At 48.4% G+C, this 144,179-nt stretch overlaps 1 protein-coding gene across 1 annotated transcript; it reads right to left on the reverse strand.

The window, feature by feature from the left end:
• Window positions 1-16,254: 16,254 nt before the first annotated feature.
• On the reverse strand, window positions 16,255-101,082 carry wnt9a (wingless-type MMTV integration site family, member 9A). Its single transcript, XM_078398481.1, has 4 exons — window positions 100,963-101,082; window positions 64,470-64,729; window positions 54,066-54,331; window positions 16,255-16,770 (listed from the first exon to the last, which is right to left on the reverse strand). Exons 1-4 carry the CDS (start codon window positions 101,046-101,048, stop codon window positions 16,255-16,257), a joined length of 1,128 nt encoding a protein of 375 aa, XP_078254607.1. The 5' UTR covers window positions 101,049-101,082.
• Window positions 101,083-144,179: the final 43,097 nt, after the last annotated feature.

The raw sequence follows: 144,179 nt of genomic DNA on the forward strand, positions 1-144,179 counted from the left end.
CCCACACCCTTTGCGTGAGGCAGATACAATAGTGGTATTTAAGATGCTTTTGGATGGACACGTGGAAGTGCAGGGAATGGAGGGACATGATTCCAAAGAGGTGCAGGTTTGTAGGTTAATAGACTTGGTAAATGTAAAAATTGTCCCGTGGGTATAGGATAGTGTTAATGTGTGGGGATCGCTGGTCGGTGCGGACCCGGGGGGCCGAAAGGACCTGTTTCCGCGCTATATCTCTAAACTAAACTAAACTAAATATGGATTATGTACAGGTAGAGAAGGGATGGTCTTGGCATCATGTTTCACATGGATTTTGTCAGCCGAAGCGACTGCTTTTGTGCAGACCTGTTCAACGTTCTACGTTCTACGTTCTAAACCTTTCCTATCTATGTAAGACCATAAAGCAGATGAGCAGAATTAGGCCATTCAGCCCATCGACTCTAAAATCAAAGGCCTGGATAGCGTGGATGTGGAGACGATGTTTCCACTCGTGAGAGAGCATAGGACCAGAGGGCACAGCCTCAGAATAAAGGAGATGAGGAGGAATTTCTTTAGAGAGGAGATGAGGAGGAATTTCATTTGTCAGAGGGTGGGGAATCTGTGGAATTCATTGCCACAGAAGACTGTGGAGGCCAAGTCATTGGGTACTTTTTAAGTGGAGATTAACAGGTTCTAGATTGGTAAAGTTGTCAAAAGTTATGAGGAGAAGGCAGGAGAATGGGGTTGAGAGGGAAAGATAGATCAGCCATGATTGAATGGCGGAGTGGACTCGATGGGCCGAATGGCCTGATTCTGCTCCTATGACTTTAGAACTTCTGAACTTATGAATTTATGAAGATCAATGTTAATCCAGCCAGCACTTATATTAATTACAGAGTTTTTTTTTTGTTTCTTTTGTATAACAGAGTTCTTCAATGCTATCATTTTCAGTTCATTGTTGAAGATTCAAGGTTACAGACTTTTCATTGGCAGTAACATTGCTACATCAGCTGGTGACAGCAAGCCAAAGAGCAGAAGAGGCAGATTAAACAATGATTTCACCTGCTTCAGTGTGGCAGTTTTAGTTTTTGCCGAAAAGCATTTAAACTGAAAGCAATGGTTTATTAGTTTTAGTTTAGAGATACAGTGCAGAAACAGGGCCTTTCGGCCCACCGGGTCCGCGCCGACCAGCGATCCCCGCACATTAACACTATCCTACACACACTCGGGACAATATTTACATTTACCAAGTCAATTTACCTACAAACCTGTACGTCTTTGGAGTGTGGGAGGAAACCGAAGATCTCGGAGAAAACCCACGCAGGTCAAGGGGAGAACGTACAAACTCCGTACAGACAGCACCCGTAGTCGGGATGGAACCCGGGTCTCCGGTGCTGCATACGCTGTAAGGCAGCAACTCTACCGCTGCGCCACCATGACCGCCCTGCATTAAGTGTGTTACATTTAATGCCTACTAACTCTTCAGTTCATGCTACTCCAGTAACTAGAAACTTAGGTTATATTCATCCTGCAGTTACTTTGTCCACATAGACCAGGGCCATGTTTCCTCTAACACCATGCCTATACCGAATGCAACGTAAATGAGACGAATAGAGGCACTGCCAACCTCTCAAAACGAAACTGATTTCAACGTTGCAATATAACGTGGGATGCTTGGTGGCAGCACGGTGGTAGAGTTGCTGCCTCTTGGCGCCAGGGACTCGGGTTCGATCGCGACTATGGGTGCTGTCTGGATGGAATTTGTACATTCTCCCCGCGACCACGTGGGTTTTCTCCGTGTGCTCCGGTTTCCTCCCACACTCTTGTGACGTACAGGTTTTTTGTCGTTTAATTAGCTTCGGTAAAATTTGTAAACTGACCCTAGTGTGTGTACGGTAGTGTTAGTGTGCAGGGATCGCTGGTCGGCGCGGACTCGATGGGCCGAAGGGCGTGTTTACGCATGTATCACCGGTCACGGTGGCGCAGCGGTAGAGTTGCTGCCTTACAGCGAATGCAGCGCCGGAGACTCAGGTTCGATCCTGACTACGGGCGCCGTCTGTACGGAGTTTGTACGTCCTCCCCGTGACCTGCGTGGGTTTTCTCCGAGAACTCCGGTTTCCTCCCACACTACAAAGACGTACAGGTTTGTAGGTTAATTGGCTGGGCAAATGTAAAAATTGTCCCTAGTGGGTGTAGGATAGTCTTAATAAATAGGGATCGCTGGTCGGCGTGGACCCGATGGGCCGAAGGGCCTGTTCCTGCACTGTTGTCGAGTTCTCTAAATCTAAACTAATCTAAACCAAATGAATCTAAACCCTGTCAAAAATATGATTTCCTATTCCGAAAAATTACAGATCTACCATCGATTTTCCAGCACCTCCTTTAACCCGGACATAATTACGAGAGTGCACTTGAAATCTCCCCCCCCCCCCACCCCGGAAGTCCCCTCGAAAATGTGTCCCCCAGGCTGGGTGAGGCGGCCGATCTCCACCTCATCGGGACTTCCGCGGCCGATCGTCGGGTATAATTTGCCCCCTGCGGCCGGAGCCGGCAGATCTGTTCCCATCGTCGACTTCCCAGGCCGACTATGCGCGCCGGTATCTCAGCCCCCCCCCCCCTCCTCCCCCACGGCCTAGGCGGAACATTCCGGTACCGGGCCGTGACCTCTGTTGGTCCAGCAACACGGATAATCCGGCAAGGCTCTGGAGCCAAGGGTGCCGGGAAACCAGTGGTGGACCTCTTTAGGTTTAGGTTTTGGGTTTTTTTGTCACGCGTATTCAACGTAGTGAAAAGCTTTGTCAGGGGTTATGGGGAGAGGGCAGGTGAATGGGGTTAGGAGGGAGAGATAGATCAGCCATGATTGAATGGCGGAGTAGACGTGATGGACCGAATGGCCTAATTCTGCTCCTATCACTTATCGCCTTATACATAGATACGATCAAGTTCAAACTCAAGTGAATTAGGTGGAGCCAAGCGAAACATCTCAGCATTGCAGCGCACCAAAGTCCAATGTCCGCAATGGGGTAGAGGTGAATCGGACCGTACCCTAGCTTATGGAAGGGCCGTTCAGAAGCCTGATAACAGAGGGGAAGAAGCTGATCCTGAGTCTGGTGGTGCGTAGCTGATGAGAGGTTGGTGAAGTGATCATAGAGGAAGGGAGTTCATGCTACTTTAGTAATAAACAAAACAAATTATATTCAAAGATCGACACAAAAAGCTGGATTAACTCAGCGGGACAGGCAGCATCTCTGGAGAGAGGGAATGGGTGACATTTCGAGTCGTGACCATTTTTCAGACTGAAAGTCACGGGAAAGGGAAACGAGAGATATAGACGATGATGTAGAGAGATATAGAACAAACTAGACCAAGTGGACCCGTTGGGCCCAAACCTCACCTGCACTGGTGCAGAACCCTCTCCTGCCCCCCGTCCATCCCCACTCCGCCTCCCCTCCCCTCTCCTCCCCCCTCCACCCCCCCTCTCCCCCCCTCCCCTTCCCCCCCTCCCCTTCTCCCCTTCCCTCCCCCCCACTCAATCCTCCTCAACCCCACCTTATCCTCCCTCCTCCCTCTCCCTCCCTCCCCCCACCTACCACCCCCTCCCTCCACCCCCTCCCTCCCTCCCTCCCTCCCTCCCCCCCTCCCCCCCCCAGGAGATAGATTTAAACTAAAATGTGAATAACTTAAAAAATATAACACCGATTTCAATGAAACTTCTTCCATTAACACCAAAGGGACGACGGTGAGTAAGGTGGGCCTAAAATTGTTGCACTATCGTGTACTGTTTTGGCTGTAGTTCAGGAACAAACAACTGAGAGTTTTAGTATATAGATGAATGAAAGATATGCAAAAAAGTACCAATGATAAAGGAAGGTATTTATTCACAAAATGCTGGAGTAACTCAGCAGGTCAGGCAACATCTAGGAGAGAGGGAATGGGTGACGTTTCGGGCCGAGACCCTTCTTCAGACTGATGTCAGGGGGGGCGGGACAAAGAAAGGATATAGGTGGAGACAGGAAGATAGAGGGAGATCTGGGAAGGGGGAGGGGAAGAGAGGGACAATCTAAAGTTAGAGGTCAATGTTCATACCGCTGGGCTGTAAGTTGCCCAAGCAAAATATGAGGTGCTGTTCCTCCAATTTCCAGTGGGCCTCACTATGGCACTGGAGGAGGCCCATGACAGAAAGGTCAGACTGGGAGTGGGAGTTGAAGTGCTCAGCCACCGGGAGATCAGGTTGGTTAAGGCGGACTGAGCGAAGGTGTTGAGCGAAACGATCACTGAGCCGGCATTTGGTCTCGCCGATGTAGAGAAGTTGACATCTGGAGCAGCGGATACAATAGATGAGGTTGGAGGAGGTGCAGGTGAACCTCTGCCTCACCTGGAAAGACTGTTTGGGTCTTTGGATGGAGTTGAGGGCGGAGGTAAAGGGACAGGTGTTGCATCTCCTGCGGTTGCAGGGGAAAGTGCCCGGGGAGGGGGTGGTTTGGGTAGGAAGGGACGAGTGGACCAGGGAGTTACAGAGGGAACGGTCTCTGCGGAACGCAGAGAGGGGAGGGGATGGGAAGATGTGGCCAGTGGTGGGGTCCCGTTGGAGGTGACGGAAATGTTGGAGGATGATTTGTTGGATAAGCTGGCTGATGGGGTGGAAGGTGAGAACGAGGGGAATCCTGTCCTTGTTGCGAGTGGGGGGAGGGGGAGCAAGAACGGAGCTGCGGGATATAGAGGAGGCCCTAGTGAGAGCCTCATCTATAATGGAAGAGGGGAAGCCCCATTTCCTGAAGAACGAGGACATCTCTGATGCCCTAGTGTGAAACACCTCATCCCGGGCGCAGATGCGGCGTAGATGGAGGAATTGGGAGTAGGGGATAGACTTTTTGCAGGGGACCAGGCGGGAAGAAGTGTAGTCCAGATAGCTGTGGGAGTCAGTGGGTTTGTAGTAGATGTCAGTCACTAGTCTGTCTCCTGTGATGGATTTGGTGAGATCCAGAAACGGGAGGGAGATGCCGGAGATGGTCCAAGTATATTTAAGAGCAAGATGGAAATTGCCGGTGAATTGTATGAAGTCAGTGAGTTCTGCATGGGTACAAGAGGTAGAGACAGAGGAGGAGCAGGGAGGTTCTGTTGCAGTTGTACAGGGCCTTGGTGAGACCGCACCTGGAGTATTGTGTACAGGTTTGGTCTCCTAATCTGAGGAAAGACATTCTAGCCTTAGAGGGAGAACAGAGAAGGTTCCCTGGGATGGCAAGACTTTCATATGAAGAAAGACTGGATAGACTAGGCTTGTACTCGCTGGAATTTAGAAGACTGAGGGGGGATCTTATAGAAACATATAAAATTCTTAAGGGGTTAGACAGGCTAGATGCGGGAAGATTGTTCCCGATGTTGGAGGAGTCCAGAACCAGGGGTCACAGCTTAAGGATAAGGGGGAAGTCTTTTAGGACCGAGATGAGAAAACATTTCTTCACACAGAGAGTGGTGAGTCTGTGGAATTCTCTGCCACAGAAGATAGTTGAGGCCAGTTCATTGGCTATATTTAAGAGGGAGTTAGATGTGGCCCTTGTGGCTAAAGGGATCAGGTGGTATGGAGAGAAGGCAGGTACAGGTTACTGAGCTGGATGATCAGCCATGATCATATTGAATGACGGTGCAGGCTCGAAGGGCCGAATGGCCTACTCCTGCACCTATTTTCTATGTCTATGTTTCTATGAGGTGTTTCACATGGGTTCGATCCTGACCACGGTTGCAGCCTGTACAGTTTGTACGTTCTCCCTGTGATCTGCGCGTGTTTTCACCGAGATCTTCGGTTTCCACCCACACTCCAAAGACGCGCAAGTTTGTAGGTTAGTTGGCTTGGTATAAGTGTAAATTGTACCTAGTGTGTGCAGGATAGTTTTAGTGTGCGGGGATCGCTGGTCGGCGTGGACTCTGTGGGCCGAAGGGCCTGTTTCCGTGCTGTATCACTAAACTAAACTACAATTTGTGCTTGCCCCTGATCTATGAGCACCATATTTACGAAGGCTTGCCACATCTCATCCAAGACCCTACCCCAGTCCGACGCCCTCCGGCTTTTCGGAGAAAAGGATGAAGACAAGACACGTTTGAAAAATAATTCACACTTCATTTATTTCCAGAATTCTCTCGTTTTTGTTATACCAAGGTGTTAAATAATTTAAATACATCCTCCACAGTCAGACTGAAGAATCAGTTCATACCTGCAAGCTATGAACATGAGGTAGAAACAAATAATTTAGGCTCCATTAGACTCTGTGAGAGAAAAACACACACATACATAACCTGGGCATGTTAGTATTAGGAATGCAATGGCCAAGCCTTTAATTTTATTTTTCCACTTTTCAGTTAGTTTAGTTTGTACTCTGGTACCATATCAACCCAGTCTGATGTTATAAGAACTTCATCTTGTGTGATTGAGTTTGATATCACAACTAACGCAACAGTGCTAAAGAAACACTGCATTGTCAGGGATTGTTATCAGGTCATTAGAAAGATTCCATTGCACCTTAGTTTAGTTTCAGTTTCAGAGATAGGGCGGGGAACCAGGCCCTTCGGCCCAGCGAGTCCGTGCCAGCCATCGATCACTCGTTCACTCTGGTCCAGTGTTATCCCACTTTCTCATCCACTCCCTACACACTAGGGCCGATCAACCTACAAACCCGCGCGTCTTTGGGATGTGGGAGGAAACCGGAGCGCCCGGAGAAAACCCATGCGATCACGGGGGGGGGGGAAACGTACAAACAACGTACAGACAGCCTAAAGGTTTAAGGTGAGGGGAGAGAGATTTAATAGGAACCTGAGGGGCAACTTTTCTACACAAAGGGTGGTGGGTGTATGGAACGAGCTGCCAGAGGAGGTCGTTGAGGCAGGTGCTATCATAACGTTTCAGAGACACTTGGATGGGTGAATGGACAGGATAGGTTTAGAGGCAGGTAAGACTAGTGTAGATGGGGCATGTTGGTCGGCATGGGTAAGTTGAGTCAAAGGGCCTGTTTCCAAGCTGTACGACTCTTTGAGTAGACTCGATGGGCTGAGAGGTTTAATTCTGCTCCTATGTCTGATGGGCTTATGGTGTTATAAGGTGCTTGAGTAGAGGAAGTATCTCGGGGCTGGATGGTTAGATACTCTGGTCAAGCTTGTTGGAATTTGAACACATAACCAAGCCTGGAAGAAGAAATAAAATATTGACCATTGCATTCCTAATTAATGTCAATATAAAGTATATGTGCCTTACTAACTGAGACGTATTAATACCACAGGAGAACAGGAGAAAAATCAGTATTTACAATTTACAAGAGCAAAATATGTCCACATTAAATAGTATATACTTAAATAATTACAGAAAGCATCCAGATTCAGTGCGAGAAAATGCTTTAAAGTCAGACGACATCCCTCACTCTCCCTCACCAACACAAACAGAGACCGCCACACACATACATGCATACCGCTAGTCATACATGCACATCCCCGCACATACGGCACACACAGACAACACACACATCCATCTCCTAACATGTGTTGTTTTGTTTTGGATGGGAAACCACATCATGAGACGGAAGCATTTTCATTCCAATATCCGTAAGAAATAATCCCGCTCCTGAACAGGAAGCAGTTTTTTTTGCAGGGTCCATTTTGGAGGCCAATTCACTGGATGTTTCCAAGAGAGAGTTGGATTGAACTCTTAGGGTTAACGGAATCAAGGGGTATGGGGAGAAGGCAGGAACGGGGTACTGATTGTGGATGATCAGCCATGATCACATTGAATGGCAGTGCCGGCTGTACATGTGACAATAAACTAAACTGTAAACTGTAAGGATCTTAACTGCAATGCATGTTGAGGTTTAATATTTACACAAACACTCTATCCAACTGTGATTCAAATTTGATTAAAACAGTCTATGGCGTACTACGTTTCATGCTATATATTTTATTATTTTATCTTTCTCTTATCTCATCTTCTTAAAACATTTATTTTGTTGCCTGTCATTCTTCATAATTTTCTTCTAATATACAAATAAAATCCTAACAACTGTCTGGCTCAGTAGGTAATTTAATTTCCCCGCTTCATAAGGTCATAAGTGATAGGAGCAGAATTAGGCCATTCAGCCCATCAAGTCTACTACGCCATTCAATCATGGCTGATCTATCTCTCCCTCCTAACCCCATTCTCATACCTTCTCCCCATAAACCCTGACCCCCCGTACTAATCAAGAATCTATCTATCTCTGCCTTAAAAAATATCCATCGACTTGCACGCCACAGCCATCTGTGCTGGTGTATGTTTCCATGTTATTAACTGCAGTTTTGATCATTCCAAATCTTTCCCAGTTAGTTTTCCATCCTCCAGAACCTTTGTTCCAAATTTGCAACAAATCCTACCCAACTCTCAATCGCCTTAACTCTCGTATCTGTAAGCAATACCAGTCTCCAACAACACTGGGCCCAAGGCGCTAAAACACTTTCCAAAACTCTTCTTGCATCTCCGGCTCCTGTCCCTAAAACTGGTCAACATTTTGATCACCTACGCTGATAACTCTTGACTTAGTTTAGTGTAGTTTAGCTTAGTTTAGAGATACTGCGTGGAAACAGGCCCTTCGGCCCACCGAGTCCTCACCGACTGTTGATCCCCGCACATTAACACTACACTACACTCACGAGGGACAGTCTTTTACATTTACACCAAGTTAATTAACCTACAAACCTGTACGTCTTTGGAGTGTGGGAGGAAACCAAAGATCTCTGAGAAAACCCACGCAGGTCACGGGGAGAACGTACAAACTTCATATGGACAGCACCCGTAGTCAGAATCAAACCTGGGTCTTTGGCACTGTAAGACAGCAACTCTACCACTGCACCACCGTGCCGCCTTTAGTTTCTACCTTAGTTAAGTCCAATGAAGCATGTTTGGGGCCATCTTCTGATAAGAAAGGAGCATTTTATGTTTAGCAAGCCATATCGATTAGTTGCCCTCAGTATTTAGACTTTAGAGATACAGCATGGAAACAGGCCCTTCGGCCCACCGAGTCCATGCCGATCAGTGATCACTTGATGGGCCGAATGGCCAAATTCTGCTTCTATCGCTTATGAACATATGACTGTCTAAGCCATAAGACTCTACTTGTTCCTTATTTTTTTTTAACGTAAATGATGCCCCATGGTGCTGGCTCGCAGGGCCAAATGGCCTCCTCCTGCACCTATTTTCTATGTTTCTATGTGGATCGGCATTCTAACTCACGTGATCCAGCGATCCGATCAAAACTCACGTTACAATGCTAATTTTTTTGGTGTGATTAAGCGTACAACATTTTTCAGAAGTGCCAGGCACATCACATTCATTAAAGCACCTGCCCAAACACGAGCAGATGGGACTAGCCTAGGTGGGGCACCTTGGTCGGCATAGACGAGTTGAGCCGAAGGGACTGTTTCCACGTTCTTTACCTCTGTAAGCTTCAACTTAGTTTTTAATTTTTTTAAGAAAGCCTCTTTGTTTCCTAAAATCCTTGCTTTTGTGTTTTCATTCACTTTCTGCCATTCTGTTGAGTTAAATTAGAAAAAGATATCCTTCGTTTATTGAGGGTTCGAGATATTTTAAACCTACCAGGGAAGTTTTCTGTGATCCTCAACTTAGCCGGAAATGGCAGATGACGTCAAATCTTCCTGTTAGATTTACATCTTCATGAACACACACGCGCACACACACACACACACACACACACACACACACACACACACAGACACACACACAGACGCACACGCACACACAAAGCTTCTCACCGTACTTCGGTACACGTGACAATAAACTAAACTGAGCTGAATACACACACAACACACATGCACACAACACACACACGTGCATGCACATGCAAACAGACACACATACAGACAGATAGACACACTCACACACACAAAGCTTTTCACTGTACCTCGGTACACGTGACAATAAACTAAACTGAACACACACACACACATGCAAACACAAGCGCGTGATCATGCAGACACACACACTGACAGGCAGACATGCACACACACATGCGCACACGCAAACACACAGACGTGCAAACACACACGCACACACAAGCACACACACGCACACACAATAAGTGACCTGAGGCAGATTCTGCCTGATGTTTCTGGAGACAATCTGATCACGTTTTCCACTCACACACACACTTACAACGTCCACATACAGTCATTGCACCCCATCCCTCCCACTAACATCAATATATCTTATACTTTTATATATATAATATATATTTATATATATATTTATGATTAGAACTGACTTGTCCCGTGACCGTATAATATAGGTTACAGCAATGGCCACACTTCTATCAGCCAGTGGTACACTGTGGTAGAAAGTTAAACTAAAACTCTTCAGATACTGCTACCAGGGTCAATATACTCCGCACTGCACCAGTCACCTGTAACACACCCTGTAGTCGTTACGTTTCCCGTCATCTTTATTTTTGTTGCATTTTTTGCAATACTCATTTTTCAGAATTTGATACCTTTTGCCATCTCCACATTACTATCCTCCTCTCAATTCAAGGCACGTGTGTGGATGGACCCACGCACACTCACACACACTTACGCACACGCACAGACTCACACACAAGCACACACGCACACGCACACGCGCACACACACACATGTACACACATACACGCACACTCACTCACACACACGCTCATTCACACACGTACATACACACACACGCACACTCACACACGCATACACACACGCACTCACACACACACACGCATTCACACACACTCACATAAACACACAAACAATCACACACACATTCACATACACTCACAGACACACACACATTCATATGCACTCACACACACAAAACACATGCACACTCACATATATGCACGCACGATCACACGCACACACACACGCACTCGCATACACTCACACACATCCACATATACTCACGCACGTTCACACGCACACATACATACACACATGCACACACATTCACGTACACTTACACACACACTCGCGCATTCATATACACTCACGCACACACACATTCACATACACTCACCCACACTCACACAAAAAGATATATACAACTGCCAAAAAGACACATCGTGCTGGAGTCAGGCAGCACTCTGGAGGATATGGACAGGCGATGTTTTGGGTTGGGACCTTTCTTCAGACTGATCCCATTTCGGGTCGGGACCCTTCCTCAGACTGATCCGCCTGACCTGCTGAGTTACTCCACCACTTTGTGGCTTGGTTTGTTAACCAGCACCTGCGTTTCCTTGTGTTCACACACAACTGCCAATTGGATTCACTGGATAGCAATCTGGAGTAGGCGTATCATTCACGTGCTGCCCTCTAGCCAATGGTTTATCGGATGATATTGGCTTTGTCCTGGATGAGAGAGATCCCTGGCCAGGATGTGCACATCCCCACTGGGCCACTGAAGGCATTCCCAGCTCCCCCTCCAACTGATGAATATATAGTCCTAGGGTGTGTTATAAGTGGGGCATATAGTACATTAATACATCGCTTCACCAAACACATAAAGGAAGTCAGCATTTGTCTGGATAATTCTATACAATGTGAGGCCATTCGCTACAGCCGCGTGCCTCTCACACACTCCACCCTCATCTCCACTCTCAATGAAGTAGTCCTTTGACCAGTTCTTGCATCCCACGTCTGAGCCGGTCCCCCTACATCAACGTGACCCAAGTGCTTTCCATGAAGTCATTCAAAGTATTGGTTGAGCAGGAGTAACCGACCGGAATACGTCCAGAAACTCACGATGCACGAAATCCTAGATAGACACGAAAAATGCTGGAGTAACTCAGCAGGTCAGGCAGCATCTCTGGAGAGAAGGAACGGGTGACGTTTCGGGTCGAGACCCTTCTTCAGACTTGAAGTTGCAGCGTCATGGTCTCTGAATGCTTAACTGATCTGCAGGCCGAAGACCCGAAACGTCGCCCACTCCTTCTCTCCGGAGATGCTGCCCGACCCGCCGAGTTACTCCAGCTTTTTGTGTCGATCTTTGGTTTAAACCAGCATCCGCCGTTCCTTCTTGCGCACGTGCACAAAATCCTGTCGCAAGTCCCCAAAAATAAAAGTAGTGATCCGTGTTTTCTTCAGCAAGGTGGCCTTCGATGGTCATGGGGGAAGGTGTGTCTGAGTGAGGCCGCGGCGGCCGCGGTGGACAAGTCGAGAGCGGCGCCACCGTACGCTGTCCATCAGTCCCGTGGCCGCCGCATCTCACCGTTATTGACGATCGATCAAGATTATTGACGCTCGTTATGTTTGTGATCGATGGCGAAATGATTGCTGGTCGCTCCACGAGAAACAGCCCAGCCGCTGTGGTCAATCCATTCACCCCGCACTCCAATTAGATCCTCGCGCTTGGGTCTGCATGCACGGGTCAGGCCGAAGGGCCTGTTTCCGTGGCATGAGACTCCACCGCTGTCTCCAAGCTCCCCAAAATGGATCACATCACTGTTTGAAATGTCGATGCATTATTGATATTCCACCGCTAGATGTAACCAGCACAATATAATCAATACTATGTACAGGGCATGCTAGTATCATCTTGGAGCAAGTAGCACATCACTGCATCTCATCTTGCTACAAAGCAACCGTACCATCAGAAGCTCCAGCTTCATGGTCTCTGAATATCTCACTGATCTTCGGTACGGTCCTGTGTTGCAGTCTCTTCAACTTCCTCGCCCTGAAGTGGGGGTAGGATTGTTTGTATCCAACCAGTAGAAATGAGGAGTGTCGGGGGTTCCACAGTAGTTTCCACGCATTCCTGGTAATACGTCTTGTCGGTGTAGCAGAGTGAGGAACATTGAGGGAACACTTGGGCAGGAAACGTTTAGAGGGGCAGGGGCCAAATGGGACTAGTCCAGGTGGTCGGCATGGAGGAGTAGGGCCGAAGGGCCTGTTTCCATGCTGCATGACCCCATGTGTCAAATAAGCGATCACTGCCAATCCTTGCAGACGTCCGGGTGGTTAAACCTACTGAAGGGCCACAGGCTGGCGTTGGTGACAGTCATTTTAGCAGCGTGATCTGCCATGTCTTTACAAGAGTGTCTGCTAGCCTTCGGTCTGAAGCACAAACTCGGTAACAAATTGGCATCCTTGCCGATGCCCGGCAGAAGTAGACAGTGTTCCACAGAACCTCGTGACTTTTATTGTCCAGTGCTGTCTTTGTCATGTAAACTTGGAGTGGGAATGGTACTGCTCTGGCTCTGAGATGCCTGGGGGTCAACGTCAACTGCAATTACACGTCCATCTTGGCAAGGCTGAAGATGGACACAAAAATGCTGGACACAAAAATGCTGTTCAGCGGGACAGGCAGCGTCTCTGGGGAGAAGGGATGGGTGACGTTTCAGGTGGAGACCCTCCGTCAGACTGGTAAGGCTGAAGCTGTCTCTTGGGTAACCTGCGATGGATGGGTCGGTCTGTTTTCCGGGCAGACTTCAGGTAAACGACTGCAGGAACACAACGGGGCAGCACAGCGGGCAAAGCCGCCGCCTCACAGCGCCAGAGACCCGGGGTTTCGATCCCGACCTCGGCCACTGTCTGCGTGTGTGTGTGTGTGTGTGTGTGTGTGTATGTGTGTGTGTATGTGTGTCTGTGTGTGTGTGTGTGTGTGTGTGTCTGTGTGTGTGTGTGTGTGTGTGTGTGTGTGTGTGTGTCTGTCTGTGTCTGTCTGTGTGTGTGTATGTGTGTGTGTGTGTGTGTGTGTGTGTGTGTGTGTGTGTGTGTGTGTGTGTGTGTGTGTGTGTGTGTGTGTGTGTGTGTGTGTGTGTGTGTAGTTTGCACATTCCCCCTGCGACCGGGCTGGTTTCTCTCCGGTTCCCTCCCACATCCCAAAGACGTGCGGGCTTGCAGGCTATTCGGCCCTCTGCAAAATTGCTCCCTGGTGTCTAGGGAGCGTACGAGAGAGCGGGATTACGTAGAACGAGTTTCAACAGGTGATCAATGGTTGGCATGGGCTAACGGGCCTCTCACCATGCTGTACCTTTTGGTTCAAGTTAACTCAGCTCAACAGACTGCTTTGAGCCCCACATATGTCCCGTGCATGGTTTGTGCGTGCCTGCATCCCCCATCTTGCACAGGGAGCCACAATCAATCGGTGAGCATCCCCAGAGGACTTTGTTTTATTAGGGATGTCATAAGGCAATGATATAATTTCGTCTTTGGAGCGTGGGAACTCAAAACCCGTGCTCTGGGGGCACGTAACTAGGCGAGGTCCACGTTTTATGGACCTTTATACGAGTTAGGGTCAATTTGAGGATAGCACCAGCACTGATATAAATAGTGTTTATTTTATGTCCATTGGCATGGATCTCGGAGAAAACTTCCTAAGACTCCAGCACTCAATAGCCATCGGATTCAAGGGGTTCAAATGAACGGGTGTCAGGGGTTGTGGGGAGAAGGCAGGAAAATGGGATGAGATCAGCCACGATTGAATGGCGGAGTGGATTCTACTCCTATATCTTGTGAAATGCAGGTCCCAAGGATGAGCAAGATATTGCCACTCTTGCCAGAGCAGCTTCTCGTGTTCTTTAAAGCATCTTGGTTTACCCTGCTCTACTAGGACCAAGGAGAGAAACCAGAATCGTCCAGAATGCTGGAAACCTTCTCGGTACCTCTCGGTAAAGGCAGATGAACGTACAGGAAAGCTTCGCAGGGATCTCGGTAAATAAGCCGTGGAGTGACTCACAGTCTCTCCCGTCCACACATCCTCTGCCCCACACCTCCTCAGCCCAACTCTGCCCCTTGCCCCACCATTCATTGCTCTCGATGGAGGGCATGCTCAACACACGGGGGCAGTGCCCTACCCCAGGAACCCGCTTACTGGGCAGGACCTGAAAATGCCAGGTTGCAACGGTCTTACGCCCTTGGGCGGGGTGAGGGTGGGGTGGTGAACGTAGCCGTGGGAACTGTAAGCGACATTGCAACATGGGCAGCCACGGTGGCACAGCGGAAGAGTTGCTGCCTTACAGCGCTTGCAGCGCCGGAGACACGGGTTCAATCCAGACTAAGGGTGCTGTCAGTGCGGAGTTTGTACGTTCTCCAATACAATGTATTCTAGAGAGAGTTGGATGTGGCTCTTAGGGCTAACGGAATCAAGGGATATGGGGAGAAAGCAGGAATGGGGTACTGATTTTGGATGATCAGCCATGAACATACTGAATGGTGGTGCTGGCTCGAAGGGCCGAGTGGCCTACCCCTGCACCAATTTTCTGTTTCCATGTTTCCCCATGACCGCGTGGGTATTTTCCGAGATCTTCGGTTTCCTCCCACACACCAAAGACGTACAGGTATGTAGGTTAACTGGCTTGGTATAAATGTAAAAATTGTCCCCAGTGTGTGTAGGATAGTGTTAATGTGCAGGGATCGCTGGTCGGCGCGGACTCAGTGGGCCGAAGGTCCTGTGCGATAGATAGCTGGGTGAAATTGGCCTCTGTACAAGATCACCCCTTGTGTGTGATGGGAAAGTGGCATAGCATAGAACGGGTCGGCGCGGACTCGGTGGGCTGAAGGGCCTGTTTCCATGCTGGATCTTTCGACCAAAGTCTGTCAATAGACAATAGACAACAGGTGCAGGAGGAGGCCATCCGGCCCTTCGAGCCAGCACCGCCATTCAATGCGATCATGGCTGATCATTCTCAATCAGTACCCCGTTCCTGCCTTCTCCCCGTACCCCCATTCATCCGAAATGATATCCGAAATGGCCTCAAAAATCTATTTCTTCACAGTTCCACGCTTGATGGAGTTGTCGAATCTTTCCCGTCTCTCCACACTCCCGATATTTGGAAGGTATCGTTGAGAAAGTTCGTTCAGTGGAGGTTCAGTGGTGGTGGGAGGGGGATGGATGCTTCAGACCTTAGAGCGGGTTGGCCTGAACCAAGGCCGGCGGCCATTTTGATTGGAACCGAAGTTGTCCAACGGCCATTCCCTCCGCGTCGCCGCTCGCCTTCGGCCTTCACGTCAGGCGTCCGTTACTCCGCCACCGTTCACCATCTCTCACGGCGGCGGTGGTGGTGGTGGGGGGGAGTGAGGCGATTTGCGAAGAACTCGACCGTCTCGTCCACCCACCGTCCTGCTCCATGACAGTTGAGGGCAGCTCGCACCACTGTCGGATCCTTTCTTCGAGCGGGTGTGCGCCGCGCTCCTCTCCCCCCCTCTCCCCCCCATTACCCCACAACCCCACAACCTCACCCCCCCCTCTCTGCTTCTCTTTGCCCTCTCTGCTCACCTCCGCAAAGGGGGCTAGTCCTTGCAGGTGTAGATCTCCTCCTGCTGCATGCACTGCTTGCACTCTACGTAGCAGCACCAGCGCACCTGGCACTGGCACGGCCTCTTCACCTCCCTACTCTGGGTGTTGTGGCCTCTGCCGCAGCAGATGCTCTCGCAGTTCTTGTCCTTGTAGCACTTCCTGGTGGCCGTGCCCGGAGAGTACTTGCTCGGCCGGCAGAAGCTGGGCGAGTCGTCAATGTAGACCAGGTCAGTAGTCCTTGGGATCTGGTTGGGCTGGTGGTAGGCGGCGGCGGCAGGGGCGGCGGGGGCGGGGACAGCAGGGGCGGGGGCCTTCTTCGGCGGGGTGATGTCCCCCTCGCCCGTCGCCTCGTTGGTGGTGCTGCCCACCTTCAGCGACGTCTCGTACTTCAGCTTCAGCAGCTTGCCGATCTCATGGAACGGGGCCAGCTGCCTCCAGCATGTCCGCACTGTGCAAGAACCAGAGACTCCATGGCACTTGCAGGTCGTCTCCACCCCAGACTTGATAACCTGCGGAGACAGAAATACACAGCTGAGGCACAGGGACACAGAGTCAGAGACACAAGGACACAGGGACACAGAGACACAGGGACACAGAGACACAGGGACACAGAGACACATAGACACAGGGACACAGGGACACAGAGACACAGAGACAGAGTCACAGGGACACAGGAACACAGAGACACAGAGACACAGAGTCACAGGGACACAGGAACACAGGGTCACAGAGTCACAGGGACACAGAGACACAGAGACACAGGGACACAGGGACACAGAGACACAGAGTCACAGGGACACAGGAACACAGGGTCACAGAGACACAGAGACACAGGGACACAGGGACACAGAGACACAGAGACACAGAGTCACAGGGACACAGGAACACAGGGTCACAGAGACACAGAGTCACAGAGACACAGGGACACAGAGACACAGAGACACAGAGACACAGAGACACAGGGTCACAGAGACACAGGGACACAGAGACACAGAGACACAGAGACACAGGGACCCAGAGACACAGGGACACAGAGACACAGAGACACAGAGACACAGGGACACAGGGACACAGAGACACAGGGACACAGAGACACAGAGACACAGAGACACAGGGACACAGAGACACAGAGACACAGAGACACAGGGACACAGGAACACAGGGTCACAGAGACACAGAGTCACAGAGTTACAGATACACAGAGTCACAGAGTCACAGAGTCACAGAGTCACAGGGACACAGAGACACAGAGACACAGGGACACAGGGACAGAGTCATAGTCACAGTCATAGAGTGGTAGTCTTAGTTCTAGATTCAGAGAGTCATGGTCAGAGAGTCTTAGATTCAGTCATGTAGTCATAGTCATAGAGTCAGTTCTCTCTGTCATAGTCATAGAATCAGAGTAATAGTCATTGCCATAGTCATGGAGTCATAGAGTCATGGAGACATAGCCATAAAGTCCTCAAAGTCACAGGGAGAAGGCAGGACAATGGGGTTGAGAGGGAGATAGATCAGCCATGATTGAATGGCAGAGTAGACTCGATGGGCCGAATGGCCTGATTTTGCTCCGATGACATGAATTTATGATGTTATGAAACGTCACCTATCCATGTCCTCTAGAGATGCTGCCTTACTCTGAGATACTCAAGCACTTTGTGCCTTTCTTCATAGAAAGCACTATCTGCAGTTCCTTGTTCAGTTTAATTTAGAGAAACAGGCCCTTCGGCCCACCGAGTCCGTGCCGACCGGCGATCCCCGCACACCAACACTACCGTACACATACAAGGGACATTGTTTACATTTACCAAGCCAATTTATTGACAAACCTGTCTGTCTTTGGAGTGTGGGAGGAAACCGAAGATTTGGGAGAAAACCCTCGCAGGTCATAGAGTGATACAGCATGGAAACAGGCCCTTCGGCCCAACTTTCCCACACCGGTCAACAATGTCCCGGTTACACTAGTCCCACCTGCCTGCGTTTGGTCCATTTCCCTCCAAACCCGTCCTCCTCATGGTCACGGGGAGAACGTACAAACTCCGTAAGGCAGCGCCCGTAGTCGGGATCGAGCCCGGGGTCTCCGGCGCTGCAAGCACTGTAAGGCAGCGCCTCTACCGCCGCGCCGCTCGTGAACGCCACCCCGTACCCCTTTTGCATTTTGCATCGGTTTGTGACCGTGAAAGAGTTAAGGTTGTGCTGCAAGGCTCGGAGTTGTATTTTCCGTCAGATTTACATTACTTGCCCCATACCCATCCCTCCCCAAGGACATCTCCGCTGGTGATGTCATGCATTGACATGCTGCCATGCTCTGTGCATTTATCTGTCAGCCCCATGACATCAGCTCATGGAAAAGTCTGTCTGCACAAAAACATGGCAACAGCACTCGTCATCACCCTTTAACATGGGAGATTTGCACAGCTTCATCAACCGAGGGACCCTCCTCCCCACCCACTTGTAGAAACATAGATAGAAACATAGAAAAAAGGTGCAGGAGGAGCCCATTCGGCCCTTCGAGCCAGCACCGCGCCGTTCATTGTGATCATGGCTGATCATCCACAATCAGTAACCCGTGCCTGCCTTCTCCCAAAATCCCTTGAATCCGCTAGCCCCTAGAACTCTATCTAACTCTCTTTTAAATTCATCCAGTGAATTGGCCTCCACCTCCTTCTGTGGCAGAGAATTCCACAAATCTACAACTCTCTGGGTGAAAAGGTTGTTTTCTCATCTCAGTTTTAAATGGCCTCCCCTTTATTCCTAGACTGTGGCCCCTGGTTCTGGACTGCCCCAACATTGGGAGCATGTTTCCTGCATCTAGCTTGTCCAACCCCTAAATAACCTTATATGTTTCTACAAGATCCCCTCTCGTCCTTCTAAATTCCAGTGAACACAAGCCCAGTCTTTCCAATCTTTCCTCATATGACAGTCCCGCCACCCCGGGGATTAACCTGGTGAACCTAGGCTGCACTGCCTCAACAGCAAGGATGTCCTTCCTCAAATTAGTGTTGACGTACGAGAATGATCCCAGGATCGTTTGCGCTTACCAGCGTGTGAAGGCAGACGCGATGCGAGCATTTATTTCGAGAGGGCGAGAATACAAAAAAACGGGGATGTAATGCTGGGGTGCTGGCCAGGCCATGTTTGGAGTATTGTCAGCAGTTTTGGGCCCCATATCTGAGGGAGGATGCGCTGGCCCTAGAGAGGCTCCAGAGGAGAACGATCCCAGAAATGAATGGGTTAACGTATGCTGAGCGTTTGACGGTGCTGGGCCTGTACTTGCTGGAGTTTAGAAGGATGAGTGGGGGGTGGGGGGGGGCCTCATTGAAACTTACCGAATAGTCAAAGGCCTGGATGGAGTGGATGCGGGGAGGATGTTTCCACTAGTGGGAGAGTCTAGAACTAGAGGGCACTGCCTCAGAATTAAAGGAGATACCTTTAGGAAGGAGACGAGGAGGAATTTCTTTAGTCAGAGGGTGGTGAATCTGTCCCCCACCCCAGACTTTGAGTCTGAAGAAGGGTCCAAACCACGAAACCACCCATCCTATTTTTCCAGTGCAATTCAGTTTAGTTTAATGTCACGTGTACCGAGGTACAGTGAAAAGCTTTTGTTGCGTGCTAACCAGTCAGCAGAAAGACAATACATGCTTACAATCAAGTCATTTACAGTGTATACATGATAAGGGAATAACATTGAGTGCAAGGTAAAGCCAGCAAAGTCCAATCAAAAATATTCCGAGGGTCACTAATGAGGTAGATAGTAGTTCAGCACTGCTCTCTGGTTGTGGTGGGATGATTCAGTTGCCTGATAACAGCTGGGAAGAAAGTGTCCCTGAATCTGGAGGTGTGCGTTTTCACACTTCTGTACATTTTGCCTGATGGGAGAGGGGAGAAGAGGGAGTGGTCACTGGTCCTTGATTATGCTGCTGGCCTTGCCGAGGCAGCGTGAGATGTAGATGGAGTCAATGGAAGGGAGGTTGGTTTGTGTGATGGTCTGGGCTGGGTCCACAATTCGCTGCAATTTCTTGCGGTCTTGGATGGAAACCAAGCTGTGATCCAACCTGATGATCCTGAGAATCCAGAGATGCTGCCTGAACCGCTGAGTTACTCCAGCACTTTGCGTCTTTCTTTGGTCAAACCAGCATCTGAAGTTACTTAGTTTCTACTCTTGACATTTGCACCAATAAATAGCACTGTGTTACTGAGACACTGAGGATTATACAGAGGAAATGATCACTCGTTAATACAAGAACATAAAAGAAAATTAATGGGAAGAAGCGATTATGAATATTGACTTCTCTAACTTCAAGTAACCCTTGCTTTCACCCTCTCTCCATCCCTCCCCCATCTTAGTTGTCCGACTTCTTTCTCTGTCCCCCTGCATAAATTCTACTGATTGTGTGCGTCGTTGTCAACTTCCCCTCAGCTAACGATGATGCATTCTACATTTTCTTTGAATTTCGTTCCCTTTGATGTCTCGTTTTCACGCCTTACCCTTCCTTATCTCTGTGACTCCCTCTCACCTGACTCTCGGTCTGAAGAAGGGTCTCAACCCGAAACGTCACCCATTCCTTCTCTCCAGAGATGCTGCCTGACCCGCTGAGTTACTCCAGCTTTTTTTCTTTCTTAACAGGGAGAAATCCATCTTTTACAGTTTATTCTGAATATGTGGGGGTTGCAGGTGAGCAGCATCTTTGACCATTCCAAGTTCTTTCATTGCACGGTTTGTTGAGCTACTTCAAATACAGATTAGCGTCAGTCACACCACTCAGAAGAATTTAGTTATGTCAGACTGAGGTCGGCACGGTGGCGCAGCGGTAGATTGGCTGCCTCACAGCGCCAGAGACTCGGGTTCGACCCTGACTCCGGGTGCTGTCTGTAAAGAGTACAGAACCCATGTGGTCCCCATGACCACTTGCGTTTCCTCCCGGTCTTCCGGTTTCCTCCCACATTCCAAAGACTGGGGGTTTGTTGATTAATTGGCTTCTGTAAGATGTTCCTAGTGTGAAGGATATTATTAGTGTATGGGTTGGGACGGACTCTGTGGGCCGAAGGGCCTGTTTCCTCACTGTATCTCTAAAGTCTACTGAAGGGTAGGTTTGGAGGGATATGGCCAAATGCAGGCAGGTGGGATTAGTGTAGCTGGGACGTGTTGGCCCGTATGGGCAAGTTGGGCTGAAGGGCCTGTTTCCACGCTGTATCACTCTATGACTCTATGATTCCATGAAGTGGAAAACTGAGAGAGCCGAGGTGGCATTCAAGGAAGTAATGAAACTGCTCCAGATTTTCATCGCCTCTGACTGCTTCACACACCTGCCTTTGAGTCAGACGGTCACCGGTTCAAGACCCACTCCAGAGATTTAAACAAATAATCCAGACTGACTTTTTAATGCAAGCACCACTGCAATAAAACAGAACGCTGGAAATGTTCAACATGTCAGTCAACGCTGGGGAGAGAGAGGAGGGAGGGGGAGAGAGAGAGAGAGAGAGAGAGAGAGAGGAGAGAGAGAGAGAGAGAGAGAGAGAGAGAGAGAGAGAGAGAGAGAGAGGGGGGGGGGGGGAGGGAGAGAGGAGAGAGAGAGAGAGAGAGAGAGAGAGAGAGAGAGAGAGAGAGAGAGAGAGAGAGAGAGAGAGAGAGAGAGAGAGAGAGAGAGAGAGAGAGAGAGAGAGAGAGAGAGAGAGAAAGGAGCGAGGGGAGAGAGAGAGAGAGAGAGAGAGAGAGAGAGAGAGAGAGAGAGAGAGAGAGAGAGAGAGAGAGAGAGAGAGAGAGGAAAAGAGGGAAAGAGAGAGAGAGTGGGATGGAAAGAGAATGGGAGAGTAGGAGAAAGAGAGAGAGGGGAGGAGAGAGAGAAAGGGAGAGAGAGGGGGAGAGGGGGATGAAAGAGAGAGCAATGTTTCAGAGGGGAGAAGAGAGAGAAAGAGGCACAGGCAGACAGAGAGAGAGAAAAGGATGGAGGAGAGAGAAAGGGTTGGATGGAGAAGGAGGGTTAGAGAAAGAGTGAGGGGGGAGAAAAGGAAAGGGAGCTTGGGTGAGAGGAGGGAGAGAGAGAGAGGGAGAGAAAGAGAGATAGAGAAGATGCGGGAGAGAGGGGAGGGGAAGAGAAAAAAGAGAGAGAGAGAGGGAGAGAAGGTGGAGAGAAAGAGAGAGTGAGACAGAGGTGGGAGAGAGAGGGGGAGAGAGATGACAAAAGATAGACACACTGACTCAGTTTTGAAGGGCATCGTGGAATCTAGCCAACATCTCCCAAAGGTTGTGTCGGAAGGAACTACACATGGTGGTTTAAACGGAAGTTAGACACAAAAAGCTGGAGTGACTCAGTGGGGCAGGCAGCATCTCTGGAGAGAAGGAATGGGTGACGTTTCGGGTCGAGACCCTTCTCGGGAGAGAAACGGGTGGGGTGAGAAAGAGAGTGGGGAAAAGCATTCCTATATTTCAATGGCACTGTGACAGCATTGTCCATCCCCCTTAAGCCACTATTAATTGTCCAACTAACAGCACCGATCCTCAATGATGACATTCAACAGCGAGGCTGTGTAATGCCACACCGTGTCAGCTTCTATGTGTGGCATCTTGATCAATTGCAAGTCATTACAGATGCCAGCATTTAATCGAGCAGCTATGACACTAACACACAGTCCTTAAAAGGAGACGTACAAGGAGGAGAGAGAGGGACAGAGAGAGGGGGGAGGGAAAGGGAGGGAGAGGGAGAGAGAGAGGGAGAGGGAGAGGGGGGAGAGAGAGAGGGGGAGAGGGAGAGAGAGAGAGAGAGAGAGGAGAGAGAGAGAGAGAGAGGAGAGAGAGAGAAGAGAGAGAGAGAGAGGAGAGAGAGAGAGAGAGAGAGAGAGAGAGAGAGAGAGAGAGAGAGAGAGAGAAGAGAGAGAGAGAGAGAGAGAGAGAGAGAGAGAGAGAGAGAGAGAGAGAGAGAGAGAGAGAGAGAGAGAGAGAGAGAGAGAGAGAGAGAGAGAGAGAGAGAGAGAGAGAGAGAGAGAGAGGAAAACAAGAAAGAGGGAGGACAGAGGGGGTGAGGGAACATGAGGGGGGAGAGAGAAAAAGAGGATAGAGAGAGAGCAAGAGAGAGAGAGAGAAAGGGGGTGAATAGAGAAAGAAGGGGGGTAAGGAGCAAGAGGGGAAGAGAGAGAAATAGAGAGAGACAGAGAGAGAGAAAAGTGAAAGGAGGAGAAATAGAGAGAGCGGTGGAGAGAGAAAGGGGGTGAATTTCGGTAGAGAACGAGAGAGAAGGGAAGAAAGGGAGAGAGAGAGGTGCAGGGGGGAGGTGAAAGAGGGGGAGTCAGAAAGTGAGATGGTGAGAAGAGGAGAGAGGAAAATGGAGAGAGAGAGAGAGGGGGAGGGCAAAAGATAAAGAGGAGAGAGAGAGAATAAAGGCATAGATATGGTAGACAGTCAGGGTGGAAATGGCAGATGTAGCCGAGTGATTCAACAGCAGAACAAGTAAAATAAGAATGGAGTGCTGGATTACAATCTAGGGAGCCCACAGCATGGTTTCAAGGGAGGTGAGCAGCAGAAATATCAGTACATTTCCTGATCCTCCATCCCCTCGCCAATAAGTACAACGCAAAGCCCAACCGATTATTCAAAACTAATGCAAATGGTTAGTTTAGTTTAGACACAAAATGCCGGACACTTGTGCTGTGTCTGAGATGCTTATCTAAGATGTATCAAAGTGCTTATGTATAGTGATACATGTACTGAACTGTGGACAACAAAGAATTTCAGTACATAGAAAACATAGAAAAGAGTTGCAGGAGGAGGCCATTTGGCCCTTCGAGCCAGCACCGCCATTCATTGTGATCATGGCTGACCATCCACAATCAGTAACCTGTGCCTGCCTACTCCCCATATCCCTTGATTCCACTAGCCCCTAGAGCTCTATCTAACTCTCTTTTAAATTCATCCAGTGAATCGGCCTCCACTGCCTTCTGTGGAGGCCAATTCTATAAATTCACAACTCTCTGGGTGAAAAAGTTTTTTCCCACCTCAGTTTTAAATGGCCTCCCCTTTATTCGTAAACTGTGGCCCCTGGTTCTGGACTCCCCCAACATTGGGAACATTCTTCCTGCAAATAGCTTGTCCTTTTCCTGCATCTAGCTATCTCCTTTTATAATTTTGTACGTTTCTATATGATCCCCTCTCGTCCTTCTAAACTCCAGAGAATACAATCTTTCCAATCTTTCCTCATATGACAGTCCCGCCATCCCGGGGATTAACCTGGTGAACCTACGCTGCACTGCCTCAATGGCAAGGATGTCCTTCCTCAAATTAGGAGAGCAAAACTGCACACAAAACTCCAGATGTGGTCTCACCAGGGCCCTGTACAACCTCCTCGGTACACGTGACGAATAAAGTCCCAGAGCATACGCACAGCAAACCCTTGCACTTCCATGAGAGTCATTAAAGCTGCATCCCCCACATATCTTCCTCACGTTTGGAGTACTGCGAGCAATTTTGGGCACCATATCTGAGGGAGGATGTGCTGGCTCTGGAGAGAATGGCCACAGGAATGAGTGGGTTAGCATATGATGAGCGTTTGACGGGACTGGGCCTGTACTCACTGGAGTTGAGAAGGATGAAGGGGGGAACCTCATTGAAACTTGGAACGGCTGTGGAGGCCAAGTCATTGGGCGTTTTTAAGGCTCAGATTGACAAATGTTTGATTAGCATGTCAGGGGTTATGGGGAGAAGGCAGGAGAATGGGGTTAGGAGGGAGAGACAGATCAGCCATGGTTGAATGGTGGAGTAGACTTGATGGGCCGAATGTCCTAATTCTGCTCCTATCACTTACGAATATGAACATGAGCAAGCCAGAGGGGCAGAATTGGGCCATTTGGCCCATCGAATCTACTCCGCCATTCAATCATGGCTGATCTCTCTCTCCCTCCCAACCCCATTCTCCTGCCTTCTCCTCATAACACCTGACACCCGCACTAATGGAGAATCTATCTATCTCTGCCTTAAAAACATCCATCGACTTGGCCACTACAGCCTTCCTATGGCAATGAACTCCTCAGATTCACCACCCTCTGACTAAAGAAATTCCTCCTCATCTCCTTCCTAAAGGAACGTCCTTTAATTCTGAGGCTGTGGCCTCTGGTTCCTAGACTTCCACTTGTGGAAATATTCTCTCCACATCCACTCTATCCAGGCCTTTCACTGTTCTGTACATTTCAATGAGATCCCCGCTCATCCTTCTGAACTCCAGCGAGAACAGGCCCAGTGCTGTCAAGCGCTCATCATATGTTAACCCACTCATTTTTGGGATCATTCTCATTAAAAAACTCAATGGAAAATCTGTCTACTATCATGATTTTAAATAAATCTGTCCAAGATCCTCTCGCAGTGCCTTGGGTTCGGAACTACTACAGATGTTCCATTCTATCCAGTTAAGAACCTCAGCCTTGATGAATTTAATCTGTACGCTCTCGGAAGACTGACCATCATCGCTGACGCGCGATATTAAGAATTTAACCTGATACTGCAGTGGGGGCCAAACCAACATTTTATAAAAGCTCGTAAGGCTTCTGGTCAATATGACTCAACACCAAAAGACCCAGAGTCACTATGAAGTGATGATGTGGAGAGACAAATCTAATCTTAGGATTAATCCTATCAATTAGCTATACGTTCCATTAATTCATATGGCCAAATGGGACTAGGTTAGATGGGGCATCTTGGTTCAGCATGGATGAGTTGGGCTGAAGGGCCTGTTTCCTTGCTGCATGATTCTATCACTCTAAGACATAGTCAGTAATGTTAGTACAATACTCACAATCATCCTTCATTAATCATCCTTCGCTCACTCGGCCTCAACCAACCTGATCTCCCGGTGGCTGAGCACTTCAACTCCCCCTCCCACTCCCTTTCTGTCATGGGCCTCCTCCAGTGCCATAGTGAGGCCCACCGGAAATTGGAGGAACAGCACCTCATATTTCGCTTGGGCAGCTTGCAGCCCAGTGGTATGAACATCGACTTCTCCAACTTTAGATAGTTCCTCTGTCCCTCTCTTCCCCTCCCCCTTCCCAGTTCTCCCTCTATCTTCCTGTCTCCACCTATATCCTTCCTTTGTCCCGCCCCGCTGACATCAGTCTGAAGAAGGGTCTCGACCCGAAACGTCACCCATTCCTTCTCTCCTGAGATGCTGCCTGACCCGCTGAGTTACTCCAGCATTTTGTGAAATAAATACCTTCGATTTGTACCAGCATCTGCAGTTATTTTCTTACATCATCCTTCACCAGAGATATACCTCTCTACGTCACATGTACGAAGTAACAGTGAAATTCATTTTTCTATACAGTTCAGTACAAGTATCACTACACATAAGCTTTTAGATGGAGTAACTTTGAGACATCTTAGATAATAATCTCAGATACAGTACTGTAGAGCAGTAGTACACTGAGACATTCATTTGCGGCACGGTAGCGCAGCGGTAGAGTTGATGCTTTACAGCGAATGCAGCGCCTGAGACTCAGGTTCGATCCTGACTACGGGTGCTACACTGTAAGGAGTTTGTACGTTCTCCCCGTGACCTGCGTGGGTTTTCTCCGAGATCTTCGGTTTCCTCCCACACTCCAAAGACGTACAGGTATGTAGGTTAATTGGCTGGGTAAATGTTAAAAAAATAATAATTGTCCCTAGTGGGTGTAGGATAGTGTTAATGTACGGGGATCGCTGGGCGGCACGGACTTGGTGGGCCGAAAAGGCCTGTTTCCGGCTGTATATATATGATATGATATGATATGATATGTACCTTTCCATATCTCAGTCTGAGGAAGGGTCTCAACCTGAAACGTCACCTACTCCTTCTCTCCAGAGATGCTGCCTGACCTGCTGAGTTACTCCAGCATTTTGTGTCCATCTTCGGTTTAAACCAGCATCTGCAGTTCCTTCCTACACCATCCAATCCCTCCACAGATGTGGAGACAAAGAACTACAGATGCTGGTCAATACCAAAGATAGACACCAAATGTTGGAGTAGCATCTCGGGATAGAAGGAATGGGTGAGGTTTCAGATCGAGACCCTTCAGACTGAGAGTCAGGGGAGAGGGAGACACAGAGATATGGAAGGGTAAGGTGTGAAAGCGAGAGATCAAAGGGGACAAAGCTCGTTACTCCAGCATTTTGTGTCTATCTTCAGTGTAAACCAGCATGTGTAGTTCCTTCCCACACGACCCTGTACACTGTCTCAATGTATTATTGCTATGCACTTGGACTGTATCTGAGATGCTTATCTACGATGTTTCTCAGTGCTTATGTATAGTGATACTTGTACTGAACTGTACACAAACGTGAGTTTCACTCTACCCTCGGTACAGGTGACAATAAAGTACAATTGAACCAATGAACCATTGGCGGAGGCTGACATGATGGTGGCGTTTAAGAGGCTTTCGAATATGTCGTGGGTACGCAGGGAATGGAGGGATATGGATCATCATGTGCGGACAGGTAAGAGTTGGCTCCTGAAAGACTGGAGTGATTAGGCTTGTATACACTGGAATTAAGAAGGATAAGAGGAGATCTTATCGAAACGTATAAGATTATTAAGGGGTTAGACACGTTAGAGGCAGGAAACATGTTCCCAATGTTGGGGGAGTCCAGAACAAGGGGCCACAGTTTAAGAATAAGGGGTAGGCCATTTAGAACTGAGATGAGGAAAAAAAAATTCAGTCAGAGAGTTGTGAATCTGTGGAATTCTCTGCCTCAGAAGGCAGTGGAGGCCAATTCACTGGATGCATTCAAGAGAGAGCTAGATAGAGCTCTTAAGGATAGTGGAGTCAAGGGGTATGGGGAGAAGGCAGGAACGGGGTACTGATTGAGAATGATCACATTGAATGGCGGTGCTGGCTCGAAGGGCCAAATGGCCTCCTCCTGCGTCTATTGTCTATTGTCTATCAGGTACGGCATGGACATTGTGGGCCGAAGGGCCTGTTCATATGCCGTGCTCTTCCACGCTTGATATTCTACGTTAAAAAAAAAACCTAACAGGACATCGGAGACACACTTCTTTAAAGTACTTTCCAGGGAAGTTATGTTTTGGCTGCCTTGTGAAAAGAAAAGTTTTATTTTTCTCCTGTGTGTGCGTTGGGAGCAGAGAAAGGGTTATTTGGGTTGGGTGGAGTACAGGGTAGAGGCAGTTAGTTCACTGATGACTCCACGATTTATGAGTCTGTTAACCAAGAGTAATGTCTTGAGCAAGATTGCATAGGCCTGGGTGAAGGGCGTGTACAATAGGCTATTTGCATGTTGGCATGTTTAGTTCGTGACTTTGCTGCTAGTAACACAGGTCTGGAATGCTTTCCTGTTAACAGATGGTGAATGTCTGAATAATTAATTGTCTCCAACCATGCTGCAGCATGTGGAATACTCCTCATAGACTGCACACAGTGTCCAAGCTTTCCCCCTGCAGTCTGTGGTGAAATTAACTCAGTGGGTAAACTGCGTGGTGGCATTTGGTCGGGACCAGAGATGAGTAAACTAGACACATTCCACTACTTCATCTCTCATTGAACCCATGCCCTCTGGTCCTCGATTCCCCTACTCCGAGAAAGAGACCCTGCCTGATAGACAATCGATAATACACAATAGGTGCGGGAGGAGGCCATTCGGCCCTTCGAGCCAGCACCGCCATTCAATGTGATCATGGCTGATCATTCTCAATCAGTACCCCGTTCCTGCCCTCTCCCCATACCCCCTGACTCCGCTATCCTTAAGAGCTCTATCTAGCTCTCTCTTGAATGCATTCAGAGAATTGGCCTCCACTGCCTTCTGAGGCAGAGAATTCCTCTCATGATTTTATACACCTCGATCAGATCATCCCTCATCATAGAAAACATAGAAAGATAGTAAATAGGTGCAGGAGTACGCCATTCGGCCCTTGTTTCCGTTAGCCCTAAGAGCCAAGTCTAACTCTCTCTTGAAAACATCCAGTGAATTGGCCTCCACTGCCTTCTGTGGTTGAGAATTCCACAGATTCACAACTCTGGGCGAAAACGTTTTTCCTCATCTCAGTCCTAAATGGAACTACCCCTTCTTCTTAAACTGTGACCCCTGGTTCTGTACTCCCCCAACATGGGGAACATTTTTCCTGCGCTCCAAAGAATAAAGTCCCGGCCTACTCAACCTCTCCCAATAGCTCAGACCCTCTGGTCCTGGCAACATTCTCGTAAATCTTCTCTGCATCCTTTCCAGTTTGACAACATCTTTCCTATAACGTGGTGCCCAGAACCGAACACAATACTCTAAATGCGGCCTCACCAATGACTTATACAACTGCAACATGCCCCACCAACTTCTATACTCAATACTCTGACTGATGAAGGCCAATGTGCCAATCTACCTATGACTCCACCTTCAAGGAACTATGTACCTGCACTCCTAGGTCCCTCTGCTCTATAACACTCCTCAGAACCCTACCATGTTGCTGAGACTCAAACAGGCTTTGCCCCCCCAGGTCCACGCCAACCAGCGATCACCCCGTACACTAGCACTATCCTACACACTAGGGACAATTTACAATGTTTTACAGATGGCAATTAACCTACAAACCTGTACGGCTTCGGAGTGTGGGAGGAAACCGGAGCACCCGGAGAAAACCCACGCAGGTCACAGGGAGAAGGTACAAACTCTGTACAGACAGCACCCGTAGTCAGGATCAAACCCGGGTCTGTGGCGCTGTAAGGCAGCAACTCTACTGCTGCACCACTGTGCTGCCCACTGCACTGACCAAACAAGTGAGGATCACAAAATTCTAGGCAAATCTAATGCATTTATAGTTTAGAAACAAGGAATTGCAAGTGGTGGTTCATGTAAAAGACACAAAGTGCTGGAGTAACTCAACCAGTCAGGCAGCACCTCTGGAGAACACGGGTAAGTGACTTTTCAGTTCGGGGCCCTTCTTCAGGCTGATTGCAGGTGTGGGGAAGGAAAGTGGGAAGAGAGGTGGGGTGGGTGATAGGTGAATATAGTTGAGAAGGATTTTTGATGGGCAGACAACAGTTGGACAAAGGGCAGGGATCAAAAGACAGAGGATGTGAGACACAAGGATTGAAGAGTTGCAAATTGTGAAGCTCGAGGAAGGAATATAGGTCATAAGGTCATAAGGAATGGGAGTAGAATTAGGCTATTCGGCCTATCAAGTCTACTCCGCCGTTCAATCGTGCCTGATCTCTCTCTCCCTCCTAACCCCATTCTCCTGCCTTCTCCCCATAACCTCTGACGCCCGTACTAACCAAGGTGGAGGGGATGGGGGAGGGGAGGGGAGAAATTGGCGCGAGTCTCGTATGTTGAAACAAAGAAGTGCGGATGCTGGTTTATACCAAATTTTGTGTCTATCTTCAGTGTAAACCAGCATCTGCAGTTCCTTCCTACACACTGGAGTTGCTCAGCGGGTCAGGCAGCATCTCTGGAGAAAAAGGATGGGTGACATTTTGGGTTGGGACCCTTCGTCACACGGGTTCAGGCGGGCACATCGGAGAAAAGGGGGGGGGATGTGTGGGGAGTATATGACAGATGGAGGGGGAGGGGGAGAGTTATGTAGTTACCTAACATTGGAGAATTCAACATTCATACCACTAGGATTTTAAATTTAGATTTGGATTTAGAGATTTGGATTTAGAGATAGTGTGGAAACAGGCCCTTCGGCCCACCGGGTCCGCGCCGCCCAGCGATCCCCGCACATTAACACTATCCTACATACACTAGGGATAATTTTTACATTTACCCAGTCAATTAACCTACAAACCTGTACGTCTTTGGAGTGTGGGAGCAAACCGAAGATGTCGGAGAAAACCCACGCAGGTCACGGGGAGAACGTACAAACTCCGCACAGAGGGCGCCCGTAGTCAGGATCGAACCTGAGTCTCCGGCGCTGCATTCGCTGTAAGGCAGCAACTCTACCGCTGCGCCACCGTGCCGAAATGTAAGCTGCCCATAAGCGAAATATGTGGTGCTGTTCCTCCAGTTTGCGTGTGGCCTCACTCTGGCAATGGAGGAGGCACAGGACAGGAAAGTCCCCATAAATTTTTTGGTTCTCCACATAATTCTCTTTTGTAAATTAAATAAGTTTGGAAAGTAAAAGTTAGTTGGCCCAAATGAGTTCTTCGACTAAGCGATACAATAACCATTGCTACACTTTATAAAGTGCGTTGAAAGTAGAAAAAAATCCTGAAGAGTTCACGTCTGGTTAAGGTTAAAAAGCCAACTAAAGGGGTGGCGAGCTGAAAAGCTCAGTTTAGTTTAGAGATACAGCGCGGAAACAAGCCCTTTCGACCACCGAGTCCGCACCCACCAGCGATCCCCGCACACTAACACTATTCCAACAATAGACAATAGGCAATAGGTGCAGGAGGAGGCCATTCGGCCCTTCGAGCCAGCACCGCCATTCAATGTGATCATGGCTGATCATTCTCAATCAGTACCCCGTTCCTGCCTTCTCCCCATATCCCCTGACTCCGCTATCCTTAAGAGCTCTATCTAGCTCTCTCTTGAATGCATTCAGAGAATTGGCCTCCACTGCCTTCTGAGGCAGAGAATTCCACAGATTCACAACTCTCTGACTGAAAACGTTTTTCCTCATCTCAGTTCTAAATGGCCTACCCCTTAATCTTAAACTGTGGCCCCTTGTTCTGGACTCCCCCAACATTGGGAACATGTTTCCTGCCTCTAACGTGTCCAACCCCTTAGTAATCTTATACGTTTCGATAAGATCCCCTCTCATCCTACTAAATTCCAGTGTATACAAGCCTACGGGACAATTTACACACGGGACAATTTACATTTATATCAATTAACCTGCAAACCTGTACGTCTTTTGAGTGTGGGAGGAAACTGAAGATTGGAGAAAACCCATGCAGGTCATAAAGTCATAGAGTGATACAGCGTGGAAACAGGTCCTTCGGCCCAACTTGCCCACACCGGCCAACATGTCCCACCTGCCCACGTTTGGTCCATATCCCTCCAAACCTGTCCTATCCATGGTCACGGGGAGAATGTACAAACTCCGTACAGGCAGCGCCCGTAGTCAGGATTAAACCCGGGTCTCCAGCGCTGTAAGCGCTGTAAGGCAGCAACTTTACCGCTGCGCCACCGTGCCACCCTAGGAACAGAAATTTGAGAGCTTTGGGCTAAGATGCAGAAGACATCACTAATGTCAAATGTCAAGAATGTCTAATTGCCACATGTATTGAAACGGAACAATTACACTCTTACATTGCAGCAGCTCAACAGATATGTAAACACAGTACTCCACAGTGGAGTCATAGAGTCACCCTTTTCACACAAATGGAGGTGGGTGCATGGAACGAGCTGCCAGAGGAGGTAGTTGAGGCAGGGACTATCCCAACGGTTAAGAAACAATTAGACAGGTGCATGGATAGGACAGGTGCAGATGAATATGGGCGAAAAGTAGGCAGGTGGGACTAGTGTAGATGGGACATGTTGGTCGGTGTGGGCGTTGGGCCTAAAGGCCTGTTTCCAAACTGTATCACTCTACATGCAACATACAGCATGGAAACAGGCCCTTCGGCCCAACTTGCCCACACCAACCAACATATTCCATCTACACTCGTCTCACCTGCCTGCGTTCGGCCCACATCCCTCTAAACCTGTCCTCTCCATGTACCCGTCTAAATGTTTCTTAAACTTTGTGATAGTTCCTGCCTCAACTACCTCCTCCAGCAGCTCGTCCCATACACCCACCACCCTTTGTGTAAAAATGTTCTACCTATTGTATTTATGTGTGGTATGATCTGCTGTGTTTGGATCACATGCAAAGCGAAGCTTTTCGCTGTACCTCTCTGTACATGGGACAATAACAAAGCTAAACCTAAATTTAAAGATGGATAAAAAGCAATGTGCAGGACGGAACTGCAGATGCTGGTTTATACCGAAGTTAGACTCTAAAAGCTGGAGTAACGCAGTGGGTCAGGCAGCATCTCTGGAGAAATGGAACAGGTGACGTTTCGGGTGAGAACCTTTCTTCAGACTGAAGGAAGGTCAGAACAAAACAGAACCAAAGCAAACGCAACTGGTTCAATTCTTGACGTAATGAACAGTGAGATTTATTGACCAAGATGGCGGCCAACCCAGGTGACTATTTGCCTGCTAGCCACAGAAGCAGATCTACCATCATATATTACAATCGCTCCACACTCTTAAACCTCTACTCCCTTGTACTGTACAGTAAATATACTGCAATACATTGTAAATACACTGTACACTGTGCATGGCTCAATTGTAACCATGTATTGTCTTTCCATTGACTGGTTAGCACGCAACAAAAGCTTTTCACTGTACCTCGGTACACGTGACGATAAGCTAAACTAAACTTAAATGGCTGGGTGTGTACGAAGGAACTGCAGATGCTCGTTTAAACTGAAGATAGACACAAAATGCTGGAGTAACTCAGCGGGATGGGCAGCATCTCCGGAGAGAAGGAATGGATGACGTTTCAGGTTGAGACACTTCTTGAGGGGTTGGGACCTTTTAGCCCCTATCCATCTACACCTGTCCTACCCAGGTCTTACCCCTCTCACTTTAAACCTATGCCCACTGGTTCTTGGTTCCCTACTCTGGGTAAGAGACTTTGTGTATTCACCCTGTCAATTCCCCTCATGATCTTATATGCCTCAATAACATTTTAGTGGGCGGCATATTGGTGCAGCAGTAGAGTTGCTGCCTCACAGCACCAGAGACCAGAGCACCCGGAGGAAACTCACAAGGTCACAGGGAGAACGTGCAAACTCCATGCAGACAGCACCTGAGGTCAGGATACCAAGGGAGTCACTCTGCCGCCCTTTTCTGGTCGCCCCTATTACCTGAAAGACATGGGGGCTTTGGAAATGGCGCAGTAGAGGTTTATCAGAATGCCAGACACAAAATGCTGGAGTAACTCAGCGGGACAGGCAGCATCTCTGGAGAGAAGGAATGGGTGACGTTTCTGCTCAAGACCCTTTTTCAGACTGATCTGTCTGGATTAGATGGGGGGAGGTGGGGATGTGAGCTACAGGGAGAGGTTAGACAAACCACAAGTCCCTGTGTAAAATCATAAATTTAAACTAAATGGCTCCCGTCTCGGAAGTTGCAGAAGAGGAGGGGGGCGGGAAGCAAACCGGCCAGCCTGCTTCCTCTGTCTGACTAATCTCCAGTGTCCCCGGCTGGTAATGGAGGAAGGGCAGGGTTGGCCGCGGGTGGCTTCCAAGAGCAAACAGACGCTTGACCCTCACTGTCTGGCCTGCCGCGTGGAGGAAGGGCGCGGATTGAGCTAATGCCGCTGGAGTGGGGCTGGGCCTCGGGAGAGGAAGGAAGAAAGCTGGCCTTGGCTGCCGTTCAGGAAGGTGGGAACGCGGGTTGGGCCTCCAGAGCAGAGGTCCTCGCGATGCCCCTCACTCCCGAGTCTGGAGGCACGTAAGTGGTGGAGAGGGGAGGGGCGCGGAGCTCCCTTCTAATGAAAAACAGGAACCTGCCTTGATTGTTGGCGTTCGCTGTTAGAACGGCTGCAACTGGTTTGCTGTTCGGCAGCGGGCATTCTTGGCCAGCGAGCGAGGATTTTTATTCCCCAGCTGTTTTCCAAACAGGAGGGGAAAAGTTGCTCTCCTGGCATGTCTGCGTACAGCTTACTCATTACAACTCTGCTCATGCCAGCCTCACATCCAAATCCCGAGCCTCCATAAACATCCAGGTTACAGGGACCTCCCAGAAGTTCTCCTGTCTGCCTGGAAAAGTTTGGGTCTGTATGCCCGAGAGTCAGTCAGTCCACTCTTTAGGCTTTAGACTTTATAGAGAGGCACGGAAGCGCACAAAGCAGGCCCTTCGACCCTCCGTCTCCACGCCGCCCAGCCATCTCCCCGCATGCCAGCTCCATCCGACACACGCCAGGGACGATTTGCTATCTACAGAAGCCAAGTCACCTTGGGGAGTGTGGGAGGGAACCGGAGCACCCGGAGGAAACCCACGCAGGTCACGGGGAGAACGCATAAGCTCCGCACAGACAGCACCCGTGGTCAGGATGGAACCCGGGTCTCTGGCGCTGTGAGGCAGCAACTGTATTCCACACACCCACCACCCTCTGTGTGAAAAAGTTACCCCATAGGTTCCGATTAAATCTTTCCCCTCCTACCTTAAACCTATGTCCACTGGTTCTTGATTCCCCAACTCGGGGTAAAAGACTGTGTATTCACCCTGTCAATTCCCCTCGTGATCTTATACGCCTCGCTAACATTGTGGTGGACGGCGTGGTGGTGCAGCGGTAGTGTTGCTGCCTCACAGCGCCAGAGACCAGAGCACCCAGAGAGAGCTCACACGGTCACGGGGAGAACGTGCAAATTCCACGCAGACAGCACCAGAGCTCAGGATACCAACTGGGTCACTCTGCCACCCTCTTCTATTCGCCCTCATTACGTGAAGGATGTGGGGGACTTTGGAAACGGTGCAGAAGAGGCAGGACTGTCATATGTTGAAAGACTGGAGCGACTAGGCTTGTATACACTGGAATTTAGAAGGATGAGAGGAGATCTTATCGAAACGTATAAGATTATTAAGGGGTTGGACACGTTAGAGGCAGGAAACATGTTCCCAATGTTGATGGAGTCTAGAACCAGGGGCCACAGTTTAAGAATAAGGGGTAGTCCATTTAGAATGGAGATGAGGAAAAACTTTTTCAGTCAGAGAGTTAGAAATCTGTGGAATTCTCTGCCTCAGAAGGCAGTGGAGGCCAATTCTCAGGATGCATTCAAGAGAGAGCTAGATAGAGCTCTTTCTTGACTATCCCAACATTTAAGAAACAGAGACAGGTACATGGATAGGACAGATTTGGAAGGTTATGGACCAAACACAGGCAGGTGGGACTAGTGTAGCTGGGACATGTTGGCCGGTGTAGGCAAGTTGGGCCGAAGGGCCTGTTTCCACGCTGTATCACTCTATGACTCTGACTGAATGGATCATTTTCTAGTTGGATGTAAAAGGTTGAGAAGAGACCTGGTAGATACATAATTTTTCTTATTGATAGTGCCTAGATAGAGCATAGATAGTGAGAACCTTTTCCCCAGGGTGGAGTTGTCATTCTAGAGAGGGTGAGAGGGGCAAGGTTTAAAGGGGATGTGCTTTGGAGTAAGAGGGGCAAGGTTTAAACGAGATTTGTGAGCCAAATTTATTTACACAGAGAGGGCTGGTGGTGGTGGAGGCAGATACGATAGAGGCATTTATGAGGCTGTTAGATCGGCACATGGATCTGCAGGGAATGGAGGGAAATGGACTACGTGCAGGTACAGAACCTTAGGCTTTAGACTTTTGAGATGCAGCGTGGAAACATGCCCTTCAGCCCAGCGACCACTCCATACACTAGCGCTATACTGCACACTTGGGGCATTTTACAATTTACAGAAGCCAATTACCGACAAACCATATAACCATATAACCATATAACCATATAACAATTACAGCACGGAAACATGCCCGTTCGGCCCTACCAGTCCATGCCGACCACTTTCTCTGACCTAGTCTCATCTACCTGCTCTCAGACCATAACCCTCCAATCCCCTCCCATCCATATACCTATCCAATTTACTCTTAAATAATAAAATCGAGCCTGCCTCCACCACTTCCACCGGAAGCTCATTCCATACAGCCACCACCCTCTGAGTAAATAAGTTACCCCTCATGTTACCCCTAAACTTTTGTCCCTTAATTCTGAAGTTATGTCCCCTTGTTGGAATCTTCCCCACTCTCAAAGGGAAAAGCCTACCCACGTCAACTCTGTCCGTCCCTGCACATCTTTGGAGTGTGGGAGGAAACCGGAGCAACCGGAGAAAATGCACACAGGTCACGGGGAGAAGGTACAAACTCCGTACAGACAGCACCCGTAGTCAGGATCGAACCTGGGTCCCTGGCGCTGTAAAGGGCCTGTCCCACGTAGGCGATTTTAAGGCGACTGCCGGCGACTAGGCAGTCGCCGAACATTTGCCGGGGTGTCGCGGGCATGACCGTGAGGAGTCTTCAATGAATCGTAGCGGATCTCGACGCGCCACGGAAAGAATTTCCAGATAGAAATTTCTCGGCGACAGCTGGCTTGTCGCCAGGTATCGTAGCTTATTGCGGGCGCTGTCTGTCGCACGCTGTCCCCAGGTTTGCTAGGTTGTCACAGATGCAGTTAGAAGCACGTAATATTAAATTAAGAAAAGGCATTTGAAGATACCAGGAGATAGTTTTGTTTAACCAATTTATTTACCGTCAGGACATTTGACAGGTAGATTGGAGGCGACAGTTTGACGGTCAGGTAAGTGTGGGAATTTTCGCGATGTTTCCGAAGACGGTGTAATCTCTTAGCCAGGTGCTAGTTTCACAAAAAAAGTGACTTGTATCGACCTGACTCGGCATTGTCGTGGTCATTGTCGTAGTGTAAAAGAACGTTTCGGCGAACTGCTACGACTTTGACAGTCGCCGGCAGTCGCCTTAAAAATCGCGTAAGGCAGCCACTTTACCGCTGCACCACCGTGCCACCCTACATTAGGTTAACTTGGTGTCCTGCTCAGCATGGACATTGTGGACTGAGGGGCCTGTTCCTGTGCTGTACTCTTCTATTCAGTCGATGTAAATTTAGTATCCTGTTTAAACTAATCCTTGCTAGCCCGCACTGACCTCTCGACCCAAGTTGGCCATTCTTGCAACACCGGACAGGTAGGCCAATTGGGTTCACATCTGCCAGCTTTGGCAAGAGGGCCTCTATTAACTGGAAATTGAGTGCAATGTGATCCAAAGTAGGGAGGCCGCTGCAAGATGCAAAGGGTGGAGAGAAGATCAACGAGGGTGTTGCCAGGACTTGAAGGCCTGAGCTACAGGGAGAGGTTGATCAGGCTGGGACTCTATTCCTTGAAGGCCTGAGCTACAGGGAGAGGTTGAACAGGCTGGGACTCTATTCCTTGAAGGCCTGAGCTACAGGGAGAGGTTGATCAGGCTAGAACTCTATTTCTTGAAGGCCTGAGCTACAGGGAGAGGTTGATCAGACTGGGACTCTATTCCTTGGAGCGCCGGAGGCTGAGGGGGATCTTATGGAGGTGCACAACATGATGAGAAGGATGGATAACTTGAATGCACAATTTTATCCAGGGTCTTTTACCCAGGCTAGGGAAATCTAGAATCAAGAACAAGAATGCGGGGAGGATGCTGCCTTACAGCGCTTGCAGCGCCGGAGACCCGGGTTCGATCCTGACTACGGGTGCCGTCTGTACGGAGTTTGTACGTTCTCCCTGTGACTTGCATGGGTTTTCTCCGAGATCTTCGATTTCCTCCCACACTCCAAAGACGTGCAGGTTTGTCGGTTAATTGGCTTGGTAAATGTAAAAATTGTCCCCAGTCGGTGTAGGATAGTGTGAATGTGTGTGGATCGTTGGTCGGTGCGGACCCGGTGGGCCGAAGGGCCTGTTTCTGCGCTGTATCTCCAAACTAAACTAAACGAAAAGTGCCTGTTTCCATACTGCGTAATTAAACCAAACTAAAGTAAGACATGTTGTAAATGTGTTTTTTTGTGTGTGTGAATTCCCAATGTACACAAAGCTCTACATCAGCAGTGAGGAAACTAAAACATTCTCGATTCTCCTGTCAGGTCTGAGGTCTGAGTTCACGTCCAACGCAAACACAGAAAGGAAACAAAGGAACACATGAACTGCAAGAATCCAACGCTGGTTTATCCCAAAGGTCAAAACCTATCTGTGTCAAAACCACTTCATTACTCAACTCAGATCCGTGCAGAGAATTGTCAAGTTCAGTTTAGTTTAGAGATACAGAAGTCCCTTCCACCCACCGGGTCCGCGCCGACCAGCGATCCCCGCACACTAACGCTATCATACACACACTTGGGACAATTTATATTTATACCAAGCCAATTCACCTACATACCTGCACGTCTTTGGAGTGTGGGAGGAAACCGAAGATCTCGGAGAAAACCCACGCGGGTCATGGGGAGAACGTACAAACTCTGTACAGACGGCGCCAGTAGTCAGGATCGAACCTGAGTCTCCGGTGCTGCAAGCTCTGTAAGGCAACAATTCTAGGCCACAGTGCCGCCCAGAGCTTTCTTTCATGGAGAACTGGGAGGAAAAACATTGTTTTCTTTAACCCAGAACAGTTGAGCACAGTAACAGCCCTTCGGCCCACTATGCCGATGATACCAAGTTAATCTTATAGGTTTAGGTTTATCATTGTTCTGTGTACAGTGAAACGCTTGGTTTTGCACGGTGTCCTATGAGATCAGGTACTCCATATATAAGTGCAATCAAGTAAAACTCATGTACAATATGTAAAACAAAGGGGAAGGTACAGAGTGGCTAAAGAAGGGTCTCAACCCAAAACGTCACCCAATCCTTCTAACCAGAGATGCTGCCAGTCTCATAAGCTCATTAGTGATAGCAGCAGAATTAGGCCATTTGGCCCATCAAGTCTACTCCGTCATTAATTTAAGGCTGATCTATCTCTCCCCCCTAACCCCATTCTCCTGCCTTCTCCCCACAACCCCTGACACCCATACTAATCAAGAATCTATCTCTCTATGCCTTCAAAATATCCACTGACTTGGCCTCCACAGCCTTCTTTGGCAAAGAATTCCACAGATTCATCACGCTCTGACTAAAGAAATTTCTCCTCACCTCCTTCTGAAAGGAAGGTCCTTTAATTGTAAGGCTGTGACCTCTAGTCCTAGACGCTCCCACTAGTGGAAACATCCTCTCCACATCCACTCTATCCAAGCCTTTCACTAAGCGGCTGAGTTACTCCAGCATTTTGTGTCGAGGTACAGTGTGCAATCTCCTCTTGGACTCCACTGCCTGCACACGATACATATCCACCCATTCCCAGTATTTCCACATGCCTATCCAAAAGCTTCATAAATGCCGCTATCATTCAAGCTCATGTCACAGGAGAAGAAGTAGGCCATTTGGTCATACATTCCTTCTATACAGTCACCCATTCCTTCTATCCAGAGACACCAGCATCTGCCATCCCTTCCTCACCCACTCCTTCTCTCCAGAGATGCTGCCTGTCCCGCTGGGTTACTCCAGCATTTATTCTCGTGTCTATCTTTTGAGTCTACTTCGTACGTTCTTCCCGTGACCTGCGTGGGTTTTCTCCGAGATCTTCGGTTTCCTTCCACACTCCAAAGACGTACAGGGATGTAGGTTAATTGGCTGGGAAAAAGTAAAAATTGTCCCTAGTGGGTGTAGGATAGTGTTAGTGTGCGGGGATCGCTGGGCGGCGCGGACCCGGTGGGCCGAAGGGCCTGTTTTTGCGCTGTATCTCTAAATCTAAACCTAAAATCTAAATCTTTTCCCCTTCATGTTAAAAATATATCCTCCGGTCCTCGATTCACCCACTCTGGGCTTGGTAAATGTAAAAATAATATTGTCCCTGTTGGGTATAGGATGTACAGGGAACTCTGGTCGGCGTGGACCCGGTAGGCCGAAAGGCCCTGTTTCCGCGCTGTATAATCGAGAATCTGTCAATCTCCGCTTTAAAAATACCCAATGACTACAACATGACCTTCTGCACTCAATACTCTGACTGACGAAGGCTAATGTGCCAAAATCATCATAGAGTCAGAGTGCGGAAACAAGCCCTTTGGCCCAACCTGCCCACACCGACCAGCATGTCCCATCTACACTAGTCCCACCTGCCTGCATTTGGCCCACATCCCTCTAAACCTGTCCTATCCATGTAACTGTCCAAAGCCTTCTTAAACATTGGGATAGTCGCTGCCTCAACTACCTCCTCCGGCAGCTCGTTCCGTACGCCCATCACCTTTCTTTGTGTAAAAAAGTTATCCCTCAGGTTACCATTAAATCTCTCTGACTCTTGATTTGGAACATGTGGGTTCCTGACTGTGAATTTGTTTAAGATCTTATAAAGAAGGGAATTCAAGATGACTTCCAAATGGCCGAGATACAAAATGAACACCTCCCGATGTGACGTGTTGCGAAAGATATGGATGTTAAGGGGAAAGAGCCTAACTTCATGCCTTGAATCCTCGAGCAAAATCTAAACTCATGATTGCTAAATCAAAAGCTGGAATCCCACCAACTAGAAACCATTAGCATCAGAAAGATAACAATGGGTAACCATATGGTGGAGAAGACCCAACCGACTCAACTTTATAATGTGTAAGAAGGAACTGCAGATGCTGGTTTAAATCGAAGATAGACACAAAATACTGGAGTAACTCAGCGGGACAGGCAGCATCTCTGAAGAGAAGGAATGGTACGGCACGGTAGCGCAGCGGTAGAGTTGCTGCTTTACAGCGAATGCAGCGCCGGAGACTCAGGTTCGATCCTGACTACGGGTGCTGCACTGTACGGAGTTTGTATGTTCTCCCCGTGACCTGCGTAGGTTTACTCCGAGATCTTCGGTTTCCTCCCACACTCCAAAGACGTACAGGTATGTAGGTTAATTGGCTGGGTAAAATGTACAAATTGTCCCTAGTGGGTGTAGGATAGTGTTAATGTACGGGGATCACTGGGCGGCACGGACTTGGAGGGCCGAAAAGGCCTGTTTCCGGCTGTATGTATATGATATGATATGATATGAATGGGTGACAAAGAGGTCTCGACTTGAAACGTCACCCATTCCTTCTCTCCAGAGATGCTGCCTGTCCCGCTGAGTTACTGCAGCATTTTGTGTCAGCATTTAATGGCCTGACTTGTCGTACCATGTGAGGTACCAATTCTGGAATGCATTACCATTTATCAGTACATAATAATAAAAAAAACAATTACATGTCTCGAGTTTTATTGGAGTCATATGTGCTCTTTAAAATGTAAAGGAATTAATAAAAGACATGACTTTAAAAAATGTACACATCACAAGATATATTTCTGGAATAACCAAAAGGCACAGATCAGAACCAGTCTTCCTGACAAGAAGCCAAAAAGAAGCCTCAGAACGTCTGCCAGTGGAAAACAGCGCGTATAGTGGAGATTAAGGAATGTTTCCACGCAGCAGAATGACCAACCATCCCGTTCAGTCAACGCCAACATTGAGCAGGTGTATTATGTGCTGGCTACACCCCCCGTCTACCCAAACCTGCCACTCGCCCCACCATTGATCCTAATTGCACAAGGTCATCGGAGCAGAATTAAGCCATTCGGCCCATCGAGTCTACTCCACCATTTAATCATGGCTGATCTATCTCTCCGTCATAACCCCATTCTCCTGCCCTCTCCCCATAACCCCTGACACCCCTTCTAATCAAGCATCTACCTATCTCCGCCTTAAAAATATTCACTGACTTTTGTTTAGTTTAGTTTGCTTTGGTGTAGAGGTACAGCACGGAAACAGGCCCTTCGGCCCAGCCAATCCACGCCGACCAGTGATCCCCATACAACGTACTCTAATGCTATCCTACACACCAGGGACAATTTACAATCTTTACCAAAGTTAATTAACCTACAAAACTGCACGTCTTTGGAGTGTGGGAGGAAATCAGAGCACCTGGTAGGGTTGCCAACTGTTCCGTTTTAGCCGGGATATCCCGTATATTGGGCTAAATTGGTTTGTCCCGTACGGGACCGCCCTTGTCCCGTATTAGGCCCTGGGGCCGCTGTAGGCCCGGACACAGTAGGCCCGGGGGCCGCTGTAGGCCTGGACACTGTAGGCCCGGGGGCCGCTGTAGGCCCGGGGGCCGCTGTAGGCCCGGGGGCCATTATAGGCCTGGACACTGTAGGCCCGGGGGCCGTTGTAGGCCTGGACACTGTAGGCCCAGGGGACGCTCTAGGCCTGGACACCGGAGGCCCGGAGGCCACCTAACGGAGGTTGCATAGCAACCCGCCTCCAGGCCCGGGTGGCCGCCATTGGTGGAGCGAGAGCAGATGGCCGCTGGGTGTGGTCACGTGGGGCATGGGGCGGTGTCGTCACCTTTTGTCCCTTATTTGGGAGTCAGAAAGTTGGCAACCCTAGCACCCGAGAAAAACCCACGCGGTCACGGGGAGAACGTACAAACTCCGTACAGACAGCACCCGTAGTCAGGATCGAACCCGGGTCTCCGGCGCAGTAAGGTAGCAACTCTACCGCTGCCCATAGAATCAAAGAGTCATATAGCACTTAAACAGGCCCTTCAGTCCAAATCGTCCCAGTCGAACAGGATGCCCCATCTAAACTAGCCCCATTTGCCTGCATTTGATCCATATCTGTCGGAACCTTCCCTACAGACGGCTGTGGAGGCCAAGTCAGTGGATATATTTAAGGCAGAGATAGATAGATTCTTGATTAGTACGGGTGTCAAGGGTCATGGGGAGAAGGCAGAAGAATGGGGTTAGGAGGGAGCGATAGATCAACCTTCATTGAATGGTGGAGTAGACTTGATGGGCCGAAAGGTCTAATTTTACTCCTATCACTTATCACCTTATGACATTAGGACCAATCCATGTACCTGTTCAAGTGTCTTTTAAAAGTTGTTATAACACCTGCCACAACTACCTCCTCTGGCAACTTCTCCCGCCTTCTCCCCCATAACCCCTCACACCCGTACTAGTCAAGAACCTATCAATCTCCGCCTTAAAAATTTCCACTGACGGCCTCCACAGCCTTCTGTGGCAAAGAATTCCACAGATTCACCACCCTCTGACTATAGAAATTACTCCTCATCTCCTTTCCGGTCTGTGTTTAGCAGAGTTGGAGGGCTGAATGGCCTTCCTATTGTCCTATTCCCTTCCTAAGGCAGCACGGTGGCGCAGCGGTAGAGTTGCTGCCTCAGAGCGCCAGAGACCAAGGTTCGATCCTGACCTCGGGTGCTGTCTGTGCGGAGTTTGCACGTTCTCCCTGTGACCGCGTGGGTTTCCTCCGGGTGCTCTGGTTTCCTCCCACATCCCAAAGACATGCATGTTTGCAGGTTAATTGGCTTCTGTAAATCGTAAATTGCCCCTCGTGTGCAGTGAGTGGAAGAGAAAGTGGGAGAACATAGAAGTGGTGAAATAGGTGATCACTGTTTGGCACCGACTCGGTGGGCCGAAGGGCCTGTTTCCACTCAGCATCTATAAACCACACTAAAAATCTAATCTAAACTCCACAGGAGTAGAAATCTCTTATTTTGCCCGTATAATCCTAGTGAATTGGCAGCACCTAGCTGGCCACTCCCTCTTCTCCCCTCTCCCATCGGGCAAAATGTATAGAAGTGTGAAAATGCACACCTCCAGATTCAGGGACAGTTTCTTCACAGCTGTTATCAGGCAACTGAACCATCCTACCACAACCAGAGAGCAGTCCTGAACTACTATATACCTCATTGGTGACCCTCGGACTATCCTTGATCGGCTTTACCTTGCACTAAACGTTATTCCCTTATCATGTATCTATACACTGTAAATGGCTCAATTTTAAATGTGTATTGTATTTCTGCTGAATGGTTAACACGCACCTCAGTCCACGTGACAATAAACTAAACTGAACAGAACTGAATCGTTTATTCCCCTGCGTAGGAAGGAGATGCAGATGCAGGTTTATACAGGATGTATGCAAGAGAGAGTTAGATTTAGCTCTTAGGGCTAACGGAATCAAGGGATATGGGGAAAAAGTCGGGACAGTGTATTGATTCTGGATGATCAGCCATGATCATATTGAATGGCGGTGCTGGCTCGAAGGGACGAATGGCCTACTCCTGCACCTATTTTCTATGCTTCTCTGTTACACCAAAGATGGACACAAAATGCTGGAGTAGCTCAGCGGGTCAGGCAGGCAGCATCTCTGGAGAGAAGGAACGGGTGACGTTTCGGGTCGAGACCCTTCTTCAGATGTCTTGTCCCAAAACGTCACCCATTCCTTCCCTCCAGAGATGCCGCCTGTCCCGCTGAGTCCCCCCAGCTTTTTGTGTCTGTCTTCGGTTTAAACCAGCATCTGCAGTTCCTTCCTACACAGCCTTGAACGTGTTCTCCCCACCCAAGCGTGTTCTCCCCGCCCTGGTGTCAGTGCACCTGGCCTCTGTGTCGCTCTATGTGTGTGGGCCGGCGTTTGGCGACTAGGGAGAGGGAGGGGGTGAGATAGAGCACACGCACAGACGCACGCTCACACACACACAGATGCAGGCGAGGGGAGGCAGTAGGGCAGACAGGTGACCCAGGCAAAACACAGGAAGCAAGTGTAAAGTGCATGTCTGAGGGCTGTGGCTGTAATGGAAGAACCGACAACATTTGGGAACAAACAGCCTGAAGGAATTCAGACTAAAGTGGATGCTGGCATACTTCCCTCTGCCTATTTCCCCCCCTCTGCCTCGCTCCGTGTGTTTCTGCTTCAGAATGGCTTCTTTACAAGTCCCATGTTAGCATCAAAAAATCTTGAAAGCCCATATTAGGTTTTCTTCCACTACAAAGGGGAATGTTTTTGGCAATTCCTGGGCTTTATTGAAATCAGCTGGAGACTGCAAAGTCCCACACTGATGTGAAAATCCAGGCGTGGTCCACAAATCTCCTCGCTCGAAGTTGGGCCTGCGCAATTAGAGACACTATTTAGTTTGGAGGTGCAGCGTGGAAACAGGCCCTTCGGCCCACCGAGTCTGTGCCGACCATTGGTCACCTGTTCCCACTAGTTTTGGTTTTAGATTTTCTTCAGTTTATTGTCACGTGTAACGAGGTACAGTGAAAAGCTTTTGTTGCGTGCTACCCGCTGCGCCATCTTGCCGCCCATGATTTCCCGCACACACGATATCGCTGCCCTTCTGACATCAATAAAAATAGTGACACAAGGCTATCTTCTTAAACCAACTCTACCAGCAGCACAGTGGAGCAGCGGGTAGAGCCGCTGCCTCACGGCGCCGGAGACCCGGGTTCGATCCTGACCTCGGGTGTTGTCTGTGTGGAGTTTGCACGTTCTCCCTGTGACCGTGTGGGTTTCCTCCGGGTGCTCCGGTTTCCTCCCACAACCCAAAGATGCGCGGGTTTGTAGGTTAATTGGCCCCCTGTAAATTGCGTTCGAGTGTGTAGTGAGTGGATGAGAAAGTGGGATAACATGGGATAGTGCAAACAGGTAATCGATGGTCGACATGAACTCAGTGGGGACCATGAACCTGTTTCCATGCTCCATCTCTAAACTCTAAAGATCAGATAATACCATATATAAATATAATCACTCCAAACTCAAGTACAACAGGTAGAGCAAAGGGGAAGATACAGAGTGCAGAATATAGTTCTCAGCATTGTAGCGCAACAGATCCAGAGACAAAGTCCAATGTCCGCAATGGGGTAGAGGTGAATCGGACAGTGCCCTGGCTTATGGAAGGGCCATTCAGAAGCCTGATAACAGAGGGGAAGAAGCTGATCCTGAGTCTGGTGGTGAGCACTTTCAAGCTTCTGCACCTTCTGCTGGTCAGGAGCGGGGAGAAGAAGGAATGGCCGGGGTGGGACAAGTCTTTCATTATGTCCAATCAGGCAAGAGGCACAGAAGTGTGAAAACGCACACCTCCAGATTCAGGGGCAGTTTCTTCCCAGCTGTTATCAGGCAACTGAACCATCCTACCACCAACTGGAGAGCGGTCCTGACCTCCCATCCACCTCACTGGAGCCCCTCAGACTATCTTGAATCAGACTTTACTGGACTTTCTCTTGCAACAAACGTTATTGCCTTTATCCTGTAGGTGTGCACTGTGGACAGCTTGATTAGTTTAGCTGAGAGATACAGCCTGGAAACAGGCCTTGCGGCCCAACGATTACACGCTGATCCATGATCTGTCATACACGTGTTCTATGTTATCCTAGTTTTTAAGGTCGTAAGTAATAGGAGCAGAATTGGGCCATTCGGCCCATCAAGTCCACTCCGCCATTCAATCGTGGCTGATCTATCTCTCCCTCCTAACCCCATTCTCCTGCCTTCTCCCAATAACCCCTGAAACCTGTACCGAGGGGCAATCTTACAGGGGATTGCATTGGACCCTGTGCCTCACCCTAGAGTGGCTCAGGTAGCCTGATAACAGGGGAAGAAGCTGTTCCTCAGTCTGGTGATGTGTGCTTTCAAGCTCCTGTACCTTGTGCCGAAGGGTAGTGGGGAGAAGAGGGACTGACTGGGCTGGGACAAGCCTTTGGTATCCTTGCACTGTAGGCTTCACTGACAAGACAGCCATTTAGTGTTCATCCTTGGGTACTAGAGTAGCTAGCTGTGGGTTTTACTGAAGCCACTGTAATCTTAGTGGTTTTCAATAGACCTGAATGGCTGGTTTGAAATATTCCCCCACTTGCCTGAGTAAGTTTATTTACCCAATTCAAGATTTATTTAACTAAGGCATTTTCGTGTTTGTTTTCATGACATCTCTGGAAGCACATCATTTATTTTACGCACCCTGAAATGTTGGTCTCAGCATTGCCCTGGGAGTTTCTCCTGTTTACTTTAGTTCAGAGATGCAGCGTGGAAACAGTCCCTTGGGCTCACCGAGCCCGCGCCGACCCACCGGCCACCACGTTCACACTAGTTCTATGTTATCCAACTTTCTCACCCATTCCCTGCACACTAGGGGCGATTTACAGAGGACCGATCAGCCTACAAACCCACCCGCACCGCAGGCCTCTGGGATGTGTGAGGAAACCAGAACACAGAGACTCTTGCCCAGAGTAGGGCAATCAAGAACCAGAAGACATAGGTTTCATATGAAGGGCAAAAGATTTAATCGGAATCTGAGGGGTAACGTTTTCACACAAAGGGTGGTGGGTGTATGGAATGACCTGCCTGAAGAGGTAGTTGAGGCAGGTACTATCGCAATGTTTAAGAAACAATTAGACAGGTACATGGTTAGGACACGTTTAGAGGGATATTAGACCAAGTGGACCCGTTGGGCCCAAACCTCTCCTGCATTGGTGCAGCACCCTCTCCTCTCCCCCCTCTCCTCTCCCCCCTCCCCTCTCCCTCCACCCACTCCCCTCCCCTCCTCTCCTCCCCCCCCACTCCATCCCCCTCAACCTCCTTATCCTCCCTCCTCCCCCGCTCCCTCCCTCCCTTCCCTTCGCCCCCCCCCCCTCCCTCCCTGCCTAGGTGATAGATTTAAATTTTAAAATGTGAATAACTTTAAATTTCAATAAAACCACCATTTTTACCATTAAAGTGATGACGGTGAGTAAAGTGGGCCTAAAATTGTCGCGCTATCGTGTACCGCTTTGGCTGAAGTTCAGTCACAAACAAGATAACAAACGAGAGTTTTAGTATATAGATGTACCAAACGCAGGAAGGTGGGACAATTGCACATGGGATATGTTTAGTTCAGTTTAGTTTATTGTCACGTGTACCGAGTTACAGTGAAAAGCTTTTGTTGCGTGCTAACCAGTCAACGGAAAGACAATAAATGATTGTAATCGAGCCGTCCACAGTGTACAGATACGTACATGACAAGGGCTTTCTTTTAGAAAGGGGGTGAGGAGGAACTTCTTTAGTCAGAGGGTAGTTAATCTATGGAACTCATTGCCACAGAGGGCTGTGGAGGCCAAGTCAGTGGATATTTTTACGGCAGAGATAGACAAGTTCTTGTTTAGTGCGGGTGTCAAGGGTTATGGGGAGAAGGCAGGAGAATGGGATTAGGAGGCAGAGATAGACAACAGACAATAGACAATAGGTGCAGGAGTGGGCCATTCGGCCCTTCGAGCCAGTACCGCCATTCATATCATCATATCATATATATACAGCGCGGAAACAGGCCTTTTCGGCCCACCAAGTCCGCGCCGCCCAGCGATCCCCGCACATTAACACGATCCTACACATATTAGGGACAATTTTTAATTTATTTTTACATTTACCCAGTCAAATTAACCTACATACCTGTACGTCTTTGGAGTGTGGGAGGAAACCGAAGATCTCGGAGTAAACCCACGCAGGTCACGGGGAGAACGTACAAACTCCTTACAGTACAGCACCCGTAGTCAGGATCGAACCTGAGTCTCCGGCGCTGCATTCGCTGTAAAGCAGCAACTCTACCGCTGCAATATCGTGCCGCCCTTCAATGTGATCATGGCTGATCATTCACAATCAGTAACCCGTTCCTGCCCTCTCCTGTCCAATCAGCCATGATTGAATGGCGGAGTGGACTCGATGGGCCGAATGGCCTAATTCTACTCCTAAACTTGTGAATGTGAATAACATTCAGTGCAAGGTAAAGTCCAGTAAAGTCCGATTAAGGATAGTCTGAGGGTCTCCAGTGAGGTAGATTGTGGGTCAGGACCACTCTCTATATGGTTTAGTTGCCCGATAACAGCTGTGCCACTGTGACACCCCCACTGTATTATTAAAACCCATTAGTTCTCGTCGTGTTGAGTTTGCATTGGTGAAGACTGCATCACTCCAGGAAGAACCCTGTCAAATTTCTGGAATGTTCCAAAGCAAACAGGAGTGGTATCCGTTTGGTTTCAAACGTGGTAAACTTAATTTTCAATTACATAACAAAATAAACACAGCCTTGGGCGATCACATTTAGTTTTAGTTTAATTTAGTTTAGAGACGCAGAGCAGAAACTGGCCCTTTGGCCCACCGAGTCCGCGCCGACCAGCGATCCCCGCACGCTAACACTATCCTACACACACTAGGGACGATTTGCACTCACACCAGGCCAATTCACCCACAAACCTGTAGGTCGTTGGAGTGTGGGAGGAAACCGAAAAACGCAGAGAAAACCCACGCAGGGTCACGGGGAGAACGTACAAACTCCGTACAGACAGCGCCCGTAGTCGGGATCGAACCCGGGTCTGTGGCATTGCAAACGCTCTAAGGCAACAACTCTACCGCTGCGCCATCTTGAATTCCAGGAGCACAGGTTTTCACTGGATTGGTCCGTGCTGACCACCTGCTCATAGTTCTATGTGATCCCACTCTCTCATCCAGTCTTGACACTCTACAGCTCAATTTACACAGGCCGATGAACCTACGAACCCACACGTCTTTAGGATGTGGGAGGAAATCGGAACACCTGGAGGAAACCCACATGGGCGCAGGGAGAACGTACAAGCACCACCCGGGCAGCACCCGAGGTCAGGGTCGAAACCGGGTGTTTGGCCCTTTGAGACAGAGGCTCCGTGCAAAGCCTAGATTTCCTGAGTTTGGGAAATAAATTATACACAACTATAAACATATTCTTGGAAAGACATGAAGCCTGGGACAGTTTCTTCCAAAGAGACTAGAGGAACAAGATGGACCACTCTGTTGAAATCGCCTGTACTAAAGTGTAGTACGCAAAGGAGCCATTTTAGTAGGCAAAACTCGACGTTCGCTATGCCTCTCGCAGTGTAATCAGTGTTGTGGGGGAACAGTGTGTGTGATGATACCATTAAAATGCAGAATATATCTCATCTATCAACTCACTGATTGTTGTTATTTTTCTTTTTAAATGTTTCTGCAAGTTTCTGCCTACTAAAATGGTGCCATGACATACTACGGTTTTTAGGGTCGAGTGGTCTATCTTGCTCCTCTAGTATCTTTGGTTTCTTCCCAGCTGAACATCCTATGACTGACTTGAGAGCACTCCTGAGATATAATAAACCTCACTCGAGATTGTGGCATTATCTTTCATCGGACTTTGCAGGACTTTACCTTGCACGAAACGTCATTAATCACGTCTAGTCTTTCCACTGACGGAATAGCACGCAGCAAAAAGCTTTTAACTGTACCTCAGTACAGTGATAATAAACTAAACTGAACTAGGTACGTAGGATTTTGCATCAATCAATTGACCCTGAAGTCTAAACAATAAACTGATAAACTAAACTAACTAATAAAGTAAAGTGAAAAGCTTTATTTTGCATGCTATCCTATCAGATAATACTGCACCCCTCATTTCCTTTGAAACAAATCTGTGTAGAAAATAATAGAAACATAGAAACATAGAAAATAGGTGCAGGAGTAGGCCATTCGGCCCTTCGAGCCTGCACCGCCATTCAATATGATCATGGCTGATCATCCAACTCAGTATCCCGTATCTGCCTTCTCTCCATACCCCCTGATCCCTTTAGCCACAAGGGCCACATCTAACTCCCTCTTAAATATAGCCAATGAACTGGCCTCAACTATCTTCTGTGGCAGAGAATTCCTCAGATTCACCACTCTCTGTGTGCAGTATTATCTGATAGGATAGCATGCAAAATAAAGCTTTTCACTTTACTTTATTAGTTAGTTTAGTTTATCAGTTTATTGTTTATACATTAATGACTTAGATGAAGTGATTAGGGATTAATCACTTAGATGAAGTGAAGGGATCACTTGCTATTGAGGGCGTGCAGCGTAGGTTCACTAGGTTTATTCCCGGAATGGCGGGACTGTCGTATGTTGAAAGGCTGGAGCAATTAGGCTTGTATACACTGGAATTTAGAAGGATGAGGGGGGATCTTATTGAAACATATAAGATAATTAGGAGATTGGACACATTAGAGGCAGGAAACATGTTCCCAATGTTGGGGGAGTCCAGAACAAGGGGCCACAGTTTAAGAATAAGGGGTAGGCCATTTAGAACGGAGATGAGGAAGAACTTTTTCAGTCAGAGAGTGGTGAAGGTGCGGAATTCTCTGCCTCAGAAGGCAGTGGAGGCCAGTTCGTTGGATGCTTTCAAGAGAGAGCTGGATAGAGCTCTTAAGGATAGCGGAGTGAGGGGGTATGGGGAGAAGGCAGGAACGGGGTACTGATTGAGAGTGATCAGCCATGATCGCAATGAATGGCGGTGCTGGCTCGAAGGGCTGAATGGCCTACTCCTGCACCTATTGTTTATTGTCTATTGAAAAAAAACGTTCTCATCTCGGTCCTAAAAGACTCCCCCCTTATCCTTAAACTGTGACCCCTTGATCTGGACTTCCCCAACATCGGGAACAATCTTCCTGTATCTAGCCTGTCCAACCCCTTAAGAATTTTGTAAGTTTCTATAAGATCCCCCCTCAGTCTTCTAAATTCCAGCGAGTACAAGCCGAGTCTATCCAGTCTTTCTTCAAGTCTATCCAGTCTTTCTTCAGATGTTCTTGTTACAATGTTTGCAACATGACTGGGGCATTTGGTTCCTTGAGGTTGTTCCAAGATTCATCAAGGTTATAGCTGATTTTCTCCACGCCTCTTAATCCCATTGCCCCTCAAAAACAGAGCATTGTAGCTTCTAAATATTCTCTTGACTTTGTCCCATCAACTCTTACAGGAAGTGTTATACTCTGCCAAGGTTTGCTGAGGTCATTTGGATCAGTCTGAAGAAGAGTCCTGAGCAGAAATGTTCTCTGTCTATTCCTTCCCCCGATGCTGCCTGGCCCGCTGAGTTCCTCCAGCCCCTTGCGCCCAGGTTTCAGTTTAGATTTTTCATTGTCATGTGGGCCAAGGTACAGTGAAGAGCTTTGTTTTGCATGATATACAATCAGTTCAGATAACACCAAAGATAGACACAAAGTGCTGGAGTAACTCAGCGGGCCAGGCAGCATCTCTGGAGAACATGGATTGGTGACGTTTCGGGTCAGGACCCTTCTTCAGACCCGATACTATCTCACCAGATCCGATGTGCTCTAAATAAATACAATCAAGTCAAACTCAAGCACAACAGGTAGAGCAAAGGGAAAGATACAGAGTGCAGAATATAGTTCTCAGCATTGTAGCGCACCAGTTCCACAGACAAAGTCCAATGTCCGCAATGGGGTAGAGGGAGAGTGAAGGGGGAGATAGAGTGCAGAATTAGGTTCGGAAGAGTGAAGGGGAAGACACAAAGTGCAGATTATAGTTTAGTGACATTTCGGGTCGCGACCCTTCTTCAGACTGAGAGTCAGGGGAGAGGGAGACACAGAGATATGGAAAGGTAAGGTGTGAAAAACGAGAGGTCAAAGGGGACAAAAATGCAAGGAAAATGAAGGATAGATCATCGTTAGCTAGGGGATGACAACGAGGCATATAGAGATAAACTTTAATCAGGAGGTCAGTCACACTGGTCAGAGAACTAGGATGGGGGAGGGATGGAGAGAGAGGGAAAGTAAGGGTTACTTGAAGTTAGAGAAGTCAATGTTCGTACCCCTGGGGTGTAAGCTGCCCAAGCAAAATATGAGGTGTTGTTCCTCCAATTTGTGTTGGGCCGCACTCTGACAATGGAGGAGGCCCAGGACAGAAAGGTCAGTGTGGGAACGGGAGGGGGAGTTAAAGTGTTTGGCAACCGGGAGATCAGGTAGGTCCAGGCAGGGTGGAGAATATAGTTAGGGAGAATATAGTTATGAAGGGGAAGAATGAAGGGGGAAGAGTGAAGAGGAAGAGCAAAGTGGGAGAGTGAAGGGGGAGATTGATGGGGAAAGAGAGAAGGGGGAAGAGAGAAGGGGAAGAGAGATGGGGGAAGAGAGAGGGGGGAAGAGAAAGGGGGAAGAGAGAAGGGGGATGAGAGAAGGGGGAAGAGAGAGGGGGGAAGAGAGAGGTGGGAAGAGAAAGGGGGAAGAGAGAAGGGGGAAGGGAGAAGGGGGATGAGAGAAGGGGGAAGAGAGAGGGGGGAAGAGAGAGGGGGGAAGAGAAAGGGGGAAGAGAGAAGGGGGATGAGAGAAGGGGGAAGAGAGAGGGGGGAAGAGAAAGGGGGAAGAGAGAAGGGGAAGAGAGAAGGGGAAGAGAGAAGGGGGGGAAAGAAAAGGGGGGAAGTGAGAAGGGTGGATAGGGGAAGAGAGAAGGGGGGTAAGAGAGAGCGGGAAGAGAGAAGGGAGAAGAGAGAAGGGAGAAGAGAGAGGGGGAGAGAAGGGGGAGAGGGGGAAGAGAGAAGGGGGACAAGAGAAGGGGGATGAGAGAAGAGGGATGAGAGAAGGGGAGAAGAGAGAAGGGGGGAAGAGTGAAGAGTGAAGAGTGAAACATGGTGAGCCCACAGTGCTGGTACCAGGGATCTCTCACCTTGACACCAACATTGGTGTTGTGCAGGTCCACGCGTGCTCGTAGATCCTTGTTGGACTTCTTCTGCCCCATGAACTCCTTGACAAACTTGTTGCTGTACTTGAGGTTGTCCCCGCAGCCGCCCCACTGCCAGGCCTCGCGGTTTTCCAGATCTGGGGCTTCGTCACAGGTGCAGCGCTCCATGCGGCCGGCACTGCAGGCCTTGGCCAGAGCGTGGGTCAGACCCGCTGAGGAGATGGCGTACAGGAAGGCAGTCTCTTTAAACCCTGGAGCACGGGGGAGAAAGTAAAGACCTTTAACACCCCCATCAAGAAGGCACTGTAACTGCAGCTACCGGGTGTAACATTGAACACATTAGGAGCGATTAAGGGCGGCAGAGTGGTGCAGCGATAGTTTAGTTTAGTTTAGTTTAGTTTAGTTCAGGGTCAGTAGAAGGGTCTCGACAAGAAACGTCATCCATACCTTCTCTCCAGGGAAGCTGCCTGTCCTGCTGAGTTACCCCAGTTTTTTTGTGTCTTTCTTCAGTTCAGTTCAGTTTAGTTTAGATTAGTCTAAGTTCAGTTTAGTTTATTGTCACGTGTACCGAGGTACAGTGAAAAGCATTTGTTGCGTGCTATCCAGTCAGCGGAAAGACAATACATGGTTACAATCAAGTCGTCCACCGAGGTACACTAAACTAAACTAAACTAAACTGAACTAAGTGTAAGAGTCAGGAAGTTAGTATAATGCAGGTTTAGGGTCCTGACCTGAAACGTCACCTATCCATGTCCCCCAGAGATGCTGCCTGACTCGCTGGGTTACTCCACTTTGTGAAACGTCACCTAACCATGTCCCCCAGAGATGCTGCCTGACTCGCTGAGTTACGCCAGCACTCTGTGGCATTGTATAGGCCTTTGGTTAGGCATTCGGAGTTATGCATGCAGTTCGGGTCGTTCATGTACCGAAGGATTTGATGGCTTTAGTTTCCTCAGGGGTACATTTTTCTGTACCCTGGGTAAAAGACTCACGCTACCCATTCCTCTCATGATATCATGCATCTCCACGTTCACCCTTCAGCCTCCTGCGTTCTGAGGAATAAAGTCCCAGCCTGCCCACCCTCTCCCTGTAGCTCAGACCCTCGGGTCCTGGCAACATCCTCGTAAATCTTCCCCGCACCCTTTCCAGCTTGGCAACACCCAGAGAGTTGTGAATCTGTGGAAATCTCTGCCACAGAAGGCAGTGGAGGCTAATTCACTGGATGTTTTCAAGAGAGAGTTAGATTTAGCTCTTAGGGCTAACGGAATCAAGGGATTAGGGGCGGAAAGCTGGAACTGGGTACTGATTTTGGATGATCAGCCGTGATCATATTGAATGGCGGTGCTGGCTCGAAGGTACTCCAAATGCGGCCTCACCAAAGTCTTGTAGAATTGTTTATTGTTTTAAATGCCTAGTGAGATGCCGAGAGGGTTAAATAGTTTCGGCGTTGTGGAATCGTTTGATTTGAAATTGATCCCATGGGTCTGTATTTCAAAAGATTGTTATGGAACACTGGAGCATATTTAGAAATTAGGCTGACACCTTTTACTGTTCAATTTTCTTTTCACGTACTCAATGATGCCCCATCTGCCCTCAAGACTGGGGTTAAAGGATCCAATGACAGCATTTTGAAGCAAAACACTTGCTGTCTATACATTCTACAACTGATGTTTAATTCAGGGCAGGAAGGAACTGCAGATGCTGGTTTAAACTGCAGATAAACACAAAGTGCGGGAGTAACTCAGCGGGGTCAAGCAGCATCTCTGGAGAGAAGGAACGCGGACTCGGTGGGCCGAAGGGCCTGTTTCCGCGCTGTATCACTAAACTAAACTAAACTAAACTAAAGATAATCACAAAATGCTGGATTAACTCAGCGGGTCAGGCAGCATCTCTGGAGAGAAGGAATGGGTGACGTTTCGGATCAAGAGTCTCGACCCATTCCCTCTCTCCAGAGATGCTGCCTGACCCGCTGAGTTAATCCAGCATTTTGTGATTATCTTTAGTTTAGTTTAGTTTAGTGATACAGCGTGGAAACAGGCCCTTCGGCCCACCGAGTCTGTGTCGACCAGCGATCCCCACACATTAACACTACACTACACACACCAGGGACTATTTTTACACTTACACCAAGCAAATTAACCTACAAACCTAAGAGAGACACAAAAAGCTGGAGTAACTCAGCGGGACAGGCAGCATCTCTGGAGAGAAGGAATGGGTGACGTTTCGGGTCGAGACCCTTCTTCAGCTTTTTGTGTCTATCTTCGGTTTAAACCAGCATCTGCAGTTCCTTCTTACACATAACCAACAAACCTATACATCTTTGGAGTGTGGGAGAAAACCGAAGATCTCGGAGAAAACCCACATGGGTCACAGGGAGGACGGACAAACTCCGTACAGACAAACACCCGTAGTCAGGATGGAACCCGGGTCTCTGGCGCTGTGAGGCAGCAGCTCTACCCGCTGCACCATTGTGCTGCCCGATGATGTTACATACAAATTCTTACTTTAACAATGCAGGCCTTAATCTCCTCTCATACTATCTTTCATCGGACTTTACTGGACTTTATCTTGCACTGAACGTTATTCCCTTTATCATGTATGTGTACACTGTGGACAGCTCGATTGTAACCATGAATAGTCTTTCCATTGACTGCTTAGCACACAACAGGGCGGTCACGGTGGCGCAGCGGTAGAGTTGCTGCCTTACAGCGAATGCAGCGCCGGAGGCCCGGGTTCGACCCTGACTACGGGCGCCGTCTGTACGGAGTTTGTACGTTCTCCCCGTGACCCGCGTGGGTTTTCTCCGTGATCTTCGGTTTCCTCCCACACTCCAAAGACGTACAGGTTTGTAGGTTAATTGGCTTGGCAAATGTAAAAATTGTCCCTAGCGGGTATAGGATAGTGTGTTCATGGTTAATGTGCGGGGATCGCTGGTCGGCGCGGACTCGGTGGGCAGAAGGGGCCTGTTTCCGCGCTGTATCTCTAAACTAAACTAAACTAGACAGCTTTTTGTGTCTATCCCAAACTCTAGACAGTGCCATGACTGATGAACTCCTCTCCTTGACTGGGCGTACTGACTTTAAGTACCTTGTTAAAATACATGGATTAATGCATTGGGCAATAGGTTACAGTTAAGTAGTTGTCATAAGCATCACCTCTCTTTCAATATGCTCCTCCCCCACTACAATAAGTCTGAAGAAGTCAGGTTGTGCGGGCTGGGTCTCCTATTCCTTGGAGCGCAGGAGGATGAGGTGTGATCTTGTCGAGGCACACAAAATCATGAGAGGAATAGATCTTGTAGATGCACAGTCTCAGAGTAGGGGAATTGAGGACCAGAGGACATAGGTTCAAGGTGAAGGGGAAAAGATTTAATAGGAATCTGAGGGGTAACGTTTTCACACAAAGGGTGGTGGGTGTATGGAACAAGCTGCCGGAGGAGTAGTTGAGGCTGGGACTATCCCAACGTTTAAAAAACAGTTAGACAGGTACATGGATAGGACATTTATTCACAAAATGCTGGAGTAACTCAGCAGGTCAGGCAGCATCTCGGGAGAGAAGGAATGGGTGACGTTTCGGGTCGAGACCCTTCTTCAGACGTCTCGACCCGAAACGTCACCCATTCCTTCTTTCCCGAGATGCTGCCTGACCTGCTGAGTTACTCCAGCATTTTGTGAATAAATCGATTTGTACCAGCATCTGCAGTTATTTTCTTATACTACATAGATAGGACAGTTTTGGAGGGATATGGACCAAATGCAGGCAGGTGGGACTAGTGTAGTTGGGACATTGTTGGCTGTTGTGGGCGAGTTGGGCCGTAGGGCCTGTTTTCACACTGTATTACTCTATGGCTCTATGACTCTAAGAAACATGCCGACCTGAAACAATGCCTATCCATGTTCTCCGGAGATGCTGCCTGACCCGCTGAGTTACTCCAGCACTCTGTGCAAGAAGCACATTCAGCAAATGGATAATGGTATGATAGTTTGCTTTGCCTTATCATTGGATAGTGGGTGAGTCCAGGACCAGAGAACACACAGCCTCAGAATAAAAAGATGCATCTTTAGAAAGGCGATGAGGAGGAATTTGTTTAGCCAGAGGGTGGTGAATCTGTGGCATTCATTGCCACGGGAGGCCAAGTCAATAGAGATTTTTAAGACAGAGAGAGAGAGATACTTGATTAGTACTCGTGTCAGGGGTTATGGAGAGAAGGCAGGGTTAGGAGCGAGAGATAGATCATCCACGAGAGAAGGAACGGGGTGACGTTTCGGGTCGAGACCCTTCCATCAGTCTGAGGAAGGGTCTCGACCTGAAACGTCACCCCATTCCTTCTCTCCAGAGATGCTGCCTGACCCGCTGGGTTACTCCAGCATTTTGTGTCTACCTTCGATTTAAACCAGCATCTGCAGTTCTTTCCTACACGAGCTAAATCCAACTCTCTCTCTTGAAAACATCCAGTGAATTGACCTCCATTGCCTTCTGTGGCAGAGAATTCCACAGATTCACAACTCTCTGGGTGAAGAAGTTTTTCCTCATTTCAGTCCTGAATGGTCTACTCCTTATTCTTAAACTGTATGACCCCTGGTTCTGGACTCCCCCAACATCGGGAACATTTTTCCTGCATCTAGCCTGTCCAATCCCTTAAGAATTTGAAATGTTTCTATAAGATCCCCCCTCATCCTTCTAAACTCCAGTGAATGCAGTTGAATGATAGTCGAATGATACTGAAAATGTCAGAAGAGGTTTTTTTTCCCCCTTTCTTTGCGATTTGTAAAGTAGAATGCAAAGAGGGTGTAGTTTACGTTTTAATTAGGTGATATTGCATATGTGAGGCTTATCTGAAGTGTGCAGTTTGTACAAGTTATAACTGGCCTCATAAATCAGTGGACTGCTCACCAGATGTGCCATGTAATAAACTCATAACCTTTCTGCTGGCAAGCCGATTGAAAATGGAAAAAATAATTACAGTCAAATGTACTTGTGCTCTTGGACTAAAAATGCTATTTTAATTTCTTTACTGAAAAAAATTTGAGGTCAAATTTAATTGCTGTCTCAGTGGAAGAAATAGTTGAGATCAAGTCTTTAGCTTCATGATTAAATGTTCGTGTCACAAAGTGGTCGTTGCACTAATTTGTCTGAACATTAGTTTAGTTTAGTTTAGATTAGAGATACAGCGCGGAAACAGGCCCCTTCGGCCCACCGAGTCCGCGCCGACCAGCGATCCCCGCACACTAACACTACCTCACACACACTAGGAACAATTTACACTTATACCAAGCCAATTAACCTACAAACCTGCACGTCGTTGGAGTGTGGGAGGAAACCGAAGACCTTGAAGAAAACCCACGCAGGTCACGGGGAGAACGTACAAACTCCGTACGGACAGCACCCGAAGTCGGGATCGAACCCGGGTCTCTAGTGCTGTTAGGCAGCAACTCTACCGGTGCGCCACCTTGCCTTACTTTCTCTGAAGTTTAGTTTTAGCTTAGTTCAGTTTATTATTGTCATGTGTACCAAGGTACAGTTAAAGGCTATTTTGTAGCCGTGCTATCCAATCAGCGGAAAGACTATGCATGATTACAATCAAGCCGTCCACAGGGGACAGATACAGGATAAAATAAATAACATTTAATGTAAGATAAAGTCCAGTAAAGCCTGATTAAAGATAGTCCAAGGGTCACCAATGAGGTAGATAGTAGTTCAGCACTGCTCTCTAGTTTGTGATGGGATGGTTCAGTTGCCTGATAACAGCTGAGAAGAAACTGTCCCTGAATCTGGAGGTGTGCGTTTTCACACTTCTGTACCTCATGCCTGATGGGAGAGGGGAGAAGAGGGAGTGGCCAGGGTGCGACTGGTCCTTGATTATGCTGCTGGCCTTGCCGAGGCAGCGTGAGGTATAAATGGAGTCAATGTGAGGGAGGTTGGTTTGTGTGATGGTTTGGGCTTCGTCCACAATTCTCTGCAATTTCTTGCGGTCTTGGATGGAGCTGTTCTGACTTCCTATGAGATTCTTTTTCTTCCTACATTCAAAGAACTAGGGGAGACCTCATTGAAACTTACCGAATAGTGAACGGCCTGGAAAGAGTGGATGTGGAGAGAATGTTTCCACTAGTGGGAGAGTCCAGGACCAGAGGGCACTGCCTCAGAATAGAACAATGTGCTTTTACAAACAAGATGAGGGGGAATTTCTTTAGTCACAGGGTGGTGCATCTGTGGAATTCATTGCCACAAAAGGCTGTGGAGGCCAAGACTGGGTATTTTTAAAGCAAATTGACATGTTCTTATGATTAGTACAGGTGTCAGAGGTTATGGGGAGAAGGCAGGAGAATGGGGTTGAGTGGGAAAGATAGATCTGTCGTGATTGAATGGTGGAGTAGACTCGATGGGCCGAATGGCTGAAATCTGCTCCTTATTCAGCTGCTGCAAGGTCTATTCAGAGAACAGTACAGCACAGGAACAGGCCCTTCAGCCCACAATGTCTCTGCTGAACATGATGCAAGATCATTTAATCTCCTCTGCCTGCACATAATCCATATCTCCCCATTACCTGAATGTCCATGGGCCTGTCCAAAAGTCTCGTAAACGTCACCTGCCCGCGTTTGTAACATACCGTCTCCCTCTAAACCCTTTCTATACATCCAAAAGCCCTCTAAATGCCATTATCATATCTGAGTGTCAAAAGACATTTTCTCTTTGGTAAATTGCTCTTTCCCCCCCCGAGAAAGGTTCCACCAAAAAGGACAATACTAAAAGAACAAGACTCAAACAAAAAGGACAACACTAAAAGAACAAGACTCAAATAAAAAGGACAACACTAAAAAGGGGATTTTAAAGCAGAAATCCATGTTCATTAGTGACAGGGGCAGAATTAGGAGGGAGGGGGGAGGGAGGTGGGAGGAGGACAAGGGGGATGATGTGGGGGGGAGGGGAAGAGAGGGGCAGAGGAAAGGGGGAGGGAGGGAGGAGGGAGGGGGAGGGAGGGAGGAGGGGAGAGGGAGGGGAGAGGGAGGGGAGAGGGGGGAGGGAGGGAAGGAGGGAGGGAGGTGGGGGAAGGGAGGGGAGTGGGCGGGGAGAGGAGAGGGGGGAATGGGGGAGGAGAGCGTGCTGCACCAATGCAGGAGAGGTTTGGGTCCAATGGGTCCACTTTGTCTAGTCAACTATAATGACCTCCCCCAGCTCTTTTTCTCTCTTCCTTACGATCTGTCGCAGAGAAATAAATATTCTTTTAACTCTCTGAGTCCTGTATGGTTTCGTATTGCTTGCCTCCATAATGCTCTTTGGTGTTAACTAGCATAGAAACATAGAAAATAGGTGCAGGAGTAGGCCATTCGGCCCCTTTTCGTGACCGCTTCCCCTGCCTCCTTCTGCCTTTATGATGAATTCTCAGTGTGGTGAAGGGCCCAGAATAGAATGCAGAGATAAGTACCCGGTTGACACAGAATGACACAAAGTGCTGGAGTAACACAGCGGGTCAGGCAGCATCACAGGAGAACGTGGATAGAATTTACTTTAGAATTAGGACTTTGGAGAAAGAGTGTAGAAACAGGCCATTCGGCCCACCGAGTCCGTGCCGACCAGTGATCATACCCTAGTTCTATCCTACCCACTAGGGACAATTTATAATTCATCAGAAAGGTCAGTTCAATTTAGTTTATTGTCACGTGTGCCGAGGTACAGTGAAAAGCTTTTTGTTGCGCGCTAACCAGCCAGCGGAAAGAAAATACGTAATTACAATCGATTCATTCATTGTGTACAGATACATGATAAGGGAATAACATTAAGTGCAAGGTAAAGCCAGTAAAGTCCGATCAAAGATAGTCCGAGGGTCACCAATGAGGTAGATAGTAGTTCAGCACTGCTCTCTGGTTGTGGGAGGATGATTCAGTTGCCTGATAACAGCTGGGAAGAAACTGTCCCTGAATCTGGAGTTGTGCGTTTTCACACTTCTGTACCTTTTGCCCGATGGGAGAGGGGAGAAGAGGGAGTGGCCAGGGTGAGACTGGTCCTTGATTATGCTGCTGGCCTTGCTGAGGCAGCGTGAGGTGTAAATGGAGTTAATGGAAGGGAGGTTGGCTTGTGTGATGGTCTCGGCTGTGTCCACAATTCGCTGCAATTTCTTGTGGTCTCGGGATGGAGCTGTTCCCAAACCAATAGGAGAAGCCAATCGACCGACAAACCTGCACGTCTTTGGAATGTGGGAGGAAACCGGAGCACCCGGAGCAAAACCCACGCGGTCACGGCGAGAACGTGCAAACTCAGGAAATGGGTTTCTTCCGGGTGCTCCGGTTTCCTCCCACATCCTAGAGATGTTCAGAGATGAGGCATCCCACTTGCAGGCTTGTGGGCAAAATGGCCCTCTGCAAATTGCAGGGAATGGATTCTAAACTGGGATAGCACAGAACCAGTGTGATCGATGGTCGGCGGGGACTCGGTGGGCCGAAGGGCCTGTTTCTGCGCTGAATCTCTAAATGAACATTTGAAGAACTCTAGCTGTCATCACCTTCTGAGCACAGCTGTACTTTACCATTCTGTTCCTCCTCTCCAATTTTGAAGTACCTAACTAATAACGTTCTCTTCTTCTGCCAGCTATTAGTACAACCCACTAAACAGGCACCACCCTCCCTCTGTATCGGAGTCTAAAGAGCACAACTTACTTTAAATGCCATTAAATCTTTTGCTGGTTCTAGAAATGTGACTCCACTCTGAAGCCAAGAAAAATATCCATTACTCCACCAGTGTGATATTTAATTTCCTACATCATTCAGCCCCGAGTTTTTTTTTCCTAAGTAAGACTGTCTAATGTTGAATTGCAAGAGCAGGGCAGCTTGCTGTCACTGGCTCATGTTTACAGAGGTTTAGGTTAGTTTACTTTAGAGATACTTAACATGGAAGCACGCCCTTCAGCCCATCAAGTCCACACCGACCATTGATCGCCCGTTCACACTAGTTTAGTTTAGTATAGTTTAGTTTAGTTTAGTTTAGTTTAGAGACACAGCCCGGAAACAGGCCCTTCGGCCCACCTAGTCCACACCGACCAGCGATCCCCGCATATTAACACTACCCTACGCACACCAGGGACAATTTTTCCTTTTACACTTATACCAAATATACAAACCCAAGCCAATTAACCCACACACCTGTACCTCTTTGAAGTGTGGGAGGAAACCGGAGTTGTAGGAGGAAACCCACGCAGGTCACGGGGAGAAGGTACAAACTCGGCACGGACCGCATACATAGTCGGGTGCTGGAAGCGCTGGAAGGCAGCAACTCTACCGCTGCTCCACCGCGCCATCCTAGTTCTGTGCAATTGTCCCTAGTCTAGTAGATTTTCAAATCTACTCACATGGAAGGAACTGCAGATGCCAAATTAAACCGAAGATAGACGCAACAATGAGACCACAGGGTGACACGGTGGCGCAGCGGTAGAGTTGCTGCCTCACAGCACCAGAGACACGGGTTCAATCCTGGCTACGGGTGCTGTCAGTACGGAGTTTGTACGTTCCCCCTGTGACCTGTGTGGGTTTTAGAAACATAGAAACATACAAAATAGGTGCAGGAGGAGGCCATTCGGCCCTTCGAGCCAGCACCGCCATTCATTGTGATCATGGCTGATCATCCACAATCAGTAACCCGTGAACCTCAAAACTTTAAGGACGAGGGTTTGAAAAGGTAGCCTGATGATTCATGTAGTTCTTGTGAAACGCCATCTTGTGTAATGTCATCATAGCAGGTTTAGAATTATTATACCGAGGGGTCGGGGTCGGAGTCCAATACACAAAAAACCAAGGAGTCGGAATCGGAGTGGGTATCGACTCCACAGCCCTGCTGTCTAGCCAGCGTTGGGCAGTGACTCGGAGGGCCGAAGGGCCTGTCTATCCCTGGCGGAGTGGGCAGTGACTAGGAGAGCCGAAGGGTCTGTCTACCCAGTGTTGGGCAGGGACGCGGAGGGCCGAAGGGCCTGTCTATCCCTGGCGGAGTGGGCAGTGACTAGGAGGGCCGAAGGGTCTGTCTATCCCTGGCGGAGTGGGCAGTGACTAGGAGGGCCGAAGGGTCTGTCTATCCCTGGCGGAGTGGGCAGTGACTAGGAGGGCCGAAGGGCCTGTCTATCCCTGGTGGAGTGGGCAGTGACTAGGAGGGCTGGAGGGCCTGTCTATCCCTGGCGGAGTGGGCAGTGACTAGGAGGGCCGAAGGGCCTGTCTATCCCTGGCGGAGTGGGCAGTGACTAGGAGGGCCGGAGGGCCTGTCTACCCAGCGTTAGGCAGGGGCGCGGAGGGCCGAAGGACCTGTCTACCCAGTGGAGTGGGCAGTGACTAGGAGGGCCGAAGGGCCTGTCGACCCAGTGGAGTGGGCAGCCAGAGGTGGGGAGTGCAGAGCAGCAGGTTGATGACTAACCTCTCCTCAGCAGGCTGGTTCGGTGGCGTCCCTCCAGCGTGCAGTTCCACCGTTCGAAGCGGAACTGGTACTGGCACTCCAGGGCGCTCATGCTGATGGCTTCCATCAGGGTCTCGGCCACGCCGGGGTCTCGCCGGCACATCCGCCGCTGCTTGCGCTCCAACTTCAGCCGGTCACACACCTTGAAGTGGGCCTTGCCGTGCGTCTGCTCCGCTGCCTGGCTCAGTGGAAGGATGGTGAGGGGCTCATTGCCCGTTAAACTGCGGCAGGGAGGGAGGGAGGGAAGCAGAGACAAAAACGTGAGCAACAACACCAGCTGAAAGGTAGTCAAGAATCAAGGGTCAGGGTCAAGGGCCAAGGGTCAAGGGTCAAGAGTGTTTTACTGTCATGTGTCCCAGATAGAACAATGAAATTCTTACTTGCAGCAGCACAACAGAATATGTAAACATAGTACACTGTAAACAACATGATAAACGAGAGAGAAAAACTCCAGTGTATATATATACACATGCTCACAAATACACATATATGTATATTACTCAGTCCCGCCCCCTCCCCTGACATCAGTCTGAAGAAGGGTCTCGACCCGAAACGTCACCCATTCCTTCTCTCCCGAGATGCTGCCTGACCCGCTGAGTTACTCCAGCATTTTGTGTCGACATTCGATTTAAAACAGCATCTGCAGTTTTTTTTCCTATATATATACATATATATATATACATATGAGTGCACGTGCGCATGCGTGTGTATATATATGGGCCAAATTGCCTAAATCTGCTTCGTTCACTTATGACATGACTTTATGACAAACTACCCACCCTTCCATTGACTCCATCTACACCTCACGCTGCCTCGGCAAGGCCAGCAGCACAATCAAGGACCAGTCGCACCCTGGCCACTCCCTCTTCTCCCCTCTCCCATCAGGCAAAATGTATAGAAGTGTGAACACGCACACCTCCAGATTCAGGGACAGTTTCCTCCCAGCGGTTATCAGCCAACTGAATTATCCTACCACAACCAGAGAACAGTCCTGAACTACTATCTACCTCATCGGTGACCCTCAGACTATCTTTGATTGGACTTTGCTGGCTTTACCCTGCACTGAACGTTATTCCCTTGTCATAGCCACTGGTAAATGGCTCGATTGTAATCATGTATTGTCTTTCCGCTGACAGGTTAGCACGAACCAAAAAGCTTTTCACTGTACCTCGGTACACGTGGCAATAAACTAAACTGCACAGAACATCAGTAGAGCTGCTGCCTCATCATCAAAAGCCTTTGTCATCACCCATGCACCAGAGAAAGCCCACTGTACCGTTGCATCAAAGCTTGGATTGGGAACATGGTGGGCGACACGATAGTGCAGCAGTAGAGTGGCTGCGAACAGTGCCAGAGACCGGGGTTCGATCCCAACTACGGGTTGCTGTCTGTATAGAGTTTGCACGTTCTCCCCGTGACCTGTGTGGCTTTTCTCCGAGATCTCCGGTTTCCTCCCACACTCCAAAGACCGTACAGGTTTGTAGGTTAATTGGCTTGGTGTAAATGTAAATTGTCCCTAGTGTGTGTAGGATAGTGTTAGTGTGCAGGGATCGCTGGTCGGCGCGGACTCGGCGGGCCGAAGGGCCTGTTTCTCTAAACTAATTAAAACTAAACAGCTCTGTCCAAGACAGCAAGAAATTGCAGAGAATTGTGGACACAGCCCAGACGCATCACACAAACCAACCTCCCCTCCATTTACACCTCACGCTGCCTCGGCAAGGCCAGCAGCATAATCAAGGACCAGTCTCATCACTCCCTCTTCTCCCCTCTCCCAAATTGCGCACGCCGGCCAACGTGTCCCAGCTACACTAGTCCCACCTGCCAGCATTTGGTCCATATCCCTCCAAACCTGTCCTATCCATATCCATTTGACCCAGTCTGTGCCCTAGTACTACCTCACGCTGCCTCGGCAAGGCCACCAGCATAATCAAGGACCAGTCCCACCCCGGTCACTCCCTCTTCTCCCCTCTCCCCATCAGGCAAAAGGTACAGAAGTGTGAAAACGCACACCTCCAGATTCAGGGACAGTTTCTCCCCAGCAGTCATCAGGCAACTGAACCATCCTACCACCAACTAGAGAGCTTTACTGGACTTTACCTTGCTCCAAATGTTATTCCCTTTATCATGTATCTGGACACTGTGGACGGCTCGATTGTAATCAGGTATTGACTTTCCGCTGACTGGGTAGCACACAACAAAAAGCTTTTTGTTCTACCACAGTACACGTGACAATAAACTAAACTAAACCAGTCGAGGCAGGTACTATTACAAAGGCAGATACTAGATCTTTTACCCAGAGTTGGGGAATCAAGAGGCAGAGGACAGAGTTTTAAGTTGAGAGGGCAAACATTTAATAGGAACCCTGAGGGGCCAACTTTTTCACTCAGAAGGTGGTGGGTGTGTGGAACGAGCTGCCAGAGGAGGTAGTTGAGGCAGGGATTATAACAACATTTAAAAGACAATCAAATTGGGACATGGATAGGGCAGGTTTAGGGGGATATGGACTAAGCGCAGGCAGGTGGGACAGGCGTAGATGGTGCATGTTGGCCGGCATGGGCAAGTTGGGCCGAAGGGCCTGTTTCCACGCTGTGTCACTCAACCACTGCTAAAACCTGCATTTTTTTCTCTCAAAATATGTATTTAATTTATCGCTGCATGACCTTTCTAGTTGTATTTATTATTTCAAGAATACTCCCTCAAACATTAATGATGAGCTCTGGGGGGGAAAGATGATCTATCATAAACACATCACGTTGGTTTAGTTTTGTCTACTCGGTCCCTAGAGAGCACCTTAACTTCACCAACGTTACAGTACACCCGGCCAAATCACTCCACTTCCTCTCGGGATAATCGTACAAAGCCTTACACGGCAAGATTGCAAAAGATACTGAGAGGGAAAAGAAAGGACAAAAGTGGAAGCAAATGTTCAGAGAAAGATCTGATGCAAGGGACAAAAGTGCGATAGAAATGCCGGAACATGCAAGCTCCGTACAGACAGCGCCCTTAGTCGGGATCGAACCCGGATCTCTGGCGCTGTGAGGCAGCAACTCTACCGCTGCGCCACCGTGCCGCACCAAATTGTAATCAAGATCGTAATCATGTATAGTCTTTCCGCTGACTGGATAGTTTAGTTTAGTTTAGTTTCGAGATTCAGCGCGGAAACAGGCCCTATCGGCCCACCGAGTCCACCCAGCCCAGCGATCCCCGCACACTAACACTATCCTACACCCACTAGGGACATTTTTTTCATTTACCAAGCCATTTAACCTACAAACCTGTACGTCTTTGGAGTGTGGGAGGAAACCGAAGATTCTCGGAGAAAACCCACGCCGGTCACGGGGAGAACGTGCAAACTCCATACAGACAGCACCCGTAGTCGGGATCGAACCCGGGTCTCTGGTGCTACATTCGCTGTGAGGCGGCAACTCTACCGCTGCGCCACCGTGACCGCCCTAAGGATAGCACGCAACAGAGACATTTCTCACTGTACCTCGGTACATGTGACAATAAACTAAACTATTTGTAGTTCAGCAACTAGTTTGACTGTCCTCCTGATTAAATTTTATCTTTGTCTGCCTCGTTGTCAACTTCCTCAAGCTAACAATTCTACATTTTCTTTGAACTTTTTCCCCTTTGATCTCTCATTTTCACACCTTGCCCTTCTGTATCTCTGTGCCTCTCTCTCCCCGACTCTCAGTCTGAAGAAGGGTCTCAGTGTGAAGAAGCAACTCTACCGCTGGGCCACCATTACGCCTCTCGCGCTACCGGTGTAGTTTAGGTGATTGTCACGTGTGCCGAGGTACAGTGACAAGCTCTCTTGTTGCGTGCTATCCAGTCAGCAGAAAGACTACGCATGATTACAATCAAGCGGTCCACAGTGTACAGGGTGGCACGGTGGCGCAACGGTAGAGTTGCTGCCTCACAGACCCGGTTTCGATCCTGACTACGGGCGCTGTCTGTACGGAGTTTGCATGTTCTCCCTGCGGGGGGTTTTCTCCGGGTGCTCCGGTTTCCCCCCACACTCCAAAGACGTACAGGTTTGTAGGTTACGTGGCTTTGGTGAAATTGTAATTTGTCCCCAGTGTGTGTAGGATAGTGTAGGTGCACAAGGTGATCGCTGGTCGAACAAAAGGGCCTGTTTCCACGCTGTATCTCTAAAAACTGAAGTCTAACATACACTGATTCAAGGGCATGTAATAAGTCAAAGGTTGCACCAAGACTGGAAGGCCTAAGAGCAAAAGGAATATTTGCCTTCATCAGTCGGGGCATTGAGTATAAGAGTCACAAGTCACATTGCAGCTTTGTAGGTTTTGGTCAGGCTGCATTTGGAGTATTGTGTGCAGCTCTGGTCGCCCCTTAGACAGACAGATTTTTGATGAGTGCAGGTGTCAGGGGTTATGGGGAGAAGGCAGGAGAATGGGGTTAGGAGGGAGAGATTGATCAGCCATTGAGCCAACTTAGCTACGCTGTGTTCCATCTGCCCACTCTCCCCGCCTGTCCAAGTCCTTCTGCAGAGTCCCTGCTTACTCTACACTACCTACCTCTCCACCTATCTTCGTATCATCTGCAGACTTGGACCCCAAGGGGTCTTTAGTCAGAGGGTGGTGAATCCTGGGGTTTCTTTGCCACTGAAGGCTGTGGAGGCCAAGTCAGGGGATATTTTTATGGCAGAGATAGATAGGTTCTTGATTAGCGCGGGTGTCAGGGGTTGTGGGGAGAAGGCAGGAGAATGGGGTTAGGAGGGAGAAATCTGTCAGCTATGATTGAACGGCGGAGTAGACGTGATGGGCCGAATGGGCCCAATTCTACTCCTATCACTTATGACCTTACGACCTTACGACCTTATGACCCATTACTGGAAGGATATGGGGGCTTTGGAGAGTGTGTAGGGGAGGTTTACCAGAATGATGCCTGGATCAGCGGGTACTAACCACAAGGAGAAGTTGGGCAAACATGGATTGGTTACTCTGGAATGTCGGAGGTTGAGGGGGGACCTGATAGAAGTGTATAAAATTATGAACGGCGTAGAGAGGGTAGGTAGTCAGGATTTTTTTTCCAAGGTGGAAATGTCCAAAGACCAGAGGGCGTAGCTTTAAGGTGAAAGGGGCAGAGTTTAAAGGAGATGTGTTTTTTTCCCATACAGAGAGTGGTGGTGGAGGCTGATACGATAGTGGTGTTGAAGAGGGTTTTGGACAGGCACATGGATATGAAGGAAATGGAGAGTTGTGGGTCACGTGCAGGCAGAGGAGATCGGTTAAACTTGGCATCATGTTGAGCACGGACATTGTGGGCCGAAGGGCCTGTTCCTGTGCTGTACTGGTCCATGCTCTAGGGACAGACGGAAAGATGCAAAATAACATTGGATAAGAAAACATCCAGCAAGGAAGATAAAGTTCATGAAACACAGATGGAGTGATACACCGAAATAAACAGTGAAGGAGAATGCGTGCGAGAGAGAGAGAGAGAGAGAGAGAGAGAGCGAGAGAGCGAGAGTCAGAAAGAGCGAGAGAGAGAGAGAGTGCACATGAGAGGAAGAGCATGAAAGCATGAGAGGGAGAGGGCAGAGAGAGAAAGAGCGAGACAGATAGAGAGGGAGAGAAAGTGAGTGAGAAAGCGAGAGAGAGAGACAACGAGAGAGAAAGAGCGAAAGTGAGAGAGAAAAGAGTGGAGAAAAACGAGAGAGAGAAAGTGAGAGAGTGAGGGAGAGAAAGTGAAAGTGAGAGAGAGGGAGGGAGGGAGGGGAGGAGAGAGGGGGGAGAAAGGGGGAGGGAGAGAAGGAGAGCAAGAGAAGGGGGAGAGAGGTGGAGAGGGGGGTAGAGAGGGGGAGAGAGGGGGGAGAGGAGGAGAGAGGGGGAGAGAGAGGGGGAGAGAGAGGGGGAGAGAGAGAGGAGAGGAGAGAGGGGGAGAGAGAGAGGGAGAGAGAGAGGGGGAGAGAGAGAGGAGAGGAGAGAGGGGGAGAGAGAGGAGAGGAGAGAGGGGGAGAGAGAAGGGGAGAGAGAGAGGGGGAGAGAGAGGGGGAGAGAGAGGGGGAGAGGAGAGAGGGGGAGAGAGAAGGGGAGAGAGAGGGGGAGAGAGAGAGGAGAGGAGAGAGGGGGAGAGAGAAGGGGAGAGAGAGGGGGAGAGGAGAGAGGGGGAGAGAGAAGGGGAGAGAGAGGGGGAGAGAGGGGGAGAGAGAGAGGGGAGAGAGAGAGGAGAGGAGAGAGGGGGAGAGAGAAGGGGAGAGAGAGAGGGGGAGAGAGAGAGGAGAGGAGAGAGGGGGAGAGAGAGGGGGAGAGAAGGAGAGCAAGAGAAGGGGGAGAGAGGTGGAGAGGGGGGTAGAGAGGGGGGCCAGGGGGGAGAGAGAGAGGGGGGAGATCGCTTCTCTCTGTCTCTTATATGTTTGAACCCGGGTCAGGCAGGGAATGAGCGCAGCTCTAACCTGTGTTGATTTTCCATACCATCAGCGGGGGCTGTATTTGGACGGGGATCAAGGGGGTGAAAGTGCAAGGCCTCAGCCAGCATTGCCCTGCAGCTTGCAGGATGGAGAGGAGTCCCAGAGACACTCGGGCCCAGCCCCACTCCCTGCTCCAACAGCCTTCATGACATCATTACCTTATGACATTATTGGCTTAGTCAAAGGCAATAGACCATTTTTGACAGCTCCCCTCACTGCAAGTTGGCACTGGCCCATCTCATTTTATTTTTATAAGGAAGCATTATAGCAGCAGCTGCTTCGATGCAGCATTTTTCCAGTCCCTGGTTGGACTTAACCATTGAGTCGCTCTTAACTGAGAAAATATCTCACACAAGGCACAATCTGGAGCACTCTGTACCACCAAACACCTAATAAAGGCACACTCAGGCGTTTAGAGTCTTAGAGTCGCAGGGTGATACAGCGTGGAAACAGGCCCTTCGGCCCAACTTGCCCACACCGGCCAACAATGTCCCAGCTACACCAGTCCCACCTGCCCACATTTGGTCCATATCCCTCCAAACCTGTCCTATCCATGCCCATTTGACCCAAGCCTCTGCCGGAGAATCACCTCACGCTGCCTCGGCAAGGCCAGCAGCATAATCAAGGACAAGTCTCACCCCGGCCACTCCCTCTACTCCCCTCTCCCATCAGGCAAGAGGTACAGAAGTGTGAAAACGCACACCTCCAGATTCAGGGACAGTTTCCTCCCAGCTGTTATCAGGCAACTGAACCATCCTACCACCATCCAAAGATGGTTCTGCCCTCCCATGTACCACATTGGAGACCCTCGGGCTATCTGTAATCGGACTTTATTGGACTTTATCTTGCACTAAACGTTATTCCCTTCATCCTGTATCTTTTAGACTAGATATACAGCGTGGAAACAGGCCCTTCGGAGCACCAAATCCGCGCTGACCAGCGATCACCCCGTACACTAGCACTATCCTACTACACACTAGGGACATTTTACAATTTTACCGAAGCCAATTCACTGGCAAATCGGTACATCTTTGGAATGTGGGAGGAAGCCAGAGTACCTGGAGAAAACCCTCATGGTCACAGGGAGAACGTACAAGCTCTGTACAGACAGCATCCGTGGTCAGGATCGAACCCTGATCTCTGGCGCTGTGAGGCAGCAACTCTACCGCTGGGCTTCCGTGCATGCCTGTACACTGTGGACGGCTGGATTGCAATCGTGTATAGATTTTTTGCTGACGGGATAGCACGCAACCAAAAGCTTTTCACTGTACCTCGATACACGTAACAATAAACTGAACCAGAAGCACAGCGGGCTGCACGGTGGCGCAGAGGTAGAGTTGCTGCCTCACAGCGCCAGAGAAACACGTTCGATCCTGACTACGGGTGCTGTCTGTATGGGGTTTGTACCTTCTCCCCGTGACCGCGTGGGTTTTTATCCCAGGTGCTCTGGTTTCCTCACACACTCCACAGACGTGCAGGATTGTTGGTTAATTGGCCCCTGTCAATTGTCACTTGTGTGTAGGATAATGCTAGTGTTCAGGGTGATGGCTGGTCGGCATGGACTTGGTGGGCCGAAGGGATTAAAAGTACCATTAGCAAATTTGCAGATGATACTAAGTTGGGGGGTAGTGTGAATTGTGAGGAAGATGCAATAAGGCTGCAGGGTGACTTGGACAGGTTGTGTGAGTGGGCGGATACATGGCAGATGCAGTTTAATGTAGGTAAGTGTGAGGTTATTCACTTTGGAAGTAAGAATAGAAAGGCAGATTATTATCTGAATGGTGTCAAGTTAGGAGGAGGGGGAGTTCAACGAGATCTGGGTGTCCTAGTGCATCAGTCAATGAAAGGAAGCATGCAGGTTCAGCAGGCAGTGAAGAAAGCCAATGGAATGTTGGCCTTCGTAACAAGAGGAGTTGAGTATAGGAGCAAAGAGGTCCTTCTACAGTTGTACCGGGCCCTGGTGAGACCGCACCTGGAGTACTGTGTGCAGTTTTGGTCTCCAAATTTGAGGAAGGATATTCTTGCTATGGAGGGCGTGCAGCGTAGGTTCACTAGGTTAATTCCCGGAATGGCGGGACTGTCGTATGTTGAAAGGCTGGAGCGATTGGGCTTGTATACACTGGAATTTAGAAGGATGAGGGGGGATCTTATTGAAACATATAAGATAATTAGGGGATTGGACACATTAGAGGCAGATAACATGTTCCCAATGTTGGGGGAGTCCAGAACAAGGGGCCACAGTTTGAGAATAAGGGGTAGGCCATTTAGAACGGAGATGAGGAAGAACTTTTTCAGTCAGAGGGTGGTGAAGGTGTGGAATTCTCTGCCTCAGAAGGCAGTGGAGGCCAGTTCGTTGGATGCTTTCAAGAGAGAGCTGGACAGAGCTCTTAAGGATAGCGGAGTGAGGGGGTATGGGGAGAAGGCAGGAACGGGGTACTGATTGAGAGTGATCAGCCATGATCGCATTGAATGGCGGTGCTGGCTCGAAGGGCTGAATGGCCTACTCCTGCACCTATTGTCTATTGTCTATTGTCTATTGCTCTGTCTCTGCCACAGAAGGCAGTGGAGACCAATTCACTGGTCGTTTTCAAGAGAGTTAGATTTAGCTCTTAGGGCTAACGGAATCAAGGGATATGGGGAGAAAGCAGGAACGGGGTACTGATATGGGGAGAAAGCAGGAACGCGGTGCTGGCTCGAAGGGCTGAATGGCCTACTCCTGCACCTATTTTCTATGTTTCTATCTCTGAACTAAACAAAACCAAACCAAAGTAAAACTAAACTAATAAAAAACCAGAGATTTGACGGAGTGGTCGTGTGTTGCAAGAGGGTGAGACAAACCTCTTACACAGTTCACGGAGTCCCAGGCACCTGAGGCAGAGAGGGATTACTCATGACATTGGAGGAAGCATACCCAGTGGAAAATGGTTTAGGTAATCTAATTGATTTTTTTTTTTAGCTATAATGAAGCGAAATGTCAAAATTTGATCCCCGTAATTTGTACATGTGGGAAAGTTTTCAACCCTCCTGGGACCCTGAATGAAAAATGAGGAAGTGAGTGATAAGGAACAACATCGGGCAGGCTATAGGTGAACTGAGCAGCGGCCTGTGTTACTGCAATGCCTTGCACACTGCTCCAAGGGCTGCCAGAGACAATACCAGAGAGAGGAAGGGACGAGGGGGCAGGGACACAGAGACAGGAGGTGGGGAGGTGGGATGGACCAGAGGAGGAGTCTGGGTACAACCTGGGAGAGTGGCACAGATAGAGACAGAGATGGACAGAGAGAGAGAGAGAGAGAGAGAGGGAGAGAGAGAGAGAGAGAGAGAGAGAGAGAGAGAGAGAGAGAGAGAGAGAGAGAGAGAGAGAGAGAGAGAGAGAGAGAGAGAGAGAAAAAGAAAGAGAGACAGGGAGAGAAAGAGCAAGAAAGATACACAGACGACATGTGAGAAAGAGAGAGAGAAAAAAGAGAGAGAGACACACACACAAAGACTGGGATCGCTTGCCGCCAGAGACTCGGTGGGCCAAAGGACCTGCTTCTGCACTACATTTCTAAATTAAACTAAACTAATGAGTCATAGAGTCATAGGGTGATACAGCGTGTAAACAGGCCCTTCGACCCAACTTGCCCACACCGGCCAACATGTCCCATCTATACTAGTCCCACCTGCCCGCGTTTGGTCCATATCCCTCCAAACCTGTCCTATCTGTCTAACTGTTTCTTAAACGTTGGGACAGTCCCAGCCTCCTCCTCTGGCAGCTAATGCGAGGGACCACAATCTCTGGGACGCAACAGGAATGTCGGAAAAACCAATGGCGGTGTGCGGCTGTGTGATCCCGACCTCGATTACAAAAACGTGGTGGACACTTATCGAAACGTATAAGATTATTAAGGGGTTGGACACGTTAGAGGCAGGAAACATGTTCCCAATGTTGGGGGAGTCCAGAACCGGGGCCACAGTTTAAGAATAAGGGGTAGGTCATTTAGAACGGAGATGAGGAAAAACTTTTTCAGTCAGAGAGTTGTGAATCTGTGGAATTCTCTGCCTCAGAAGGCGGTGGAGGCCAATTCTCTGAATGCATTCAAGAGAGAGCTAGATAGAGCTCTTAAGGATAGCGGAGTCAGGGGGTATGGGGAGAAGGCAGGAACGGGGTACTGTTTGAGAATGATCAGCCACGATCACATTGAATGGCGGTGCTGGCTCAAAGGGCCGAATGGCCTCCTCCTGCACCTATTGTCTTTTGTCTATAGTCTATTGTCACTGCCCGGTCCATCACAGGGACTGACCTCCCCGCCATCGAAGGGATCTACAGGAGCCGCTGCCTCAAAAATATTGTTCAAAAGGACCGGGTGAGGTAACAAGTAGAGTTTCACAAGTTATGGGAGTAGAATTAGGCCATTCGGCCCATCGAGTCCACTCTGCCATTCAATCATGGCTGATCTCTGCCTCCTAATCCCATTTTCCTGCCTTCTCTCCATAACCCTTGACACCCGCTCTAATCAAGAATTTGTCCATCTCTGCCATAAAAATATCCACTGACTTGGCCTCCACAGCCCTCTATGGCAATGAATTCCACAGATTAACGACCCTCTGACTAAAGAAGTTCCTCCTCACCTCCTTTCTAAAAGAGCGCCCTTTAATTCTGAGGCTGTGACCTCTGGTCCTAGACTCTCCCACCAGTGGAAACATCCTCTCCACATCCACTCTATCTCTGCCTTTCATTATTCTGTTGAAAAGAAACAAAACACGAGGAACTGCAGGTGCTGGTATCTTAACTTAAAGTGCTGGAGGAACTCAGCGAGTCAGGCAACGTCTGTGGATGGAATGGACAGACAACACTTTGGGTCAGGACCCTTCCTCAGACTCAGTCACTCTGCCCTTTCCGCTGGGAGAGACGTGGGACTGGATTCCAAATTAGTTCAGCGGTGTTAATGAGAGTATTCTCGTATTCAGAAAATTGGAAGGGATTGGACATAGTCAAGAAGTCGTAAAGAGCGATCTTTCACATCCATGCCAAGTAAATGTAACTTTGACCGGCGTGGGCAAGATGGCACCCTCTAGTGACCACCCTGGGCACTGCACAATCAAGTGAAGGATAAATAAACTTGGAGTATAAAGAAACATGGAGCTGCAGATGCTGGTTTAACAAAGAAAGGGACACAAAGTGCTGAAGTAAATCAGCGGGTCAGACTGAAGAAGGGTCCCGACCCGAAACGCCGCCTGTCCATGTTCTCCAGAGATTCTGCCTGACCCGCTGAGTTACTCCAGCACTCTGCGTCTTTTTGTGAAAAATATAAACTTGCCTTCTTGATTAGTGCGGGTGTCAGGGGTTGTGGAGGGGGAAGGCAGGAGAATGGGGCTAGGAGGGAGAGATAGATCGGCCGTGATTGAATGGCGGAGCAGACCCGATGGGCCGAATGGCCTAATTCTGCTCCCATCACTTATGAACATGAGTCACAGAGAGATACAGCGGGGAAACAGGCCCTTCGGCCCATCGGGTCCATGCCGAACATCAACATCTCACGTCCACTCATCCCACTTCATTGTCCCCCACAGTCACAGATTGGACCACACACATCCGCACTAGGAGTGGATGGTATATCTGATCCGTTTGGATAACATGCAGAACAAAGCTTTTCACTGTACCTCAGTGCATGTGGCAATAGTAAACCAGAACCTTCGGCCCACCGAGTCCAGGCCGACCATCGATCACCCGTTCGCATTAGTTCTGCGTTATCCCACTTTCTCATCCACTCCCTGCACTCAAGGGGGTAATTTACAGAAGCCCAATGACCTACAAACCTGGAATTTGGGAAGAAACCGGAGCACCCAGAGGAATCCCACGTGGTCACAGGGAGAACGTACAAACTCCTTACAGACAAGCACCTGCAGTCAGGATGGAACCCGGGCCTCTGGCGCTGTGAGGCAGCAACTCTACCGCTGAGCCACCGTGCCAGAATTTTGTGTCTATCTGACATGGGCCATGTTGAATAGTGTTTTAAGAGGTTTGTCTGTAAATCAAATTCAAATTCTCATATTGGCCAGAATTAGAAGTTAAGTTTTCAGCATTTTTCATCCAATCCATTGTGTGACTGGTCTCTTTCAATGGTACTTTCTTGTCACATGTACAAGTCCCTTTTTTTTGCATATAGTTCAGTTAAAATCTTACTGTACATAGGCAAAATCATGATCACAATCATGAATATCACCTTAGAGGACATTCCTTTAGGAAGGAGTTTGGTTTAGCTTAGAGATACAGCACGGAAACAGGCTCTTCGGCCCACCGAGTCCGCACCGACCAGCGATCCCCGCACATTAACACAAGCCGACATACACTAGTGGACAATTTTACACTTATACCAAGTATACAACACCAAGCCAATTAACCTACAAACCTGTACATCTTTGGAGTGTGGGAGGAAACTAATGATCTCGGAGAAAACCCACGCAGTCACGGGGAGAACGTACAAACTCCGTACAGACAGCACCCGTAGTCGGGATCAAACCCGGGTCTCCGGCGCTGCAAGCGCTGTAAGGCAGCAACTCTACCGCTGCGCCACCGTGCCACACAGGAGATGAGGAGGAATGTATTGGGTCAGAGGGTGGTGAATCTGTGGAATTCTTTGCCACAGAAGGCCGTGGAGGCCAAGTCAGTGGATATTTTTCAGGCAGAGATGGATAGATTCTTGATTGTGTCAGGGGTTCTGGGGAGAAGGCAGGAGAATGGGGTTAGGAGGGAGAGATAGATCAGCCTTGATTGAATGGCAGAGTAGACCTGATGGACCGAATGGCCTAATTCTGCTCCTATCACTTATGACCACATGACCTAATCATACTTAAGTACAAGTGTGTATGAATAGTGGGCTACACTGAGGCAGGTACGTAGCAGCACGAGACTGTCCCCTGACCTTTCCTCCACATCTCGTCATACATATTTCTGCAGCTTCAGAAAGGCTACGGAGGCAAGATCTCTGCATGAAAGTGAGCTCACGTACCCTGGAAAATACTTGCACACATCTCACATGAAGTGGGAGTAGAGTACTTACAAGAGGCAGTGCATCTGGAGTGGGTGTGGAATGAATGGGGCCAGGCAACACAGCTCAAGATAAAGACCTGCACCACAAGTAGGGCGGCACAGGGCGGCACGGTGGCACAGCGGTAGAGTCGCTGCCTTCCAGTGCTTACAGCGCCAGAGACCCGGGTTCGATCCCGACTACGGGCGCTGTCTGTACAGAGTTTGTACGTACTCCCCACGACCTGCGTGGGTTTTCTCCACAAATCTCAGTTTGGTCCCGCACTCCAAAGACGTGCAGGTTTGTGGGTTAATTGGCTTGGTGTGTGTGTAACATGAAAAAATCATTGCTGGAGTAGGATAGTGTGTTAGCGTGCGGGGATCACTGGTTAGTATGGACTCTGTGGGCCGAAGGGCCTGTTTCTGCGCTGTATCTCTCAGCTAAAGTTTAGGAAGGAACAGCAGATGCTGGCTTACATCTAAGATAGACACAAAATGCAGGAGTAACTCAGCGGGACAGGCAGCATCTCTGGAGAGAAGGAACGGGTGACGTTTCGGGTCGAGAATCTTCTTCAGACTGAGTGTCAGGGGAGCGGGAGACAGAGATATGGAAGGGCAAGGTGTGAAAACGAGAGATCGAAGGGGACAAAGGTCATGGATCAAGGAAAATGTAGAATAGATGATTGTTAGCTCAGGGAAGGTGATTGAGGCATGCAAGGAGGACAGTCAAACTAGTCGTAGAACTACCAATACTATAGTTTACTTTAACTTATTGTCATGTGTACCGAGGTACAGTGAAAAACATCTTTGTTGCTTGCTATCCAGTCAGTGGAAAAACTATACATGATTACAATCATGATTACAATTAGTGTGGCACGGTGGCGCAGCGGTAGAGTTGCTGCCTTACAGCGCCCGGGACCCGGGTTCCATCCTGACCACAGGTGCTTGTCTGTACAGAGTTTGTATGTTCTCCCCGTGACCTGCGTGAGCTTTCTCCGTGTGCTCCAGTTTCCTCCCACACTCCAAAGACGTACAAGTTTGTGGGGTAATTGGCTTCTGTAAATTGTAAAATTGGCCCCAGTGTGTGTAGCATAGTGTTAATGTGCGGGGATCACTGGTCGGCGTGGACTCAGTGGGCCGAAGGGCCTGTTTCCGTGCTGTATCCCTAAAACTAAACACTAAGAGAAGGGTCACGACCCTAATCGTCACCTATCCAAGTTCTCCGAAGAAGCTGCCTGAGTTACTCCAGCACTTTATGTCTTTTTTTTGTAAAACCAGCATCTGCAGTTCCTTGTGTCCACAGATCCCTCGCTTAGCCAAGAACCACTGGTGCCTGAACTCCCTCTCTGTGCTGATGTCCTTGTTTGAAGAAAACTTCTCGAAGGGCTTGTTGTATTTGGATTTTGGCATTCTTACCCGACCATAATCATAGGTTACGTGTAGGAAGGAACTGCAGATGCTGGTTTGAACCGAAGATAAGACGCAAAAAGCTGGAGTAACTCAACGGGACGGGCAGCATCTCTGGAGAGAAGGAATGCGTGACGTTCCAGGTCGAGACCCTTCTTCAGACTGAAAGAGACCCGAAACGTCACCCATTCCTTCTCTCCAAAAGATGCTGCCTGTCCCGCCGAGTTACTCCAGATTTTTGTGTCCATCATAGGTTAGGCTTGGATCAACTGGAGTTCCAAGTGTCAGAGTCGGCTTTGGTTTCAAATGATTAATTATATACATTTATTCATGTTCATAAGTGATAGGAACAGAATCAGGCCATTTGGCCCATCAAGTCTCTGCCGCCATTCAATCATGGCTGATCTGGAAGTGTTTTGATTCAGCATTTTTATAGCTGGCATTAATTGAATGATGTTACAATATATAGCTTGAAACTGTAGAATTATAATAGTTACAGGATAGCATTTAGCTTAGTATCCTTTAAATTAGTTTAGAGTTTTATAAGTTCATAGGTGATAGGAGTAGAATTAGGCCATTCGACCCATCATGTCTACTCATTCAATCATGGCTGATCTATCTCTCTCTCCCAACCCCATTCTCCTGCCTTCTCCCCATAACTCACGACTTATTGTCAGAAAAATCTTAACGTGTTTACTTCAAGAAGAAGCTATTATGAAAAGAACTCTGGTCTTGCAAATAAAGGATTGCAAGGGATTTTATAAGTGAGGTTTAGGTTCATTATTGTCAGGTGTACTGAGGTACATTGAAATGCTTTGTTTTGCACGCCATCTAATCAGATTAGCTAATACTATGTACAAACACAATCAAGTCAAACTCAAGTACAACAGGTCGAGCAAAGGGGAAGATACAGAGTGCAGAATATAGTTCTCAGCATTGTAGCGCACCAGTTCCAGAGACAAAGTCCAATGTCCGCAATGGGGTAGAGGTGAATCGGACAGTACCCTAGCTTATGGAAGGGCCGTTCAGAAGCCTGATAACAGAGGGGAAGAAGCTGTTCCTGAGTCTGGTTGTGCGAGCTTTCAAGCTTCAGTACCTTCCGCCGGACGGGAGCGGGGAGAAGAAAAAATGACCGAGATGGGACAAGCTTTTGGTGTCTCCTTCCTACACAGTTTAGTTTAATGTCATGTCCACTGAGGTACAATTAACAGCTTTTGTTGAGTGCTATCCAGTCAGCGAAAAGACAATGCATGATTACAAATTAGCTGCCCAAAGTGTTTAGGTACTGGATAATGGGAATAGCGGTTAGTGCAGGATAAAATCCAATACTGTGCGATTAAGGAAAGTCTGAGGGTCTCCAGTGAAGTGGATGGGAGATCAGGGCTGCTCTCTAGTTGGTGATAGGATGGTTCAGTTGCCTGAGAACAGCCGGGTAGAAACTGTCCCTGAATATGGAGGTGTGGGTTTTCACACTTCTATGCTATTACCTTATGAGAGAGGGGAGAAGAGGGAATGGGACAAGTGTTTGATTATGTTTTTTGTTGATCTATCTGCCTCAGCGACTTCACTCTCGACTCTCTATCTACTGAAATACTCTTGAGCGGCACGGTGGTGCAGCGGTAGAGTTGCTGCCTTACAGCGCCAGAGATCCGGGTTCGATCCTGACTACGAGTGTGTCGTGCGTCCTCCCTGTGACCGTGTGGGTTTTCTCCGGGTGCTCTGGTTTCCTCCCACACTTCAAAAGACGTACAGGTTTGTAGGCTAATTGCCGACATAATTGCAGATTGTCCACAGTCTATGTCGGATAGCGCTGGTGTGCGGGAATCGCTGGTCGGCGCGGACTTGGCGGGTCGAAGGGCCTGTTTCCCCGCAGCATCTCCAAACCAAACTGAAACTAAACTCTATCAAAGCCGGAGAGAAATTTGTAGGAAGGAACTGCAGATGCTGGTTTAAACCGAAGATGGACGCAAAATGCTGGAGTAACTCAGCGGGACAGGCAGCATCTCAGGAGAGAAGGAATGGGTGACGTTACGGGTCGAGACCCATTCCTTCTCTCCAGAGATGCCGCCTGTCCCGCTGAGTTCCTCCAGCATTTTGTGTCTATCTGAAGAGAAATGTTCCTGACTTCTGTCTGTTGAGGTGCTACCCTCATTTGGAGTTCGAATCAGAAATTCAAGTGGACATGGGAGAGGGATTTCATATATTATCCACACATGGTTTTATAATTTTCATTCCCACTGAATGAGGCTCCTTTCTGGGCTCCAGAAAATTGTAATGTTTTTCCCCCCTCTGGAGTACTATAGATTGTTTTGTATATAGCTTTGTATAAGAATTACAATTACAGGAATAACTCGAGTGAAATGCACCCAGGTTAATCTCATAGTGGACATAATAGGCTAGGAAATAATTAAATATTAGGCCGATTATAAAATGAACATTGAATTGTCCAATTTTCATGTTCTTAATTGATAGGAGCAGAATTAGGCCATTCGGCCCATCAAGTCTACTCTGCCATTCAATCATGACTGATCTATCTTTCCCTCCTAACCCCATTCTCCTGCCTTCTCCCCATCACCCCTGACACCCGTACTAATCACGAATCTATCTATCTCTGCCTTAAAAATATCCAATAACAAATAGCCTTGGATTCCACAGACTCACCATCCTCTGACTAAAGACATTCGTCCTCTTCTTTCTAAAGGTACGTCCTTTAATTCTGAGCCTATGACCTCTGGGCCTAGACTCTCCCACGAGTGGAAACACCCTCTCCACATCCACTCTGGCCAGGCCTTTCACTCCAGCGAGTACAGGCCCAGTGCTGTCAAACGCTCATCATAGGTTAACCCACTCATTCCCGGGATCATTTCTCGTGAACCGCCTCTGGACCCTCTCCAGAGCCAGCACATCCTTCCTCATATGTGGAACCAGAAATTGCTCGCAGTACTCCAAATGCGCCTTATAGAGCCACAGCATTACGTTCCAGTTTTTGTATCCTAGTCCTCTCGAAATAAACGTTAGCACGGCCTTCTTTGCCTTCCTCACTACCGTTCCTGTTCTTGATTTTGTGACCTGCAAACATTTCTTCCATCTGCCTGCATCCCATTGTTAGTGGGGCTAATTAGTGGAGTGGGCCTCCAACGCTTCCCACCCTCTGCCACTTCCAGGGTGGAGTATGGAGTCAGTGACTCCGCGGGAAGAGGCGGTCCAGGGAGAGCAGTACTGAACTTCTATCCACCTCGGACTATCCTTGATCGCAAACTTTGCTGGCTCCACCTTGCACTGAACGTTATTCCCTCATCATGTATCTATCTGTACGCTGCAAACGGCTCCATTGTAATGAAGGAGGAGATAAATGAGGAGGAGATAAGACTTTGCCTTCCATCACAGTGAGGGTGTGCCTAGAGCAATCACTGTGATGGCTGTTTGTGTAAAAATTGTGTAAAAATTGTGTAAAAATTGTGTAAAAATTGTGTAAAAATTGTGTAAAAATTGTGTAAAAATGGTGTAAAAATTGTGTAAAAATTGTGTAAAAATTGTGTAAAAATTGTGTAAAAATTGTCCTGTGCTTTTTGTTGTCTACTGCCGGACCCTGACGTGAGAGGACGCTGGCGTTGTTTATTCGCCGCTTCTCCGTTAGGATAGTTTGTCTGTTTGTTTTTATGTTATGATTGTTTATGTAAAGCGCTTTGAGCTTCTGGAAAGGCGCTATATAAAATAAATGCTTATTATTATTATTATTGTTATTATGTGTGGTCTTTCCGCTGACTGCATAGCGCGCGACAAAAGCTTTTCACTGTACCTCGGCACACGTGACAATAGACTAAACTGAGAAGGCAGGTCCTTAGACACTGAACCCATCTGCTGGGACCGCCACGCCTTCAGTCCGCCCGATTTCAGTTCCTCCAGTGAGAATGAGGTGCCGTTCTCCATCCTACTGGAAGGTTTGATAAATACATAAGGGGGTTATATGGTTCCCATAGAGTTACAGAGTCACAGTGTTATTCCCTTTTCATGTACCTGCACACTGTAAACGGCTCGATTGTAATCGTGTATTGTCTTTCCGTTAGCTGGTTAGCGCGCAACAAAAGCTTTTCACTGTACCCTGGTGCACGTGACAATAAACTCAACTGAACTGAAACTAGACTAAAATGAACACTGGTTCTCATCTACATACGAGGGACAATTTACAGAAGTCAATTACGGTGCAAACCTGCAGGTCTTTAGGATGTGGGAGGAAACCGGAGCAACCAGAGAAAGGCCACGCAGTCACGGGGAGAACGTACAAACTCTGTACAGACAGCACCCGTGGTCACGATCGAACCTGGGCCTCCAACGCTGTGAGGCAGCAACTCTAGCGCTGTGCCTTAGAGTGGATGTGGAGGAGATGTTTCCAGTAGTGGGAGAGTCACACTCTTGCTGGACAATGTGGGTTAAAGGGAAATTGGAGAGTAAAAACGCAGTCGGATAATCCTATGGAGTAAAATGTAAAGCCAGCTGAGTCCAATCAAGGATAGTCCGAGGGTCACCAATGAGGTAGTTAGTAGTTCAGCACTGCTCTCTGGTTAGGGGAGGATGATTCAGTTGCCTGATAACAGCTGGGAAGAAACTGTTGATCGATGGTCGGCACGGACTCGGTGGGCCACTGGGCCTGTTTTCACGCTGCATCTCTAAAGTAAACTATCCAGGTCCTTCATTATTAGATTCATAGAGTCTTAGAGTAATACAGTGTGGAAACAGGCCCTTCGGCCCAACTTGCCCACACTGACCAACATGTCCCATCTACACTAGTCCCACCTGCCTGTGCTTGGTCCATATCCCTCCAAACATGTTCTATCCATGTTCCTGTCTAACTGTTTCTTAAACGTCGGGATAGTCCCTGCCTCAACTACCTCCTCTGGCAGCTTGTTCCACACACCCACCACCCTTTGTGTGGAAAAGTAGCCCCTCGGGTTCCAAGTAAATATTTTCCCCTTCACCTTGAACCTATGTCCTTCTGTAGGTTTCAATGAGATTTCCCCCCCCGGTCATTCCTTCTTCTCCCCGCTCCCGTCCGGCAGAAGGTGCAGAAGCTTGAAAGTGCGCACCACCAGACTCAGGAACAACTTCTTCCCCTCTGTTATCGGGCTGCTGAACGGCCCTTCCATAAGCCAGGGTACTGTCCGATTCACCTCTACCCCATTGCGGACATTGGACATTGTCTATGGAACTGGTGCGCTACAATGCTGAGAACTATATTCTGCACTCTGTATCTTCCTCTTTGGTCTAACTATTGTGTGGCACGGTGGCGCAGTGGAGGAGCTGCTGCCTCACAGCGTCCGGGACCCGGGTTCGATCCTGACCACGGGTGCTGTCTGCACGGAATTCGCACTTTCTTCCTGTGACCACGTGGGTTTTCTCCGGGTGCTCCGGTTTCCTCCCACACTCCAAAGACGTGCAGGTTTATAGATTAATTGGCTTCTGTAAATTGTAAATTGTTCCTGGTATGTAGGATAGTGCTTGTGTTCGCTGAAGAGACTATTTCCACATTTTATCCCTAAACTAATCGGACTTGATCGGACTTTGCTGGCTTTACCTTGCACGAAACGTTATTCCCTTAGCATGTAGCTATACACTGTAAATGGCTCGATTTCGTAATTGTCTTTCCGATGACTGGTTGGCACGCAACCAAAGCTTTTCACTGTACCTCGGTACACGTGACAATAACTGAACTGAACTAAACTGAACTGTTAAACAAAACCAAACTATTGTACTTGAGTTTGACTTGATTACATCTATGCATGGTATTATGTGGTCAGATTGGATAGCATGTAAAAAACAAAGCTTTTCTCGGTACACTTGACAACAATAAACAGAAGGGAGACACACAAAGCTGGAGAAACTCACACGGGTCAGACAGCATCTCTGGAGAGAAGGAATGGGTGAGGTTTCGGGTCGAGACCCTTCTTCAGACTGACAATAGACAATAGACAATAGGTGCAGGAGGAGGCCATTCGGCCCTTCAAGCCAGCACCGCCATTCAATGTGATTATGGCTGATCATTCTCAATCAGTACCCCGTTTCTGCCTTCTCCCCATACCCCCCTGACTCCACTATCCTTAAGAGCTCTATCTAGCTCTCTCTTGAATGCATTCAGAGAATTGGCCTCCACTGCCTTCTGAGGCAGAGAATTCCACAGATTCACAACTCTCTGACTGAAAATGTTTTTCCTCCGTTCTAAATGGCCTACCCCTTATTCGTAAACTGTGGCCCCTGGTTCTGGACTCCCCCAACATTGGGAACATGTTTCCTGCCTCTAACGTGTCCAACCCCTTAATAATCGTATACGTTTCTGAGAGTCAGGGGAGAGGGAGGCCGGCATCCGCAGTTCCTTCCTACACATGACAATAAAAAAACCTCCACCGTACATGGGTCGGGAAGTTCCATCTCTGGGGCCTGCTTTTTGTGCTTTTGTGCCCCCCCCGTTTTTCCACAATAAACCCCGAGTCTCAGAGTAATTTATTCATCGTGAAACGGATTGCAGCATTTTTGTTTAATTAGCCTGAACGGCGCAGCGTAGCTGTCTTTTTTCCTAAAGTTTGCTCTGCCCACCGCGGCCGTGGAAGAAGAGCCAGCTTCCATAAGTCACGGGAAAAAAAAAGAAAAGAAATTAAAGCATTATTCCCTCTGCCCCACTCCAGTATTACTCCACATGCATTCAATTTGCTGTTACTGGGAGCGAACGGCAGCCAAAAGCATCAAGGCTGGGTTTTCGAGAGAGAGAGAGAGAGAGAGAGAGAGAGAAACACATTGGAATGATCTACAGCAGACTGATAGAACTAACATCAATCCCAGAGTAGAGCCAGGCGCACAGCCAAAAACACATTGGCTCGGACTACCAGTACAACACTGGGTCAAGTCAACGGCACGCTAGCAGGTGATCACTACGTCTCAGCAACGCCGATCGGCCCAGCAGATGCTTAAGAGTCACAGCTTAGTTTAGTTTAGTTTGGTTTACTTTAGAGACACATGCGCGGAAACAGGCCGGTCGTCCCCCCGAGTCCGCGCCGACTGGCGATCCCCGCACACCAACACTATCCTACACACGCTAGGGACAATTTGCACTTAGACCAAGCCAATTTACCCTCAAACCTTTTCACTGTAGTATAAGAAAATAACTGCAGATGCTGGTACAAATCGACGGTATTTATTCACAAAATGCTGGAGTAACTCAGCAGGTCAGGCAGCATCTCGGGAGAGAAGGAATGGGTGACGTTTTCGGGTCGAGACCCTTTTCGCTGTACCTCGGTACACGTGACAACAAACTAAATTGAACTGCAACTAACCTAAACTGAACACTAGTTCTAATCCACACGCTCGGGACAATTTACAGAAGTCAATTAAGCTGCAAATCTGCAGGTCCTCAGGATGTGGGAGGAAACCGGAGTATCCGGGGAAAACCCACGCAGGTCACGGGGAGAACGTATAAACTCCGTAGGGACAGCACCCGTAGTCGGGAATGAACCAGTCTTAGTTTAAGACGAAGATAGGCATAAAAAGCTGGAGTAACTCAGCGGGTCAGACAGCATCTTCCACTACATTTCCCTTGCACTGAACGTTATTCCCATATCATGCATCTGTACACTGTAAATGGATCGATTGTAATCGTGTATTGTCTTTCCGCTGACTGTTTAGCACGCCACAAAAGCTTTTCACTGTACCTCAGTACACGTGACAATAAACTAAACAAAATATCTCTGGAGGAAAGGAATAGGCAACATTTCGGGTCGAGACGCTTTTAGTTTAGTCTAGTTTATTTAGAGATACAGCGTGGAAACAGGCCCCTCGGCCCATCGAGTCCACACACCAGCGATCACCCCATACACTAGTTCTACGTTATCCCACTTTCGCATCCTAGACACACTAGGGCAATTTACAGAAGCCAATTAACCTACAAACCTGTACGTCTTTGGAGTGTGGGAGGAAATCGAAGATCTTGGAGAAAACCCACGCAGGTCACGGGGAGAACGTACAAACTCCTTTCAGACAGCATCTGTAGTCGGGATTGAATCCTAATCTGTCTGAACATTACTTTCTCTGAACTTTAGTTATAGTTTAGTTTATTACTGCCACATGTACCGAGGAACAGTGAAAAACTTTTTTTTGGCAATCTGTTACCTAGTCAGCAGAAAAATTATACTTGATTACAGTTAAACTGTCCACAGTGTACAGACACAAGTTAACGGGAATATTGTTTAATGCAAGATAAAGTCCAGTAAAGTCAGATTAAAGACATTATAAATTGCTTTATGGCCAATTACAAACACCTTTAAAATGTTCGACATAAAGCGCTGGAGTTGCTCAGCGGGTCAGGCAGCATCTTTAGAGAATAAAGGATGACAATAGACAATAGACAATAGACAATAGGTGCAGGAGGAGGCCATTCGGCCCTTCGAGCCAGCACCGCCATTCAATGTGATCATGGCTGATCATTCTCAATCAGTACCCCGTTCCTGCCTTCTCCCCATACCCCCTGACTCCGCTATCCTTAAGAGCTCTATCTAGCTCTCTCTTGAATGCATTCAGAGAATTGGCCTCCACTGCCTTCTGAGGCAGAAAATTTCACAGATTCACAACTCTGACTGAAAAAGTTCTTCCTCATCTCCGTTCTAAATGGCCTACCCCTTATTCTTAAACTGTGGCCCCTTGTTCTGGACTCCCCCAACATTGGGAACATGTTTCCTGCCTCTAACGTGTCCAACCCCTTAATAATCTTATACGTTTCGATATAATCCCCCCTCATCCTTCTAAATTCCAGTGTATACAATGGGTGATGATTCGGGTCAGGGGCCTTCTTCAACACCATCTTTTCCAGGTACCGACCCGAAACGTCACCCATCTCCTTCTCCAGGGATGCTGCCTGACCCTCCGAGTTACTCCAGCACTTTGTGTCTATCTTCTGTATAAACCAGCATCTGCAGTTCCTTCCTGCACCTTTAAAGTGTTAGTTGGTTTAGTTTACTATCACATGTACCGAGGTACAGTGCAAAGCTTTATGGTGCCTGCTATCCAGTCAGTGGAGAGGCGATACATGATTACAATCAAACCATCCATACTGTGCAGATACATGGTGAAGGGAATAATGTTTAGTGCAAGACAAACTCCAGTAAAGTCCAATTAAAGATAGTTCAATAGACAATATACAATAGGTGCAGGAGGAGGCCATTCGGCCCTTCGAGCCAGCACCGCCATTCAATGTGATCATGGCTGATCACTCTCAATCAGTACCCCGTCCTGCCTTCTCCCCATACCCCCTGACTCCACTATCCTTAAGAGCTCTATCCAGCTCTCTCTTGGAAGTATTCAGAGAATTGGCCTCCACTGCCTTCTGGGGCAGAGAATTCCACAGATTCACAACTCTCTGACTGAGTTTGAGGGACTCCTATGAGTAGATGGTAGCTCAGGGCCGCTCTCTAGTTGGTGATAAGATGATTCAGTTGCCTGATAACCGCTGGGAAGAAGCTCTCCCTGAACCTGGAGGTGTGCGTTTTCACACCTCGACACCAGCTGAATGACAATCGACACACTTGCAGACTGAAGATATTAGTTGAACTGGGTATCATGTCCACGGGAAGACATGATGGGCCGAAGGGCCACAACGTGTGCCCTGAACATGGTGCCAAGATAAACTAACCTGCACAAAAGGACGCAAAGTGCGAGAGTAACTCAGCGGATCAGGCAACATCTCTGGAGGACACAAAGTCTGAAGAAGGGTCTCGACCCAAAACGTCATTTATCCATGTTCCCCAGAGATGCTGCCTGACCAGCTGAGTTACTCCAGCACTTTGTGTCCTTTTGTGTATTAGCCAGCATCTACAATTCCTTATTTCTGCACTGTTGTGTGTTCTACATCCTACCACTGTACATAAGATCGTGTTTGTAAGTAATAGGAGCAGAATTAGGTCATTCGGCCCATCAGGTCTGCTCCTCCATTCAATCATGGCTGATCTATCTTTCTCTCCGAACACCATTCCCCTGCCTTCTCCCCAGAACCTTTGACATTGTTACTAATCAAAAATCTATCAATTTCCACTTTAGAAATACCAAATGACTTGGCCACCACAGCTGTCTGTGGCAACGAATTCCACAGATTCACCACCCTCTGGCTAAAGAAATTCCTCCCCATCTCCTTTCTAAAGGTACATCCTTTTATTCTGAAGCTATACCCTCTGGTCCTAGACTCTCCCACTAGTGGAAACATCCTCTCCACATCCACACTATCCAGGCCTTTCACTATTCGGTAAGTTTCAATGAGGTCCCCCCTCATCCTTCTAAACTCCAGCGAGTACAGGCCCAGTGCCGACAAACACTCATCATATGTTACATACATCACAGGTTGAGAACTCAGGTACAATGAGATTGTCATCAGCCCCTAAATGAATCAAGAAGGCAGGAGGTGGCAAGTTAAGAGAACAAGGCATATTCTGGAGAGGTAGATGGGAATAAACACAGAAACCTGGGATGAACAAAAGACGAGAGGTGATCTTATGGAGGTGTACAACATCGTGAGAGGAATAGATAGGCTAAATGCACAGAACCTCTTGCCCAGAGTAGGGTAATTGAGAACCAGAGGACATAGGTTTAAGGTGAGGGGGGAAAGATTTAATAAGAACCTGAGGGGCAACATTTTTTTTCACACTAAGGGTGGTGGGTGTATGGAACGAACTGCCAGAGGAGGTAGTTGAGGGCGGGACTATCGCAAGGTTTAAGAAACATTTAGACAGGGACATGGATCGGACAGGTTTAGAGGGATATGGGCCAAACGCAGGCAGGTGGGACTAGTGTAGATGGGGCTTGTTGGTCGGCGTGGGCAAGTTGTGCCGAATAGCCTGTGTCCATGCTGTGTAACTTAATGACTCTGATAAGGTGCAGAGGAGGTTTACCGGAAGGATGACTTGATTATATGCGTGCACAGTATATCTGATCTGTTTGGATAGCATGCAAACCAAGGGTTTGCACTACATTTCAGTACAGGTGGCATTCATAAACCTAATCCTGCAGTTGGCATCCTAAGATCTAAATTTAGTTTAATTTAGTTTAGTTTACTAATGTCACATTTATGGAGGTACAGTAAAAAGCTTTTTAATTGCATGCTATCCAGGCGGTGAAAAGACCAGAACAAGGGGTCACAGTTTAAGGATAAGGGGGAAGTCTTTTAGGACCGAGATGAGAACTTTTCTTTTCACACAGAGAGTGGTGAATCTGTGGAATTCTCTGCCACAGAAGGTAGTTGAGGCCAGTTCATTGGCTATATTTAAGAGGGAGTTAGATGTGGCCCTTGTGGCTAAAGGGATCAGGGGGTATGGAGAGAAGGCAGGTACGGGATACTGAGTTGGATGATCAGCCATGATCATATTGAATGGCGGTGCAGGCTCGAAGGGCCGAATGGCCTACTCCTGCACCTATTTTCTATGTTTCTATGTTTCTATACATGATTACAATCAAGCATCTCTGGACAGAAGGTGTCTTCAGTCTGAAGACGTTGTCTCAACGTAAAATGTCACCCATTCCTTCTATCCAGAGTTGCTGCCTGTCCCGCTGAGTGACTCCAGCAATTTGTGTCTATCTGCATCGGTAGTTCCTTCCTACACATGGCACCAATCGAGCCGTCCACAGTGTACAGATACAGGACGAAGGAAATAACGATTAGTGCAAGATAAACTCCAGTAAAATCTCTGGAGAAAGGGAATAGGTAATGTTTCGGGTCAGATCTGAAGAAAGGTCTCAACTCGAAACGTCATCCATTCCTTGCCTCCAGAGGTGCTGTTTGACCCGCTGATATGCCCCAGCTTTTTGTGCCTATCACAAGTTGCTGGAGTAACTCAGGCAGCATCTCTGGCGGAAAGGGATGGGTGACATTTTGGGCTGGGACCCTTCTTCAGACTGGTTAGGAGTGGCAGGCGGGAGGTGGTTTGGTGTGGGTACGAGCCTGCTGTTATTTTAAGATCATAATTCGGGTTTCCTTATCGGGGTTTCCTGTGGTGTATCCTCCTGCAGCCGGTTCCCAAGCCCAGCGCAAGAGGTTACAGCACATTCAGTGTGCTGAGGTGGAGAGCTCCAAGCGGGGGGGGGGGAAGGAAGTGAGCGGAGGAGAGGACATCAAAGGGAAGATTATTCTGATGAAACTACCTCGAGGAACAGAGAAACAGAATCACGAAGGCAGGGGAGTGGGGGAGAACATATAAAATAGGTGCAGGAGTAGGCCATTCGGCCCTTCGAGCCAGCATCGCCATTCAACATAATCATGGCTGAGCATCCACAATCAGTACCCCGTTCCTGCTTTCTCCCCATATCCCTTGATTCCTTCAGCCCTAAGAGCTATATCTAACTCTCTCTTGAAAACATCCAGTGAATTGGCCTCCACTGCCTTCTGTGGCGGAGAATTCCACAGATTCACAACTCTCTGGGTGAAAAGATTTTTCCTCATCTCAGTCCTAAATGGCCGACCCCCTTATTCTTAAACCGAGGGGAGACTGAGGCGAGAGGAACAGATCGGGTAAATGCGCACAGGCTTTTCCCCAGAGTAGGGGAATCAAGAATCAGAGGGCAGCAAACACCACTCAAAGGTACGGCTATGGAGGCCAAGTCCTGAGGTATTTGGAAAGCCAAGATTGACATATTCTTGATCAGTACGGGTGTCAGGGGTTATGGGGAGAAGGCAAGGGAATGGGGTTGAGAGGGAGAGATAGATCAGCCATGATTGAATGGCAGAGCAGGCTCGATGGGCTGAATGGCCTAATTCTGCTCCTGTCACTTATGGCCTTATGACCTTACCGGACAGACAGCATCTCTGGATAGAAGGAACGGGTGACGTTTTGGGTCGAGACCCTTCTTCAGAAACTCTGTAATTGTGGTCCTATGCCTGATGAACGTGACACAGGTTTAAGGTGAGAGAGGGAAAGATTTAATAGGAACCTGCGAGGCAACTTTTAACACAGGGAATGGTGGGTATATGAAACGAGCTGCCAGAGGAGATAGTTGAGGCAGGTACCATAACAATATTTAAAAGGCATTTGGAAAGGTATATACCCACCACCCTTTGTATAAAAAAGTTACCCTACAGTTTCCAATTAAACTTGGCTATATTTAAGAGGGAGTTAGATGTGGCCCTTGTGGCTAAAGGGATCAGGGAGTATGGAGAGAAGGCAGGTACGGGATACTGAGCTGGATGATCAGCCATGATCATATTGAATGGCGGTGCAGGCTCGAAGGGCCGAATGACCTACTCCTGCACCTATTTTCTATGTTTCTATGTTTCTAAATCTTTCCCTGCTCACCTTAAACCTATGTCCTCTGGTTCATGATTCCCCTACTGTGGGCAAAAGTGCATTTACCCTACTTGTTCCCCTCATGATCTTGTACACCTCCACAAGATCATCCCTCATCTTCCTGCACTGACAACTATGAACTGACAATGGCCACTCCCTCTTCTCCCCTCTCCCATCGGGCAAGAGGTGAAGAAGTGTGGAAACGCACACCTCCAGATTCAGGGACAGTTTCTTCCCAGCTGTTATCAGGCAACTGAACCATCCTCTCACCAACTAGACAACAGTCCTGACCTACTATCTACCTCATTGGAGACACTTGGACAATCTTTGATCGGACTCCACTGGCTTTATCTTGCACTGAACGTTATTTACGTTATTCCCTTTACCATGTATCTCTACACTGTGGATGGCTCGATTGTAATCATGTTCAGACTTTCTGCTGACTGGTTAGCACGCCACAAAAGCTTTTCACTGTACCTCGGTACACATGACAATAAACTAAACTGTGTAGGAAGGAACTGCAGGTGCTGTTTTACACCAAAGACAGACACAAAAAGCTGGAGTAACTCAGCAGGACAGGCAGCATCTTTGGATAGGAAGGAATGGGTGACATTTTAGGTCGAGACTCTTCTTCAGACTGAGCTGGGGCGAGGGAGAGATAGAGATAGAGAAGGGTAAGGTGTGAAAACGAGAGATCAAAGGGGACAACGTTCAAGGAAAATGTAGAGAAATGTAGAAAACATTGTTAGCTGATGACAAAGAGGCATAAAAAGTAAAATGTATTCAGGTGGACAGTCAAACTAGTCGGAGAACTCAGATGGGGAGGGTTGGGGAGAGAGGGAAAGCAAGGGTTACCAAATAAACTAACCTAAACTATTATATTATGGGATATGTAGAAGCCAGTTTAAACAAAATCCCACAAAAATAAGAGAGTTTAGAGCTGGATAATCTGGTTAAGATAATGGCTATAGGACCATAGAGTGATACAGCGTGGAAACAGGCCCTTCGGCCCAACTTGCTCACACCGGCCAACATGTCCCGGCAAAACTAGTCCCACCTGCCCGCATTTGGTCCATTTCCCTCCAAACCTGTCCTATCCATGTACATGTCTCATTGTTTCTTAAGCGTCGGGATAGTCCCAGCCTCAACTATCTCCTCTGGCAGCTTGTTCCATACACCCACCACCCTTTGTGTGGAAAAGTTACCCCTCAGATTCCTATTAAATCTTTTCCCCTTCGCCTTGAACCTATGGAGCTATGGAGACATCTTCTTTTGTTCTTCTTCGGAATAGACTGCTGGGTTGTTTGACATTGACCTTGTTGCCCAGACAACACTTTGCTTTAATCTTTCACCTGACATTTATCAGTCAGGGTATTCTATATTCTAGAAGTATAGAGGTTGCGACGTTATATTGTAGTTGCACAAGACATTGGTCAGGTCACGTTTGGAGTATTGCATTTAGCGTTGGTCACCTTGTTACAGGAAGGATGTCATTAAGCTGGAAAGAGTTCAGAGAAGACTTACGAGGATGTTGCCAGGACCTGAGGGCCTGAGCTGCAGGGAGAGGTTGGGCAGGCTGGGAGTCTATTCCTTGGAGCGCAGAAAGCTGAGGGGTGATTTTATCGAGGTGCACAAAATCATGAGAGGAATGGATAGGGTGAATGACACACACAGTCTTTTACCCAGAGCAGGGGAACCAAGAACCAGACATATGTTTAAGGTGAGGTGGGAAATATTTGATAGTAATCTAGTGTAAGAAAATAACTGCAGATGCTGGTACAAATCGAAAGTATTTATTCACAAGATGCTGGAATAACTCAGCGGGTCAGGCAGCATCTCAGGAGAGAAGGAATGGGCGACGTTTCGGGTCGAGACCCTTCTTCAGACCGCCCATTCCTTCTCTCCTGAGATGCTGCCTGACCTGCTGAGTTACTCCAGCATTTTGTGAATAAATACCTTCGATTTGATAGGGATCTGAGGGATAATGTTTTCACACAGTGGGTGTGGTGTATGGAACGAGCTGCCAGAGGAAGTTGAGGCAGGGACTACCACAACATTTAAAGGACGCTTAGACAGGCACCTGGATAGGACAGGTTCAGATGGATATGGGGGAAATGTGGGCAAATGGGGCTATCTTAGATAGGGCATCTTAGTCGGCATGGGTAATAGACACAAAAAGCTGGTGAGTAACTCAGTGGGTCAGGAGGCACCTCTAGAGAAAAGGAATAGGTGACGTTTCGGGCCGAGGCACTTCTTCCGAATGGGTGAGTTGGGCCGAAGGGTCTGTTTCTGCGCTGTGACACAATACGACATCTCCACCAGTCCCTTGATCCCTCAACACAGTCACAATGCTGAGCTTCAAAGCAACAGCCTTCCGACACCGAGATGAACTGGTTCCACCGAGATGCAGCACAGAACGCCACAGGAGATCCTTTTTCCCTGTGGCTATCAAACTGTACAACTCCTCCCCCTTCTGTCGTGGGGTAGACTGACTCCCCTTCCCCCCCACTACCTCCCCCCCCCCCCCCCCCTCCCCCCCCCCCCACCCCCCACCCCCAATGTTTGCACATCCTACTTTCCACTCATCACTTTAATATCATGTTTCATGTGTCTTGCTGTGATTTATGACTGTTGCCAGACCAATTTCCCTCCTGGGATAAATATAGTTATATCGTATTGTATTGTAACATTGAGAAACAGTTTAGTTTATTGTCACGTGTGTCGAGGTACAGTGAAAAGCTTTTGTTGAGTGCCAACCAGTCAGCAGAAAGGCAATATATGATTACAATCAATCCATTCACAGTGTATAGATACACGATAAGGGAATAACGTTTAGTGCGAGGTAAAGCCAGCAAAGTCTGATCAAGGATAGTCCGAGGGTCACCAATAAGGTAGATTGTAGTTCAGGACTGCTCTCTGGTTGTGGTGGGATGATTCAGGTGCCTGATAACAGCTGGGAAGAAACTGTCCCTGAATCTCGAGGTGTGCGTTTTCACACTTCTGTACCTCTTGCCCGATGGGAGAGGGGAGAAGAGGGAGTGGCCAGGGTGCGACTGGTCCTTGATTGTGCTGCTGGCCTTGCCGAGGCAGCGTGAGGTGTAGATGGAGTCAATGGAAGGGAGGTTGGTTTGTGTGATGGTCTGGGCTGCATCCAGAATGCGCTGCAAAAGGAGCAACATTCCCAAACAGAGGAACATAGGAATGTTTCCTGAGCTAACTGGCCAATATTCATCTCTCAACCATCAACCTAAGACAGATTTTATTCATTATCACTTTCCTGTTTATGAGACGTCACGTCTAAATTGTCTACATATTTCCTCCTATAAAACAGTGCCCTTAACTTCAACATCACCTCATCGCAGCAAGGTTGTTCAAACGCCCAGAGGTTGTGGAAATTCTAATTTCTTTCACGTGAAATATGAATCTCAGACACAATGCATTCTTTGCTTCTGAAGCTTGGGGCTTGCGTGGTGAAAAACAAATGTAGCACTTATCCTGTAACTTACAGGTAGAGAGAGAGGGAGAGAGAGAGATAGAGAGAGGGAGAGGGAGAGAGACAGAGAGACAGAGACAGACAGAGACAGACAGAGGGAGACAGACAGAGGGTGACAGAGAGAAAGACAGACAGACAGAGAGACAGTGAGAGAGACAGACAGACAGTGAGAGAGACAGACATAGACGGAGAGACAGACAGAGAGAGAGATAGACAGAGAGAGAGAGAGAAAGACGGAGAGAGAGACAGAGAGAGAGAGACAGAGAGAGACTCACAGGGGGGATGGGCGTGGGGGGGGGGGGGCAGTGACAGCGATGGAGGGGGTGATGGGTTGGCCCTGTGTTAAATCTGAACACTCTGTACCTTTCCGAGACCAAGGGGCGTCTGTCAGCCAGTGATTACTCACAAGGCAGCGATATCTTTGCTTTGTAACAGAGAGAGCAAGTTAAGGAGATCTCATGTTCATAAGTGATAGGAACAGAATTATGCCATTCGGCCCATCATGCCTACTCTGCCATTCAAGCATGGGCTGAATTGGGTAGGGAGATCAAAAGATACCAAAAGACCCACGTCAGCCAGGCCACGCTCTCATTTCACTCCTGCCATCGGAAGAAGGTACAGGAGCCTGAAAAGCTTGACCACCAGGTGCAGGAACAGCTTCTTGTCCCCTACAACTCTTGCCAACTTCTACAGATGCACCACAGAAAGCATTTTATCGGGATGCATCACAGCTTGGTTTGGGAACAGCTCCATCCAAGACCGCAAGAAATTGCAGTGTAAATTGTGGACGCAGCCCAGACCATCACAACAAACCAACCTCCTTTCCATTGACTCCATCTATACCTCACGCTGCCTCGGCAAGGCCAGCAGCACAATCAAGGACCAGTCGCACCCTGGCCACTCCCTCTTCTCCCCTCTCCATCGGGCAAAAGGCGTAGAAGTGTGAAACACACACCTTCAGATTCAGAGACAGTTTCTTCCCAGCTGTTATCAGCAACTGAATCATCCTCCACAACCAGAGAGCAGTGCTGAACTACTATCTACCTCATTGGTGACCCTCGGACTATCTTTGATCGGACTTTGCTGGCTTTACCTTGCACTAAATGTTATTCCCTTATCATGTATCTATACATTGTAAATGGATCGATTGTAATCATGTATTGTCTTTCGCAGACTGGATAACACGCAACAAAAGCTTTTCACTGTACATCAGTACAAGTGACAATAAACTAAACTGGAACGTATTCCCAACAGCCATCAGGTTCTTGAACATTGCACAGCACTGACCTCATCTTTGAACATTGCACAGCACTGACCTCATCTATGAACGACTACACTGTCTTTGGTTGCACTAAAGACTAAGTTTCTCGCGCGAATATTGTAGTTATTAATTGATAGATTTTTTTGTTTATTATATACTATAGATCCCGTTATGCCTTGGCAAGTAAGAGCTCCATCAGCACATATGACTATGAAACATTCTAGGTTAGTTTAGGTTAATCCATTTATAATCACATGTACCGAGGAGGTACAGTGAACAGCTTTTTATTGACTGCTATCCAGTCAGTGGAAAGACTATACATGATTACAATCAAACCGCCCACAGTGTACAGATACAGGATGAAGGGGATAACATTTAGTCCTAGATAAAGTCCTCTAAGATCCAAATAAAGATAGTCCGAGGTCTCCAATGAGATCAATTGCAGCTCAGGACAATTCTCTAGCTGGTGTGAGGAAGGTTTAAATTTTAGCGAACTAAAATTAGTTTGTTAGTCAGTTTAGTTTAGTTTAGTTTATTGACACGTGGACTGAGGTACAGTGAAAAGCTTTTTGTTGCGTGCCAACCAATTAGCGGAACGACTATATATGATTACAATCGAGTCGTGAGAGGACGGTTTAAATTTTAACTAACTAATATTAGTTTGTTAGTTAGTTTAGTTTAGTTTAGTGCCTCGTGTACCGAGGTACAGTGAAAAGCTTTTTTGTTGAGTGCTATCAACTCAGTGGAAAGACTATATACGATTACAATCAGGCGGTCCACAGTGTACAGATACAAGACAAAGGGAATAACGTTTAGTTACAACATAAAGTCCAGTAAAGTCCGATTAAAGATAGTCCGAGGGTCTCCAATGAGGTAGATGGGTGGCCAGATTTTATAATTAAGCAATTTTGACATAATTAGAAAATGGCCTTAAAATAGTGCATGTGCCTTAATTTCACCGACTAAATTTCGTCATTTACAATTCCTGTCATTTCACCACCATTAGATAGACGTGTAAATAATCCTTCTCGGGAGGGTTTTTTTTGTTTGAAAGTAGCCAAAGGGTGTGAGATTGACAGAAACTGGGAGTTGTCTATTTAAGACAGGTGTGCCTTGCGTAAACATTCGCTGCGCTGTTTCCGAAGCTGAGTTTTTTTATATAGATAAGAACATTTGGGCTTTGCTTTTCCAATTTTTTTTTTTTTTTTGTTTCAACCATTCCCTCCCTTGCTTTCGCCTTTACACTTCAAGGGATTTCAGAGACGGGTCCCAATTTTAATTTTGCCCCCCAGTTCAGACCGACAAAGGGACTTGATGAAATTTGTTACCAGGATTGGAGGGGGGGAGAAATCAGATCTGCCCAATTTTATCTATTTATCGCGCAGATAACTAACAAAACATATTTATTATTCTTAAAAAAAAACCTTCAGAACCCTTGGGTGAAGGCAAGGTCAATTATTAACTTAAAACAAACTTTAGACGGCTGATTTTCATTGAACGCGTGCTGTTGAATGTAAAGTTTCATGTCAACAGTAATCAATTTCATTTAATCACACTAATCATTTCCTATCAGCCCCAAATATTGAATGATATAATGGGCTTTAGTTTCTTTTTTTTTAAATAGTTTGCATCACATCCCCTGGACTGATCCACACACACACACACACACCCCTTATAAAGCACAAAGCCAGCGGAATATGCAAGGGCGGAGAATCCTCGCTGTTTCTCTTTAAGAAATAAGATGTCAAGAGTATTTTTTTCTTTAGTGAAACAGATGGTTTGTGTTGTTATAGCTGTCCGCGTCCAAAATGAAACGAAACATTAAAATAAAACTTCTGGTGATCCTTCGAAAAAGGGGAGGAATGTTTTAGTGGGGGGAGAGAGAGGAAAAAAGAAATTGCATAACTTTAACTGCAACGGGACGATTTCCAGACCGCAGTCGCAGCCAGAGTTTGATGTTACCGCGATTTCATATATATATACACACATATAATTCTGTTCTCTTGACGCCGGCTTTACCATTTTCATGTTTTGCCGGTGGAGCAGATGTTTCATTCTTAGTAGGCGGGAGGGGAATTAAATGTGTGCCAATGCCTGCATGTGTTTTATATATATACACACACACACATATAAATAATTCCCCTAAACGCAAGCGATGCACTATCTGCTAACTCAGCACTTCGCGTTACCACAGAGGGTCGAGCCTGGATCATTATATTGAGCTATGACACGGGACATTGGTTGAAAATCGCGGCTCACCACAGTTATTCCACAGAGAGAGGGGGAGAGAGAGAGGGAGAGAGAGGGGGAGAGAGAGAGGAGAGGGGAGAGAGGGGGGAGAGAGAGGGAGAGAGGAGGGAGAGGGAGGGAGAGGGAGGGAGAGAGGGAGAGGGAGAGAGGGAGAGAGGGGAGAGGGGAGAGAGGGGAGAGAGGGGAGGGAGGGAGAGGGAGGGAGAGAGGGGGAGAGGGAGAGAGGGAGAGAGAGGGAGAGGGGAGAGAGGGGGAGAGGGGAGAGGGGGAGAGGGAGAGAGGGAGAGGGGGGAGAGAGAGGGAGAGGGAATCGGTGTGAAAATTAAACCGGGCAGCGTTCAATAAAATATACAACCGAAGGCAGACACAAAAAGCTGTAGTAACTCAGCGGGACAGGAGTCAGCATCTCTGGAGGGAAGGAGTGGGGTTAAACCCACATCTCACACAAAATATACAACAGCCTTTTTTTTTCTGAGGATAATAACAGTTCTCAGATTTGACCGTGCAAGTTGAACGCAAGGGGAATCACAGCGAGTACGTACAGCTTGGAAGGAATAACAAAAATCTGAACTACACACACACAGAGCCGGCAACCTGCAGCTGAGAGAGTTATGCCCAGATCGGTTTAATTTCCCAGACTGGGAACGCAAAGGCGCACCCAAGCCCTTCAAAAACTCGCTCCCCAACCCACCCCCACCCCACCCCGCACATTTATTCTTGTGTTACAAGCAGACAAAAACAGGAGACTTCCTGAGAAATTAATTGAAAACCCCTTTTTTTTTTTTTAAACAGCTCTGAAAAACTCTGTGAACAGTTTCTGAAAGTTTCTGAAATTTGTGAAAGTTGAAAGTTTTGAGAGTTTATGAAAAGTTTTGAAAAGTGCATTAAAAGTTTCTGAAAGTTTCTGAAATTTGTGAAAGTTGTAAGTTCTGAGAGTTTATGAAAAGTTTTGAAAGTGCATTAAAGTGTCTGAAAGTTCTGAAAGTTGTGAAAGTTGAAAGTTCTGAGAGTTTATGAAAAGTTGTGAAAGTGGATTAAAAGTGTCTGAAAGTTGTGAAAGTTGAAAGTTCTGAGAGTTTATGAAAAGTTTTGAAAGTGGATTAAAAGTTTCTGAAAGTTTCTGAAAGTTGTGAAAGTAGAAAGTTCTGAGAGTTTATGAAAAATTTTGAAAAGTGCATTAAAAGTTTCTGAAAGTTGACGGAAAGATGATGAAAAGTTGATGAAAGTACATTCAAACTTTTGAAAGTTGATGAAAAGTTGTTTTTTTGGTTTTTAACAAAGGTTTTTCAGGACATACCCAAAATAGGCAGTGGTCTTGCCGATGGTCAGGAGGACTATAAGAGCGAAGAGGTGCCGTCCGAAGGAGAAGTGTCCATCCAGCATTTTGCTGCACCGGCTCGGAAGATGACCATCTCGTTTCGTATTGAGGTTAGTTTCTGGCAGGTTTGCCCATCGCGCCGCCTTCTTATAAGGCTGGGGCTGAGAGATGCAAGCGCAGGCGCGGCGTCTGCACCGCCTCTCACCAGCACAGTCAGCAAACCCAACAACACAAGAAGGGGTCGGGTGGAGGGAGCTCCGAGTGAGATTCAAGGGAGAGACAGAGAGGGGCGGTGGCAGTGGGAGGGAGGGAGGGAGGGAGGGAGGGAGGTGGCGGAGAGAGAGAGAGGGGGTGGCAGAGGGAGGGAGGGAGAGAGGGACAGAGAGAGAGGGGTGGCAGAGAGGGCGGTGGCAGAGAGGGAGGGAGAGAGAAGGGGTGGCAGAGAGAGAGAGAGAGAGAGGGCGGTGGCAGAGGGATGGAGGGAGAGAGGGAGGGAGACAGAGAGAGAGAGAGAGAGAGAGAGAGAGAGGAGGGTGGCAGAGGGAGGGAGGGAGGGAGGGAGGGAGGAGGAGGGAGGGAGGGAGGAGGGAGGGAGGAGGGAGGGAGGGAGAGGGGTGGCAGAGAGGGAGAGAGAGAGAGAGAGAGAGAGAGAGAAGGGGTGGCAGAGAGGGGGTGACAGAGGGAGGAAGAGAGGGAGAGAGAGGGGTGAGGTGATTGTTGGTGTTGTAACGTGTCTGACGGCTGGGGAAAGTGTGCGTGAGAGAGAGGGAGAGAGAGAGAGAGAGGGGGGGTGGGGTGAGAGTATGGAGTGGTAAAAGTTTCTATCAGTCCCGGGGACCCGGCACGTCAGGGATTTCTTGTTGTCACAGAAGAATTGCAGATGCTGGAATCGTGAGCCAAATACACACACACACACACACACACACACACATACACACACACACACACACACACACACACACACACACACACATACACACACACACACACACACACATACACACACACACACACACACACACATACACACACACACACACACACACACACATACACACACACACACACACATACACACACACACACACACACATATACACACACACACACACACACATACATACATACACATACACACACACACACACACATACACACACACACACACACACATATACACACACACACACACACACATACATACATACACATACACACACACACACACACACATTACATACACACACACACATACACACACACACACACACACATATATACACACACACACACACCCACATACACAAACACATATACACACACACACACATATACACACACACATACACACACACACACATACACACACACACACACACATACACACACACACATATATATTACACACACACACACATATACACACACACACACACACACATATTCACACACACATACACACACACACACACACACACACACACACATATCACACACACACACACACACACACAAACGGAGTGCCGGAGTAGCTCAGCGGGACAGGCAGCATCTCTGGAGAGAAAGAATGGGTGATGTTTCGGGTCAGTCTGAAGAAGGGTCTCGACCAGAAACCTCACCATTCCTTCACTCCAGAGATGCTGCCTGTCCGCTGAGATACTCCAGCTTTTTGTGATACCTTCTTCAGAGTAAAGTACGTTGTATGGAGTGCGGAGTTGAGGCAGCGAGAGAGCGAGAGAGAGAGAGAGAGAGAGAGAGAGAGAGAGAGAGGGGGGGGGGGGGGGGGATTAGAGTTGAAAGTCCAAAATGTGGAGGGTGAAAAAAAGAATGCAGAAAGGGAGAGGGAGAGGGAGAAATGGTCAGGGGTAGGAGACAGAAGCGGGCGAGGGAGAGAGTTTAAACTGAGTTTGAAGAAGTTTTCCCGATCTGAAATGCGATCTGTTCAATTGCTGCCCAGATGTGCAGGAAGGGAATGCAGATGTGGATATACGCTGAGGGCAGACACAGAATGCAGGAGTAACTCAGCGACACAGGCAGCATCTCTGGAGAGAAGGAATGGGTCGAGGTCTTTCATCAGACCCTGCACAGACGAGTTACTCCAGCACTTTGTGTTTTGAAATCTGAAGAAGGGTCCCAACCCGAAACATCACCTATCCGTGTCCTCCAGAGACCGACACAGAAAGCTGAGTAACTCAGCATCTCCGGAGAGAAGGAATTGGTCCAGACCCTTCTCCAGAGATGCTACCTAACCCGCTGAGATACTCCACCACTTTGTGTCCATCTTGGGTGGGAACTAGCACCTGCAGTTCCTTCCTGCACAACTTTGTATTTGTTTGTTCTCGTGTTTGAAATGGGGATTGAAAGCGAAGCTGCATTGGGCAGTGGATGGACCATCTTGAAGCTGGGCGTTGGAGTTAAACTGTGTCAGAACAAGTCGGGAAACACAGTGCCGTGATTGCACTGAGGGAGGAGGGAGAGAGAGAGAGAGAGAGAGAGAGTGGGGGAGAGAGTGGATAGGAGGGCGAGGAAGAGAGAGAGAGAGAGAGAGAGAGAGAGAGAGAGAGAGAGAGAGAGAGAGTGGGGGGGGGGAGAGAGGGAGAGAGAGAGAGAGAGAGAGAGAGAGAGAGAGAGAGAGAGAGAGAGAGAGGGGGAGCGAGAGAGGTTGAGAGGAGAGAGGAGATAGATAGAGAGAGCGAGGGAGAGAGAGGGGGAGAGAGAGGGGGAGAGAGAGTGGGAGAGAAAGAGCGTAGGAGAGAGAGGGGAGAGAGGGGGAGAAAGGGGAGAGGGGGAAGAGAGGAAGAGAGAGAGAGAGAGAGAGAGAGAGAGAGAGAGAGAGAGAGAGAGAGAGAGAGAGAGAGAGAGAGAGAGAGAGAGAGAGAGAGAGAGAGAGAGAGAGAGAGAGAGAGAGAGAGAGAGAGAGAGAGAGAGAGAGAGAGAGAGAGAGAGAGAGAGAGAGAGAGAGAAGGATGATTCCAAAAGGACTGTTGGGAGAGGTTCTGGGATCAGATGAGAGAGCTGGATGGAGCCAACAAGATGGAATGAGAGATATGGAGTTCATGTTGGAATGAGATGGAGTTGGAGCAGATGCAAGAAAATAACATACAGGGGGAGCAGAAGGGGGAATGTAAAGGAGATAGAATGTGTGCCAAAAAGAAAGATAGTTGGAAACAGACTGAGACTGGCAAACAGCAATTGCTGGAAATTGCTGGCCCACTCCAGCATTCTGTGTCTGTCTTCAATGATCTCCTGCAGCCCTGTCCCCTCTGATCTCTCGTTTTCACACCTCACCCTTCCACATCTCCATGTCTCCCTCTCCCCTGACCCTCAGTCTGAAGAAGGGTCTCGACCCGAAACGTCACCCATTCCTTCCCTCCAGAGATGCTGCCTGACCCGCTGAGTTACTCCACCTTTTTTTTGTCCTTTGTAAACCAGCGTTCCCTCCTGAACTTTAGTTTAGGGATACAGCGCGGAGACATGATCTTCAGCCCACCGAGTCCGCACCGAACAGCGGTCCCAGCACATGAACACATTGACCCACTCAAGGGACGATATTCACATTTATACCAAGCTTATTCTATTGCTGGAAAGGGTTGACGGTCGACCATTGGCAATGAATGAATGAATGAATGAATGAATGAATGAATGAATGAATGAATGAATGAATGAATGAATGAATGAATGAATGAATGAATGATACTTTATTGTCACATGTGACAAGTCACGGTGAGATTCTTTGTTTAGCGTGTCCAAGGTATGCAAAGAGTCACCACCTAAAGGGCGCCGACCAAATTGAAAGTGGTCCATTTTAACAGAAAGTATTCCATTTGTGGTCCGCCTTAGTTCTCGATGTGGAAATCAGTGGATTTTTTTTGTTTTTGTTTTTAGAGATACAGTACAAAAACAGGCTATTCGGCCCATCGAGTCCGTGCCAACCAGCGACCACCCCTTACATTAACACGATCCCCCACACACACACACACACACACACACACACACACACGAGGGACAATTTCACATGTTTCCCAAGCCAACTAACCTACAAACCTGCTCGTCTTTGGAGTGTGGGGGGAAACCGAAGATCTCGGTGAAAACCCACGTGGGTCACGGGGAGAACGTACAAACTTCGTACAGACGGCGCCTGTAGCAGGATTGAACCAGAGTCTCTGGCGCTGTAAGGCAGCAACTCTACCTCTGCGCCACTGTAAGTGGATGAGATGATGGGAGAAAATCAATTGAGAATCACAGGGGAGAGGGGATGAGACATCTATTCTCAGGGGATGGAACATCTTGGTCAGCATGGGCATGTTGGGCCAAAGGGCCTACTTCTGTGCTGTGCGACTCTCTGAGTCTATGAGAGCCCAGGGGCATTGACCAACGTGAGGCCGGAGTCCCTGGGGGCCGAGATTGCGAAGAACAAAGGGAACCTGGCGTGGGGGGGTGGTGGGGGGTGGGGGAGCAAGAACAAAGGGAGGACCCAGCGTGGGGGATTGGGGGGGCAAGAACAAAGGGAGGACCAAACGTTGGGGAGGGGGAGGAGGAGGGTGCAAGAACAAAGGGAGGAACAAACATGCGGGGGGGGTGCAAGAACAAAGGGAGGACCAAACGTGGGGGGGGGGTGCAAGAACAAAGGGAGGACCAAACGTGCGGGGGGGGGGGAGGGGAGGTGCCGAGAACAAAGGGAGGACCAAAAGTGCGGGGGGGGGGGGGGGGGGTGCAAGAACAAAGGGAGGACCAAACATGAGGGGGGGGGTGCTGAGAACAAAGGGAGAACCAAACGTGAAGGGGGGGGGTACCGAGAACAAAGGGAGGACCAAACGTTGGGGAGGGGGAGGGTGCAAGAACAAAGGGAGAACCAAACATGGGGGTTGGGGGGGCAAGAACAAAGGGGGGTCCCAGCGTGGAGGGGGGGTGCTGAGAACAATGGGGGGACCCAGCGTGAGGGGGGTTTTTGCCGAGAACAAAGGGGGGACCCAGTGTGCGGGGGGTGCTGAGAACAAAGGGGGGACCCAGCGTGAGGGGGGTGCCGAGAACAAAGGGGGGACCCAGCGTGAGGGGGGTGCCGAGAACAAAGGGGGGACCCAGTTGGGGGAGGGTGCTGAGATCAAAGGGGGGACCCAGTTGGGGGGGGTGCTGAGAACAAAGGGGGGACCCAGCGTGAGGGGGGTGCCGAGAACAAAGGGGGGACCCAGTGTGCGGGGGTGCTGAGAACAAAGGGGGGACCCAGTTGGGGGGGGGTGCTGAGATCAAAGGGGGGACCCAGTGCGGGGTGGTGCTGAGATCAAAGGGGGGACCCAGTGTGCGGGGGTGCTGAGATCAAAGGGGGGACCCAGTGCGGGGTGGTGCTGAGATCAAAGGGGGGACCCAGTGTGGGGGTGTGGAGGTGTGGGGGGGGGGTGCCGGGAACAAAGGGGGGACCCAGCGTGGGGGGGGGGGTGCCGAGATCAAAGGGAGGACCAAACGTGGGGGGGTGCAAGAACAAAGGGAGGACCAAACGTGGGGGGGGTGCCGAGAACAAAGGGGGGACCCAGCATAGGGGGGGGGAGAAAAAGAGAACAACAATATTTAAGGGGAATTTGTAACTTTGCGCCTTGTGGCGGCTGTTTTGTGCACTGGATATGCAAAAATACTGACAGTAAAGTATCTATCTATCATCTAACAGAATAATGGAGAGAGTAAAGGGTTTAGACTCATAGAGACTCAGCATGGTTCACTTGCACCTCCTCCAACCTCATCTACTGTATCCGTTGTTCAAGGTGTGGACCCTTATACATCGGCGAGTCCAAACGCAGACTGGGGGATCGTTTCGCTGAACATCATGGCTTAGTCCGCCTGGACCTACCTGATCTCCCGGTTGCTAAACATTTGCATTCTCCCTCCCGTTCCCACACTGACCTTTCTGTCCTGGGCCTCCTCCATTATCAGAGTGAGGCCAAACGCAAATTGGAGGAACAGCACCTCATATTTCGCTTGGGCAGCTTACACCCCAGCGACATGAACATTGACTTCTCTAACTTCAAGTAACGCTTGCATCCCCTCTCTCTCCGTCCCTCCCCCAGCCTAGTCGTTGCACTAGTTTCAATGTCGGCCTGGTGTGTTGCATTGTCTGTAACTGGTTTTCACCTAGCCCACAGCTAACAATGGCCTGTTTCCTTTATCATCGTTATTTTTTTGCGTATCTTTCATTCATTTGTTCTATATCTCTCTTCATCACCGTCTATATCTCCCGTTTCCCTTTCCCCTGACTCTCAGTCTGAAATCATCGATTCCTTTTCTCCAGCGATGCTCCCTGTCCTGCAGAGTTACTCCAGCTTTTTGTGTCTATCTTCGGTTTAAACCAGCATCTGCAGTTCCTTCCCACACATGGAAACAGACCCTTCGGCCAAACACTTCCATGCTGACCTAGATGCCCCATCTAAGCTAGATCCCTTTAAAATCATAGAGTGATACAGTGTGGAAACAGGACCTGTGGCCCAACTTGCCCACACCGACTGACATGCCCCATCTACACTAGCCCCACCTGCCCAGGTTTGACCCATATTCCTCCAAACCTTTCCTATCCATGTACCTGTACAAGTGTCTTTTAAACATTGGGATAGTGCCTGCCTCAACTATCTCATCCAGCAGCTCATTCCATACACCCACCACCCTTTGTGCAAAAAAAACTTTACACTCAGATTCCTATTAAATCTTTCCCCTCCGCATCTTAAACCTATGTCCGCTGGTTCTCAATTCCCCTACTCTGGGCAAGTGACTCTGTGCCTGATCTATTCCTCTCATGGTTTTGTACACCTCTTTAAGATCGCCTCGCAACCTCCTGCGCTCCAAGGAATAAAGCCCGAGCCTCCTCAACCTCTCCCTGTAGCTCAGGCCATCAGGTCCTGGCAACATCCTCGTAAGTCTTCTCTGAACTCTTTCCAGCTTAATGACATCCTTCCGTTAACAAGGTGACCAACGCTAAATGCAATACTCCAAACGTGGCCTGACCAATGTCTTGTGCAACTGTAATATAACGTCACAACTTCTATACTTCTACAATACAATATACGATACAATATATCTTTATTGTCATTGTACAGGGGTACAACGAGATTGGGAATGCGCCTCCCATACGATGCAATAATTTAAGTAATTTAGACAGCAGCAACCCAACGAAACGAAACAGTTGTAACATTTTTGGACAGGGTAAAGTGCAAGTTGATCTATGCGTTGTGGCCATCCGGCTCAGCAGGACCGGTTCATAGCAGCTATGGCCCTGGGGATGAAGCTGTTCCTGAGTCTGGAGGTGCGGGCGTAGAAGGCCTTGTATCGTCTGCCCGATGGAAGGAGTTCGAACAGACTGTTGCAGGGGTGTGAAGAGTCTTTGTGGATGCTGGTGGGTTTTCTGAGGCATCGTGTGTTGTAGATGCCCTCCAAGTCTGGTAGCTGTGTTCCGATGGCCCTCTGAGCTCTATGGACTACCCGCTGTAGAGCTTTCCTTTCTGCCTCCGTGCAGCTGAGGTACCACACAGGGATGCCATGCGTTAGGAATATAGAATATAGAACACCATGACTAATAAATGTCAGGTGAAAGCAAAGTGTTGTCTGGGCACAATGTTAAACACCCCAGCAGTCTGCACCCTTGTCCAGCTTGACGACATCTTTCCTATTACATGGTGACCAAAACTGAACACAGTACTCTGACGTAAAACCTTCCACAACTTGGAAGACATTGAACTTGATATCGTCTCTCCAAGTGGCACAGTGGCACAGCTGGTAGAACCACTGCTTGACAGCACCGGAGACCCTGGTTCAATCCTGACAACATGTACTGTCCGTACGGAGTTTGTACGTTATCCCCGTGACCGGCCTGGGATTCTAGTGGGTGCTCCAGTTTCCTCCCACATCCCAAAGACGTGCAGGTTTGGAGGTTAATTGGCCCTCTGTAAATCGCCCCGAGTTTATTATCATCAGAATCTGCTCAAAAAGTGACCCAGTGTCGCAGCAGGTAGAGCTGTTGCCTCACAGTCCAGGGTCCAGAGTCCAGAGTCAAGGGTATTTTCTCAGTCTGAAGAAGTGTCTTGACCCAAAACGTCACCCATTCCTTCTATCCAGAGGTGCTGCCTGACCCGCTGAGTTACTCCAGCATTTTGTGTCTATCTTTGGTGTCATAGTCATAGAGTGATACAGCGTGGAAACAGGCCCTTCGGCCCAACTTGCCCGCACCGGCGAACATGTCCCAGCTACACTAGTCCCACCTGCCCGCGTTTGGTCCATATCCCTCCAAACCTGTCCTATCCATGTACCTGCCTAACTGATTCTTAAATGTTGGGATAGTCCCTGCCTCAACTACCTCCTCTGGCAGCTCGTTCCATACACCCACCACCCATTTGTGTGAAAAAGTTACCCCTCAGATTCCTATTAAATCTTTTCCCCTTCACCTTGAACCTGTGTCCTCTGGTCTTCGATTCCCTTACTCTGGGTGAGAGATTTTGTGCATCTCCCCGATTTAGTCCGCTCAAGATGTAAACCAGCATCTGCAGTTCCTTCCTCCATGTGATTTATTATCATATGTCCCGAAACGAAGCAATGGAATTCTTACTTGTAGCAGCTTGTAGCAGCAGAGACCTTCCATCTACCTCATTATCAGGCAATGAACCATCCTACCACAACCAGAGAGCAGTCCTGAAATACCATCTACCTCATTGGTGACCCTCGGCCAATCTTTAATCAGACTTTACTTGACTTTATCTTGCACCAAACGTTATTCCCTTCATCCTGTATCTGTACACTGTGGACAGCTTGATTGTAATCATGTACAGTCTTTCCGCTGATTGGATAGCAGGCGACAAAAGCTTTTCACTGCACCTCGGTACACGTGACAATGATAAACTAAACAAGAAAACTAAACTGGTATTATCGTGAATAGACTCAAAATGCTGGAGTAACCCAGGAGGACAGGCAGCATCTCTGGAGAGAAGTAGTGCTATCCAGAGATGCCGCCCGTCCCGCTGAGTTACTCCAGCATTTTGTGTCTATCTTCGGTGTAAGCCAACATCTGCTGTTCCTCCCTACACATTTTACCTGTTATTATCGTGATCTTGAAATACATCTCACCATTAGCCATTTTACAGAAAATAAGATAAGAGTTTTGGAACAGCCTTATAAAACATTAACAAAAGTGCTGGAAGAACTCAGCGGGTCAGGCAGTATCTGCAGGGGAATTGGACAGACAACGTTTCGCTGAGTTCCTCTGGCACGTTCTGTTTTGTTCAAGATTTTGGGCAGCACGGTGGCGCAGCGGTAGAGTTGCTGCCTTACAGCGCCAGAGACCCGGGTTGCATCCTGACTACGGGTGCTGTTTGTATAGAGTTTGTACGTTCTCACAGTGACCTGCGTGTTTTTTCTCCGGGTGCTCCGGTTTCCTCCCATGCTCCAAAAACGTGCAAGTTTGCTTCAGTAAATTGTAAATCCGGTGGTCAGGATAGCATTAGCGAACGGGGTGATCGCTGGACAGCACGGACTCGGTTGGCCGAAGGGCCTGTTCCTCGCTGCATGTTCAAAGTTTAAAGTAAAAAAATCTAAATTCCAATTCCAGCTTTTGCAGTTCCTGGTGTCTCACAAGACACTGTGTGCTGCCAAACACCTTCATTCCCCTTCCCATTCCCACACTGACCTTTCTGTCCTGGGCCTCCTCCATTGTCAGAGTGAGGCCAAACACAAATTGGAGGAACAGTACCTCATATTTCCCTGGGGCAGCTCACACCCCAGCGGTATGAACATTAAAGATAGATACAAAATGCTGGAGTCACTCAGCGGGACAGGCAGCATCTCTGGAGAGAAGGAATGGGTGACGTTTCGGGTCGAGACCTTTTCTTCAGACTTCTCTTTCAAGTAACCCTTGCATCCCCTCTCTCTCCATCCCACCCTCCCACCCAAGTCGTTGTACTTGGTTCAAAGTCATCTCCTTGAGTCTCATTGTAGCTCGTTTTCACCTAGCCCTCAGCCAACGATGGCCTATTTCCTTTATCATAGTTACTTTTTTGCACATCTTTCATTCATTTGTGTAAGAAAGAACTGCGGATGCTGGTTTAAGTCGAAGATAGACACAAAAAGCTGGAGTAACTCAACAGGACAGGCAGCATCTCTGGAGAGAGAAACTTCCTTCTCTCCAGAGATGCTGCCTATCCCGCTGAGTTACTCCAGCTTTTTATGTCTATCTTCTTGTAAAACATTGGTTGGGTCACAAATGGAGCAGTGGGCGCATTTCTGTTGTCACAATGACAGAGATGGTGCAGGGGGATTCACCTGGATAATGAATGGGATGGAGCAATCATGACTGGGTTGTGAGCAATCTTGGGCCCCATATCTGAGGAAGGATGTGCTGTCCCTGCAGAGGGTCCAGAGGAGGTTTACAAGAACGATCCCAAGAATGAGTGGGTTAACATATGGTGAGTGTTCGATGGCACTGGGCCTGTACTCACTGGAGTTTTCAGAAGAATGATGGGGGGGACCTCGTTGAAACTTGCCGAATAGTGAAAGGCTTGTATAGAGTGGATGTGGGGAGGATGTTTCCACTGTTGGGCGAGACTAGGATGAGAGGTCATAGCCTCAGAATTAAAGGACGTTCCTTTAGGAAGGAGGTGAGGAGGAATTTCTTTAGTCAGAGGGTGGTGAATCTGTGCAATTCTTTGCCACCAACACTCCCAAGTCCCTTTGCACCTAATGTCCATTACTGAGTACCGGGGCACCATGGTGGCGCAGCAGTAGAGTTGCTGGCTCACAGCGCCAGAGACCCGGGTTCAGTCCTCACTACGGGTGCTGTCTGTACAGAGTTTATACATTCTCCACGTGACACTACACACATCTCCCTACACACAATAAGGACAATTTATGCTTATACCAAGCCAATTAACCTGCAAACCTGTACGTCTTTGGAGTGTGGGGGGGAAACCGAAGGTCTTGGAGAAAACCCAAGCGGTCACGGGGAGAACGTACAAACCCCGCACAGACAGCACCCGTAGCCGGGATTGAAATCGTGTCTCTGGCCCTGTAGGCGCTGTAAGGCAGCAACTCTACCGCTGCGCCTTCTGCCCGTGGCAGAACTCTTGCACAAGAGAGGAGGAGAATTTCTTCAAAGTCGGTGAGTAGGCAGGAACTACAGTTGTTGGTTTATATCGAAGATTGACACAAAGGACTTGGGTAATTCAGGCAGCAACTCTGGAGAAATAGAATAGGTGTCGCTTTGGGCCGGAACCCTTCTTCAGACTGAACGTAGACGTCGGAATGGGGGAAATAAACTAAGGGTGAGAAAAGACCAAAACCAATTAACCTACAAACCTGCACGTCTTTAGAGTGTGGGAGGAAACCGGAGCACCCAGAGAAAACCCACGCAGGTCACGGGGAGAACGTACAAACTCCGTACGGACAGCACCCGTAGTCAGGATCGAACCCGGGTCTCTGGCGCTGTAAGGCAGCAACTCTACCGTTGCCCCACCGTGCCGCAATAATCATGATTCATTTAAACCCACCACTCACCACAATAATGCTGCCAGGTTTAGGGGGTAGCAGCTACAGGGAGAGGCTGAACAGACTTATATTTTCTCTGGAAAGTCAGAGGTTAAGGGTAGACCTGATAGAAGCATATCAAATTGTGTGGCACGGTGGCGCAGCGGTAGAGTTGCTGCCTTACAGCGAATGCAGCGTCGGAGAATCGGGTTCGATCCTGACTACGGGCGCCATCTGTACGGAGTTTGTACGTTCTCCCCGTGACCTGCGTGGCTTTTCTCCAAGTGCCCCGGTTTCCTCCCACACTCCAAAGATGTGCAGTTTGTGGGTTAATTGGCTTCGTTAAGATGTAAAACTGCCGCTGGTGTGTGGGATAGTTTCATTTACTTTAGAGACACAGCTTGGAAACAAGCCCTTCGGCCCACCGAGTCCACACCGAGCATCAATCACCCATTCACTCTAGTTCTATGTTATTCCACTTTCTCATCCACTCCCTACACTCAAGGGACAATTTATAAAGGGCCAATTAACCTGCAAATCCGCACCCACCCACACAGGGAGAACGTGCAAACTCCACAAAAACAGCACCCGAGGTCAGTGTAAGAAAATAACTGCAGATGCTGGTACAAATTGAAGGTATTTATTCACAAAATGCTGGAGTAACTCAGCAGGTCAGGCAGCATCTCAGGAGAGAAGGAATGGGTGACGTTTCAGACTTCTTCAGTCTGAAGAAGGGTCTCGACCCGAGACGTCACCCATTCCTTCTCTCCCGAGATGCTGCCTGACCTGCTGAGTTACTCCAGCATTTTGTGAATATGCACCCGAGGTCAGGATCGAACCCAGGTCTCTGGCGCTGTGAGGCAGCAGCTCTACCAGCTGCACCACTGTGCCGCCCATTTGACCAGGTCGCATAGATAGCATTGGTCGGCGCAGACTCGATGGGCCGAAGGGCTTGTTTCCATGCTGCATCTCTGAAGTCTAAAGTTGTTTATAACAGGAGGTGTACCAGTCCAGCTGTGAGGAGCATGTTAGAGTTTGCATGTAAAGAGTGAATTTCATGAGGTGCCTCTTGGAAAAACACCTGCTTTTACTTTTAGAAGGTTGTTTGAAGTTTGTGCTTGAAATAATCATGGGAGAGGTTTCCAGATTAAACGCCTGGGTTTAGTTTAGTTTAGTTTAGAGCTCCAGCATGGAGACAGGCCCTGTGGCCCACCGAGTCCGCGCCGACCAGCAATCCCCACACACTAGTACTATCCCACACACTGGAGGCAATCTACAGAGGCTAATTAACCGACAGACCTGCATATCTTTGGAGTGAGGGAGGAAACTAGAGCACCCGGAGAAAACCCAAGCGGTCAAATAGAGAACGTACAAACCATGTACAGACAGCACCTTAGTCAGGATCGAACCCAGGTCTCTGGTGTTGTGAGGCAGCAACTCTACCGCTGTACCATCGTGATTTAACAGAAGACTTTTCAGAGTGAAAAAAAAGGCACAGTGTTAGAGTAACTCAACGGGTCAGACAGCTTCTCTGGAGAACATTGCTCGGCGATGTTTTGGTTTGGGCCCCTTCTTCAGACTGATTGTGGTGGGGGTTGGAGGGGGGGGGAGGGGGGGGAGGGGGGGGGGGAGGGGGGGGGTCGAGTAAGCTGGAGGTGAGGTGGGGGCAGGACAAAGCTTGTCCAGTGACAGTTTCACTTGGCATCAGGTTCAGCATGGACACGGTGGACCGAGAGACCTGGTGTGCTGTACTGTTCTACGTGCAGGGAGGAACTGCAAGTGCTGCTTTATAACGAAGATGGGGGCAAAGCACTGGAGTAACTCAGCGGGTCAGGCAGTATCTCCGGAGAGGGATGGGGGACCACTCCGTTGAAATCGCCTATACTGAAGTGTAGTACGCAAAGGAGCCATTTTAGTAGGCAAAACCCGCCGTTCGCTATGCCTCTCGCACTGTAATCAGTGTTTTGGGGGAACAGTATGTGTGATGATACCATTAAAATGCAGAATATATCTCATCTATCAATTCAGAGATTTTTGTTATTTTTCTTTTTAAATGTTTCTGCAAGTTTCTGCCTACTAAAATGGCGCCGTGACATACTACGGTTTTTAGGGTCGAGTGGTCTATCTTGTTCCTCTAGTATCTTTGCTTTGTATTTCCGTTTTGCACTTGTATTGTGAATTTATTATATGTGCACGTAGAATTGCACATAGAATTATTAAATTGATTGTAATTTTTGTTCACTACATAATATCTGTGTGTGATTGCGTTAATGGACCTGTTAAGCTACAGCTAGTAAGAATTCCATTGCTCTGCTCCCCTACAACTCTCACCAACTTCTACAGATGCGCCGTAGAATGCATTTCATCAGGATGCCTCACAGCCTGGTTTGGGAACAGCTCCATCCAAGACCGCAAGGAATTGTAGAGAATTGTGGACGCAGCCCAGACCATCACACAAACCAACCTCCCTTCCATTGACTCCATTTACACCTCACGCTGCCTCGGCAAGGCCAGCAGCACAATCAAAGACCAGTCTCACCCCGGCCACTCCCTCATCTCCCCTTTCCCAGCAGGCAAGAGGTACAGAAGTGTGCAAACGCACGCCTCCAGATTCAGGGACAGTTTCTTCCCAGCTGTTATCAAGCAACTGAATCATCCTACCACAACCAAAGAGCAGCCCTGAAATACCATCTACCTCATTGGTGACCCTCGGACCATCTTTGATCGGACTTTGCTGGCTTTACCTTGCACTAAACGTTATTCCCGTATCATGTATCTTTACACTGTGAATGGCTCGATTGTAATCATGTATTGTCTTTCCTCTAGCTGGATAAAATTCTTTCTATGGTGCATCTGCAGAAGTTGGTGAGAGTTGTAGGGGACATGCCAAACTTCCCAAGCCTTCTAAGGAAGTAGAGGCGTTGGTGTGCCTTCTTAGTCGTTGTTTCAATGTGGAAGGTCCAGGAGAAGTTGCCGGGGATATTGACTCCGAGGAATTTTAAGTTGTTGACAATCTCTAATTTGGCGCTGTCAATGCAAACTGGGGTATGTGTAGCACTTTATACTGCCAATACTGACAAGCTGGGATAGCGTTGGAGGAGCGAGAGACTCTGCTGGCTTCCACAAGTGGGTACAGAAGAATTAAAGGCAGCCTCTTGGGGAATTTATTTATTTATTAGTCCATTAGTGCCATGTTGTTCTTAGATTGGGTCTGTGAGCATCTTTCAAAATCTTGTTCCCCATCAGAATTAAAAGACGTTCTTTTAGGAAGGGGATGCGGAGGAATTTCTTTAGTCAGAGGGTGGGGAATTTTGCAAATCCATTGCCACAGACGGCTGTGGAGGCCAAGTCCAGAGATAGATACATCCTTGATTAGTGCGGGTGTCAGGGGTTATGGGGAGAAGGCAGGAGAATGGGGTTAGGAGGGAGAGATAGATCAGCCGTGATTGAATGGCGGAATAGACTTGATGGCCGAAAGAAGATTCCCAGAATAAATCCAGATTATTCCTCGGCAAAGCCACGTCTAGTTTAGTTTAGCAATACAGCATGGAAAGAGGCCCTTCAGCCCACTGAACCGGTGTGGACCATCAATCACCTGTTCACACTAGTTGTGTGTTATCCCACTTACGCATCCACTCCCTACACACTAGGGACCATATACTGGGGGCCAATTAACGTACAAACCCGCTCGTCTTTGGGATGTGGGAGGAAACCGGAGCACCCGGGGGAAACCCACGAGGTCACGGGGAGAGCGTACACACTCCGTACAGACAGCACCCGTAGTCAGGATCAAACCCGGGTCTCTGACACTGTGAGGCAGCAACTCTACCGCTGCGCCACCGTGCTGCCCTCAAGTGCAATCATGTACTGTCTTTCCGCTGACTGGATAGTCACGCAACAAAAAAGCTTTTCACTGTACCTCGGAACACGTGACAAAGAACTAAACTAAACCTAGAGAAAGTTCGCAATGGAGAAGAGTTGAATCTGGCAGTGTGCTAGTTTATAGAAAGACCGTTCAAAGGCCTGATAGCAGAGGGGAAGAAGCTGTTTCTGAGTCTGGTGGTGCGCGCTTGGAGCAACCAATGGATACACAATGGGTCAGTTTAGTTACCGAGGTACAGCGAAAAGCGTTTGTTGCGTGCTATCCAGTCAGCGGAAAGACAACACGTGATTACAGTCGAGCCATTTACAGTGTCCCGATGCATGATAAGGGAATAACATTTAGTGCAAGGTAAAGCCAGCAAAGTCCGATCAAAGATAGTCTGAGGGTCACCAAGTTGGCAGTGGTACTCTGGCCTCCCAGTCAGTAGGCTATAGGTTCCAGACCTCCCCCGAGAAATAAAGACACAACGTCACCCATTCCTCTCCAGAGATGCTGCCTGTCCCGCTGAGTTATTCCAGCACTTTGTGTCTATCTTCAGTATAAACCAGCATCTGCAGTTCCTTCCTGCACAGGTAAAGACACAATCTGGGTTGACATGCAGTGTCCGGAGGTAAATTGCACGGTTAGATGTGTTATCTTATTGTTTAGTTCAATTTATTGTCACTATCCAGTCAGCGGAAAGATAATACATGATTACAATTTAGCCGTTTACAGTGTATAGATACAGGATGAGGGAATAACGTTTAGTGCAAGGTAAAGCCAGCAAAGTTCGATCAAGGATAGACACAAAATGCTGGACTAACTCAGCGGGACAGACAGCATCTCTGGAGAGAAGGAATGCAGTGGTTCAGCACCGCTCTCTGGTTGTGGTAGGATGGTTCAGTCGCCTGATAACAGCTGGGAAGAAACTGTCCCTGAATCTGGAGGTGTGCGTTTTCACACTTCTGTACATTTTGCCCGATGGGAGAGGGGAGAAGAGGGAGTGGCCAGGGTGCGACTCGTCCTTGATTATAGTTTTAAGGTTAGTTTAATTTAGAGATACAGCGCGGAAACAGGCCCTTCGGCCCACTGACCAGCGATCCCTGCACACTAACACTACCCTACACACACTTGGGACAATTTTACATTTATGCCAAGCCAATTAACCAACAAACCTGTGCATCTATGGAATGTGGGAGGGAACCCACGCAGGTCACGGGGAGAACGTACAAACTCCGTACACACAAGCACCCGTAGACGGAGTCGAACGCGGGTCTCCGGCGCTGCAAGCGCTGCAAGGCAGCAACTCGACTGCCGCGCCAGCGTGCCGCCCATGCCAGTAATGCTGCTGGCATTTGCCTGATAGCAGCTGGGAAGAAACTGTCAACTCTCTCCAGGTAACCACGAGAGACCCTGCAGCAGTGCTGGGGCGTCCTTCTGGCTAACACTTATCCCTCAGCTAACACCTTGTCCAAATTAGCTAATCTTTTAACACCTTGCTGTTGCTTGTGGCTGAACTGCTGAGCCTTCAACATGGCCTACCAGGCAGAGCCAAGCAAGACGTAAGTGGCAGTAAAACAACCCTGGTCCGCCCATCGTGCCAAATAATGCAGGCATTTATTTCACATATAAACGTGCATTCTATGCATCAGCATTTTTCTTGAGGAGTTGCCAAGCAACAAATGGGCAGGACAACAAGTCTAGTGTAAACTGGCACTGCGTGCCAAACCAGGGCCCGGTGGTGGGGTTAGTTCAGAAACACCTCTGGATGCACCTGTCAACATGTGCCATTATTCACTCGCTCAGCTGCACTGCCGAGTCCATGCAAACGAGCAGCCAGCGGTATTCCACAGCGGCCATCGCGGGTCAGATGGAAAACCGCGCACCGGTTCGAGCCTTGCATGATCTCATGGGTCGACTGCAGGAGCGAAATAGAATTAAAGGCTCCCCCTGATCCTTGTGAGATGTGCAAACGAGCTGTGCCGGAGTTTCCGACTCAAACCCTCATGATCAAGAATTTACAGCTGCCGCCCCCATCCAGCTTGGACTCACTGTTCTGTAAGACCCACTCTTGTCCAATCTGCCCACTCACTGTGCCAGGCTTGGCAACGGCTCCCACAGATCTACAACGTACACCAAAATGAGTGCAGCGTTGCCTGGGTAGAAACACAGCAACATAGAAAAATAGGTGCAGGAAAGAAGTAGGCCATTCGGCCCTTCGAGCCAGCAGCGCCATTCAATCTGATCATGGCTGATCATCCGAAATCAGTACCCTGTTCCTGCTTTCTCCCCATAATCCCTTGATTCCGTTAGCCCTAAAAGCTAAATCTAAATGAATCGGCCTCCACTGCCTTCTGTGGCAGAGAATTCCACAGATTCACAACCCTCTGGGTGAAAAAGGTTTTCCTCATCTCAGTCCGAAATGGCCTGCCCCTTATTCTTAAACTGTGGCCCCTGGTTCTGGATTAGAGGGCGTTGAATTTTTTTATTTTGGTTTCGAGATACAGCACGGAAACAAGCCCTTCGGCCCACTGAGTCCGCGCTGAGCAGTGATCCCCGCACATTAACACTATCCTACACACGCTAAGGACAATTTGCACTTATATCTAAGCAAATTATCCTACGTCTTTGGAGTGTGGGAGGAAACTGAAGATCTCGGAGAAAACCCACGCAGGTCACGGGGCGAACGTACAAACTCCGTGCAGACAGCACCCGTAGTCGGGATCGAACCCGGGTCTCCGGCGCTTGAAGGTAGCAACTCTACCGCTGCGCCACCGTGCCACCCTACCACTACGCCACTGCTCGATAGGGGGATCTTGGAGGTGCAAGTTCATCGCTCCCTGAAGGTGATCTCACATGTAGAGGGAGTGGTAATGAAGACGTACGTTTCCACACTGTATCCCTAAAACTAAAACTCAATGTAAAACTGAAACCTTCACAGTAACTGGTAGGGGCCTGGAGCTTGTGCGAGATCAGAGAGATCTGGGAGTACAGGTGCATGTAATAAAAAGGAACTGCAGATGCTGGTTTATACCAAACATAGACACAAAGTGCTGGAGAAATTCAGCGGGTCAGGGAACATCTCTGGAGAACGTGGCTAGGTGATGGTTTGGGCTGGGGCCCACCTTCTGACTCATGTACAGGTGCATGTTCATAGGTGATCTGAGCAGAATTAGGCCACTCGGCCCATCGAGCCAACTCCGCCATTCAATCATGGCTGATCTATCTCTCCCTCCTAACCCCATTCTCCTCAACAACTAACCAAGAATCTATCTATCTCTGCCTTAAAAATATCCACTGGCTTGGCCTCCACAGCCTTCTGTGGCAATGAATCCCACAGATTCACCACCCTGTTCTGGTATGGTACCCTGAAAGCTGCCGGGGATGGTGGTGGAGACAGGTACGACCGTGATGTTTAAGAGGCTTTTGGATAGGCATGTAGATATGCAGGGAATAGAGGAAGGCGATGAAAACGCAACACGAACATGGTCAGGATTAAACAGAAAAGCTGAGCCAACATGGTTCAGCTATTGGAAATATAAACCAACAGATACTGCAAAATCCTCCAGTGAAGGATATCAAGGCCATCTGACATTCAGCCTTGTTTAGAGCCTCGTTTTCTCCATCTACATCCATTGTTTGTCCTGCCTTCATAGAGTCATAGTGTAGCAAACAGTGTGGAAACAGGCCCTTCAGCCCAAATCGCCACACCGACCAACATGTCCCATCTAAGCTAGTCCCACCTGCCTGCGTTTGGCCCATATCCCTCCCAAACCTGTCCTATCCGTGTACCTGTCTAAATGCTTCTTAAACGTTGTGATAGCCCCTGCCTCAACTACTTTCTCCGGCTGCTCGTTCCATACACCCACCACCCTTTGCGGAAAAAAAGTAGCCCCTCAGGTTTCTATTAATCTTTTCCCCCCCTCACCTTACACCTATGCCCTCTGGCTCTTGATTCCCCTACTCTGGGCAAAAGACTGTGTGTATGGTGGGTCAGCCATATTAATTTCAGTCACATTAATCTGTCAGTAATGTGACAATCATATTAATTTGTGTGATATTAAATTTATATTAATGAATGCTATATGAGGTAAGGTATATTAATAGGTGTCATACCCGATCTATTCCCCTCCCCGCTCTCTGTGTGAAGAAGTTTCCCTTCTGGTTGGCATGGGCACAGTGGGCTGAAGGGCCTGTTCCCATGCTGTGCAACTCTATGTACCTGTGCTGAGTCAAACCAGCGCGACGAACCCTGTCCTTTTCTCGTGCAAACTCTTGACGTTGAAAGGTTTGCTGGCTGATGTCAACAAGATCTTATCGAAACATAAAAGATTATTAAGGGGTGGGACACTTTAGAGGCAGGAAACATGTTCCCAATGTTGGGGGAGCTCAGAACCAGGGGCCACAGTTTAAGAATAAGGGGTAGGCCATTTAGAACGGAGATGAGGAAAAACTTTTTCAGTCAGAGAGTTGTAAATCTGTGGAAGTCTCTGCCTCAGAAGGCAGTAGAGGCCAATTCTCTGAATGCATTCAAGAGAGAGCTAGATAGAGCTCTTAAAGATAGCGGAGTCAGGGGGTATGGGGAGAAGGCAGGAACGGGGTACTGATTGAGAATGATCAGCCATGATCACATTGAATGGTGGTGGTGGCTCGAAGGGCTGAATGGCCTACTCCTGCACCTATTGTCTAATGTCTAAGATGATATGATCATAAGATCATAAGAGATTCGAGTAGAATTAGGCCATTCAGCCCATCAAGTCTACTCTGCCATTAAATCATGGCTGATTTATCTTTCCCTCCTAACCCCATTCTCCTGCCTTCTCCCCATAACCCCTGACACCCGTACTGATCACGAATCTATCCATCTCTGCCTTAATATATCCACTGATGGCCTCCACAGCCTTGTGTGGCAAAGAATTCCACAGATTCACCACCCTCTGACTAAAGAAATTCCTCCTCGACTCCTTCTTAAAAGAACATCCTTTAATTTTGAGGCTGTGACCTCTAGTCCTAGACTCTCCCACTTGTGGAAACATCTTCTCCACACCCACTCTATCCAGGCCTTTCACTATTCCGTCCGTTTCAATGAGGGCCCCCCTCATCCTTCTAAACTCCAGCGAGTACAGGCCCAGTGCTGTCAAACGCTCATCATAGGTTAACCCACTCATTCCTGGGATCATTCTCGTAAACCTCCTCTGGACCCTCTCCACAGCCAGCACATCCTTCCTCAGATAGGCACAAAAAGGCTGGAGTAACTCAGCGGGGTAGGCAGCACCTCTGGAGGGAAGGAACATGTGATGTTGCGGGTCGAGTCCCTTCTTCAGACTGGTTAGCGGTAAGGGAAACGAGAGGTATAGGTGACGATGTAGAAAGATAAAGGACAATGAATGCAAAAAAAGTAAGGATGATAATGGAGACAGTCAATTGCTCAGATATGGTGCCCAAAGTCACTCACAATGATGTCTAGATGGTGTTTGTGAATCTGAACATGCTCCCCCGACCAAAGCATACTTGCTGACTCCACACATAGGAACAATAAAGGTCGTAAAAGTTTACCAAGTGCATGTGTTCTCCAGACCATACAAGATCACCTGTGTTTTGCCCTGAACCCGGCCCATTTCATCTCATTAGGGAAAGGCTCTTAAAACATCTACTTTCACAAAGGCGTTCGTTAATTCATGCTTAGGTCTGGTAAAACAAAAACCACCACGCTCTTTGAAGATGGAATTTTATACGTGAATGTGTGGAAAACAAAAAATACAGTGGAAACACAGAATTGCAGATGCCGGTTTAACCAAAGATAGACACAGAGGATAGGTACACAAAGCTGGAGTAACTCAGCGGGACAGGCAGCATCTCTGGAGAGAAGGAATGGGTGACGTTTCGGGTCGAGACCCTTCTTCAGACTGATCAGTTCCCTCTCTCCAGAGATGCTGCCTGACCCGCTGAGTTACTCCTGCATTTTGAGTCCACCTTCCACTAGCAGCTCGTTCCATTCGCCCACTACCCTTTCAGTCAAAAAGTTGCCCCTCAGCTTCCTAATGAATCTTTCCCCTCTCACCTCAAACCTGTTCTCTGGCTGTTGATTCCCCTATTCTGGGTAAAACACTCCGACCATTCACCCAATCTATTCCCCAAGTGATTTTGTATCTCTCTACAAGATCACCCCTCATCCTCCTGCGTTCCAAGGAATAAAGTCCTAGCCTGCCCAACTTTTCCCGACAGCTCAGGCCCACGAGTCCTGGCAACATCCTCGTAAATCTTCTCTGCTCTCTTTCCAGCTTAACATCATCCTTCCTGGAGCAGGGTGTCCAAAACCGAAGGCAATACTCCAACTTCTGTCTCACCAACATCTTGTACAACTTGAAAATAACATTCCAACTTCTATATACAATACCTTGACTGATGAACGCCAATGAGCCAAAAGCCTTCTTCACTATCTTATCTATCTGTGAAGCCATTTCAGAAAACTATGTATCTGCGCTCCTAGATCTTTCTGCTCTACGATATTCCTGTCATTCACAATGAGAGTTCAGTTTTAGTTTCTTTTTTTTTTTAGAGATACAGCGCGGAAACAGGGCCTTCGGCCCACCGGGACCGCGCCACCCAGCGATCCCCGCACATTAACACTATCCTACACACACTAGGGACAATTGTTTTTACATTTACCCATTCAATTAACCTACATACCTGTACGTCTTTGGAGTGTGGGAGGAAACCGAAGATCTCGGAGAAAACCCACGCAGGTCACGGGGAGAACGTACAAACTCCGTACAGACAGCACCCGTAGTCAGGATCGAACCTGAGTCTCCGGCGCTGCGTTCGCTGTAAGGCAGCAACTCTACCGCTGCGCCACCATGCCGCCCTGACACCGTTTCGATTATTGTCACGTGTACCGAGGTGCTGGGAAAAGCTTTTGTTGCGTGCTATCCAGTCAGCGGGAAGATTATACACGATTACAATCGAGCAAAGATAGACACAAAGCGCTGGAGTAACTCAGCGGGACAGGCAGCATCTCTGGAGAAAAGGAATGGGTGACGTTTCGGCTCGAGGTCCTTCTTCAGACCGTAATTCACTGTGTACAGATACATGAACATGGAATAACGTTTAGTGCTGGGAAAAGCCAGTATAAAGTCCGATCAAGGATAATCTGAGGGTCACCAAAGAGGTAGATAGTGCCCCATCCAGGCCTTTTTTTTGCAAGCAATACATGAATACACACACCTGTGTACAGAAGTTGGGAGGTCACGTTGCAGTTGCATTAGATGCTGGTGAGGCTGCATTTAGAGAATTGTGTTCAGTTCTGGGCACCGTATTATAGGAAAGATGGTGTCAAGCTGGGTACACAGAAGATTTACAAGAATGTTTGCAAGGCTAGAGGGTCAGAGCTATAGGGAGAGGTTAAGTAGGCTGGGTCTCTATTCCTTGCAGGATGAAGGGTGATCTTATTGAGGTGTATAAAAATCATGAGGAATAGATCGGGTAGATGCCCAGAGTCTCTTGCCCAGAGTAGGGGAATCGAGGAACAAGAGGACATAGGTTTAAGGTGAAGAGGAAAAGATTTAATAGTAATCGGAGGGGGTAACTTTTTCACACAAAGGGTGGTGGGTGTGTGGAATGAGCTGCCAGAGGAGGTAGTTGAGGCAGGGACTATCCCAACGTTTGAAACATGGATAGGACAGGTTTGGAGGGACATGGATGAAATGCGGGAAGGTGGGACTAGTGTAGCTGGGACATGTTGGCCGGTGTGGGCAAGTTGGGCCGAAGGACCAACATATATATTCATGTAAAATTCTCTCATTCCACCACTTTATTTTAGGTCCTTTGTTTAAAAGAGTGAAGGGAGGAGTATGTGGTAATGTGATTTCACAAACTCATGTACAATAAGTTCGCTGCTCAGGTCACTGGTAGCGTATTGAGTAAATAAATCCACTGATGGTGTGGGAGAGCAGGCAATGGAGATATTGTTTATTACATAAGTGACATTTAACAAATGGAAGCTGGATGACTCACCCGAACTGCAAATGAATTAATCAGCTATTTTTTCCCTTCGTGTGGCTCCAAAATTCATGAGATGATCTAATCAACATTGAAACCGTCCAGTGGGGGGGGGTTTGGTACATTAAGCTCGTTGTGTTTTCTTCAGCAGCTGTTCCCCTGACGTAATTCCAAACCTGCCCCACGATTATTCTGCAGATTTGTGAATGGCAGAGAACGGCAGAGAATTTTACATGAATATATATGTTAGTCCTTCGACCCAACTTGCACATGATCACATTGAATGGCGGTGCTAGCTCGAAGGGCCGAATGGCCTCCTCCTGCACCTATTGTCTATTGTCTATTGGATTGCAGTGCGGAAGCAGGCCCTCCGGCCCACCGAGTCCACGCCGACCGACCGCGCCCGTTCACGACCGGCTCCACGATGTGCATCCACCCGCATCCACTCCCTATGCACCCGCGGTCAATCAACCTACAGACCAGGGTCCCGGCCCAAAAACGTCACCCACTCCTTCCCTCCGGAGATGCCGCCTGTCCCGCCGAGTTACTCCAGCATTTTGCGTCCATCTGCAGAATTAAAGGGCGCTCTTTCAGAAAGGAGGTGAGGGGGAACTTCTTTAGTCGGAGGGTAGTTAAGCTTTGGAACTCATTGCCACGGAGGTTATGGGGAGAAGGCAGGAGAATGGGGTTAGGAGGGAGAGGTAGATCATCCATGGTTGAATGGCGGAGTAGACTTGATGGGCCGAATGGCCTACTACTCCTATCACTTATGACCTTGTGACCTAATTGGCTTCTGTAATTTGTAAATTGTCCCTAGTGTGTAGGATAGTGCTAGTGTACGGGGTGATCGCTGGTCAGCGCGGACCTGATGGGCCGAAGGGCCAGTTTCCACGCTGTATCCCTGGAGGACATGGAGAAATGGCGCCCATCCCAGGTGACTATTTGCGTGCTAGCCACAGAATCAGATCTACAATCACACATTATAATCGCTCCACACTCTTAAATCTCTACTCCTACAGCAACGTTTGTTACTGTAACGAAGATCTTCTTAAACTCATCAGACTATCCTTGTCCGGACTTTACTGGCTTTACCTTGCACTAAATGTTATTCCCTTATCATGTATCTATACACTGTAAATGGATCGATTATTGTCTTTCCGCTGACTGGTTAGCACGCAACAAAAGCTTTTCACTGTACCTCGGCACACGTGACAATGAACTAAACTGCAACTACAACTGTAGACTTTACTTTAGAATTTAGACTCTAGAGCTACAGCGTGGAAAGAGGCCCTTCGGCCCACCGAGTCCGTGCCGACCAACGATCGTCCGTGCAGTAGCACTATCCTGCACACTGGGGACAATTGTTTTAAACATTTATACCAAGTCTATTAACCTACAATCCTGCACGTCTTTGGAGTGTGGGAGGAAAGCGGAGATCTCGGAGAAAACCCACGCAGGTCACGGGGAGAACGTACAAACTCCGTACAGACAGCATCCGTGGTCAGGCTCGAACCCGGGTCTCTGCCGCTGCAAGCGCTGTAAGGCAGCAACTTTACCGCTGCGCCACCGTGACCGCCCTAAAGAAGTTCTGAAGCCTTCTGTCCAATGCTGTTCAAGATTCCATTGCCTGTGTGAAAAACGTCCTCCTGGTTCGACACACAAAGTGCTGGCTTAACTCAGCGGGACAGGCAAGCATCTCAGGAGAGAAGGAAGGGGTGACATTTCGGGTCGAGGCCCTTCTTCAGACTTGTTTTGTTTTGGCCCGGTGTTCATCTCTGGGATCATGGTCCAAAGATAAGTAGGAGGAGGTGTCTGAGAGTTGTCGCCTGGCTTGGTAGACGTCAGCGAACCAGACTACCACAGCACCTCCCTTGTCGGTGGGTTTGATTATAACGTGGGGGTTGCTGCACGTTCAGAGGGGAAGGTTTACAACTCTTTTTTTTAAATGGAGCCGGTTCCAAATTTAAGATGTGTAGGAAAAAACTGGTTTAAATCGAAGGTAGACACAAAAAGCTGGAGTAACTCAGCGGGACAGGTGGCATCTCTGGAGAGAAGGAATGGGTGACGTTTCGGGTCCAGACCCTTCTTCAGCTTGCAGGAGGGTCTCGAACAGAAGCGTCACCCGTCACTTCTCTCCAGAGATGCCGCCTGACCCGTCCAAGTTTAAGAAGCTGGGCCTTGGCTCCGGATTCCCCCTGCCTTGAGAAAATAGCTTCTCCGAATCCACCTATAAGACCTGGTGAGCTGGGAGGTGAATGTGTTTGGAGGGGAGTTGGGCTGACACTTGTCTGGAAGGTGTTAATGTGTTGAGAGCTTGTCGGCTTACAGCTGCCACAGGCTGTAGCTGACTTCACTGCACCGTCTGACTTGGGTTGAATGCACTGGGTTCCTGGAGCAAGGCTAATTGGGGAGAATGTTATCTTTGGAGCGGGATTATACGGCGAGGGATGTTTTTCCTGGATCCTGCAGCCGGAGGATTGAGTGGGAATGGGAAGTGACGTGCGGGAGGGGAATGTTGTGTTGAGGTCAGGTTGTGTGCGGGGGTTAGGTGACCACTTCTTCAGTTCAGTTTAGAGACACAGCACGGAAACAGGCCCTTCGGCCCACCGGGTCCGCGCCGACCAGCGATCCCCGCACACGAACACTATCCTACACACTCACACACAGGGGATAATTTACACATCCACCCAGCCAATTAACCTACATACCCACACGTCTTTGGAGTGTGGGAGGAAACCGAAGATCTCGGAGAAAACCCACAAATTGGTTGTGGCGGGCTTTCGGATCCGCTAAGGTTAGGAAAGATCCTATCATGATAGAGACCATGTTAAAGGAAGCTGTTTTGAAGTCTTTAGACTCTAGACTTCATAAGTTCATAAGTCATAGGAGCAAAATTAGGCCATTCGGCCCATCTAGTCTATTCCGCCATTCAATCATGGCTGATCTATCTCTCCCTCCTAACCCCATTCCCTGCCTTCTCCCCATAACCCCTAACACCCGAACTAATCAACCTCCACCTTAAAAATACCCAATGACTTGGCCTCCACCGTCTGTGGCAATGAATTCCACGTCTTGCAAAAGAAATTTCTCCTCAACTCCTTTCTAAAGGTGCACCCTTTTATTCTGAGGCTGTGCCCTCTGGTCCTAGACTCTCCCACTCGTGGAAACATCCTCTCCACATCCACTCTATCCTGGCCTTTCACTATTCGGTAAGTTCCAATAAGGTCCCCCCCTCATCCTTCTAAATTCCAGTGAGTACAGGCCCTGTGTTGTCAAATGACTTCAGAGATACAGCGCGGAAACAGGCCCTTTGGCCCACCGAGACCATGCTGACCAGCGATTGCCCTGTACACTAACACTATCGTACACACTCGGAACCATTTTTTTGAAAACAATTTTTTTACCGAAGCCAATTAATCTACTTGCATGTCTTTGGAGTGTGGGTGGAAACTGGAGCACCTGGAGAACATACAAACTCCATACAGACAGCACCCGTAGTCAGGGTTGATTCGGGTCTCTGGCGCTGTGAGGCAGCAACTCTACTGCTGCGCCACTGTGCCGCCCGTCATAGAATCATTCAGCATGGAAACGTACCCTTCAGTGGCCCATTTAAGCCAGTCCCCCTTACACACATGATCAATGTCCCTATAAACCTTTCCTATCCATGTCCCTGTCTAAATGTTGTTATAGTCCCTGCCTCAACGACCTCCTCTGGCAGCTCGTTCCATACACCCACCACCCACTGTGCGGAAAAGGTTGCCCCTTAGGTTCCTCTTAAACCATTCCCCTCTCACCTCAAACCAAAGATAATAGAGCAGAGCAAGATAGACCACTCGACCCTAGAAACCGTGGTATGTCATGACGCCATTTTAGTAGGCAGAAACTTGCAGAAACATTTAAAAGGAAAAATAACAAAAATCTGTGAATTGATAGATGAGATATATTCTGCATTTTAATGGCATCATCACACATACTGTTCCCCCAAAACACTGATTACACTGCGAGAGGCAGAGCGAACGGCGGGTTTAGCCTACTAAAATGGCGGAGGTTACGCTCCTTTGCGTACGACACTTCCGTATAGGCGATTTCAATGGAGTGGTTCATCTTGTTCCTCTAGGTTCTTTGCCTTATACCTATGTCCTCGAACTCTTGATTCCCCTACTCTGGGCAAAAGACTGTGTGTGTGGTAGGACAGCCATATTAATTTCAGTCACATTAATCTGTCGGTAATGTGTCACATTAATTTGTGTGATTTTAAATTTATATTAATGAATGCTATATTTGGGTAAGGCATATAAATAGGTGTTATATTAATGGTAAGCTTATTATTCACTGCGACATTAAAGCTATTTCAGGTGCTACATTGGAGATTTATTAGGAGGTGCTATGTTAAAGGAATTTATTTTAACAGGTGAAATTTGGTTAAAGAGTCATCGAGCTATGCAGCACAAGTCACATAACAGTTTAGATGGAAGGTGGGCACAAAATGCTGGAGTAACTCAGCGGGCCAGGCGGCATCTCTGGAGAGAAGGAATGGGTGACGTTTCGGGTCGAGACCCTTCCTCAGACTGAGAGTCAGGGGAGAGAGAAACGAGAGATGTGGACAATGATTTTTTTTTAGAGATACAGCGCGGAAACAGGCCCTTCGGCCCACCGAGTCCGCGCCGCCCAGCGATCCCCGCACATTAACACTATCCTACACACACTAGGGACAATTTTTACATTTTACCCAGTCAATTAACCTACATACCTGTACGTCTTTGGAGTGTGGGAGGAAACCGAAGATCTCGGAGAAAACCCGCGCAGGTCACGGGGAGAACGTACAAACTCCGTACAGACGGCGCCCGTAGTCAGGATCGAACCTGAGTCTCCGGCGCTGCATTCGCTGTAAGGCAGCAACTCTACCGCTGCGCCACCATGCCGACCGTGATTTAGAGAGATATGGAACAATGAATGAAAGATACACAGAATAGTTACGATGATAAAGGAAGCCAGGCCACTATTGGTCGTCGGGTGGGTGAGAACGAGACGTTGTGATGGTGTGGCCTGGGTTATCGTCGTCAGAATGAGTTTGGAAAGGCGGCACCTTGTTATCAAGGGGTGGCGTACAAAGACTCCTTCTCAACGAGGGTGGGGGGTGCCAGGGGTGGTGGGGGAGGCAGATGCAACAGTGGTGTTTAAGAGGCTTTCAGATTGGCACATGGACATGCAGGGAACGGGGCGATATGGATCACCTGCTGGCAGAGGAGATCGGTTTAACTTGCCATCATTGTGAACAGTTCTGGGCTCCGTATCTGAGGAAGGATGTGCTGGCACTGGGGAGGGTCCCAGAGAATTACCCCTGGAATGAGTGGGTTAACGTATGATGAGCGTTTAATAGCCCCGGGCTTGGCCCCGCTGGGGTTTAGAGGATGCGGGTGGGACATGGGGAACTGAAGGCTGTGGAGGCCAAGTCAATGGATATCTTTAAAGCAGAGATAGACAGATTCTTGACTAGTGCTGGTGTCAGGTTATGGGGAGTTAGGAGGGAGAGATAGATCGTCCATGATTGAATGGCGGAGTAGACTTGATGGGCCGAATGGCCTAATTCTGCTCCTATCACTGAAGAAATAAATTTGGCATGGACATTGTGGGCCAAAGGGCCTGTTCCTGTGCTGTGCTGTTCCATGGATTAATTTAAGGGAGATTCAAGTCTTTCACACAAACAATCATACGATTAAGAGGGAGTGAACTTTTGAAACTTTAGTTTAGTTTAGTTTAGTTTAATTTAGTTTAGTTTAGTTTAGTTTAGTTTAGTTTAGTTTAGAGATACAGGCGGAACCAGGCCCTTCGGCCCACCGAGTCCGCGCCGACCAGAAATCCGCACACCAACACTATCCTACACGCACTGGGGACAATTTTTACATTTACCCAGCCAATTAACCTACAAACCTGTACCTCTTTGGAGTGTGGGAGGAAACCGAAGATCTCGGAGAAAACCCACGCAGGTCACGTACAAACTCCGTACAGACGGCGCCCGTAGTCGGGATGGAACCCGGGTCTCTGGCGCTGCAAGCGCTGTAAGGCAGCAACTCTACCGCTGCGTCTGTTGGTGCCACAAACATGGCGAGTCTTTGTGTGCTGGCCAGGTGAGGTCAGCTGTGTGACTTCACCGGATTGCTTCCAAAAACAAAGAAACACACTGTACCTAGGTACACGTGACAATAAAGTATCATTGAAGCATCGAATCATTGAATGATTCAATCACTGACCATCACAATGGCTTTTCAGAAGAGTTCAAGACCTTTCCTTTCACTGAGAACTGAGCACATGAGAGGAGGAGATTCTCGCATTCGATGGTCTTTGATGGGGAGTCGGGGCCGATGACCTGGGTGAGGATGTAAGTGGGAATGGAACAAGAGCCCTCAGTGTCGTGCCCATTGGGAACGAAGCCAAGGATTTACTCTTGGCCGCTGTCCAAAGACCCTGGGGAGGAAGACACACAGCGTTGGGCATTGCCACGTCAGAGGCCATGGTTGTGTGGCTGCTCAATGCCTCAACTCAAAGCAGAGCAAACGCAAGGCTAGCATTTATTTCGAGAGTGGGGGAGTCCAGAACCAGGGGTCGCAGTGTAAGAATAAGGGGTAGGCCATTTAGGACTGAGATGAGGGAAAACCTTTTCACCCAGATAGTTGTGAATGTGAGGAATTCTCTGCCACAGAAGGCAGTGGAGGCCAATTCACTGAATGTTTGCAAGAGAGAGTTAGATTTAGCTTTTAGGCCTAACGGAATCAAGGGATATGGGGAAAAAGCAGGAACGGGGTACTGATTTTGGATGATCAGCCACGATCATATTGAACGGCGGTGCTGGTTCGAAGGGCCAAATGGCCTACTCCTGCACCTATTTTTCTATGTTTCTATGTATAAAAAGCAGGGATGTAATGCTGAGGCTCTACAGGGCGCTGGTCAGGGCGTATTTGGAGTATTGTGAGCAATCTTGGGCCCCATATCTGAGGAAGGGTGTGCTGGCTCTGGAGAGGGTCCAGAGGAGGTTTACAAGAATGATCCCAGGATTAACCTATGATGAGCGTTTGTCGGCACTGGGCCTGTACTCGCTGGAGTTTAGAAGGATGAGGGGGGACCTCATTAAAACTTGCCGAAAGGCCTGGATAGAGTGGATGTGGAGAGGATGTTTCCACTGGTGGGAGAGTCTAGGACCAGAGGGCCCAGTCTCAGAATTAAAGGACGTTCCTTCAGGAAGTAGATGAGGAGGAATTTCTTTGGTCAGAGGGTGGTGAATCTGTGGAATTCTTTGCCACAGAAGGCTGTGGAGGCCAAGTCAGTGGATATTTTTAAGGCAGAGATAGATAGATTCTTGATCAGTAGAGGTGTCAGGGGCTATGGGGAGCAGGCAAGAGAATTAGGGTTAGGAAGGAGAGATAGAACTGCCTTGATTAAATGGCGGAGTAGACGATGGGCCGAATGGCCTAATTCTGCTCCATCACCTTTGACCTCATGACCTTATGACCTACTCATGAAGAAACGAGGTGCCCGCGGTGAGCAGATTCTGTGTTCAACCCAACGGTTGCAAATGACAGCAGCAGATCGGCTCGACGCAGAGTCCTTTACCCTAGCCTAGGGCAGGGGAATCACGAACCAGGAGACATAGGTTTAAGTTGAGAGAGGAAAGATTTAATAGGAACCGAGGGGCAACCTTCTCTCACAGAGGGTGGTGGGTTTACAGATTAAGCTGCCAGAGGAGGTAGTTGTGGCAGGGGCTATTTCAACGTTTAAAAATCATTTGGACAGGTATTAGGGGCGGAACAGTGGTGCAGCAGTGTGTGTGTGTGTGTGTGTGTGTGTGTGTGTGTGCGTCTGTGTGCATATATGTGCGTGTGTGTGCATACATATATACATATATATATATGTATATATAAACATACACACAAACATATCTTTCCAAAAAATTCCCATATATATATATATATATATATAGTATAAGAAAATAACTGCAGATGCTGGTACAAATTGATTTATTCACAAAATGCTGGAGTAACTCAGCAGGTCAGGTCATATATACACACGTATATATACACATATATACACATACATTCTCACACACACACATACACACAGACACATGTGTATACATGTGTATATGTGTGTACACGTGTATACATATATACACACTTACACACATGCACATATATATATATTGTTCAGTATTTATATATATGAACATATATTGAAATACAAATACAGATTTTTTTTTTATTATGGGTTTTGCAGAGCACTACGTTTACATATTCTGTTGTGCTGCCACAAGTAAGTATTTCATTGTTGTGTTTCGGGACGTAAGACAATAAACACACTCTCGCCTTGTTTCGTTCCCCCACAGCCTGGGTGCAGACAATGTTCTTCTTGTCGCAGTAGGTTCTGCGATCTCCATCCATCCAGGTGATCGCCTTGCTGGAAGGACCTCTGCAGATCCGTGACTTAAGCCACGCGCCCCTTTGGGAAGTTTGTTAACATGTCTTCCTATAGTTTAGTTTAGTTTAGAGATACAGCGCGGGAACAGGCCCTTCGGCCCACCGAGTCCGCGCCGCCCAGCGATCCCCGCACATTAACACCACCCTACACACACTAGGGACAATTTTTACATTTATATCAAGCCAATTAACCTGCAAACCTGGACGTCTTTGGAGTGTTAGAGGGAACCGAAGATCTCGGAGAAATCCCACGCAGGTCACGGGGTGAACGTACAAACTCCGTACAGACGGCGCCCGTAGCCGGGTCTCTTGCGCTGTGAGGCAGCAAATCTACCGCTGCGCTACCGTGCCGCCCTGTCCTGCCCACAGCTTTGCTCCAAGCGTGTGAAGATTAACAGCGCTCTGCCTGTCTGCTCTGTAAGGCGCAGGTGAGGCCACTATTACGAGCAGTTTTGAGCCCCATAACTGAGGAGGGATGTGCTGGCATTGGTGAAGCATAGAGTCATAGAGTGATGTATGCTGTAACATGGAAACAGGCCCTTCGGCCCAACTTGCCCACACCGGCCAACATGTCCCAGCGACGCTAGTCCCACCTGCCTGCGCTTGGTCCATATCCCTCCAAACCTGTCCTATCCATGTACCTGTCTAATTGTTTCTTAAACATTGGGATAGTCTCAGCCACAACTACCTCCTCTAGAACTAGAGGTCGCGGCCTCACAAAAAAAAGAACATACCTTTAGAAAGGAGAGGAGGAATTTCTATTGAAAGACGGTGCTAAATCTGTGGAATTCATTGCCACAGACGGCTGTTGAGGCCTTGGGTATTTTTAAAGCAGAGATTACAGATTTCTGATTAGTATGGGTGTTAGGGGTTATGGGGAGAAGGCGGGAGAATGGGGTTGAGGGGTGGAAGATAGATCAGCCATGATTGAATGGTGGAGTAGACTGAACGGGCCAAATGGCCTAATTGTGCTCCTATGTCTGTCTTCTAGTCCACTGCACCTGTTACCTCCAATGTCTGGTTGCTTCACGGTGGAACGCCACTGCCATCATGTGGCGGAAGCAGGCCTTGCAGGAAACCTGCAGCATCAGAAGGCAGTCTCGAGTCTCGAGTCAAGTCTATGACTTAACTTCAGCCAGGTAGTTTAGTCTATGTCATTTGTACACATCGACTTCAAGAGTCAAGAGAGGTTAATTGTAATATGTGCCAACAAAGGAAGAATGAAAGTCTTGCAGCAGGTTAACAGGCTTGTTTATTTTAGTTTGGTTTGGTTTAGTTTAGTTTAGTTTAGTTTACTTTAGTTTAGTTTAGAGATACAGCGTGGAAACAGGCCCTTCTGCCCACCGAGTCCATGCCGACCAGAGATCCCCACACATTAGCACTACCCTACACACACTAGGGCCAATTTTACATTTATATATTTATACCAAGCCAATTAGCTTACAACCCTGCATGGTCTTTGGAGTGTGGGAGGAAACCGCAGATCTCGGAGAAAACCCACGCAGGTCACGGGGAGAGCGTACAAACTCCGTGCAGACAGCGCCCGTAGTCAGGATCGAACCCGGGTCTCTGGTGCTGCAAGGCAGTAGCTCTACCCCTGCGCCAATGTGCTGCCCTGTAAGTTTGTGCACCATGCACAAATATAACTTATAATAAACAAAAAAAATGCTATAGACCATAATGACAATTCTAGCGTAAAAGAAAATCGGTTCTCATTGCACCCAAAGCCAGTCCATAGATTATAGTTCTCTCCATATAAGCCTCTCTACATATAAACTTCTCTACATTGGCGAGACCAAGCGCAGGCTCGGCGATCGTTTCACTCATCACAATAATAAACCTAAACCTAAATATAGCAGTATTTCAAAGAGCAAAGGGCAGCACGGTGGCGCAGCGGTAGAGTTGCTGCCTCACAGCACCAGAGACCCGGGTTCCATCCTGACTACGGGTGCCGTCTGTACGGAGTTTGTTCGTTCTCCCTGTGACCGCGTGGGTTTTCTCCAAGATCTTTGGTTTCCCCCCACACTACAAAGACGCACAGTTTGTAGATTAATTGGCTTTGGTATGAATGTAAAATTGTCCCTAGTGTGTGTAGGATAGTGCTAGGATAGGATCGCTGGTCGGTGCAGACTCGGTGGGCCGAAAGGCCTGTTTCCGAGCTGTATCTATAAACTAAACTGAAGGAGTAATGTTTCCTTGGCAATATTTATTGCACAGCAGAAGAAGATGCTTGAACAGGTACAAGGATAGGAAAGGTTTGGAGGTGGGACAAGTGTAGATGGGTCAGCATGGACCAGTTGGGCCAAAGGGCCTGTTTCCCGGCTACTTGACTCTATGATTCGAAGATTATATTGTCCAGTGAAATATTAGGCAGACGATGCTTCAGGTCAGGTCCCTCCGACAGTCTGAAGAAGGGTCTCGACCCGAAACGTCACCCACTCCTTCTCTCACCGAGATGCTGCCTGACCCGTGAGTTACTCCAGCATTTTGTGTTTTGCTCAAGGTTCCAACATCTGCAATTCCTTGAGCTTCCAGGTAGATAGTATTTTGCGTCAGGCTTTTAAGTTGTGTTGCAAGCAAGGATCAGTCTCATAAGGTCATAGGTAATAGAGCAGAATTAGGCCATTTGGCCCATCGAGTCTACTCCGCCATTCAATCATGGCTGATCTATCTCTCCCTCCTAACCCCATTCTCCTGCCTTCTCTCCATAACCTCTGACACCCGTACTAACCAAGAATCTATCTATCTCTGCCTTAAAAATATCCACTGACTTGGCCTCCACAGCCTTCTGTGGCAAAGTATTCCACAGATTCACCACCCTCTGACTACAGAAATTCCTCCTCATCGACTAAAGGACCGTCCTTTAATTCTGAGGGCTAGGATCCCTGGTCCTAGACTCTCCCACTAGTGGAAACATCCTCCCCACATCCACTCCATCTCATTAGCAACCAGAGATGATAATTGAAGGCTCAAAGAGATTCTTCGAAATAATCCTCCAGTTCCCTAGCAACACCTCCCACTGCTTCATGAATGAGACATGGCGTATCACTGATTTACACTTTAGCCTTCAGAGATATAGCGTGGAAACAGGCCCTTCGGCCCACCAAGTCCGTGCTGACCAGCGATCACCCCATACACTAGCACTATCCTACACACACTGGGGACCACTTACAAATTACAGAAGCCAACTAGGTCATGAGGTCATAAGTGATAGGAGCAGAATTAGGCCATTCGGCCCATCAAGTCCACTCCGCCATTCAATCGTGGCTGGTCTATCTCTCCCTCCTATTCCCATTCTCCTGCTTTCTCCCCATAACCCCTGACACCCGTACTAATCTAGAATCTATCTATCTTTGCCTTTAAAATATCCATTGACTTGGCCTCCACAGCCTACAATTAACCTACAAACCTGTACATCCCTGGAGTGTGGGAGGAAACCGGAGCACCCGGAGAAAACTCACGCAGGTCACGGGGAGCACGTACAAACTCCATACAGACAGCACTCGTAGTCAGGATTGAACCCGTGTCTCTGGCGCTGTGAGGCACCAACTCTACCCGCTGCGCCACCGTGCCGCCCACAGTGAATCCTGCGCTGGTTTAACCTAGGAAAATACCCCTCACACCATCCAATCTTTTTCATCAGTTTCGGTTTAGTTTATTGTCACGTGAACAGAGGTAAAGCAAGAAGCTTTTGTTGCGTGCTAACCAGTCAGCGGAAAGACCATATACGATTCCAATCGAGTCGTCCACAGTGGACAGATACATGGCAAGGGAATAACATTTAGTGCAAGGTAAAGCCGGCAAAGTCCAATCAAAGATAGTTCAAAGGTCTCCAATGAGGTAGATAGTAGTTCAGACTGCTCTCTGGTTGTGGGAGGATGGTTCAGTTGCCTGATAACAGCTGGGAAGAAACTGTCCCTGAATCTGGAGGTGTGTGTTTTCACACTTCTGTACCTCTTGCCCTGTATATCGTCGTTCCTCTGCATTAAAGGGCTTGTATCAGCCAGTCAATCCCCTTTGAAATATAGAAACATAGAAACATGGGAATAGGTGCAGGAGGAGGCCATTCGGCCCTTCGAGCCAGCACCGCCATTCAATGTGATCATGGCTGATCATCCAAATTGAGTGCCCCGCTCCTGCTTTTGCAACATATCCCTCTGCTATTCTGAACTCGCCTTTCCCCTGGTTTTACCCAAGCACTTTGGCTGGTTTCCCAACTGTTTAAAATGAAGTTGTCAGACTTTGACTCTGCACAGCATTTTAACAGGTAGGGAAGTTATTGTCTGGCATTCGGGCCGTGCCGCACGCCAAGTTTCCTCACAGTTTCCCCGCCAGCTGTAATCGGAGCTAGCGTAAAGACCACTTGTTCTGTTCGACAGCACACGTGTTCGAAGTCCCGAAGAATGTGTGGCGCGGTGGCGCAGCGGTAGAGTTGCTGCCTTACAGCGATTGCAGCGCCGGAGACTCAGGTTCGATCCTGACTACAGGCGCCGTCTGTACGGAGTTTGTACGTTCTCCCCATGACCTGCGTGGGTTTTCTCCGAGATCTTTGGTTTCCTCCCACACTCCAAAGACGTACAGGTTTGTAGGTTAATCTTGGTATACATGTAAAATTGTCCCTAGTGTGTGTAGGTGAACGTTAGTGTGTGGGGATCGCTGGTCAGCGCGGACTCAGTGGGCTGAAGGGCCTGTTTCCATGCTGTATCTCTAAACTAAACTAAAGTTTCAAAAGTTCTTAGTGCAGTCTTAATAGTACGATTGTTTGTGTGAACGACTTGAATCTCTCTTAAATGAATCCATAGAACATAGAACAGTACAGCACAGGAACAGACCCTTTGGCCCACAATGTCCGTACCAAATTACTTGCTTTCGTGATAGGAGCAGAATTAGGCCATTCGGCCCATCGAGTCTACTCCACCATTCAATCATGGATGACCTATTGCTGGTTGGAGCGGACTCAGTGGGCCGAAGGGCCTGTTTCCGCGCTGTATCGCTACACAGAACTAAACTAAAATGTGCTTCCCTTATTCCGAGGCTGATCTCCGACCCGGCCGCGAGGAACTCTGGTCAGGAATAGTTCACCTGTTGCTCCCCTGCACAGAGCCGGAGTTCTCAGTGGGAGTGCGGTCATGTTGCCCTGGAGCCAGGGCAATGGGATAGAACGCAGGTGGAGGGAGGAACCCCAGTCAGGCTCCGGGCACTGCAAGATGCGGAGGGACTCAACCTTGTTTGAGAACAGGCAGCTGGTGTGACATGGATGGGGAGGGATGGGGAGGGAGGGATTGAAAGCCGGGGTTACTTGAAATTAGAAAAATCAATATTCATACCATTGGGGTGTGAGCTGTCCAAGCGATATACGAGATGCTGTTCCTCCAATTTGCATTTAGCTTCACTCTGACAAAGGAGGAGGCCCAGGACCGAAGGGTCAGTGTGGGAATGGGAAGGGGAATTAAAGTGTTTGGTAACCGCGAGATCAGGTAGGTCCAGGCAGGCTGAGCGAAGGTGTTCAGCGAAACGATCGCCCAGTCTACGTTTGGTCTCGCCGATGTATAAGAGTCCACATCTTGAACAACGGATACAGTAGATGAAGTTGGAGGAGGTGCAAGTGAACCTCTGCCTCACCTGAAAGGACTGTCGGGGTCCCAGGACAGAGTGGAGGGAGGAGTCAGTGGATATTTTTACGGCGGACATTGACAATTTATTGATTGGTACAGGTGTCAGGGGTTGTGGGGAGAAGGCAGGAGAATGGGGTTGGGAGGGAGAGATAGATCAGCCATGATTGAATGGCGGAGTAGACTTGATGGGCCGAATGGCCTAAATCTGCTCCTATGCTCCTGCTCCTATAAATTTATGAAGTTTAAAAGATCAAAGAATATAAACGGAGGTGTGAGATGCGCTTCTCTGCCTGACCATGAGGGGGTGCTGTGGCTCCTCTGGATACAGTGTTAGGCGTTCGGCTGCACCAGGTTCTGCAGGACAGAGGGCACTACAGAGAAGCTGATGCAGATGATGCACAGATACGTCCTTTTATCATGGGGCTGTGCCCTCTGGTCCTAGACTCTCCCACTACTGGAAACGTCCTCTCCACATCCACTCTATCCAGGCCTTTCACTATTCTGTACGTTTCAATGAGGTCCCCCCTCAACCTTCGAAACTCCAGCGAGTGCAGGCCCAGTGCCGACAAACGCTCATCAAACGTCAACCCAATCATCCCTGGGATCATTCTCGTAAACCTCCTCTGGACCCCTCTCCAGGATCTCTTGCCCAGAGTAGGTGAATCGAGGACCAGAGGACATAGGTTTAAGGTGAAGGGGGAAACGATTTAATAGGAATCTGAGAGGAAACTTTTTCACACAAAGGGTGGAGTAGAAACGTAGAAACATAGAAAATAGGTGCAGGAGTAGGCCATTCGGCCTCTCGAGTCAGTATCGCCATGGCTGATCATCCAGAATCAGTACCCCGTTCCTGCTTTCTCCCCATATCCCTTGATTCCCTTAGCCCTAAGAGCAATATGCAACTCTCTCTTGAATCTGAGGGGTTGCACAAAAAACAAAGGGTGGTGGGTGTATGGAACGAACTGCCAGAGGAAGTAGTTGAGGCTGGGACTATCCCAATATTTAAGAAACAGTTGGGCAGGTACATGGATAGGACAGGTTTGGGGGGATATGGACGAAACGCGGGCAGGTGGGACTGGTGTAGCTGGGACACTGTTGGCCGGTGTGGGCGAGTTGGGCCGAAGGGCCTGTTTCCACGCTATATCACTCTGTGACTATGACTGAGTTCACCCCAACCACATTCTGGCGGAGTTGGGAGCGACTCATGTTACCAGTAACAACCTAAGGTGACTTTTCCTGCTTTTATTCTGATGTTGATTGCAAAACGAAAATCATAGACTGTGTTGTTAAGAGGAGTCAAGAGTGTTTTATTGTCATGTGTCCCAGATAGCACAATGAAATTCTTACTTGCAGCAGAACTATGTAAACATAGTGCATTGTAAACGATATAATGAAAGAGGAAAAAGTTTGGTGCGTGTGTATATATGTGTGTGTATGTGTGTATGTGTGTGTATGTGTTTGTCTGTATGTATATGTGTAAATATATATATATATGTGTGTGTGTGTGTGTGTGTGTGTGTGTGTGTGTGTGTATCTGTGTGTGTGTGTGTGTGTGTGTGTGTGTGTGTGTGTGTGTGTGTGTGTGTGTGTGTGTGTGTGTGTGTGTGTGTGTGTGTGTGTGAGTGTGTGTGTGTGTATATGTGTGTGTGTGTGTGTGTGTGTGTGTGTGTGTGTGTATATGTGTGTGTGTGTGTGTGTGTATGTGTGTATATGTGTGTGTGTGTGTGTGTGTGTATGTGTGTATATGTGTGTGTGTGTGTGTGTGTGTGTGTGTGTGTGTGTGTGTGTGTGTGTGTGTGTATCTGTGTGTGTGTGTGTGTATATGTGTGTGTGTGTATATGTGTGTGTGTGTATATGTGTGTGTGTGTGTGTGTGTATATGTGTGTGTGTGTGTGTGTGTGTGTGTGTGTGTGTGTGTGTGTGTGTGTGTGTGTGTGTGTGTGTGTGTGTGTGTGTGTGTGTGTGTGTGTGTGTGTGTGTGTGTGTGTGTATATATATATATATGTGTATATAAATATATTTTCACACACACACACACAAATAAAACAAACAAACAATATTAATGCAAAAAGACAAACCCAATGCCCCCAAGTCTATGTAGTTCAGAGCTTATTTGAGGTTGTGGTGTTTAACAGCCTCATGGCTTTGGGGAAGAAGCTGTTCCTGAAACATGGAAACAGAAATATCGAAAAATAGGTGCAGGAGGAGGCCATTTGGCCCTTCGAGCCAGCACCGCCATTCATTGTGATCAGGGCTGATCATCCACAATCAGTAACCCGTGCCTGCCTTCTCCCCATCTCCCTTGATTCCGCTAGCCCCTAGAGCTCTATCTAACTCTCTTTTAAATTCATCCAGTGAATTGGCCTCCACTACCTTCTGTGGCAGGGAATTCCACAAATTCACAACTCTCTGGGTAAAAAAGTTTTTTCTCATCTCAGTTTTAAATGGCCTCCCCTTTATTCTTAGACTGGGGCCCCTGGTTCTGGACTCCCCCAACATTGGGAACATGTTTCCTGCATCTAGCTTGTCCAGTCCTTTTATAATTTTATAGGTCTCTATAAGATCCCCTCTCATCCTTCTAAACTCCAGTGAATACAAGCCCAGTCGTTCCAATCTTTCCTCATATAACAGTCCCACCATCCCGGGGATTAACCTCGTGAACCTACGCTGCACTGCCTCAATAGCAAGGATGTCCTTCCTCAAATTACGAGACCAAAACTGCCCACAATACTCCAGATGTGGTCTCACTAGGGCCCTGTACAACTGCAGAAGAACCTCTTTACTCCTATACTCAAATCCTCTCGTTATGAAGGCCAACATGCCATTAGCTTACTTCACTGCCTGCTGCACCTACATGTTTACTTTCAATGACTGGTGTACAAGGACACCCAGGTCTCGCTGCACTTCCCTTTATCCTAATCTGACACCATTGAGATAATAATCTGCCCCCTTGTTCTTGCCGCCAAAGTGGATAACCTCACATTTATCCAGATTATACTGCATCTGCCATGCATCTGCCCACTCACTCAACCTGTCCAAGTCACCCTGCAACCTCCTAGCATCCTCTTTGCAGTTCACACTGCCACCCAGCTTTATGTCATCTGCAAATTTGCTAGTGTTACTTTTAATTCCATCATCTGAATCATTGATATATATTGTACATAGTTGCGGCCTCAACACTGAGCCTTGCGGCACTCCACTCGCCACTGCCTGCCATTCTGACAGGGACCCATTTAAAAGGTACCTGGACGTTACAGTTTTCAGGCTCCTGTACCTTCTTCCCGATGGCAGGAGTGGGATGAGAGCGTGGCCAGGGTGGTGTGGGTCTCTGATGATGCTGGCTGCCTTTTTGAGGCAGCGACTCCTGTAGATCCCTTCGATGGTGGGGAGGTCAGTACCCGTGATGGACTGGGCAGTGTTCACCACTTTCTGCCGTCTTCTTCTCTCCTGGGCGTGCGAGTTGGTGAACCAGGCCGTGATGCAACCAGTCAATGTGCTCCCTACTGTACACGTGCAGAAGCTCAAGAGAATCCTCTCTGACATTCCGAACCTCCGCACTCTTCTCAGGAAGTCGAGGCGTTGATGGGCTTCCTTTATAATTGCATCAGTGCGCTGGGTCCAGGAAAGATGTTCAGAAATATGCAGGCCCAGCTTTTGACTCTCTCCGCCATGGTCCCGTCGATATAGACAGGTTTATTTGTGTACTCGCCCTTCCTCTTCCAAAGCCCACAATCAGTTCCTTGGTCTCACTGACATTGAGAGCCAGGTTGTGTGGGAAGGAACTGCAGAAGCTGGTTTAAACCGAAGATAGACACAAAAAGCTGGAGTAACTCAGCGGGACAGGCAGCATCTCTGGAGAGAAGGAACGGGTGATGATTTGGGTCCAGACCCTTCTTCAGAGCCAGGTTGTTGTGCTGGCACCATTTGGTCAGTCAGTTGGTGGGCGGCACGGTAGCGCAGCGGTAGAGTTGCTGCTTTACAGCGAATGCAGCGCCGGAGACTCAGGTTCGATCCTGACTACGGGTGCTGTCTGTAAGGAGTTTGTACGTTCTCCCCGTGACCTGCGTGGGTTTTCTCCGAGATCTTCGGTTTCCTCCCACACTCCAAAGACGTACAGGTTTGTAGGTTAATTGGTTGGGTAAATGTAAAAATTGTCCCTAGTGGGTGTAGGATAGTGTTAATGTACGGGGATCGCTGGGCGGCACGGACTTGGTGGGCCGAAAAGGCCTGTTTCCGGCTGTATATATATGATATGATATGATGGATCTCACTTCCATACTTTGACTCATCGTCAGTACTAGACGGGCGTGTGCCTGGGGTGGGATGTAGGCCGTGGTCAGGATGAGGGAGGTGAATGCCCTCGGGAAGTATAAGGGGCGACACTTCACCGCCAGATGTTCCAGGTGTGGGGTGCAGGAGTTGGACAGGGCTGTCACATCAGAGCACCACACAGAGTTGACCATGAGGCAGAAGCCCCCTCGCCTCTCTCTTTCCCCGATGCTTATCGTTCGGTCCATACGATGGATGGAGGAACCTTCAGGCTGGACGGCTGAGTCTGGGGAGCTGGGGGTGAAACACAACACAGAGCATTCCCTCAGCTCCCTTTGGTAAAGCAGCCTCGGCCTTAAGTCCTCCACTTTATTTTCCCGTGACTGAATATTGACTGGTGGGATGGAAGGGAGAGGGGGGTTGTGGTTCCTAGTGCTTCAGTCTGACTTGTAGTTCAGAAGTGATAGGAGCAGAATTAGGCCATTCGGCCCATCAAGTTCACTCTGCCATTCAATCAAGGCTGATCTCTCTCTCCCTCTCAACCCCATTCTCCTGCCTTCTCTCCATAACCCCTGACACCCGTACAAATCAAGAATCTCTATCTATCTCAAACAACAAGGGTTCACTTGCCAAGCTTTTGCCACATAAACTAAATTACTTTTCCTGTTGATTGCCCAAATTCTATTTTTGTTTTTACCCAGATCTTCATGTTCATAAGTGATAGGAGCACAATTAGGCCATTCGACCCATTGAGACCACGCCACCATTCAATCATGGCTGATCTATCTCTCCCTCCTAACCCCATTCTCCTGCCTTCTCCCCATAACCCCTGACACCCGTACTGATCAAGAATCTATCTATCTCTGACTTTAAAATATCCACTGACGGCCTCCACTGCCTCCTGTGGCAAAGAATTCCACAGATTCACCACCCTCTGACTAAAGAAGTTCCTCCTCATTTCCTTCCTAAAGGAACGTCCTTTAATTCCGAGGCTACGACCTCTAGTCCAGGACTCTCCCACTAGTCCTGCCCGTCGGCCACATTTCCGAACACAATGGAGGCCTTGTCGGCATTTCCAGGGACTGCACTCCCAGTTCCTGCGGCCCTTTGTAAGGATGGAGATTCTCCAACGATCGGGAATTCCCTTACCATCGATAGATCGCAATGGCGCTAATTTGGAGGTTGTATTAGCAGCTTGCACAACTGTTAAGCTCAGAACTACTACAGTGCATTCAGAAAGTATTCACACCCCTTCACTTTTTCCACATTTTGCTACGTTACAGCCTTATTTAAAAAAAAAAAAAATTTTAATCATCAATCTACACACAATACCCCAGAATAAAAAAGCGAAAACAGGTGTTTAGAAATTTTTGCAAAGTAATTGAAAAGAACAAACTGAAATATCACATTTACATAAGTATTCAGACCCTTTGCTATGACAATCAAAATTGAGCTTAGGTTCATCCTGTTTCCATTGATTATCCTTGAGATGTTTCTACA

The sequence above is a fragment of the Rhinoraja longicauda genome, chromosome 4, assembly GCF_053455715.1.
Source record: "Rhinoraja longicauda isolate Sanriku21f chromosome 4, sRhiLon1.1, whole genome shotgun sequence".
NCBI lineage: Eukaryota > Metazoa > Chordata > Chondrichthyes > Rajiformes > Arhynchobatidae > Rhinoraja > Rhinoraja longicauda.

Bases quoted from the DNA above. Each gene is read 5' to 3' on its own strand.
- wnt9a (XM_078398481.1), bottom strand. From the start codon at position 101,048: ATGCTGGATGGACACTTCTCCTTCGGACGGCACCTCTTCGCTCTTATA. The intron at 64,730-100,962 runs GTATGTCCTGAA...TCCCTGCCGCAG, and splicing joins AAGACCACTGCCTATTTTGG to TTTAACGGGCAATGAGCCCC. The intron at 54,332-64,469 runs GTTAGTCATCAA...CCCGTGCTCCAG, and splicing joins AACCAGCCTGCTGAGGAGAG to GGTTTAAAGAGACTGCCTTC.